At 40.2% G+C, this 144,179-nt stretch overlaps 1 protein-coding gene across 2 annotated transcripts; it reads right to left on the minus strand.

The window, feature by feature from the left end:
• Positions 1–10,387: 10,387 nt before the first annotated feature.
• Positions 10,388–93,239, minus strand: GADL1 (glutamate decarboxylase like 1). 2 transcript variants are annotated; one of them, XM_033064870.1, is made up of 15 exons: positions 92,930–93,239; positions 81,841–82,010; positions 80,909–81,035; positions 79,153–79,243; positions 78,432–78,538; positions 76,870–76,985; positions 70,834–70,913; positions 70,666–70,720; positions 67,271–67,387; positions 61,298–61,362; positions 60,972–61,053; positions 53,976–54,175; positions 49,346–49,397; positions 45,736–45,825; positions 10,388–13,123 (listed from the first exon to the last, which is right to left on the minus strand). In XM_033064870.1, the coding sequence occupies exons 1-15, from the start codon at positions 93,222–93,224 to the stop codon at positions 12,950–12,952; spliced, it is 1,821 nt and encodes a 606-aa protein (XP_032920761.1). In that variant the 5' UTR covers positions 93,225–93,239; the 3' UTR covers positions 10,388–12,949. The 2 variants fall into 2 exon arrangements, with proteins under 2 accessions (XP_032920761.1, XP_032920768.1); XM_033064877.1 differs by lacking the exon at positions 92,930–93,239 and adding an exon at positions 92,802–92,922.
• Positions 93,240–144,179: the final 50,940 nt, after the last annotated feature.

Consider the following 144,179-nt stretch of genomic DNA (forward strand, 5'->3'; position numbering starts at 1 on the left):
CAGGGGTTTCTGTATTGTACAGAATCCTGCCAGTGTAACATAAGGTTCCCTGAAATGTCCTACTTTTTACAGAGTGCTTCAGCCACCAGCTGGTGGTGTGTGGGGCATAGGCAGGTGCTTTGTTTTGGATAAACTAAACCAGATTGAGATGCAGGACCTGTTTTAAGAGCTGTATGCTAAACTACAAAAATGGAGCTTCCCCCCTCCCCACCCCCACCTCAATAAAGCCTGTGCCGCACAAAGAACTCCAGAAATAGATTCCCTTCTGTTAAAAATATGCCAGGGTCTTCATGATTCAATCTTTCAGGAGACCATTTAAGGTTAGAAAAATTTTTACAGAAGCTATTGGTTGCATCTAATTCCTGATTTTGCTTGAAGGTGAAAACTGTCTTCCGAGTTCTCCAGCAGAAGCCAGTATAAACTTCTCCTCAGATAAACATCTGTCTGTCTGTGCCTGCAAATGTTCACCTCTTAAGGCTGGGCTTTATCTGACTTCCTTATATATGTATGTGAGTGCTGAGAGGATCTCTGCACTCACTGATCAAGCTGTCTATGCTATGACTACTCAGTAGAAAAGGATTTTAAAGATATCCATATTAAATTGGGAATACGTTCTTTGGCAACATACAAGAAATGCTTCCCCAGCTCCAGAGATTGATGTGGAAATACAAGGCCTACTCTAGGGTCTTTCAGTGCATTCTCACAGTGACTTTTTGAGAATCATTTAAAACAAAATACTGTTTTTTGAAAGAGAAAAGTTTTTTATATGCCTAGAATGACAAAAACAGTGTTTCATCTTTGATCCAACAAAACTGAAATAAAGGTTGTCAGGGAAAGGATCCAGTGAAAGAAAACACAAAGCCCATCTGCTCAAAACAGCTATGTGATGCTGCCACCAAGGAGAATTACAATTTGCAGCACATGAGTTAGCAGACAGCATATTCAGGAGCAGCCTATCAATAAGACAGGCACTAAGCAAGTTAAAAATAATAACTGCTGATACTTGAATCCAGACATTTCTGGAAAGATGAGGTTTCCTCCTTTCATCAAATTAAAGTCAAGCTACTGATTCTCTTCACCAGAAATACTTGCTTTCCATAAGCCATCTGGTGCTTCTGGAGGCAAAAGAAAATAGGCCATACCTTTAATTAGCTAAAAAGTTTAGACAGGTCATAAATCTCATACCAATACTTATAATTTTCCAGTTGGTAAGTCCTGTTCAGTTCTATGCAGACTCACTCACGTACTTTGGCTATCACCCCTTTTGCTCATCTAATCCCCATGTGAGCAGCAGGAGCAATGTTTCTGTGACATGACATCACTGACATTTCAGCCCCAACACTGAGGAAGAGTCTGCAGAAGTAACTTGCAGGGGATTGGATATCAGGAGAAACACCAGGGGTTGGTTGGGCACTGTATCAGGCTCCCCAGGGAAGTGGTCACAGCACCAAGCCTGACAGAGTTCAAGAAGTGTTTGGACAGTTCTCTCAGGCTCATGGTGAGACTCTTGGAGATGTTCTGTGCAGGGCCAGGAGTTGGACTTGATGACCTTGATGGGTCCCTTCCAACTCAGCTTATTCTATGATTCTATGATTCTAAGTATTTCTTGTAATGCTTTGAATGACATAGTGGTATGTAAGCCTTCTTAAATAAGGGAGAGGAGAACCCCATAATTTCATTTTAATGTAAGAATGTTAATATTAATTTTCTTGCCTTGAAATAATTTCTGGAATAGTTGCTTTAAGAACCTAACCTCAGGAAAGCTGTAGGAAATGGCAGAAAGAATTTAAATTAACTTGTTTCAACATTTCTCAATTGTTTAGGTTAATCACAGTAAACCAAACAGGATCCAGCCATACTTAAACACAGCCTTTGCCAAAGTATAAACTGTTTACTCTAGCCATGACACACAACCAGACAAAATTAATTCCTGATCTGGGGAATAGTCTAATTTGCTTTCATTAGGTCTAGATGAAAACATTTTGGCAGAATAAGGTTTGCTTTTAAACGTGAAACAGTCTAAAAATGTCCTGAGAGCAAGTAGGCGGTACAGCAGCCTCAGCATCCCACCACATCAACAGCTTGGCCCAAATGTGGCTCCTGTGGCCAGGTTGGAGCAGGGCTGTCCAAGGAGCCAGGGCAGCCTGAGCATGGGCAGCAAATGGTCCCACAGCTGTAGCCTGGAGAGAAGCCTGCTCCATGTGCTTTCATGGGCCAGCTTTGGGACCATCCCTTTGCTTTACCAACACTGCTCAGGTTAATAGATTAGACTTCAGCAATTTGACTTCTCATGTCTACAGATTGCAGGCAGGTTTTCAGCATTGACACAGTGCTTTGCCCCACAGCACATGGAGAGTGCTCACAGAATAGCCGTGACATTAGTGCTAATAATACAAAGTATTTAGTTCAAATACACAAACAAAAAATACAATGGATTTTTACAAAAATTTTTTCCCTTTCAATTTTCAAAAGTGCATTTTGACAATGCTTGCTGAGGCCTGACTGCCATGTGGGATGGGCTGGAGCTCTCTATTTTTGCATTACCTGTCCTGATGTGTAAGATCCATCTTATTAGCTTCTAGAAGAGATGGAAATTTTTTTCATTAACTAATGCATGAAATAAGCTTTGGAAACTGGGTCAGAAAGGTCAAATGCTGATGTTCATCTTTTTCATCTCCTTTTCTGTATGCAGGACCAACATATTAGCAATAGGAATGTATGAGTGCTGTGGAATGAATGCTTTCTCTTTACCATCATAGCAACACACTTCTTGCTTGAGCCACATATCTTGTCAATCATAAAATTATTAACTTGGGGATATGTGCTGGGTTTGGCTGAGGTAACTTTCTGCTGGCTGGTATGGGGCTGTGTTTTGGATTTGTGCTGAACATGGGGTTATTATATGGAGATGTGTTCGTTATTGCTGAGCAGGGCTTGCACAGAGCCAAGGCCTTTCCTGCTCTCCATACTGCCACACTGGCGAGGAATTTGGGAGTGCATGGGAGGCTGGGAGGGGACACAGCTGGGACAGGTGACCCAAATTGACCTAAGGGACATTCCAGACCATGGCATAGTTTATAAAGTGGGGGAAGAAGGAGGAAGGGGAGGGCATTTGGAGTGATGGTATTAATCTTTTTAAGTCACTATTACATGTGATGGGGCTCTCCTGTCCTGGGTATGGCTGAACAGCTGCCTGCCCATGGGAAGCAGTGAATTAATTCCTTGTTTTGCTTTGCTTGTGTGCGTGGCTTTTGCTTTGCCTATTAAACTGTCCTGTGGTGGGTTGATGCTGGCTGGATGCCAGGCACCCACCAGAGCTGCTCTATCACTCCCCTTGTCAGCTGGACAGGGAGAGAAAATAAAGTGAAGGTTCATGAGTTGAGATAAGGACCAGGAGAGACCATTCATCAATTTTCATCACAGGCAAAGGAGACTTGAGTTTGGGGAATTAACTTAATTTATTACTAATAAAAATCAGAGCAGCATAATGAGCAGTAAACTAAATCTTAAGACATCTTCTGCCTACTCCTCCTCCTTCACAGGCTTTATCTCGTCTCCTGCAGTGGCACAGGGAGACAGGGAGTGGGGGTTACGGTCAGTTCAGCACAGGTTGTTCCTGCCACTGCTCAGGGAGAGGAGTCCTTCCCCTGCTCCAGCATGAACTTCTCCAGCCCGAGTCCTTCCCAAGGGCTGCAGTTCTTCACAAACTGCTCCAGCATGGGTCCTATCCATGGCAGGCAGAAATGCATTTTTAAATGACTGCTTTAATTGTCTTCCAGTAGTAATTAAAATGAAAGCATAGGTATTGTGAGCTGCATGTTGTGCTTTCATTAAGACTGTAATTCTGGGGGAAGAGCTCTTAATTGGGAAGGGGAAGTAGCTTTTTTTGAATGCTGTATCTCCTGCATGGTTGTCTCATCAGGTTGAACAATCTGGGTCCAGAGAAACATCTTTGTCCTCCATCTCTCAAGAAACCTAGCAAACTAAATGCTGAGGGTATGCTTTATGAAGAAAAACATTTTTTTAAAAAAGTCTAAAAACACACAGAAATACAGAAAATAAAACCCACCAGGAAGAACTGAAAAAAAAGTATCTTGAAAGGTCAAACTGTTTTGTATTTGTTCGGCTATATTAGTCTTCACTCTAGCTACAATCAGACAGCAACAGATTAATTTTCAAAATAGTTCAGGATAAGAAGAAGATGAAGAATGCTTAGTGCATTGCATTGCTTCAGCCTGACTGATCTGGGTGAAATTCGTCCTCACAATCTCATACCTAGCCATGCTTGCCTTTGACTACTCTGACTTTCCTGCATAAAATGAGAGTACACGTCTGGCTCCAAATCCTGACGCACATCCCAGCCACATCGTGGCTCTGTCCCAAGGCAAGACTCCAGTTCTCCCTCATCTTCCTATGTCCTTGTTTTCCCATGGAATCAGCAGCCAGGCACATGGCCTTGATGGGCTTTCCTGCACCTGCCAGCTTCAGCTCCATCCACATCCAAGCTGAGCTTCAACTACTTCAGGACCAAATTCTCCAAGCTGCAATATGCCCCCGAGATAATTTCTGCAGCTGCTCAGCTTGCTCCGAGGGGCAGAGCTGGCAGCTGTCATTTGGAAGGGTGCAAGAGGAGCTGGGGAAACCATTCAGTCTCTTGTATCTCAGATAATTACAAGGCGGGGGGAAGAATCAAACTATTTGAAGACAATTGGAAATTAATGAGAGAAGAATAGGACTCAACATTAATTTAGGAAGCATTTGAATATGGTGCCACAGCAACCCTAGTTCCTACCCAGTGTTTTAAGTAATAGCCTAGGTAATGGACAAAAATATCTGCTAATTAAGTCTGCAAACTGCATCATGTTCTGAGAGGCTGTAAGTGTGCTGCAGGACAGACAGACTGACAATTCAAATTGTTCTTGGCAGATTAAATAAATATTTTGAAAAAACATTATTCTCTTTAGTGGAAGCACTTACTAAGGGCTAATTAAATGTGCAGATATCTAATGGGGAAAAGCCACTTAGAGCAGTTGGCCAAAGAAGCTCTAATGCCCAGGGGGGATCACAAGGCTGGCAAGAATCAATCATGGCTTGTTGTTACAAAAGAAGGTGAACATCACACTGTGATGGATAAGCAGCAGTGGTAGCTCAGAGATGTGCAGAGTGATCCTGTCACTCTTTTAAAACCTGGTAAGGTTCTGTCTTGTTTTGGACAAAATAATCAGAAGATTCTAAAACATGGCCTCTGAGGAAATACTGGATGAATGACTGCAGTGCAAGACTAGACAAGGAGACAGTTAAGGGGGAATAAGATTATAATCTTTAAAAATGTAGAAAACACAAAGGGGGAAATACATGCAGACCCTAATCATGGTGGTGATCAAGGACATAAGAGAAAATCTGAAACATCCATTACAAAAACCTCATGGGAAAGCTGCGGATTTTCCAGAATTTTTGGTCATGAATTATAGACTAGGAAAATGTTGGACACTAGTTCTCTGATATCACTGATCCTGTTTCAGGATGGAGGTCATATTTTCTCAATGAGATCTTGAGATCTTTTCCTGCTGCAGAAGTTACAGGGCTGCGTTCAATCAATTCCTCCAAATGTCTGAGTTCAGAGCAGCCAAAAGGCTAGAAATTTTGTTTTGTGGGAAATTGCAAAATGTACTAGAGCTTGGGGGCAGGAAATCCTCTTTTGCAACTCCCTATAGAACATTGATTTCTCACAGAAAAGAAAATATTAAAAAAATCCCCCTCACATTTGGATTGCTTCAGAATAAATGTCGTGCTCTACTGTGCACCAGTGCAGACTCATCTGGAATTGTGGATGCAGTTTAAAGAACACATTAAAAGCTTTTAGAGAGTGTCCAAAGGAGGGCTACAAGGATAGTGAGGGGTCTGGAGGGGAAGCCTGTCTGAGAAGCTGGATCAGGAGAGGTTTAGGTCAGATATCAGGAAAAGGTTCTTCACCCACAGGGTGTTTGCGCACTGGTTCAGGCTCCCCAGGGAAGTGGTCACAGCACAAACCCAACAGAGTTCAAGAAGTGTTTGGACAGTGCTTTCAGGCACATGGTGTGACACTTGGGGTGTCCTGTGAAGGTCCAGCAGCTGGACTTCATAATCACAATGAGTCCCTTCCAACTCAGCTCATTCTGTGATACTACGATAAAATCAAGCCTGGAAAGTGAGCAGTCTGAAGCCATACAACTTAAAAGAGGTTTGTACAGCTCTATTTTTTATCCTGGTAAAAAGTAAGGATAGGGAATTACTGCTTGGCTGAGTGGCTCAGAATCAGGGAAGTCAATTTTTCATGTTGCCATGAGTTCTCCATTGCTCATCTTGCATGCCTCAAATACACCAATGTCATAATGGGTTACACGGCATGGAAACACATTCTGGTCACTATTTAGGCAGGCTAAAAACAAATAATCACAGGTTTGCATATTTTTCCCTGCAATCATCGAAATCCAATGTTTTCAAAGGAGACTGTCAAAAGCAAAGCACATTTTCTGACAAATAATTTTTGCCAGAAAAGTCCCAAGATCTTTCACTTTGGATTCCCTACTCTGCTACATGTGAGAGATCCAGGAGTGCTCTTTGGAAGAGACTTCTGAGTCTGGTACAAGTGGGTTACCAGATGATACACCAGTAGATGGAGCACACGACTCTGCAGTGCTGTGCTTTGGCTCCATAGCACCAATTAATATTTTCACTGTTCACTGCTCACAGCCTGAGGTACAACAGGGCAGGACCAGCCACTGAGCCTGCTGCCCAGCTAGAGTTTCTTTGCTCTGTGCTCCAGATGAGACATTAGGTCTGCTTTGATGGCCACTGAATTTCTTGGCTGGGTGGCTTTATTTACATGTCATTTAGGTTTAATTCATACACTGCTTTTTATGCGTTGATTATACTTCTCTTCATAATTTTCTGTTTTGCAAGTGTTTATTTTTTCCTACTTTTAACAAAAAAATGCTTCCTCTCTTTTGCAAGTCCGCATAGATTTTGCACGTTTTTTACTGTCTCCTCTGTCACACATATTTAGAAATCATCGAGCTCTCCATTCATGTCAAAATTTAAAATTTCCAAGAAAACTCCATCAGCAAATTTCATGAACATATGTTTGATCTTTCTGGAAATGTTAGTGATGACAGTATGACGTTAGAGTAGATCAAAATCCACACCAAAGTACCATCCTGTCCCCATTACTCATTTTCATCTTTCACTAATAGTCCTAATCTCTTTACATTTTCAGTCCTACTATGTAGATTGTCCCAAATGATAAAACAGCAAGTACTTGAAGAGTCCAGTCTAGAAAATCAAGTTTTTATTCCCATAAAGTTCTCTGGCTAGTCTAGTAGCATCTCGCTCTGCCAAGGCAGTATCAGAGTATGTCCCATTTTTCACTCCCTGCTGTCTCCTGTTAGGGACTTCTTCCACATTTTTTCTAAAGCTGTGGTACAAATTTTCACAAAAATAGAAGTTTCACATTCCTTGTGTATGATTCATTGGTAAAAGAGGACAAGTAACATTTCTCTCTGCCACTCTTTGTCTTATTCAGTTTCTCAGGGCCAAATTGGTCTCCCATGTGAAGTCTTGATTTTGGTGTTACCATAGTTCCGGCAGAAGTAGTGGCTGCTCATCATCTGAGCATCTGGACTAATCCATGAATGGAAAAAGGAAGGCAAAACATCCCACCAGGATAACCTGAGCACTATGCTTGCTTCAACTTTCAATCTTAGCTCTTACGCTACTCTGACATTTCACCTTATAGCTCCAAACACTGAAAAAATCCCTCTAAAAAAAAAAGTTTTGCAAGTATGAGAGAGGGTACAGAAACAGAGAAAGAATAAAAATTCATATCAACTGGCACAAAAAGAAGGGATGGATAAATATGCCAGTGTCAGTGCCTGACAGATTTAAGGAGTCACTTCCCAGAACAATGAGCTGGGTGAGAGTTTCTTGGAAGAATGGAGTTGTGCTCAGTCCTAAAGAAAAATGTTACTTTCAATAGGTCTGTGCTATTTCATGGCAAGTTTTCTCATCATACTTTCCATTTTTAAATAGCTTTGTGCAAATTACAAGAAAGAAATTATTTCATCAAAACAAAACATCTGTTTGACAGATCAAGAGTCTGTATCTTTCTGTTATTTACCTTCATCCTTGATAAAATAAAGATTTTACAAGTTTTCTTTAATGAATTTTAGAAATGTGATCTATTGTTCTTTAGTTGTACATGAGCTACCGAGACTGAAAGTGGTCCTCTCTCTTGGGCTTTGTAAAGATTTCCCCTTCAGTGCCCCTTTTTCTTACTAAGACTGCTTTAAAACAAACTTTACCTTGATACGTACAAAAATCATCAATGCACTACAAAGTGTCCAGACTTGTGGATGGGCTTCTCTAGGACAGTGGATGGGCCATGGCATGCTGGGGCAGATTGCTGCAGTGCCAGGGCAGCAAGTACAAGTTCTTTGACGACCCCATGACTGGAACAACTTCCCTTCTCCACTCCTGCAGCACAGGCACACACCAATTCACTTAGCAGGGGTTAATCATTCACACAGCCACTTTTTCCTTCTGTGGGCTTGCCTTGAAACCTTTGGCATTCTCTGTTCTGTTCCTCTTACAGAGCAAATTTCCTTGTTTTATTTTATATCTCAAAGTAATTTTTTGCCTGATTATTGTGCAGTTACAAAATTAGAGTAATAACATCTAATTGTACATCTGAAGAAAAAACATGTAATTGTGGGAGACTAGATTCAATTTAAAGAAAAAAAAACCCTCCACCAGGGTTTCTTGTGGTGTACACTGTGCATTTGCCAGGGAGTGTGGCTTTGATTGCATCTAACCTGCAATTAGTGTGAGCAATTAAGACAAAATTAACGTGTGCAATTGCATTATTTCAGGATTTAACAGTAGCAATATTTAGCAGTTACTGCACTAGATACAGTGCTCATAAGCTCAAATAATTACCAGCATTTACCAGTTACACTACTGAAGGGAGGACAGGAATGAGTGGGCCATAGCTGCAACATCTGATTTCCAGCTATTGATTTGCCACACATCACTCAGCCACTGAAAAACTGTGGAAGTAGCCAATGGGGAAGAGAGGTTGGGCAGATTTGGCACTGTTGAAAATATGGGACTCAAATTTAGCTCACTTTTAGCTCACTTCTGGCTTGTCACAGAGCTGATATGTGACGTAACAGAAGACAGCAAACTCAACATTTAGTAATTCTGAATTATTATGCTCTGCCTTCACTATTTCATATTGGTTTTGTAAGCTGCGTCATGATACCTGGAGATTTAAAAATAAGAATTATTTGAGCATGAATCAGTACTGTGGGCTGTGTGTATGAGAAAGCTTCAGGCACATAACAGGTTTTTCCATACTCTAACTTGGCATTCTGGGAATGCAACTCTACCAGTTCTACTAGGCTTTTCTTAAAGGACATTGCTTGTCCTTTAAGGACAGGTCAAATGATATTTGAAAAGTATCTTAATGCATCGTTGAAGGGTGCAAATGGAAATACATTTCAATTCAATCTCACAAAAATAAAGATAAATCTGAATCTCTAGGCACAAACGTCAAACAGGTAAACTGAGATGTTCAGAGTGCCAGCTGGTGTTAAAACGAGAGATCCCAGTGATGAGACTCAGGGTCCAATCCAGAAAGAGTTTCCAGTTAAATCAGTGAGAGTTAGAAGCACTAAAAGCATATGTAACCAGACTCTGATGATTAGCGTCCATTTATCACAGAAAATCATAAGAGAAGTCCTGAGACAGGGACTGCTGGCTCTAGGCACAATGATTTATGTGTGTGATTTTGCACATGGACCCACCACAAAATGACCAAATCTCTCACAAGACAGAACCACAAAACTAAGAGCAAAATCTGCCTCTGTAGCCCTTCTGTCTAAATATTTCTTTACTTTTCTGTTGAAAAAATTATTAGAGGTAGACACAAGAAATTAAAGGTAAGAAATGGATCATCTTCAACACTGATTTAGGCATGCACCTCACTACTTCCAGAACTTTGTTTAGCATCCTGAGAGATGGAGCTTGTCAGTAACTAAGAGGGGGAGTTCATGGTCCAATCCCAACTAGTTAGAATAGCAAAACATAACAAAAATTAAATATCTTTCTACACAATTAAGCTTCTGCATTTCAAAGCAGAAGTAAGATAAATCATGACATGTTTTCACCCAGAATGTTTATTAAAGATGATGTGGGCACAGCACACAGATAAACCACATCCTGAAGCAGGGTTAAATTGTTTCACATTTTAAAGCAGAAGTGCTTATCTGGAGTGCTTAGAGGTACCTTCTATATTTGTATATGCATTTTTAGATTGACAAATGACAAGCACAGCCTGTATTTATAAGGGTATCATTTACTTCACTTTTTATTAAAATCACCAGCTACAAAATAGACATTTTGTACAGACTACTCCTACATAAGCAACTATGAGAAAATTACATTAGTCTTGAAATGAAATTATTGTATTGAGCACCTGGGACATGGTAAGGGGTCAGAAACAATGGAAAATATATGGAAATTGGATAAAGTACTCACATCACTCTGGAAGGTTAACCTATAGCTTCAAAGAAATCAGTGCACATGTTGATCAGAGACTGATTTTCTGCAACTATGAAAAAGATTCCAGTTTAGTCTCATTTAAAAACACTATAGCCACTACTGCTAGAGAAAGGAACTGTGTTACTTCCACCTGACATGTGCCATAAGTGTCACAGTGTCTGGAAACAGAGAAAGCACTAAGAACATGAAGAGAAACAAGACAGTAACAGGTTTTTTTATAGTGGTGGTGTCACAAAACACCATGGACCAAATCCTTAGCTGTTGAAAGGTGTCATAATTTCTCCATTAATCAAAAAATCAAGTACTCACCAAGAATCTGGACCATAAACAAAACATCCTGACACTGTATTCTGTATTTTTCTTCAAGGTCAAAAAAAAAGAGAAGGAGAAGGGGTAGTGGTCCTGTCTAACTCAAGATGAAAGAGCAAAGTCATCTCCTTCCTGCAGCATTCCTTGTGCACTCTGCACTCCACCCTGAGTGACTGGGAGTCAAAAAAAGCCTTATGAGCCCTGAATTTAGGTTTTCCAAGATCGGGATAACTGGTAGAGCCAGAAGCACTCTCCATCAATAAATGATGGAGTGATTTGTGGGTATTAAAGAGCAAAATCCAGGGGCCATTTGTGATATTTATTTTATTATCAGCATGGGTTTTGCTTAGAGCCTGGTGGACCATTATGATAGCACAAGTATATCCACTTCCAGGACACTGTTAAGGCATCTGTCAAGGGCTGCAGGTGACCCTTGCTCTTAATTACTGCTCTGACAGTGTGACCTCCGTGGTTATCATGACCTTGCTAAGCTTTGCAGTTCATCATCCTGGAAACTGGAAGTAGGAATTTCATGCAATATTGGATCCTAGTACAATGTAGGAAATGAAAACAAGGAAGTATTGTGTTTAAAAACAGCTTTCAGGAGGACAGAAAACATTATAGCAGAAAGGTTCATACTGGTCAGTGCCAGCTCAAATACAGAACAAGGAACAATCAGCAAAACATTAACGTTGAGTAGATGTTGATTACAAGGTGAAACACATGGCTGTTTCCATTGGTTTGCTGCAACAACTTCATCACAAGAAATACATTTCTATCTCTATAAAATGGATGATCTTTATGGAATAAAAAACAGATGCAAAGTAAAGTCTAATTCTTACCACAAAGACAAAGTGCAGAACTTAATTTTGTAACTTCAGATTGACCAAAAATGTTCAAACTGTTCACATCCTAAAATCACAGGAAGTTCTTCTCTGATCACCACTACTGTAATTTCAGAGCAAAATTACAAATTATACACTGACAGCATAAGATAGAGTACCTCAAATCTGTAGGAAAATATAAACAAACAAGAACAACTAAGAAATTTTGCTATATTATTAATATAAAGTCACCATGCATAAAAAATATGTATCTTCTGGGTAAATATATATTTTTTCTCTGTTAAAATTTTAAAGTGCATCTAAAAGCTTCTAAACAAATCTTTACACTTTAAAAATAGATGAAGGTGAACAGCAGCTCAGAAACCATAGGTAACTCTTGTTAACAAAGTAAGAAGTTCTAAATGTTATTCCAATATTTTCAGCTCTCCTAAAGTGGTGATATTTTGGGTGAGCAACACTGGCAAACACCGACTGGACCAAATGACTGTGTTTCATAGGATTTTGTGTTTTCACAAAATCCTGTGGTTTGGAAGGTCATCTGGTTAAACTTGCTCAGCAGGGTCAATATTGGTTACTCAGAGCTTTGTGCAGGAGGTTCCTGCAAACCTCCAGGTGTGATGACTGCACTGAGCCTCATTGTACTGTCTGCCTGTGCTCACAGCAGAAAACCTGAGCAATCCACCCAGTTAGGTGGCCTTGAGGAACTCTTTCCACGTAAGTTCAAAATTTCCAGTTTTATCATGTTAATTACCAAACTAAAATATTGACAGAGTAGAGAAGAGAATTAACTAGCATCTTAAGGCTCACTGACAAATCCACTTGTAATAGCAGCTTCAGAGGAATTTTGCCTGCATGCATAAGTGACCAGCTAGAGCTACACTGTGCACAGGCACCCAGTAAATAGCTGCCTTTCCTGGGACATAGACACCATTTTCAGAAGTGCTCCCTTCTTGAGGAAACACTTCCCAGAATGGCAGCAATGGTGCTGGAAGCACCAGCCTGCCTCCAGCCCCCATCAGCAAATACTTTCCTGTGAAGGGATGTTCTACCTGCAAAGTTCTCAACACCAATCTGTAAAATGACAAACTACATGCCAAGCTTTTTACTATCTTTCACAAAACAGCACCAGAATGCTGCTGCCACTCTCTCTCCATGAGTATCACACATGAGCAGCACCTGATGCTGTGGATCTACAGCTACAAGTCCTCAGCAAGCAGCTCGATTTCATCCAGCAGGAAGTCCATGTCCTCCCGGCTAACTTGGGGGCTGATGACCACCTGGCGGAAGAAGTTGACTTTGCCCCGGTGAGGCTGGTACCCAAGCATCATGCTGCCCTTCTTCATCATCCTCTCTTTAATTACAGGAGCAACCTGAAAGTAGAGACAAAATTAAAAGGCTTGGTGTCACACTCAGAAATACAGCATGTTTGGGCAGGAAGTGTATTTTGTGACTTAAAAAGTTTTTCTGAACTGTCTGAGGTTTGCACTCATTGCCTGTCTTCCCCACTGCGTGCCCCAAGGAAAGCCAAGCTCAGACCTGCAGGTTTAAAATACTGAGATCCTTGTGTTCTGTAGTTCCTGAAAGAATTGGAGCAAGATCTAAACCCTGGTGCTTGAGGCATTCATCAGTGGCATGGAAAAGGCTGGGTTAAGGTCCCTAGCTTCCAGCTTTAGATCAAAGGTTTGAACTCAGGAAGAACATCAGCCACAGACAGCTAACTAGGCTAAGCACAACTTCTTGTCCTGGATGACCCTTCTCCACCACATCTGCAAAGCAGCTGTCTCTAGAGGACATTCTGCACTGAAACCCTGTGAAACTCAAGTTGCCAAAAAAGTCAGTGTGATGCAATATTAAAGGACAAGGCTGGATCCTTGCGCTTAAGATTTCATCTCATAGATTTAAGACATGAGTAGCTTTTGGCTACACCAGTCTTGTGCTGCATGGGATGAAATCCCATAGCTGGCTGACTTCAGAAAAAACCCGTAAGTGAGATTGGCGGAGTCAGGTCCTTATAGCAAAGCATTTGATCTCATCCCAGCAGGGCTGTTAACTTTGGCCAATTAATCTTGTGCATAGCTTAAAGCATGTGAGTAGTTCTGCATTGTCAGGCTTGAAATAGGTCATAAGCTTAAAGGCATTGCTGGACTATTCCTTGGAAGACAGAACTAAATATTTTGAGAGGAGTATTTTTTAAAAGGTCTTGCCTTTTAATACATTTGTAATAACACCAAGGTATTTCAGAAGACTGTGTTCCTCTCCTTCTTTTGTGATGGTTGACTTTGAACTAAGAAAATAGGTGTGTCACCTAACCTTGGTTTCTGCATTAATTTATTTCCGCTCTAAAAACTTCATGCCTGATTTGCAAAAGAAAAACAAAGATGCCAAACTTACCTAATAGTTTTACATTACATATTTCAGTAGTCTTTTTATCTTAGAAAGAAACAGATGAGGTTCTCAGCACTAACAGCCTAGCTTTACTGTGCTTCTTTAGTGGCCAGGTCCCCTGAGAATGGGTCACAGCAGAAGAGCAGCAGCTACCATTTCCTCAGAACAATGTCCCAACAGCACAGACGTGAACTACAACTAGTTACTTCTAAATATATTCATCTAGTTTGCTTGTGGGAGTAGAGTACAAATTAATGACAAATTTAATTGAATTTATTTCTTAAAAAAATAAAATAAAATCCTCTCCACTTCAGGCCAAACATTCCAAACTGCACCCACAGTCAGGACACACCAGCTGTGTCCTGACATTACCTTGACACTACAACATTGTGCCCCAGAGGTGTCGTGCTGGGCACCATGTTCATACAGAAAAGAAAAAATTCCTCCACCTCTGTCCTTGACAGGGCCCCCAGGTGACTTCTGTTCTGGAATAAAGACATTACAAGTGCAAGGGGAGCAGCAAATTCTTCTTAATACACTTTCTCAGGCTCTTCTTTAAGATTCAAATCCCTATGGCAGCTTTTAGCCTTTATTGATGTTCCATCACAGTTATTTCATCTTTTGTATCACACTATTGATTCTCTTCATCCCAACACCTGGCGCTCCATAATCCATCATCCCAAAATGTGAAGTAGCACAAACAGAGGCCATGAAAGCAAAAACATTTACAACTTCAGTAATTTGAGGACTGTAAACATACTGTATTTCAGTAGGTTTTCTCTCGTGGAAAGGAAAGGAAAGGTAGAAAAATCTCACTTTCATTATCTCAATTATTATCTCATTCATCCTCCATGCTAATGAAGCTGTCCTTTTAATTTGAAGTGTGTTCATCCCTTTTTGAAGGCAAAACAAACTCTTCCTACATAAATAAAACAAAACAAAAAACTGATTTATAAGCTTTTGATAGGATTAGTTTCGGAAAGATTTTCCATCACATATTTTGTGTATTCTTTTTGCTAAAGTGGTGCAGTCAGTGTAACACAGAAAACAGTAAGGAACAAAATCTATGTTCAAATGCTTAAGCACATGTCTCACAAAAGAACCATTAAGTCATACCTGCATGATGAAGTTTGGACTTGAGTGGTACAGGGTATGACTGCTAATAGAAGGGAAAGGCAGCTACCACTCTGCAGCAGAAAAATTAGACCTAGAGGAAACTAATTGCCTAGTGAGGAGTTCAATGAGTTTAATTCTCACTGAAGTCAATGAGAAATAAGGATGCTCAAATATCAGAAAGAGCTGCACAGCCCCATTCAGGATAGAGTCCTTGGAAAGCAATTTAGTGAGAGTGAGATTGCTTCACCAGTCCAATTATTTTCCTACGGAACTTAGTTCAAATTGTAAATCTAGTTCTTTATGTGGCCCATCCGTGGAGTAGTCTCATAATTTTAAGTGTAATATATCCTAAACTCTAAGATCTCTTCTCTCCTTTGCTCCCTACCTCTTCCTTCCCTGCCTCCCCTGACAATCCACCCTGGAGACTATTCAAACACTACAGCAGCATAAAATCTATCAGACAGATTCTTCTTCCACCTAGGAATGTGGGGAGAAGATGCCATTTGTGCAAGGCCATTCTCCACCAGGATTTCCCACATTACACTGAGCATCCAGAGCCCAGGGAGTTTTTCCTGAGGATTGATGGGTGCATCACAGTCTGCCTGTGCAGAGCTACACAGCAGTTGTAACAGCTCATACATCCCCTTACTACTGATAGCAGAGCTTTTTAAAATAGACCAAAGATTGTAGAGTAGTTTAGCTCCTTCTCTACCTACTTGAGTAACAGGGTAATCTCTTTTCCTACTCTCAGCCAACACTCAGCCCCACTACCAACAATAAAAAGTTTTAGCCCTAAACTTCAAGCTGTTTCTATCAAGAGTCCAGAGCACAGCTGACCCTCATACATATTTATGTGGAATATGCCAATGCTTCTTCCCAGCACATATACATAGAGAAAAGTATGATAAGTAGCTGGGATCAGCTTAGACACTACAGCTGAAGTATTTAGTGCACCAGGGAGATCAGAAGAGCAACGTATCTCCTTCTCCGTATCTCGAGTATCCTTGAGAAAAGTGATTCTGCACAGTCACACCACAGGGCAACATTTACCTTTAAACCACTGTGTCCTACTTATTGACTCATCAACGACATTTAATCCAAATTTCTTCAGCACTTTGAGAATCTCCATCAGGCTCAGGCTATAACAGCATAACACACTTCAGCAGCCACCATTATAGGCTGACTCAACAAAAAGACTGAGCACATTCTCAGCAGAAGAATCCCATACCCAGTGTCTCCAATAGTTAGTTCCCAAATTTGGACAATAAAAATATATTCAGAGGACTTGATGAAACTCCTTTTTGAGAAAATTTCTTCTTCCAAATAGCAAGGCCTCCAAAACCATTGTCACCTTGGTAAAGCTATGCAAACCTTGTTCTTAGGCCAAGAACAGCCTTCTAGCACACGGGTTTGTTGTGCAACGGGAAACCTTCAGAGCAGCTCTGTTAAATAGGTAATGTTCTCACTCCATTAGTCATGGCACAGTATTATACTTTGGAATGCATTCACTGTTAGCTGCCTTTTGGTGAACATTATGGACATTTGTGAGAAGAACTGGTTTGCAAATTTTATTCTAATAAAAAAACAAGAAAGAAAAATTACAGTGAGATAACGAAGTACTCGATTTGTCCAAAGCACATAATCTCATTGACCTCTAAAATACATAACCCACTATCACCAGATTGTAGTTCAATTTGTACACTTAGTCTAAAGAAGCAGATATTTTTGGTTCTGATGCAAAAGGTCAGAACAGAGTAATCTGGCTCCTTTGTCCACACAAGGTAAATGCACTGAGCCCCCAGCCCCAACTGCACTGGTGCTACTGGGCATGGATAGCCAAATAAGTTGTGCTAAATAAAAGCAGAATTTCCCCAAAAATATGCTATCTTGTTCTTTTTTGATAAAACAAAGAAATCGGCAACTACTCATCTTAATTAACCCCTTGCTTTTCTGTGCTAATGTTGTACCTGACAATTGCAATTAACAGATATGTTGAAAGAGCAAGAAAGCTCAGGTTGGACAACTGCAGCCTGGCTTGCTGATAGTGGAAGACCTTGTCAACTTTGATTATAAATTTCTTTCTCTAGTACCCTCCTTTAATCTGTAAGTGATCTCATTTTAGACCTAATTGAGTATTTTCAAACTGTGCCATCACAAATGATATTCCCCAGCTCTGGCACTACCTCTGTTACCTGGATGCCAGCTGTACTGCCCTCATTCTCACAGACTCCAGCTGGATTTCTCTAGTCATGCCTGATGTTACATATCACAACAGTTTTTCCAGACTGTAGGCTAGAGGCTATAAGTTTTAAAAGCAACATTATGTTGGTTTTTTCTGTTTAAACACTAAGGCAAAAGAAATGAGTTGCAAAATTGCTAACAATGCTGGGTTAAAATATTCTGCAAAGCAATGAGTTTATGAAAATTTATTGCTTCAGGGGAAAAAAAAAGTTAATTTGAAAAATAGCCTGAGATATCATCAGCCAGAAAAATAAAGAAACCAGAAAAAAATAAACTTTTTCCAAACTTTGGAAACAAACATATTTTGAGTATTTGTTTCAAAATACTGTTTTCAATTAAAACTTAAATTTAATTGGAAATCGACCCATTTTTATTAAAGCCCGTAGAAAAGGACAGAGAAAATTGAAACTATGCAAATTGCTTCATTTTAGATTGCCTGAAAACAACTTTCTGGTCAACTAAAACCAAGAATTTCTTCCAGCTTCTCAATTCAATGGTCAAGCAAAAAAAAAAAACAAAAAAAGTACAGGCATAAGTATGTGGGACCAAAAGTGCTGACACTGCTTCAATAAAACATCTGTAGAATTTGGGTCCCTCAGAAAAGACAGAAAGTATGAGAAAACTCATGGGATTGCCCATTCTGTTGGCAAAACCTGTCTGGACATCCCATGTGAACAGCTTTGAGTAGTGTGGTTGAGTCCAAATGTGCTAACCCAGCAAGTACTGCAAAGACAGAACGCCTACTAAAACTAGTGCTAATATTGGCAACTGTTATCAGAAACATTTTTTCAAATCTTTTAAACAGTTCCCACGTGGTTGAGCATCTCTGCAACATAAAGTTGAAGAGTATTTCCAGTTGCTGGCAGCAGTAACTCCCAGTCATGGGATCCCATTCTGCTTCTCCTGATATTAATTTTCAAACTGCCATGGACTTCAATGGAAGCAGAATGCAATTATCTAAATTTCCTGCTTAAGCCTCTGCTTCAGGTGGCAGTTTGCAAACAGCCTTCAGCTTTTACTACAGAACGCCATATTTGCAGTAAATCAATAACCTTTCTAGGGATCCATAAAAGCAGGCTAGACAGCATTGGAAGAACAGGAGCATATTAGCAGCTCAAACTATTTCTCTTCCTCAAATACAGCCTTGATTAAATTTTCCAAGGTACAAAATACCACATGAGAAACTGGCTGAAGATTCGTAGCTAAAAGACAAAAGAGCTATCCTTCTGACAAAATGGAAAGATCACATTCTCACGATTTCACAGATATGGGAAACACATTTTGTGTCCTTGTCTAAATTGTTCCTTGCAATGAAAGACAAGTTTATACAGAACAGTCCCTCTCATCTGACCACAAAAATCTATTTTTCCTCCCTCAGAAGGGGCAAATTTTCATTTGGAAGTTCATGATTTTTACTTAGAAGGCAACTATTGGTTGTTCAAAGTCTGACAAGTTATTCTTCCTTCTAGAAATTACCAGTTTGAATTCATGCATATTAATGACAAAACAACTATTGTACAGCAATTGCCACCAAAAAAAAGTCAATAAAACCCCAATTTCTAAGTATTTGGACACAATCTTAAATTTTTACATAATAATCTATTAATTCCAGGGTTTTTCCACAATACATTTTCTTATCTTGCTTAAATGATAGAACAGTGGTTTGAAGTACTGAGTACAGACTCCACAAATAGGACTGGACCCAAACCCTGCCAGAGGCTGTTTGGACCCATTACTACATCTCTTTTGGGTAACATGCTTCTTTTTTCCTATATAACTCTTCAGAATAGTGAAGTCTTTATGTGTTCATACATTGGTGAGGATCGGTCTCTTATTTCAAGTAACAAGCAATAGGACAAGAGGAAATGGGCTCAAGTTTTACCAGAGGAGGCTTAGATGGGATATACTGGAAAATTTCTTCACTGAAAGGGTTGTCAGGCACTGGAGGAGTCTGCTCAGGGAAGTGGTTAAAACATTGTCCCTGAATATATGTAAAAGCCATGTAGATGGTTTAGTGATGGACTTGGCAGTGCTGGGTTAATGGTTGGACTAAATGACCTAAAAGGTCTTTTCCAACCGAAATTATTCCATGATTCTACGATTCTGTGATTCTGTCTATAGCAGTTGGCCAACCCACTACACCCTGATACAAGTGGGCTGAGTATCCACAAGGCATGATATATGTATTTTTTAATTTCTGTGTTAAGCAGGTCTCACAAACACCTCCTACAACACGCCTGCTGCATTTCCCAGTGTGGTTGCAGAAGATAAGCTTGATACCAATTATACCAGTCAGTATCAAGTAAGAACAGTAGCCTGACATTTTAATATCCATCACTGGATGCAATACAAATGAACAAAACACTTTCCTTGGTTGGCTGTAATCACAAAACTAGCTAAATATTACGAATATTAAGTAATAGTGCTTTCATCATATTTTAACACTGAGAAAGTATATTCCCCACTGTTAAATATCTTTTCTTGCCTTTTGCTGCAACATCACTTGCTGGCTTTAAAACAAGCCTTTCCCCTCTTGGTGATAATTAAAAACAAACTCAGACCATTCGTCAGCTGTCACAGCAACCAGGACAATCAAAATACCAAATATTTGCACACCCAATCACAGCTTTGTTCCTGTAGCCAAGGCTCTCTGTAAAACCCAAACATGTTTTTCTTTTGTCTAGAATTTGTTCTGGGCCCACATCCCTAAACCACTAATAAATTATTGCCTTGCACTATTGCGCCAGTGCTCCCCTTGTGCCATACCACGCAACAAAAGCAGAAATAAGTGCATTTGTCAAAATAGCAGTAACCACTTCCACGTTCTTTGGGCAACTAACATATCAAAGAAGAACAGATGCTGCTGTATTTTTGTTCCAGTACCAACATTCTCTGTGCACTCATGCTCAGGGCTGCACAATACGTCCACACTACCATATATTGCACATCATCTTCCCATCCACTGCTTTTTGCCAGAGAACATGTTATGAATCCCACAAATCCCTGAAAGTTACCTGAATAATAGGAGATAGGGGGTTGGCTTCAGGTTTTGATTGTCTTCAATGGCTTCTTTAGGCTAGTCATTTATGCAAGAGAAAATAACCTTCAGACAAAGGCTTTCACAATAATGGTATTGGCCTCTGCGAAGGAGGAGTCAGGACAAACAGCTCTCAGAACAGAATCAGCACTTGAACAAGTTTGTGTGTGTTTTTACTTACAGCTAAAAAGTACATTGGTGAATATCATGGTTTTCCAGGTGCACAGTCACATGTCTGCTGCTGTTTGAGCACATGTGGTTTTTCAAAACAATTCACACGAAATTCTTATAATTTTTCTGTCATTTCTCTGTTACTTTACCAAGATCTTATTAACAAACCATGTAGAAAGTGCAGGCATTGAGAGAACTCCAGAGGCTAGTACACAACACCATGATTCCAGTATTCTGATCTGTTCAAAAGAGTTGAGCACTACTGGCTTTATAAAAGTAATCATTTTAAAAACTTTCACACCATACACAAGGCTCTTCCGTGCACCATTTTATTAAGTTCCCATTTCAGTGACTAGGATTTCCAGTCTTTCAAGGCTGCCAAAGCTCCCATTCTCCATCCAGGATGAAAGGGTAGTATGTCATCTTGAAAGCAAGAGTAACAAAAAAACCTATCCTTTTTGGTTTGCATGCACAGGGCTGAGATTCTAGTCTACTCCATTGAGGGAACAAAGAAATCACAGTGCAATGTGAATGGCTGGGGCTGGGAGAAACACTTTACAACAGAAGATGGTTGTATTATGTAGTGACACATGTTCAAAAACTCAACATGCTCCTAGTGTCGAAAAAGGAATGTCACTTCAGAAACTCGGAATTACTCCCCACTGTTAAGATCTTATTTACTATTTACACAACTCAGCTTCTGGTATAAGGTATCAGCACCTCCTCTATTTGCAGTTCTGTAAGAACTACAGAGCAGCAATGCATATTCTTTAACCAGAACTAAGGAAAAATGTGTATTTCAACAAAACTAGGTAACTTTCAACAAAGTAAATGATCACATTTGCCCCTCCACAGAGTGAAATACAAGATCAATTATTGTTAGTTATCAAAATTGGTTTTTCTACCTGAGACTCCTTTTTGTAAAGCCTTATATGTCTATGAAATAAAAGCCACTGAGTCCTATGAAAGTCAACACATTTTTCCCATGTACATCTTTCCCCAGACAATGTTCACTCCAGCTCAGCCTTGCTCCTCTCCTCATTCCCAGTGAGCTGTTTTATCTTTTTTTTTTATTCCAACTGAAACCAAATATATGTTACAAACCCCTGTGATTAATGCATGGACAACCAGGAGACTGAAAGAACAAAGCAGGATCTCTAGGGTGTCAAAATGTGCAATTCTATTGCAGTCTGAAAGGGTGAAAAATGAAAGGAAAATAATGATTTGCACCTATGAGTATTTGCAAACTAGAGAGTCAAAGTACAGGTAATGATGATTAATAGCAGTCTTAGGTAAGTAGAACTAGACTGCAGTCAATCCCTAGATAATTTAAGGTCAGTTAAAGGGGGAACAGCAGACTGGGCACAAAATTTAGAATCCTTTTTCCAAGGATTTGTAACCTCAAAGGAATACATGAAATAAAAAATCTGCTAACCTTGGGCCTAAACCCTTAGAGACATAGATATAGTTCAGTATTCAGAAGCACAGATGAAATTTTCTAATCCTGTACACCACATTGCTCTGAAGACCTTATTCTTTCACCAGTCTGACCAGGTATTCCCTACATACCATGGTAAATGCCACAATTTCCCTTAGTGCTACATCTACCTATAAATCACACACAATCAGAAAGAAAATAAAAGCAGGGCAAAGTACTTGCACATTTTTGTCAGGGTTCTGCACCAACACAGACATTCTTAGAAGGAGAGAGAGCAAGAACAATGTTTTGAGCTTTGAAAGCAATTATGATCTGCTATACATAACTCATCCATTAAAGTCTGATAGATTTCACTTTCCTTTATTGAAACAGTTCTGCAGTTCTCAATAAATAAAAATAATTTTCCTACAAAAGTGTATACATTTTCTGATTGTTCAGTATGTCTGGAAAAGATTCTCTACATTAATCAACATTCACCAACAGAACTCTGCCAATGAAGTCACAGGGAGTTTTATAGCTATATTCACCTGTGATAGAGTTAGATTAACCCACATTTCCTTATAAATATCACCTATTAAATTATCTTTTAAATATGAAAGGAAGGTCTAAATACCTGCTAATTGGATATTAGTCTCAAGGATTTTCTACTGCTTTTAGAGGAATGCTTCTCAGTTACAGTTTTTTAGACTTGTAGCTATTTCTAACCACACTGACCCCTTTGGAGAGTCACAAGAAATCCCTCCCTTGCAGGCATGAAAAAAACCATATTCCATCTCATTCCTCTTGAAACTCTCACAGCTAGAAAGGAATCTGCTTAAATATCTGAAGCACAAAATGAAATCTGAAGTCCTAGAAAGAACTTTGTATCTCACAACACATGAAGGAGCAAGATTTCCTCCCATTTATCCCCAAAAATATTTTTGACACCACTCACAACATCACACAAGGGTGCTTAATTGTGCAGATGATGCAACCCTTTCTGTGGCATTAATAATAATTGATTTTTTCTGAACATTTATGAAATTTCTTATCAAGCAACAGCAAGGAAGGGCAGTTTTACGTGAAGAAAAGATAGACCTTTTTTCTTCTATCTGCAAATACAGTGTTTACCTTGAATTCCTGAAAGAAGTGTTTGATGCAGCAGGAGAGAAGTGAAGCTCTTCTCTCCTCCTAGTAAAGTTGGTGACAGGAAACAGAAGAGTGCTAACATAGTAAGTAGATACTAATTTAAGTGGACACAAGCTTAAGATTTATTGACTTGAGAGCAAGAGGTCAATATTTATTCAGAGAACAATAAATCTTTATCCTTCGTTCTAACAGATGTTAATCCAATGTATTATTAAATCCATCCCATTAAAACCAATTAGACTGTGTGTCCTCATGAGCCTTGTTGCCAATAGTCATTAGCATTGCATGGGTCGTTATTACTGTGCTTTGATAATTAAATCATATAGTATTCAATAAAATTAAATATATGAGGATATAAATATTTATTTTTCTCCATCATAACTATATTGTTGTGCATTTCATGAGGTTCTCCTTCATGCTGCTATAGACCTTTCTTACATTCTTCTGCCAGGACCAGCACAGCTAGGGAATCAAAAGCTATGTTTGAACTACACCATTTTAAAATTTTTTTCATTTGTTTTAAAAACCTCATGCTCTTAAAGGCACATCCATCTACTTGTCATGCTCTAGGTAGGTAAGAAGGAGAGACACAAATCAGTAAGTAGCTACTGTTAGGGAAAAGAAAAAGGAGCCACATTCTTAAGTGAAAAATTCCTTCTATTTTGGAGTTTTACAGTGCTGTCCACCCTCACATTTCAATGTACTTCTTAGAGAAGAAGAAATACTGTTATCTCCACCTTAATATCTGAAAGGAACTGAGTCACATAGAAAGGAAGTAGTGACTGAGATCTTAATCACAATCTATGCCAAAGCTAGACATCCCTCAGGTACATTAGTGAGGAGGGTATTTTTAGTGTAAATTGGCCTTGCAAATACTCTTGCAGAATACACACAAACTCATCCCATTTGGGTCACAGAGGTTTCCTTCCTGGGGGAGCCTCAGCTGAACAGCAGCAGCAGGATGCAATGCAGAGTGGCCCCCTTACAGTGCAGATGCCAGCTCCTCCAGTGGGTAGCACTTCACAGTGCACACCCAGGGCTATTGTGAGCTGCACTCATGGTGAAGGCTTTGTGAGGGATCACAGAAAATCAAATCCTGGTCACTCCATCTTCTTTATACCACATACATCACTAACACAGACTACCATTTCCCAAGTTCCAGCTCTGTATATTGACTTAGATTGATCTTTGACAGTGTTTTTCCTTCAGGACCCACACTGTTTACAGGCTGCAGTTGGTTATTTTTGTAAGAGCCTTGCACATAAATGGAGCAGCAGCTTCCTTGACAGGAAGTGTTAGGTACATTGAACTGTACAACATGTTACCCAGAGACACAGCCTTCAGCACTGACAAGAAAACATGGAAGTAGGATTCTATTGCCGTCATTTTGGCAGTTTAAAGGTTAGACATCCAACCTATGCTAGCCATCTAGGCTTTGCCTCTAGTTAAGGGAGAAAAAGAAGCACTGCTAGAGAGTGATTTATCTCATCCTAGAATAAGACAGGACTTAAGAAAGATGCCTAAGTTTTAGTTGGCTAAAGCAAGGTAAGGATGAAGTCCATATAGACAGTTTGTCTTGAATCAAAGCTGTTTAAAACCCATGTTCCTCTGCTGTTTTAACTGGATGATTGCCCAAAAGCTGAACTGGGTGAAATACAGAGGGAGGATATCCAGAGTACAAGAAGATTCAAGGGGAATCAAGTATGGAAACTGCATTATGCAATGCTTAGGTGCAGAACCAAAGGTGTGGACAGACAGAGGTCAGGAAGATGGGAGGAAATGAGGAAAACCCCATGCAGCATTACAGGCTTGGTGCAGAGTGGCTGGAACATGGGTCAGTGGGAAAGGACCTGGGGGTGCTGACTGACAGCCACCTGAACATAAGCCAGTGTGTGCCCAGGTGGCTAAGAAGACCCATGGCATCCTGGCCTGTATCAAAAATAATGTGGCCAGCTGGACCAGAGCAGTGATTGTCCCCCTATGCTCAGCAGTGGTGAAGGCTCATGTCAAGCTCTGTGTTCAGTTTTGGGCCACTCACTACAAGAAAGACATTGAGGTACTGAAGAAAGTCCAGAGAAGGGCAACAGAGCTAAGGAAAGGTCTGGAAAGTAAGTGCTATGAGGAGCTGCTAGGTAGCTGGGGTGGTTTAGTGTGGAGAAAAGGAGGCTCAGACAGCACCTTCTCACCTTCCATAAGTACCTGAAAGGAGATGCCAGATGAGGGGCAGCCTCTTCTCCCAGGCAGCCACTGACAACACAAGAGGAAATGGCCTCAAGCTGCACAGGGGGAGGTTGGACTTCAGGGGGAATTACTTCATAGAAAGGGTTATTAACCATTGGAATGGATTGGCCAGGGAGGTGGTGGGGTCACCATCCCTGGAGGTGCTCAAGGAACAAATGGATGTGACACCTAGTTCCATAGTTTAGTTGACAAGGTGGTGGTCAGTGCAAGATTGGACTAGATCTTAGAGGTCTTTTCCAACCTAAGTGATTTTGTGCATTAAAATACATGGAAAACAGGGCAGATACAAACAGACAGATGGTCAGCACCTCTACCTGTCTCAATCCTGCACTTAATCACTACGGACCATCCTTTATTCTTGTTAAATCAAATTTCTTTCTTCTGAGTGGGTGTGTGAGCATTAATAAACTCCAGGATGGACAAGCCAGATAGCAGGACAGGAGGCCTGAATATCTGCAACCAAGGTGTCAGCAACAGGATAGACTCAATTTCCAAAACCAGCTACCAGAGAGATGGGAATGTGAGTGTATTTCAAGACTTCAGTCATTACCAGCTGAAGAAAATATGATTGTTTGTAGTGTCCATTCCTGTATGACATGATTTTAAATGCATTCATGGGGATGCCAGTAAAGACACTGCTTTCTGTGCTGATCTTTGCAGCCAGCTGTGTGTATATCATGTATTTTGTGTGTGTGCATGCACACACGTGTGCACATGTGCACCTCTTGGAATTTGTGTACTCACTGGACTTGAGGACAGGGAACCACAATGGTCTCACACCTATTGGGCTGGAAAGGGAGGAATGTTGATGGGTCCCAAGGCCAAACACCTTCTGACACTGTACTGAATTTCCACTGCTCTGAAGTCTTTTCTGTGATTGATAACCCAAGCCATTCTATGATTCTGTGGTTTTCACTGAAATGTGCTTTGAATAATTTTCTATGTGTAAGAAATCATTTGCATTGTATCCCAGGAGCATCCCATTGGGTGGAACTTCATCTGGCATGAATTTGAAATGGAACTTCAGACTAGGATTAAATCCACATATGTTTTTACCTCATTTTATCATATGTTAAGTTCTCTAAGATCTAAAACTTAAACTGCATAGAATGAGGCAATGTGAGGTTTGCATTTCTGATGCTGTTTGAGCAAGAGCCATCTTTAAGCAAGAACAGTTGTGAGAATACGTGCTAACACCATCCTAAGGGTGTGCCTCAACTCTCTTGACGCTATTTCCCTTCTATGTTTGGAGCCAGTTTTTATAAATTTAGCACATACAAATTCCTTTGGTGCACTGCTGCCAAGCTGGCCATGTGTACATGCAGAAACCAATTTTTGCTGTAAGCACAGATTATTTGTATGCACAAGTTACATATATGTATAAATGTATACATGCAGCTGTGTAGGACCAATTTAGAATGAAAGTCAGGGCTGCAGCTGACACCTCCAAAAAACACAAACACAAAAACAAAGGAAAAACTCCATCTTATGCCTGGCACAGCTCTCCAACAGGCTAAAAAGCAAATGACTGTCACATCTAGCATGGCTATAGGCTACTGCCCTCCTACAAGTTTCAAACTGTGGTTATTTTACTTCACTCAGATGATTCTCATTATAACTGCGAAGAGTGCTGAGTTTAAAAGTCAGTGTATGAATCATATCATCAACTCAGTTGTCTGGAATTTTGCTTTTCCGTGCATTTCCTCGTTGCTACACGGATCACTAGTGTAAAACACGTTGTAGCTGCATCAAATTTCCTTTTGCTCTTTTAACTCTGCAATTGCCTGTGAGCAGATACATATTTGCTGTTATCCAGCTTCCTAACCACTGATGATCTGTGCCTTCACTGCCTGCCTCACAGAAGTCACAAGGAGCTACAAATATTTACAGTGAGGTTAAATCCAAGGGGGATCTCTTTATCCAGCTTCTGGGATAAAGCCTCTGCCCTAAGGGCCTGTGCTCTGCTCAGGGAGAAAAAAAAAATGGAAAAGAAGGAAAGGACAGCCCAGATGTTCAATTTAAGCCTAATTTAAGCCATGCCATTGCTCCATGCTCCATCAGATCTCATCTATCTTTCCATACACGGAGGTGACTCCAGAGTACTGCATCTTTTGGCATAGCCACCACCCATGGCACCTCCTCCCACACTGGAGCAGAATGAGGGTTATTTCCACCAGCTTTTAACCTTGCTAGAGGAAGGATGTATGCATCTGAGTGGCTCTGAGCACTAGTCACAAGACAGGCTTCTGCTTCCTTACAGATTTAAAAAGAGAACAAAAAAGAACTTTTCCTGCTATTAACATTTACTGTTCATGTGACATGCTCCTTCTTTTAGCTGTTTATTTGAACTATATTTATTTGGCCTATAACAGTTATAGTACAGTCTGGTGTGTTGTACATCATCATCTTACAGTCCTGTGTTTTGTACATTTCCCTCTTGCTATCTGAACACTGCACCATTGATATTTTCTACCTACAGTCACTCTGCACAGTACTGTACTAGATTTCCCCTTGTCCAGATGTGCCTAGGTCCACCTATCAGCCTCCATTTCTGAATATTATACCTTGCCTTTTTCAGTAAAAGAATATTTTTGACTGATTCTCTTCAGTGGAATGTATTTTTTCCAGTTACAGGATCCAAAACACATCTTGCAATCTTTCCCCTTGAAGCCAGTAGTAATGTGAAAGTATGGGACTAGAGTAGGTTTTATAATTTCAGGTGGGCAGTAAAGAAATGCGTTTTTCCTTTGTTTTTAATATTATAAAAAACTTTAATCATATTTTCAGAGTAATGCCCCCTGCTTTTTAATTACTACCTTGTATTAGTCAATGGTAATCAATCTGTACATTCAAAGACTTAAGTTTCAGTCCATAGCAATTATTTGAATTATATTTGAATTCCTGCATTTTGGAAACAACACTAACCCCAGCTTGAAGTTATGGAATATTTGATGAATGTTCACAATCAGACAGAGAGAAGTACTTTTATCCAACAACTGATTTAAAAAAATCAGTTAGAACAGTATATATGAATTTAGCAGCACCTCTACCTTAATCTCTAAGATAATTCTACTAAAAGGATTAATCATTAATGGATAGCAAGAAAAGTTTAAAAGCTTGGCAGGAAAAACTGTCAATCTTGTGCTTTTATTTTCCAGTGTCAGCTGTGATTTTGGGAAGAAGAAAGAACACAATTTGGGCTGCTTTTGATCACCATCTAGTGCATGAATTAAAGAACTGCACAGGTTTAAGGACTGACTTACAGATTTAAAGCTAAGCAGCAGGAGGGTTAACAATTCTTTTCATTATTTCTAGAAGACCTCAAATAGACTTAGTGAATTTGAAAAAGCAGAAATTTATAGATGGTCCGAGCTGCCTGATAAAAGTCAGATGTTTCATGAAAATATTGTTTTCTAGTAGTCTTGACTATGATGGTCTAGGGATACAAAGAAAGCAAGACCTGCATAGTGAAATTCTGTATTTTTAGGTCCAATTTACTTAGTGAGAAGGAACAACATGGTTTCAAGCAAGGAGTCCTTTCACCAAGCCTCTACCATGTGTTTAAAAGCTACATTCATTTCATTGTTTTCTGATTTTTTGTCAAGTCAGAAACACTATTTGCAAAATTCTTCACTTACAAAAATTAATTGTGTGCACTGTTATAACTCAAGCCCACATTCTGATTGCTCTTCAACATTTATCTATGAAATGGATAAATCAGTAGGATAACTGGACAGAGGAAGACTATCAGTACCACTGGGGATAAAAGACCCTGGCAGGTCCGGGTGTTGACCATTGCAGATGACTCAGGACAACATGGACTATGCTTTTCAACAGTACTGGCCAACCAAGGCCAATTCTTGGATAACAGACTCACTTTTCAGAAATCACACTGTGGCTCCACCCACAGAACCTACCTCAGGAACTTACTTTAAAAGACCAAAACAAAACAGAAAATATGTCATTACTACAACAGGTTTACACCTTCAGTATTAAATACTAATACTGTGAATTTCCATCCAAGATTAGCAAGAGTTTTGGGAGACAGTGGGAAGAAGACTTTGCCTGTAGGCAGCAGAACAGCCTTCTTTTTGAGGGAAACAATGCTTCCTTCCCCCCATTTTCTTATGAGGCCAGCTGAAGGAGCAGTCAAAGATGCTTCAACACTATGACTTACCTGTAGTCACTGTTATACAATATCTACCCATATAATAACCTCACACAGCAACAAGCCAAAAATAGTGTCTATAGGTATCCCTTCACATCTGAAATTCAGACCATCAGCTGAACTCTCAGGGGAAAAAAAACCACAAACAAAAACCAAAAATACAACCCAAAGACAGCACTCAACTACCGTTAAAAAAGTATACTAACTCCTCAAATATTACTGACTCCATATAGAACCCACAAATGCCTGGGAAGAACTGTAAAATCCTTACAAGTTTCTCATTTTATTAGACACTGATCTGATATCTCAATGATGATTATTCAATACATCTTATTCAAGGTAACTTTTAAGTCTAAACCTTGCAAATAAAAATGGAAGGGAAAGGGAAAGGGAAAGGGAAAAGGGAAAAGGGAAAAGGGAAAAGGGAAAAGGGAAAAGGGAAAGGAGAAAAAGTGAGAGCTGCCAGCAAAGTAGGAGACCATTCATGCTTGCTAGTTTATTCTTTATCAGCTCATACCTTCAAAATAGAGCTTGCGGTATTAGTGAGGAAATTATGTTGATTTGAGAAGTGGAAGAGATGTCTTTCCCCCCCGAGGACAGAGTGTTTTTCCGTGACTGCAGCAGGGACATTAGCAGCCTGGCGCTAATTAGCAGCTCCAGCACATTGCTGTCGTGCGGGTGCCCCCCGATGGACGCCTGGCTCCACTGCTGCGGCTGCAAATCCTCCTGGAAAAGCCGTGCTCCAGGGCTGACTCCCAGCTACACGTGTTCGGCCGGCTGGGCCGAGCCCTGAGCCCTGACACAGCCACGGACACAGCAGAATTCCCATCCTTGGGATCCAGAGCGGGGCTTCCAGGGCAGCTCCTCCTTGCGGGTCCTAACCACCATCCCCAACCACTTCCAGCGGAGCACTTTGGCGGCCGTGGCAGCGAGTGCTCCAGCCACCACAGCTGCCTCCCAGCTGTTGGTGATTGTGAAAAGCAGCCCGATTCACAAGCACAAGCGCCAGACAGAACCTTCTGTGCTGACCTTTCAAGGTCATCTGGCCCAACAGCCCTGCAATGAGCAGGGAAACCTTCAGCTACATCAAGGTTGTTCAAAGCCTCGTCCAGCCTGGCCCTGAATCTTTCCAGGGATGGGATAGCTGTAGAAATCTACATTATATAAATCAAGCTGAGGCATCATTCAAGCAGCCAAGATTCATGGATACCCAGCCCTAGCCTTGTCTTACCTTCCTTCCCCAGCAGCCACCACATCCCGTTACCACACATTGACCCATAACATCCACAGACTCTAATTCACACAACAATCAGTTTTGCACATCCTGTCCCAACTCACCAGCATGCTGATGCAGACCCAGTATACATCTATACAGATATATCTTCATTCCCAGCCATATTGTGGCCCAAAGAAATTACACAGTGGTCTATAAATAAGCACTTCCCCCTGTGAACTCATCACAACCTGACTATAGTCAGAGAAGCCTAAGGAAAAGGATGGTCACAATCACAAAGACTGTTTTAAAAGACTTAATTTCCAAAAAACTTCATGTGAAAAAGATAGATGAAGGCTTAAAGCTCTTTAAGAAGAGATTAGATGGCCAAAAGCTGCAATACTTCAATCAAGAAAGAAGACAGCTTTATCTAAAAGCCCATCCCGATTTATTGGCAAAGGGAAGATAGCAAAGCAATATTTAACAAGTTGAAAGAGGGAAGCAGATCAGATAGCAATCAATACAAATGTGACAGGAAGAAAATTTATCAGAGGGAAAAGAAAACTTTGATTGACAGGACTAAGGAAAGAAGAAGCAGTTTATTACGTACCTTAGGGATGACTGAAGCCCTATCCATGGTTAGATCATTAAAAATTCAGGCAAGGCAGAAATGTTCAATAAGCTTTCTTTTTCTGCTAGGAGAGATTCCCACCACAAATCTGATGAGCTTTCCAAGACATCAGCAGCCATTGGAATTAAAGATCTACAGAAAATAAATTTTTAGGTATATAGGCCTGGATGGCTAAAATTAAAAACAGCTCAATGAAGCTGTAGATAATTTTTGAGGATACAGTGGAAATTTCAGAAAACAAGCATTAGTATTAAAAGTGGTAAGGAGATAGACCTAGTGAAATAAGGTTGCTTAAGTCAATGTAAACCTAAAGTCAAAAAAAGAAAAACTCATGTTGGATTTAAATTACAATGAGTTAAAAGGTAAGAATACATAGAAATTCTAAAATGTATAGAAATAGATTCAAAATGCAGTCTTTTGTGTTCAGTTATATTTATATCTTTGCCAAGCACCATTTTTTTGAGTCAGTCCACCTTCATTATTTTGCTGATATTCCAAGTTTTCCTGATGATTTATTTGTACTTAGGGCATTAATAGGAAAGCCTTACACAAGCCATTTAAATGAAAAATAGCAGGAACAATTCACACAGGAACAGCACAAAAAAATTAGGACCACACAATAGGAATGAAGTAGAACTAAATAAGATTTGAATACTAGCATATCTCCCCATGCCGGGAAAACAGAACACCAATCAAATATTGCTGCTAGAGAGACTCCACAGAGACCAGGATTAACCTTGATGCTGATCCTCACTGTTGGTTTTCTTAAAGTCAATAAATGACAGCTGATACCATTTGCAAGTGAGGGACTCACAAAGGGAGAAAAATGAGGAAGACAAGCCATTGCACAGACCTGAACTGCTCAAACTCACTTGAAAGGTAAGTTATGCAGAGAAAAAACAGAGACAGCTCAAAAGGGATGACTACCCTAAAAGCAGTGACTCTGAAAAGACTGTAGCAGTCAACAATAAAACAAAATTCATATGAGCTTCCAGGTCACACATCAGAAGCCAAGAATCCTTCCTGGCAAGCCACTGACTTCTCTGCAATTGTTTTCAATCTACACCCAAGCCAAAATCAGCTTTTAAAAGTTCTGTCAAGAGGCAGACTACAAAGTTTTGTAATTAGGTCATTTATGTGAATGCTTTAAAACAGTCAGGACTGCTCTTAAACAAAGATTCCCAGATCATAAGGCTGCTGGTTTATCTAGAATGTCTGTTTGTTTTCCATAGGCCAGTGGGAAAAATAACCCAAACCACCCAAGATGTCCTATTTTGTTCTCAAATTAGTAATTTATATACACAAGAAAACTTTAAATTTCAGCATTCATCCCATATATATATACATATATATATACATATATATACATATATATATGATCCACAATTTTATAAACATGTGCATAGGTATTAGGGAGACAATTTTTTTCTCCACATACAGTAGTGGAAACACAGGTGCTCGAAAACACAGGTGCTGGCAAGCAATACATAGTTCAGATGTTTGTTGGGATTTTTCCGAAAATGAAAAATGGGAAGGATGGTGACGACAGCCACAGAAATAACTCAATGTCTAATGAAGACCTAAAGATATAAATCTATTTCATTTATAAATAGAAGGATGAGAGGTGACTTATGATGACTTATGAGCAAAAGGGAAAAACACATTAGAAAAGGCTATTTTAGTGTGGATAAGCATTTTTTCACCACATTTTGTACAGGAAGGCTAATTTGCTATTTAAAGAAGGTGCCAAAGTAAGTGTCAGTTTTACCATTCCTTGATGTTTTCCAGTCAAGAATAGATGCCTTCCTAGAAGATGTGTTTGTATGAAAGTCACTGATCTACCAAGAGAAGAGTCCCCAAAATACAGAGCTGGCCAAGTAGACAATGACTGTACCCTAAAACAACCTCTAAACAGTTCCTTGATCAAATAATTGTGAACTGAGTTTGAATTATTATTGTAATTACTTTTTAGAGATGCTGCATTTGCCCAATTGCCCACATCCTGTGAAAATTCACTGACATGGCAGTTTCCCACTTAGCCCTAATATAACAAACAGAGTGAAACATTTCCCCAGATAGGCTAAGCCAGTGTTGAAATTGTCACCCATGTTTCAGAATACAGTGGAAGTTTACCTTTCTTGTGAGGTAAAATAAAGACTTATTATTCAGCAGCTGCTTTTTTTCTGGCTGGTAAAGCAGGAAAAGTATCTTATTTTCCATCAAACACATACTAACTCATGTTGTGGCAGTCCATTAATTAAGGGTGAAACTCAAAGATTTTGTTTTCCTTCTGTCCAACTCACTACAAAATGACCAAAAAAATATCACTATGCTATTTTATCTCATGATCACTATTATTGCACAATGGTCAACTCATTGCTGTTATTTATTAAACATGTCATACCCAACAGAATGTTAGAAGATACTTGTTTCACTCAGAAACCACAGCAGGTATGAGCCGGCAGGGCTGGTACCCCCACCAATACCACCAGAGAGGTTTGTAACCAGAAGGAACTTTACTGAGTAGTGTAGAAATGGTTCATTTAAAAAAAAACCACCACCAACAGACCACACTACTACTCACTGTTCATTCATCCACAACTTCTGATATTCAAGTACCTTTATATCTAAAGCACTCAGAGAAGGTCCTGTTACCACACCCTTGCAGAAGGAGAGGCAGCACTCTTAAGAAGGTGCCAAGAAATGGTGCCTTTCGTTCCACATTGCAGTTTAACTAGTGCAAAAGCAAGACAAACCATGCATCAACAATTTAACAACTGCTAAGAATGATTTTTGCCTGGTCATGCTCTTTTTACTTTCACTCTCAGTGAGATCCATCCTATGCACAGGAGCAAGGAGAGGGGTAGATATTACTGTTATCCTACACGTACCCTTCAGCATTGAAATACCAATTAATGACTATATATAACCATCATAAAGGAATATATATAGCCATCATGTATCCAGCCAGTGGCTCTGGTGAGCAGCTCCCTTATCAGTCCCTAGTGCCCCCTAAAATGTTCACTGCACATGCTCACCTAAAAATCACCTCAGTCATCAACCCTGTGGGGTTCAAACTCCCACTATAAAACAGATCCTCTGAATTGCATACCAAAATCCTCCCAGGCCCGGGGAGCCACAGCCTGGGCAGCTGCAGGAAGGCAGTTCTAGGAGCAGCTTACAGCCACAAGGTGAAACAATGCAGTGAAAAGATGATGGTCCTCGAGGAGCACCATCGAAACTGTTGGAGGGAACTGACCTGGCCTTACTGCCCCAACCCGAGGGCTCCAGCCCAGCCAGCCCTGCCTGCACCAGCCCAGGTTTGGCACAGTCACACAATGCAGCCCTGCCACACCAGCCCTCTAATACTCAGTCAAGAAAGGTTCAAGGGTCTCAATCTTGCCAGTACTCCTACAGTTTTATTCCAAGTTTTTTTCTCTGTCAGGGTGCTGCAAAAGTCAACCTTCCTTCTATCACATTTAAATAGGACAATAATTTATCCCTTGAGCAAACCACAGAGCAGCAAGTCCACAAAACCCTTCTGTTGCTGTTTTTCTGAGACAAAACTATACATCCTCCCCCTCCATACCCACACAGTACCACCTGGGCAGCTTCAGGCTTGCAAATTATTGCTTCCCCATCACCAGGAGACCAGTTAGGATCCTTCAGAGAGCCCCTGAGGCTTCTCATATGAAAGGAGTAAATTCAGAGCTGGCAGACAAGATAGATCAGCTTCACAGACCCAGAGAACTGGTTCAGTGCTCCTGAGGGACCATCCTGCAGACACCCAGGACAGAGATGAGATAGCCATGAGTCAGGTGTACCGGAGATACTCTGAAAGGCTAATGTCTCTCAAGGACTGCTTTTCTCATTTGCAGAAAATTAGGAGGTGAAAGGGGCAGAAAAGGTAGTTTATTGTTCCCCTGAATGTGAGACAAAATAATTTAAGTCAGTGCATTAAAATATGATTAAAATTTGTTATTAAAAAAATAGATGATAGGGCTTTTATTCAGGTAAAAACGTAGCACAGAATGAAGCTGCTAGGCACCTCAGCACTCCAGTACTTAGACATTCCCAGAATGCTTCAATTATTGAGTTCCCCTGTGATACATACTGGGTTTCATTTTGATCCACAGGCTATTAAACATGATCTATGATACTTTCAGAAAAGTAGTAGTTTGGAGTTCAACCTGTAACTCGAACTTCTTTTCTTTTATCATTGGTTATTAATGTGCATACAGTACCAAGAGAGCAGAACTAAGGGGTGCACAGATATTCAGGAGCACAGTGCTGCTTTAGGAGAACAAAGTCCATAAGGTCAGACAGAACAAACTGTGTTGAGTACCTTCAAACTCTGCTTTCTTACTAAAAGCAGTTCTCTTCACAGAGAGGCACAAAAGGTCATTTAAAATATTAGCCAGTATGTTCTAACTCCAAAATGAAGCAAAGGAAGTGTAATTAGTCCCATTTAAGCAAGGAAAATACATACTGATTGGGCAAACAAGTGCTATGTAGTCAGGAATCTGAATGCACTTTTTCATTGTCGGAGTGACCAAACACCTGCCCAAGGAGGTTATGGAGTGTCTCATCCTTGGAGATATTCTGAAGTCACCTGGACATTGTCTGTTTTGTGGGGCAACACAGCTTCAAGTAAGAAGTACAGTAATTTCACGATTATAAGCCGCACCATTTTGACTAAAATTTTGGACCAAACCCGCAGTGCGGCTTATGATCAGGTGCGGCTTATATATGGACAAAGAACAAAAAGTTGCTGTTTTAGTTTGGAGGACAGGTGTCTGCTGAGAAAGGCAGGAGCTTCTCTTTGAAATGGAGAATGTAAACTCCCTCCCTCCAAATTATTCTAATTTTGAAATCAAGGGGCTTTCAGGCAAAAATATGGGAATTAGGAATAACAGTTCTTTTCTAGGGAAATTAAAATAGAAATACAGTACTACAAAGAAACAAACTCCAAACCCTGACAAAGTCAGAGTACAACCTGACACCCTGTCAGGCAGGGTGTTGGTAGCAGTCCCATTAAATGGTGGCTGCATCCTCCTGCAGTGACAGATGTGATTCAGTTGAAGCAGTGGTTCTGTAGAAGGTGCAGTTTCCTTCTAAAGGTCCAGTGGTGATATGGAGAAATCCGGTTTTCCTCTGGAGTCCAGTGGAGAAAGGGGCTGCCTTAGTGTCCCAAAACCTCTGTTTTTATCTTGGTAAGAAATGTTGGGCTCTTCCCCCTGGCTGGAGCAACTTCCAACGGGATGCAGTAATTTTATCAGTCACACAGTGGGACTCAATGGGCCATTAGCAGAAAATGACTCCCTGGAGGAAGGATGGGTTGTGAAAAGATAAAGAACAATGCCCTGCCTGGTTTCAATGGATGGCCCATTAGCAGAATATCTGCCGTTGAGATAAGGATCATTGCTCCCACCCTCAACAGATGGTGATGGAATAGATACCTTTTATCACACTCTGTATTATAACGTGCAGCTTATAATCAGGTGCGGCTTATGTATGCACAAAGAACGAAAAGTTGCTGGCACCCGGGAGTGTGGCTTATACTCAATGTGGCTTATAATCGTGAAATTACTGTACTTATTTTTGTTATGCTATTGGGAAAATGGTGAAAGGTACAAACAAAGATGACATTGAAGTGCTCTTAATGTAAACAAAGAGAGAGGATAAGCTCTTACAGTCATTACAAATTCCCTTTTTTTTCTATACTCAGAAAATAGTTTAATATTTGCCTTTTAAAAGTGTCATAGTTGACATAATTTTCAGATTAGCTTTTTCAGTTCTGCCCAAACACAAAGAAAACAATTTTCTGAGGCATGCTGCCAACTGCCTTCTTAATTTTTATGAACTGCACCACTTTCATGCAGTCTCCCCAAACATTCAACTTCCTGGAAAAGAAGTGGGGTTGTTTAACCCTCTTGGTCTTTCCACAGTTTAAGGGATGCTTAACAATGGGTAGAAAGCATCTGCTGCTCTGGGTAACAGGTTGTGTCTATCTGAAAGCCATACAAATTTAAAAGTACCGTCTTTGTTCACAATGAAATAGCAAGGAGCTCTTATGCAGTGCTGAAATGCCCTTTAGTCGACTGAGTCTGTGCAATAAAGCAGAGGGTGCATTTCTACTGAATCCCCACCACTTCTGTTGACCTATCAGTTACAAAATAAGACTTCTTAGAAGCTTCCTGTCTATAAACAGATAGATTCATTATATGTGAAGCTTTTAACAATGCAAAGATTTGAAAACAAGTTATATTCTGTATCTGAACTGAAAGCTAAAATGACCCTCAGGTCTAAGGAGGTAGCATGCAAAAATTTTAAGATATTGGACAAGTGGAACCCATGCTTTCCCTCTAAGAAAGGAGTACACCTACACAAAATATATACCACCACCATAGGTAATTTGCTTTGGTCCTGAAAGAGCACTCATGTCAACTGCTCCTTTTTAACCTGAATTAAGTACGATATTTAGCCAGTGGCCATAGTGCTCCTAATACCTGAGCCAGCTAAGGCATTGTCACAGAGCGTTGCAAACCATGATGGAAACACACCTTGCAGTCATCTCCCTGGAAGGTTTGGTCATTTACTTTGAATTTGAATCTGTGGGGCTCTAGTGATTGCATTTCCTAAGAATATTTCTCTCCACTTTGTCTATCACCCCCAGCTTCATTTCATGCCATTATGTGTATTACCACGTGGAGAAATTATCGGAGCCTCCATTATCCTTAAAAGGATTTCAAGCAAGAAACGACTAGTGTGAAACCTACTTCATCTCTGGAGATCTGAGCAATCTTGCTCTGCAGGTGGCTTAGGGAAGATGAAATCCTTGTTCAACTTGAATGCAACATATGGAGCTGCAGCAGACTCCCTCCCTCCAGCTTTGATTGTTTTAGTAGGCTGAGCACCAGGGATCAATAGACCTCAGTCCCCAGTGTGCCTTGACACGCACAGCTCAATGTTAAGTCTCTGACTAAAGTTGCCCTGTATTCTCATCTAGTAAACCATTCTGCCTCAAAATCATTGGGGTTTCTTCTCTTTTCTTTTTTCTCCCAATAATTGAGGTGTAGTTTTAGCAGCTGTGCAGCAGTGCTTTTAAAATAGAGTTGTTTTGCTGCCAGATGTATTATTTAGTGATGTTGATTGTAGCCTATTTGCATCAATTGAGACAGGTACCACTGACCTAACAAATGTAAAGATTTCTGCATTGATAGGACTGCCTTTAACTGAAGCCCAACTGATACTACACACCCCTGAAAAGTCAGTGTGGAATAAGGGGCAGAGTAGAAAGCTAGAACAGAAATATCTATGACTGTCATGTCATGAATCACTACAGTATCACTTACGAATTGTTGCAGAAAGCACAGGTTGAAAGCAGCAGTTCATACCCTTGCCTTGCCTTATTGCATCTACTGTAGTTACAATACAGTCATACAAATATACCTTTGTTCTAGCCCCATACACACACCTGATATGCCAGACATCCCACAAAAGAGCAAGTGTGAGATCGGGTCACTCTCACACACCATTATATGTGGGTGAAAGTTAGGCAGGTGTACAACCTCACCAATGTAAAATATACACTGAAATGCCCCTAACACCTGGTTCAAGTGCTGAGGTAAAATAGACACTGTCAAGTGCATTGATTCATGCATTGATTCCTGCTTCTCCTGATGAAGACTTCATCATCCAGTTCAGGCCCCTAGACTAACACTACTACTTCAGTAATCATGTGAGAATAAATATAAAAGAGAACAAAAACATAAATTCCAGTTTTAAGCAAATACACAGTCAGAAACCAAAATATTCTACTCTGAATTAACATTTTTTTCTAAAAAGCATGCTATTTTTTTTTATTCTTATAACCCAATTCTATGGAGGATACATTTAAAACAAAGTAATGTTAACTACCTTGATTAATTAACAGCTACAGTCACTTTTGTACTGATGAGTTACATAAAACTGCAGAAAAAGACACATATAAAAAGGCAAAGTGTGCAAATCCCTCATTAATGAGGTACTGAAACACTGCTATAATTTTTCTCAGCTATTATATTATGTTGTACTGTTTCTTCTCATTTATCAAAGCTTACACCTTTCTTCTGAACAACAACAGTCATTTATATGCACCCAAACTACAAAAATTTTATTCATCTGCTGCTGTATATTATGCAGCATTAGTTGCAAAGAGATGTTGTTACTTAAAAAAACTAATGCTTATTTTATTATTAAACTTCTGAGCATCACCTTCTGCTGAGGAATGGTTTCACTACATCATAAGTCCTGATTATTACCATGTTACTCATTTTGTGGCTCCAGTGCTTACTGTGCCTGTCTCCCCGAGGGTCCTTGCCTGCAGCCCTGCCTCCACGTGGTCTCCTGATCTCACCTCTCCTGGAATGCTGCATTTCTGCCCTTCTTGAACACAATACTGAGAATGCAGCTAGGTTCACTCAATCAGGAGGAGATTTTGCAGCCCTTCTCCCCAGAGACCTGTGAAATAAAAATCTAAAAACAGCACACAGCATATGCTAAAGATTTAGTGTTAGGTTCTTTTTACCTGTATTTATGAATAATGCAGCCAATCAAGGATCTCTTAGGTTCCCCTTCTGAATAATGAAGTCTTTCCCAAGGTGTTTTTGGCTGCAGGTTGCCTAAGTCATGATCTGGGACCTCCCTTTCTTGTTCTCCTTGTTAAAGATGGTAGAAAACCAGCCAATTCCTCAAGTAGTTTCCTTGGGTAACTGCCTTAAACTTTATAGGGTGAATCTGAAGTTTTTGTTACCTTGATTTCTCTGAAAATCAAATTTCTTCAAACAGACCATTCTGAGGTCCTATGTGATATGCTGAAATTACAGCCCACCTGTCCCTGGAAGGTCTAGAAGAAAGATTGCCAAAGCAATCTCTTCCATCTGTAGATTTTTGTTTCTTGAAGTCCACGATAGATTTGAAGGGTGCTTTAAGAGAAAGCACGGACATTGAGGGATGACACTACTGAAGTCTAGCTTGACGACATCCACAGCCTTTCCTTCATCACTAAGTTGGTCACCTTGTCATGGAAGCCAATGATTTGGTCAATCTAACTCCTGAATATTTCTGTGCAAATCTTACCATTTGTTTTCCTGCCATTTGTTGTGGCCCTTCACTGAGACTCGTGTCAAACTAGATGCTAGAGGCAGTAGGCTACTTGCTACCATAAAAGTTACTTATGTGAGGAAAGTTCACAGAAACCTGTCTCTGTCGTTATTCTTCAAACAGACACATGCAAGTATTGTTTAATTGTTTTCTTGTTCAAGGAAAACTCGACGTTTTTCTTTCCATGTACCACACACAAAGTAGTACACAGGGATGCAGCAAATCAAATCACATTTTGCCCAGAAATCCCAAGTAGAAATACATTTGCAGGGACATATTTGGGATCTTATGCATAAACCCGGTTTCACTGCATTTAATACTGTGGTTATAACTTAGTTTTTATCTTGTTCTTCCAAAATGCAGAGGACAAACTTTTTTAATATAACCAACTGGAGGGCTTGTTTTCCTTTCCCATTCAAATCTTGTACCATAATCAATAGTTATTTTGAATACATAAATACTGCTGAATCTCGTCCTTGATTAAGACAAGATTCAGGGGTTGCCAAGGCAACACCTCTTCACCCTCCTTACATTTATGCTTTGGTATGAAATCTCTCATTACACAAATGTATCACAACACCATTCAGCATGACAGTCTATTTTATGAATATGCCTTCAGATAACAGATATATTCTTCTCCTAAATAGGAGAGAAAGGCTGGAACAAGGTTACCTTTTACTAAGGTGAAGCATGGAGGGGCAAAATGGCATTCCAAACTATAAAGGCTTTAGCAGGACATTACTACCTTACTATGACTTTACATCCTGAGCCCTCTATTAGAGCAAATAATTTTTTTATTTCTTGGTCACAAATCCTCAGAAAGAAAGGAAGGAAACAAAAGAAAACTAGAACACATCAACTGCACCTCACAAGTAAAGTCTGAGACTGAGATGCTAGAATTCTGAATTACTGAAACTAGGAACTGTGTATAAAAGCTTTACTGAACCATTGGAAATCTAATATTCCAGCCTATGTTCTTTAGAACCACAAAGCAGGCAAAGTTTGGGCCGTTTAAACAAAAGACTTACTAGGAGCCTACTGCCACTTTTTGAACCTAGATTTTGAGCTCTAAAGTGGTACTTAGCAATAAACCACTAGCCCTCTTTACTTAGCAGCATTCATTACATAGTACTCTACCTACAGTTATGCTCCAGGATCCTTTGGCAAGGCCAGGATCCTGCAGGAGAAGGGATCTGTTAAAGGCAGCTCTATGCTGTCTTTTAGTCTACAAGACTGAAATCTGAGTTTCAGCAGACTTCAAACCGATCCAGAATGAGTAAGACATGGTTGGCTGGCAATAAGATAGTTCCAAATGTATCCCCTCAAACTCTTCCTTGTGCCCTAGCATCCTCTGTGTTGCCAGGAGGCTTTCCAGAGATGCTACCACTAACAATCAGCTAATTCTACATCATTTGCAGGCCTTTCAGTATAAGTTGAGAAAGCTGGCTTTTCTATAGATAAGATTGTTATGAGAAAGAATATGAATAGATATCTGTAGGTATGGAGAAAATATGAAAATTGAAATGATATCTGCTTGTGTGTTTTTACTTCTTCTCTCGCTCCCATTTCTGGTTTGCAATTTCCAGTTCAGCTTTTCTCGCCGTGACCCTGTGACACACCGACCATTCTCAGCAGTAAACAAAATAAATCCTACGGTGTGTCACCGAAGGAAAAGGAGCGAAATTCCCACAGGGGGGCGCATCCAGCACTAGCAAAGCCATTGCTCCTTCATCCCGACCATTATGTCAGTTCCAGGTCTGAGACAGCAGCCCCCAGTCTGCAATGACAAAATAACTCCACTTACAGACACTTCTAGTCGGACCTACCAGCAACTCCCCAGCACCACAGAGCCCGTTTGCATGGTTTCTACAAGAAGAAATCTCTCCCCACTTGTGAAGGATGGCACTGGAACAAACCTTACACAGCTGGATCATTTAGGGGCTGTACTGTGTGCTATTGCCTCAGTATTCGGGACATGGACTGTCCCATGGACATCTAACTGCTTCCAAAGCCTTGCTGCACTGTTTATAGGGCTAGTTTCACCGCACAGCCAACTCCTGCTGCAATCCCAAAACATCAAAGTGTTGTCAGACTGTGGATGTGCACAGAATTCCCAATTTCACACAGAACAGAGGAATGCACCATTCATGCTGTTCTTTACTTCCCCCATCATTGTGTTTTCTCACTCCCTAAATTGTTCAGGTGATGAATCAAATTACCAATTACTGGCTGTTCCAAATCCTTTAGGCTTCTATCACCTGTTTTGAATGTAGGAGACTCTGAAGACCCCAAATTTCACCTGAAGTTGAAGGCTCCAGAATTTAAAAAAAAACAGCCTACCCCCCCAAAAAAAAACCAAAGTAAGCTTCTGAGAGACACATTCTATGTAGGACAACAGGAAGGCTGACAGAATCAGGTATCATAATACCATCCAGTCAGACCTGACACATTTCCATCTAAAGTGGGTCATGGAAACTGGAGAAGGGCCAGTTCAGCAGAAAACCTCCAGGGTTGTTTTGCATAGGACTATGCAAATGCTTCATAAAACTGAGGACTTTAGATCTGAACAATTTGCTTATTAACTTTCACCAGCACTAAAACTCATATAACTAGCTTTAGAAGACAGCATGTTATTCTGAACAATATTGCTGAATGAGTAGTTGAATAAAATCAATTACTTGCCCTAGGGATTTTTAAGACATATGTTTCCCTAATTATCATCAGTTATGCAGGTCAACAAAAAGGAAGATTGATTTCTGGATCAACAGAGTAGCTGTGATGTTAAAATGTAGTGTGAAAAGAGAAATTGTGAATGAAAGCATTTTAATACTCAGTGATATTATGGGAATACTCAGGAACTGCTTGCAATCAAGAAACCATCACAGCTCCATCTGTCCATCAACAGCACCATGTAACAACCTCTCCAGCCTTAATGCCGTTATCATTTACACCTTGCTGATCAGGATGCATTCCTTCTTGTCCAGCAATATATTTGTATCGATTAATGTAATATAATGACCATGCTGGTTGCATCAGCAATGTTAAAACAAATTGATTTTAGCTGAAAAAGTCAAGTCAATCTTATTTTTTCTGACCCAGTGCTGTCATCTCATCTGCTCACTGATACATGTTGTGCCCCAAACTGGCCCTCAGCATCCAAAAAGCAGAGTAACCCCAGGCCTATCCCTGCAGAGAATCAGAGAGGTGAAATAACATGTTTTCACTGTGAAATAGGCTCACTTCAGTAGTGTCAAACTACTTCCCAGCAGTATCTAAAATAACACAACTAACAATCATAATTTTTTGTTTCCTCCAGGAGAGAAATTTGTGCCATTTCCTACGGAGCTTTGGTCTGTTTTGTGCTAGATTTTTTTTTCAGGCTTTTGTGGGGAGGAATGAAATAGTTTATGTCTTAGGATTTGGGATTTCTTAGTTTTTCAGGCTTTTGTGGGGAAGAGTGAAATAGTTTATGTCTTAGGATTTGGGATTTCTTATGTTTTCATCAGAGGAGATAAAGAATCAAGAAAATGTCACCTTGCCCATTAAAAGAGTCGTTGAGATCTGAAGGAGAGGTCAGTTTTTGGAAGAAATTGCACGCAAGCTTCTTTCCCTCAAGTTCTTTTCCAAAAACACTGGCTAGGAAATCTGTATTTCCAGAATCAATCTATCTGTATTGGTACATAAAATAAAGGCAGGTATCTATTCCCTACCCTGACTAGAAGCACCATAGAATAACTGAGCAAAGAACCAGTAAGTTACACTCCATAAGCCAGTCAAATATATGTGCTCAAGGCCATTTGTTGTGCTTCATCCCTTCCCTCCTTGGTCCCATCTGCAGCCACATAAATCAGAGACAGTTGTAGCATTGTTTTTTCTATGCCTTCTGGTTGCTCCTTCCCAAATTCTCACTCCTCCATGAATAGATGAGATGTTACACAGCTCTGTATGCATACATACACACACACATACACACATATATATGTGTATATATATATGAACACATATTCATATATAAGCCTTCCACTCTAAGGAGAGGACAGGAAGCCCCAAACAAAAGGAACACAACTTTGTGAAAGCATGGTAAATTCCATGCCATTGCATCCATACTGTGGCTATGCATCTGTATTACAAAATCTATAAATGTATTACTTTCCAAAACAATACAGATGCTATTAAGGAAGATCTTCTTCCTAAAGACACCAGCCTCCAGCAAAAATTGAAAGCAATTCCTGTGAAAGATGCTGAAATGAGAGCAGATGTTACAGGAAGTATGTATATAATGTATGCAAGCTTGTTTACATAGTATGCAGATGATATACACATCTTTGTTCCAGTTTAAATTTCTAGCAGCAAATTCTATGAAAAAAATAAGTACAGAACACCAAAGCTCTTCCAGAGATGAACAAACAATGAATTAAATTCAATTCCTCACAGAATAACTTATTCAGTAAAGCATAATACCACCATGTCTAGTGGGTTCTTAATTAAGTCTTAATTAATGATTCTCCACTAGTAAATGCAAAATTTTGCTGCTGCTTTTTTTCCAAAATGTTCATGATTTTCTATCTGGATGACAGAGTGTTACCAAAACTGAGTATCTGATGAGTACCTGTGAAGTTTTTCCCACAGTCTTTTCCCATTGTATTCATGTTGTCATTTATGTTCAACATCAGAAATATATTCTTGCCTGATCATGGATTATTACAGATAATGCAAGCCAAGTTCCAAGGACAGCACTAAGTATATTAAACAGGTAATGAATAATCTGTCTAGACAAGAGATGCGCCAACTATGTTCCTCTTCTCTCAGTTTGCCAGCTGCTAACAGTTTGTATAACAAGCTGAGTACTTGTTAATGCTTACATCACTTATAGTAAGGAAAAAATTAATTTGATTTGTCTAAACCAAGAAAAAACTTAAATTTTACCAATATTTACCAATATCTATTAAAGGATTAAATCCTTTAGTCTACTGATCAGTTATAATGGTGAGGCAGAGCCAAGGGCTATTTCACATTCTTGTGTGGCACACAGATAAATTAGTAAGCCTCGGGTAACACATGACACTTACCTGGTGCAGCTTTTGCCAAAATTCAGGTCCATCCTCCATTTTTCTTAAGCTCGGTGGAATGTACCAAAAGCAGACGTTTGCATACTCCGGCTAAACAAGAGAACAAGTGATTGTTTATTAGATTCAATAGGGATAACATATTGCAGCTTTTGAAAGAGTTCTGCTTTATTTTTTGTGAGGGTGAAACCTTTGAGTTTACATCCTTTCATTTAAAGCTTCCTTCTCCAAGTCATCTTTCGTTTCCCTTTTTGAAACTAGAAATAATTTTTCATCCATTACCATCCATTCCTCTTCCTGCTGCCAGGGGCTCCTTTTAAATTTCTTCTTCTTATATCCATCTGTAAGTCTGTTTTACTCAGTAAAAGACTTTGGCTAGAAAAAGTATAGGAAAGGCAGAGAAAAGTAACTTACAGAATTCGTATTTGAGGCAACTTTAAAGAATACATTTTCTTTTTAGTGTTTTGGGGTTTTTAAATAGAAATTTGCAATGATGCCTTTTATACAAAACACCAAAACTCAATTTTTGTGACCATTTAACACTTTCACACCTCGTCATTTTTCTACTGAACAATGCCAATCTCCTCTCATGTCATAGAGCACTCTATACAGTGCTGGAGTTAATGATGAATTTCTCACTTTCCACATTTTATAAAAATCTCAAGACGCCTTGCAGGGTGTGCACCATATCCTGAATGTGTCTTGTCTAACATCTAAGCAGGCCTTTTGAGTGAAGTCTGAAACTCCACTCTGCTTCTCTCCAGGGAAATTTTGCCTTTAAACTCAGCAGAGCTGCAAGGCTCCTAGCAGAAGTGGCTGTTAATTACGCCTTATAAAATAAGGCATTTCGTGCTTATGAGGTTTCTGTATCATATATGATTGAGAAAATATTCCCAGCAGGCCAGTCCAGGGTCTCTATCATTTCCTGTTAATTTGGAACTTTTTTTGTTTACCTGCATAGAGAACAGTAATATGAGGAATACATATACCTTCTGATCCCATCCCACACAACCCATAAATCAAAGCAAATCTTGACCTCCACTATCTGCAGCACAGCATGCAGGTGCCATCTAGATTATATTATGGATTATGCTAACTTGGATTGTGAACTCACACACCCCACTCCTATCCCACATGCCATCCTCATCAGTACTAGTGGAATGTAAAAAAGCACTGTTAAAAGGGAGCTTGGTAGCTGAGTCACACCACCTCTTTGCCCCACTGTGGATGTGGCTGCTGTTATAATCCCAGGCAGTCTCCGGAACAAGGAGAGCCCACCGGCTGAGACATGTTCTTCCGTGAAAGGCCACTGAGAGCTGCTCATATCATTTTCCGCTTAACTTCAAAGAATGCATTAAATACAATTTAATCATCAAGAACAATATCATTGTCAGCAGGAACTGAGCTGCAAACCTGTCGTGCTTCTGCTGAATGGAATAAAGATTGGCTCTTAAAGTTCCATTTCTTCCCCCAAAGAGCTTGCTTTGAGTACACATGTAAACACAGACCCTGAAAAGGCAGCGCCTTCCCCGTAAGAGCAAGCAGTAGCTCAGTGTTACAGGGTTAACTGCAAAACTTTTTAAAATCAGATGGCAGGAGCAGACAGATGGCATACATCACCATATTGCCATTGCCTATACTGCCTTCTTGATTATCTGTTTTCTTTCACACATCAAATACATCATTGCCCTCTGAAAATACCATTCATCTTAGAAAACTACCCCCAGCCATGCTTCACACTCTATTTCTGGTTATCTTGTCACAGGTCTTATCCAAGCAGGTAAGCAATTATACCACAGAAGAGTTCAAGATGACTCAAGCTCAAGTGGCATTTCCAGAGAGCAATTCTCATTACATCTTTTTTCCTCACTGCATGTATCAGAGGATCATCTTCCTAAGATTCTTGTCTGAAGCCCATCTTCCCTTCAGAGAGGCCTTGCACAGCTGGATCTCGCTGACTCATAGCATCTTTTCTTTGAATTCTCCTTGCCTATCCCCTTGCACTCCTGAAAACTTTCTTAACCCTTTCAACTTCTCAACTCACAGAACTCATAGAACTCAAGTAGCTCAACTTCTTTCTCATATTCCATACTACAGCACTCCCTTCAAACCCACTTTTAATCCAGCTGTCCCATTCCTTCAGGAACTACAGAGCAGCCTCTGTCTTACCAAGAGTTTTTCACATCTACAGCAGATCTGACCTTTTTGCTAAGGTCTACAATAATAAGAAATGGACAGCTTTTGACAGACTTGCCACTTTTCTAACCCCATCCTGTGCTGCTGGCCAAAAACTCTTCGACTGACCAGCAGTTTTCAAAGTTCAAGAGAAAAGTTTGCATTGTATGAACAGTATAAAATATTTTTCACATTTTGTATTTTGTCTAGCCTAACCTGGAATGCTCATGGTGGCACTTACTCCATTTCCCATCCTCCTCCATGTACTCTCTTCCTCTTGATCTCACATACCAGCCTGTCTTTCACACAAGCATATTTCCAACAATTCAAAAAGTTTTTAATAAAAATGACAGGTCTTTGCAACATCCCCAGGTAACAGCCTTATTAACCGAAGAGCTGAGGACAGCTGGAAAAACACTACAGTAATTTCATGACTATAAGGCACACCAGAGTATAAGGCGAACCATTTTTTTGCAGCGAGGAGCTGTGCCACGCACAACAAAGCAACGAATTAGTAAGGGAATCACGCGGTTGCGGGGTTTATTGGCAGGTCCTCAATTTGCAAACATTTTTCACAGATTGGTGTAGCCTTTAAACGCAGCCCCAGACACCCTCCCTCTGCCGTGGGCCCTGGCACTGCCACCCACCCCGGCACTGGCTGGCATGGCTCGGCTCCCGTGGCACGGCCGCGGCTTGCGGCTCGGGGCTCCTGTGGGGCTGCTGCCCCTCGCAGTTCGGCACTGACATGGGGCCATTCCCCCTCATGGCTCGGCACTGCCATGGAGCCGCCCACCCTCACGGCTCGGCTCACAGCTCCCACTTCGGGGTTGGCAAATTTCCCAACTTTGTCCATATATAAGGCGCACTTCCGGGTTTTGATCAAAATTTTATTCCAAAGGGTGCACCTTACAGTCGTAAAATTACTGTACATAAGCTCTATTCTCTTCACTCACTCTCCCCCCAAGCAAGATCACCAAACAGGAAATAAGCTGACAGGTTTAATAAAACAAGTTAAACACACAACTTTTGGGTAGTTTTTAGAAAAATGGGAGTCAAAATAGAACTAGGGAAAAAACCATGTACTTCAACAATGAAAAGTCCATTTTTAGGATCAAACTGTTTTTACATCCAGCACACAGTCTTATCTGTAGGTCTGGCAAGCATTGCTTTTTTTACAGCCAGCCTCTTTGGACTCACAGAGAAGTGCTCCATCTACACCCCCTGAGGCAATACAGGATGAGAAGTGAGGAAATTAGGTATAATGATGGTAAGGAGCACAGCATGTATTATGTGTGTTCAGTCATACCTGTTGATCTCCAATACATAAACTTACTAGATTAGATACTTTAAACACAAATTGGTAATTGACTAAAAAGAACAAAATAAAACAATGGACACTTCCAAACAATAATAACAGTTCAGCTCTGTTTTCACTTACCTCCAAAAGAAGCTGGAATCCCTCTCTTTTTTTAATTTCCTCCACTAGATACCTGTAATTAAAAAATCAGGGGTTTAAAGCATAGAACAAAACAATAAACACAGACAACAACAAAAAACAGAGTCTTAAACATGTATTTGTTCTTCTTTTTTTGTTTTTTCCACACTTAGAAAACAGCAGTTAAACCTCGTTTCTACCTGCTGTGAAAATGCAATAGCTATCAGTTCCTGCAAACAAAAGAAGTCTACAGCCAGTCAAGGAGCATTGAGGAGAAGCCAACGTCTGTTCTCAGGCACAGATTTTCAGCAGAGTCACATGGCACAAACTGATACTATTTTCATCAGGTTGTGAACTTTCACAATGCAAATTAATACCCCCATTCCTTGTTCTCAAGTGCCAGTGCTGGGCTGCCATGTTATTTCATGGTCACTCTGACACCTCTTGCATTCTACTACCATCAAAATCTCTTAGCTTAGCCCAGAATTTAAAAATTTGAACATACTTCAAGCTCAGCAATTTTCCCAGTACTGTACACATTCCACACAGTACAACAGTGCAACTTTCCATTCAGTGGGCCACTGCTTATGTACAACAATCCCTGGACCTCCTATGCTAACACTGTATTTAAACAGGTATTTATTTTCTTTCTCACCTGCCACATGTGAAAAACAGAAGCCTTCAATGGAAAGATAGATTTGAATCAAAATTTTGAGTACAAACAGCTTCAATTTACAGATTTTTTTAAAAAGCATGACCATAACTTTGCCATGGCAAAATATCACAAAGGAACTCTGAAGCAAAGAGAACATGGATAGGAATTCTCTTTCTTCTCCCCTCCTCAAAGCCTTACAAAGAAAAATTTCAACAAATTCACTGCAAGTTCATACTGCTTTTCCATTCCAACAGAATTTTATTCTTCCCCATGAAGATATGGCTATCTAACATTAATAAACTTCACACAGTTAAACTACTGATTGTGAACAAATCTGCTCTTCTCTTGCATTCACTATTTGCCATTTTCCTGTCAGAAGCTGCATTACAGTCATCACACTAGTAATTCTTTTCGGTGAGAAAGAGAAGTATTGTGAGAATAACCTCCCTTTGTCCTGCCAACACGCCTGAAACTTGCTCGTGGCAGGGACACCTCTAGCCCAGTTGTCTCTGGAATGCCTTCTCAACAGAGGTGCTACAGAAACAGGCTGGCTGGGGAAGCAATAAACAATACCCTAGATGGCACACATTTTTCCAAACAGCGCCTGGGGAGCTGTCATGCTGTTTATCATTAGCAAACGCTGTGCCTTTGACTCATCATCTCCCAGCACACATCCCAGCAAAGCCATTGCTGTGGTGGAGGGCCAGGACCCACAACACACAGCTCAGGAGCTGTGCTGGGCACTGGTGAGGTGTTTCTACTCCTGGAACAAGTCACAGCAGCTCAGGAGCTGTGCTGGGCACTGGTATTTCCTCTCACTGGAACAAGCCACAGCTCTGCTTGTTTCTGCCATGGCCATTCAGATCCTCCTGTGTGCATTTGTTTGTTACCTGGCTGTTGATGTCCACACTACTGCTTAGGTTGAGAGACATGATTACCTTATGTCCAAAAACCTTGCTGCTTCTGTCCTGTTTATTAAAAGATACTTGTCTGTGCCATAAAACCAATCTTCAGCAACATCAACAAGCTGTTCATATGACAGTGGCCTTCAATTAATTTTTGTCTTTTAATAAATTATGAAAGTGAAACCTATGCATAACCACTTTACTTTTTCTTTTAAGGTCTTGAATTGTTAGAGCAGTTTTGCAATGCTTAACACCTTTCCCTCTTACCTCAAGTGCCTTTATTTTATATCACCTTGGTGAAAAATCTGACATAGGCTACCTGATGATCAGGTCAGGTTCACAACATTGTTAATCATGTTCTTAACTACACTGCCAATATCCTAAGGAGGCAGCCATTAGAAAATCCATTGTCCATGATTTGTCTTGCCAGGATCATTTGCTGGCAGTGGAGCAATTTACTTTGTGCATCTTTCCACAGTTGACAGTGAAGTTTTATTATCATGTCACAGTTGTAGTATGTTAGAAGAGCTTGAGTCTTAGTGAAGACCAAAGTACACAGAGAAATATCATTTGCTATGATTAAGCCTTGCAGAAAATGAGGGGTGGAGATCTGCTGTGAAAGTAGACATATGTCTGCTAACAGTGGGTGTCAGAAGAAGAAACAGCCAGAAAAATTCCAAACATTCCTACATCAAAAATAATTGTGGTGAAGAAAATGCACAAAAAAAATCTGAAGTGATCAGCTGGATGCTCTACTCTATGTATTTAAAAAACAAGCCTTTCCAAATAGATAGCATCACAATGTTCCTGGGATATTTAATACCCTGAAAGCACAATTCATCTCCAGAACAAGAAGATATTACTGGAATAGCCAATAGGCAAAGTTTGCTGCATCAGAAATTCATGCCTGCAGTTACCCTAAAACCTTGCAGTGCTGCTTCTCTACAATTAAAAAAAAAAAAAAAAAAAAAGCAATCTTGCTCTTAAATCCTATAGTCAGTGGACTAATTCTGGAGTTAATCCAGGTCTGTGTTCAGGAACACTGAAATACTACCCTTGCAATCAAAGTAACATCTAATGTAACAAATGAGGAGAAAGGCTGCACATCTGAGTACTTGGTAAACCAGGTACAGTGCCCATGTCCATGCAAACTCAAGATGACAATCCTGTGAAGAACGTATTTCATCAGATAATGTCTAAAAATAAAATTACTTCCTAATGGAAAAACAAATCAAAAACCAGAAGAGACAAGTCAGTCACTCCTTAGAAGAGTTACCATCTGAATCCTAATGTTAAACAGAAATATCGATCCCAGAAAGGTCATTAATCACTACATAGTCAGTCAAATGACCTTGGCCAGTGACCTTGATAAGGCTGAATTCTCCTACTGATAGTGGAAAGAATTACTTATTCTGAACAGACAAAGAGCAGTACAATGTTTGCAAGAAAAACAAGGTGCAATTTAACCAGAACATATTAAAAAAAACCAAAACCAGCAAAAAACCTGAGAGGCTTTAAAGAAATAAAATAGAGGAAAAGTCACAGTTTTTTTGAGCTTTTCTGGTTTTGGTTCTTTCTTTTTATTCCTTTCAAATCCACTCTGGGTTTAGGTCAGTGGCATTTTTATTTTCTTTTCAAGTAACTTCATTAGAGTCAGACCATTCCTTTAATTTTGACTGAAGTAAACATTCAATTATATTCTACTTGTCATTTCTTATATAAAGTAAAATGTCAATACCAATTATTTGACTTAAGGCAGTATGTAGCTAGTTTGGTGTAGTTTTCATTGTGCTTTGTCTTATATAAATTCTGAACAAACATTTTACTTAAAGTGAACTGTTTTTAATGGGCCATTATCTTATTTCAAAATAATTTTTTTCTAAGAGAAGAGAAAGCCCCCTGCATATAGAAGTTTCTTCCCAGAAACCAAGACATCACCATAACTTTCTAGATACCCTCTACCAAAAATTTTGCTGAATTCATTTGTGAAACTCAGTTCTGCAAGACCAAAAACTAAATTAAATTGAAGAGGACTGGTGTGGGGAAGACCACAAGAAAAAGGTGTTTCACTCCCTAACAGAACGTACTGTAAGCATTAAGAACTTCAGCAAACTTAAGAAAAACCACTCAGTATGTCAGAACAATATTGCTTTCATACACCTCTACTAGATCCTAATACTATCACAATGTCCTCATACGAGTTTTCCATGATCAGTTTTTTTTGCATTTCCTCTCTCACAAGGAATGACGTGAACAGGTGAAAATTTGGTTCTTTCCAGACACAGCTTGGATTCTGGCACGTAGAACTTCTTTTACACCAACACCACATACACAGTTGAGCTAAAAGAAAGTGTTTCAGTATCTCTGTCCTATGCCTAGTTCAGTTAATATAAATGTTCCACAGTATAGACTGATAGCCTAATTTTGACTTCCATGTTTACCAACACCTACGTTTATTGCTAAAAGCAATAATTACAGTAATTTCATGATTACAAGCCACACCGATTATAAGCTGTACTTCCGGGGTGGTGGCAATGTTTCTTTTTTCCTCCATAAATAAGCCGCACTGGATTGTAAGCCGCACTTTCATTCGCAGCAAGGATCCGTGTGCGACTTTCACAAAGTTGCCATTTAGTAACAGAATCGCGGGATCGCGGGGTTTACTGGCTCAGATCGGGGCTGTGCAGGTTCAGATGGGTCCCGCTTTTCCCCTGCCAGGGCCATGAGGGCTCGGATTGGCTCAGGGCCATGCGAGCTCGTACTTCAGGGTTAGTAAATTTCTGAACCTCATCAACATATTAGCCACACCTGATTATAAGCCGTTCTTCGGGTTCGGACCAAAATTTTAATCAAAACGGTGTGGTTGGTAATTGTGAAATTACTGTACTATTAAATATTGTAGCAAATGTAATAACATTAATTATTATCATTATTAGTTCCACTTATTATACACAAACAAAAGGATAGAGGCAACATGTAACAATGGGGTCAGTTCCAGGATACGGAGTACCAGCAGTGTCAACATTTCAGCCAAGAAAACAGACTAGACATTCTCAAAAACGTGAGGCAGTACCTTGCCAAAGCCAGTGCCCTGTTTACTCTCTCCTCAAGGCCTGTAGTTCCCAATGCTTTCCACATCAGCCAGAACTTGAAAGCATCCGGACGCCTGCTGCACTGGATGGACTTGTCCCCAGTGTCATAGCTGACATCATAGAACTTGTCCTGCTGGAACAGGTACGCGGCCTCCGCAGAGTAACACTTCTTCAGGAGGCCCTGAGAGGAAACACGGCAGAGACTTCAATTGGTGATAAGCATTTCCAAGCCTCCTCATAAGCCAAAGCCTTTATTTTCCTGTCTGTACTAAATGCTTATTAAAAGAGATCTGGATATGCAGGATACCATCCAAAGCCTATGGTAGGATTTAAGAACTGTGAATGAGCCTAAAGTGAGTGAATTCACACTGACAACCTACAAAAATTTTTTTATTATCATTTTCTTCACAACGTCATGGAAGAGCAGCAGGCTGAAGAGAAATTTTCACTCAGATCTCAAGAAATCATGGAAGTTGGTACTACAGAAACAGCCGTCCTAAAACATATATGGATGTGAAAGAGAGTGAAGAAGGAGACACTTTTGTCCACTGCTTCAGTCCTTAGATCACAGAATCACAGAATATTTTAAGTTGGAAGGGACTCACAAGGATCACTGAGTCCAATCCAAGTGAATGACCCATACAGGGACTGAAACCAGAGTCTTGGCATTGTAAGCACCACGACCAAGAGCAACCCCTGAGAAACTTCCTACTGTTCACAAACGGTTCAATCTGTTCCTGCTTTGGTTAGTTCCAAGTAGAGAAGATTTTAGCCCAAAGAAATAAATCTTTAGCTCTTACCATCAAATAGTCACTGTGCATTTAGCATAGGCTGACTTTTTGAGCACAAAAACCACAAGGAGATTAGTACAATCCAATTTTTTCTCTTTCACATTTCAGAAAAATGTAACATTTGAAAACAAACTTAAGAAAAAATACTTCCACATGTGCTAATCATTATTTCTTAACAAAATTATTTTTATTCAGCAATCTCTAGCCTACATTTTCTGAAGGGCAACCTGGGCAGAGATGAGCAGCACAAAACAGACAAAGATTAATGAGTGATGTGGCAAGTTCCAGCAGAGAACAAGGCTGGGAAACAGAAAGCACAGAGGCTGTTACAGGTTTAAAGATGCAGAGGAAGAGAAGAGACATAGGACTGATCATTGGCTGAGGAATGAAATATCAAAATATACTCTGTAAAACCATTTAGTAGAGAGAAGGGCTGGTAGAAAGCAGATTACAAGAGCAGAGATGAGAGTGGCCATACGAGGGGCCCAGGAGACAGAAAACACACATCTGTCAGTGCTAAGAGCACAACTCATTTTCCAATTCAATATCACTCTTCAATCTGAACCAAGAAAAAAAGCATTTCTCATTTTGCCCTTTTCTCTGCATCTGGTGCAAGTCTGATTTTGAAATGGCACAGTGTCTGATATCACTCTTAATCAAAGTGTCATACTCCCACAACAGAGGTACAATTCTTGATCTACATTCCAATTGCCTAGTTATGACTCTGGGACTGGCAATAAAATGGAGTAAAAAGGTCAAGACAAAAAAAACAGAACAAAAATAAAGAATTGTCACAAAATAAACTGGCATAGAGTAACTCTCTCTCTCTCCTAGTCTTTTCAATTCCCTCCAATAAAGCAAAGCAAATAAAAAACCCCACCTATACACCTATTTATAGAACACAAAAGGAAAACACCACCAAGATTTCTCCACAATTTCTGTAAGGGTTTGACAATCCCATTGTAATATTTGTTTGAAAAAAATACAGCAAATTTGGTCTGAATTGTTTAGTCACAGGAACAGCACGTTCAGCCTTGTGAAAAGACAGTTTATATGACAGCTTGGGGAGGAAAAGAGCTGGTATCTGCTCTCCCTTTGCATAGTGATAATGTGCAGCTGCAGCACAGGGTAGCCACAGCTGGAAAGCCAATGATGGATGCAGTGTTTTGCAGCATATAAGATTCTAACACCTACTTTCCAATTTTCTCAAATAAAGAAAGGCAAGCAGATGACATTAGAAACGACAGAATAGTCAAGCACTGAGTCATCCATACTTTTGAGGTTTTTCACAGCTTTTTTTTCTCTGGCTAGCAGCTGCACAACAGGAACAGGAGTCATTCTGTCAAGACATTGTGCTCCATTCATTTAGACCTTCATACATTTACTTTCAGGAGAATAACAAGTTCACTAGACATGGTGTTTAAAAAAAGAAAAAGAAAAACAAGTGAAAAGGCAGTAACATCCACAAATTTAAGCTAATTGCTTTGTCTCTTACTGACTGAAAATGTTGAATGATGTATCTGCGGGCGGGTTGATCAATGTGGAACTATCTTCCGCCTTATCAGAATGCAATGCAGCTGCACAATGGAGGATGTCACAGAACAGTAGCTCCCCTCATGCCTGCCGTCCGATAAATAGTAACCATTGTTTGTCACAAGAAACCTAAATGCAGAACTCGGCAATATTACAAAACACTGAGAAGTTCTCTTAAGATCACAGGACAGTTGCAGAGTAACATAGTTCTTAAAAAGATGCTCTAGAGTGAAAATACAACAAATATTTTGATGGCCCCGAGTCAGGTTGTATTGTTGGTAATTTAGTTCATTAAAAAAAAAAAAAGCAGGTACTGTCTTGGTCTCCTGGTGCATCTGAGGCTGACAATACATGTTGGCTTGATGATCCTTTTCCACCTGCTTATCTTACTAAGAACTGCTAAAGATACCGATACTAACAGTCTCCAGAGGCAAGTACAGTGGCATCCTCCTGCATGTCACTAGAGCAGAGAGGAAAAGAAACAAAAATCATCCTTTGTGACAAAGAAAGAAATGTTCCAGAAGAGAGGTGGAGGAGAAAAAGAAGGGAAAGGGAATGGAAGACGAAAAAGGTAAATCTCAATTCTCCTTAGTTTAACAACTAAAAAGTAGAAGAAAAACAAAAAAAAAAAAAAAAAGAAATGTACTTTAAATATGCTTTCTAACTCAGCATTCTCAGTTCCAAGAAGATCTCAACAGTTTTCCACACAGTAACTGAGCTGCTACATCTGCTCAGAAGAATTGCAAAAGTTTCATTAGAACTGCCCCATTGGACAACTTTGAGTTTCTTTCTTCAGCAACTTTTATCTTTCTACCTTTTTAATGCCCATTCTCAGCTTTATAGTCAGTCCGTTTAAGTTTAGGAAATGGAAATACTATTTTCATAGAAGCCCCAGTCCACTACGAAGTTTCAAAGAGCATTTGATTTTGATGAAGTCTGTGTATAGTCTTTGTGTGTTCTAATTATTGGCAAATTGATGAAAAAATATTGATACTGAAAGCAAGAGCTCCAGTTTCATAATTCAACATATTTTTCTTATTGAACAGACTTACCTATAGCAAGTCTTCTGGTCTCTTTCCTTTTCCATTGCTAGTTAAAAGTGAATTTCAATTTAATTAATAAAATATCTTTTTCCCCAAGACAAGCCCTGATTTGTCTTTTCTGAGGCAATAAGCACAATCTTTTGAATAGCATACTTGAAAACTGCCAAAAGCAGTACAGTGTAAAAAGATACTACAGCAATTCTTTTCAAGAGGTGAGAAGGTGCTCTCAGTTGTGTTAAACCCAAGCAAAAGCAATGAGAATAGAGAATTTCCTGCAGCTGTCCTGGAGAGGAATCTGGGAGGTAGATATCTCTATGATATTGCTAATTATGAGGAAGAACATGTGGATGGCTATCATCATCACCTTAATCAATTACATTCTGCATTAAAATGAGATTATGAAAATAATGAAAATTAGCTACATTGAGACTTTATTCTTAACTAAAAAGTAAAAATTCTGCTTATTACCTAGAACTGATTCTTAATTACCTTAACTAGTGCTTCACTCTCATGAATCACAGAACTTTGGCACTGGTGATAAACAGTAGTTCTCTGTTTATATGTAGATAATATCCACACAGACATGGATGGCAGAAAGGACAAATTGGAGTAGCTCTGTGGTTTTAAGGGAGTATGCACAACCGAACATATAAGAACCAAACTGACTTCATCAATGTTTTGCGATTTTTGGTCTGTCTAGCTTTGTGTTTGAACAGTCACTGTAAGTCATGACTTAGCAATACCAGTGTTTTCTGAGTAAGACTTCTTGGAGAAGTGATGGAAGTTACTCAGGGCATGGCAGTGAAAAAGGAATAGCCGAGCACTTCTTGAGTGCTTTAAGCATTGATCTGAGCTTTTACAAAGGATTAACCAATCTTTCTTTCCCTTTGGTGAAATTGCTTCTCTCTTCTAATCAAGCCAAACACATATGTCTCTTTTCTGTATCTACCTTCCTTGGAAATATTCCAATTTTGTTTCACTAAGGCTGGAAGATACTCTTTTATCAACATCTCACTGCAGTTAATCTCTTTTTTTTTTAGTTTTTTTAAAATTGTACAGGAAAATATTTAATTACAATGCTTCACTCTAACAAGCCAGTTGCAGTGCTTTAATATATTAACACTGTTAAACCCCATTGAAGCAATATGGCAAAAGAAAAAGCCAAACAAAATAAAAAAAACCACTTTTACTTTTGTTAATGGGAAATTACAGTGTTGCCAGTACAACTGAAATGTGATTATGCCTTCTAAGGATTATCTTTCATACAGAAAATATGAAAGAGAAAAACTGAAGGGGGTTAATTTGCTCACTTATAAGCAACTAAGCTTATTTCTGAAGCATTCCACAATTTCCAAATGGACCCCAAAGCAAACGGGAAGATGGGATAACAAAACTTCCTCAATCAGTCTTTCAAAGAGAGATAGGGTAATTCATAAATGTGACTTAACATTCATGATTAACATTTTGCTGCTTTGATTTCTTACAGAATTCAGAACTTCAGAATCTACCTGAGGTTCTTTGAACATTCACTAGCAGAGCAACGTGTGCCAGACTCTTCCAGCTCACATCTCAGCATCCAGTTCCCACTGATACATCCTAAACACAGTGTGAAGGACTTATATTCACATATAGATGTGTGAATATACATCTTAGCCATAGGTATTTACGTGCTTTAGGAGAAGTGGAACAAGTTTCCAAGTGAGACACTGATACATGTACTTTTTCCTTCTCTTACTGGTGCAAAAATAGCATTTTAAATGAGAAACTGGATTCAGCCTGTTCTGGTATGGAGAGGATCAAAGTGAAGCAACACTTTTCTGTCAAAGTGTCTTAAATATGCATTTGATCTTTTTTTCTTAAGGATTTATATTCCAGCTAGTTAATAAGAAAGTACTCAAATCTGTATCTGTGTCTGTTTGCATATAAAGACTTCACTGGCACATACACAGAATGAGTAAGAGCCCATATTTCAGGAATTAGACACAGAGTAGAACAACCTCTCTTCCCAGTGCAGACAAATCTGCGTTCCAGAACACTGTCTCGCTGTACAATGGGATCTGATGTTGTGATCCATAATACTTGTTTTCACCCTCAAAGACTTAAGATTCAGCTTTACAAGTATTTCTAATACAATATTGCCTTGCTGTGGTTTAAAAGTGGAATAGGATTGCTCTACCAGACTTTACACTGCACAGAAAGGAACCACAAAAAGGCTGCCAGAGCCCTGAGTTCATAAAGTGACTCAAAAGGCTAGAGTAGCTAGAACATTTCAATCCCCTATATTTCTTTCCTTTTTCTTCCTGATAAATGTCCATTATTCAGTCCAAGTAGCCTTATCATCACCTGGGGCGATATCTATGTACTGGGCCTAATTAGTTAAAAATACAACACTGAAATCATGCCAAGCCTGCAATTAAGACACCATATTAATCTTAGTCAATAGCTTTATTCTGTTTGGTTTTCAGCTCGGAATAAAGATAAAGTGATGGATGGTAACCCTGAAATCTTATCCTCTTCAATCCCACAGGCTCTAATCTAAGGAAATGAGGTGGCACACTTCTCCTTGCTGTCCTGCCATGTCTCACCCCTGACCTAGAGCAATCACCTCTGAGAGATTGCTGATTGGCAACTATACCCTTTGGTCCTCATCAGTTCTTACTAGCAGAAGTTAGTAACAAATTACATGGATAGGTAACCCCAGCAGCTGATTAGAAAATATCAGGGTTTTTTGACAGAAATTTATAAAAGCAATTTAAAAATCATGACCACAAAATAGTGATGCAAACCTTAGGGGCTTGATATCTTTGTGATATTCAGTCATTTATAACCTATGGAGTATAAGGTAAAACTCACTCATAATGGTGGGCAGAAGGCACAGGTTTTAGCAGGTCTGATTTTTAAATTAAGCTTAAAATAATAAACCTCTTACTGTTTTTTTGGTGGTTTTTTTTTAAGATAAAAGAATGCCACAAAGACACAAGATCAGAGATCTCAAGATCAGAGCTCTGTTGTTTTCTTGCTACGCCTTTAAATTTGTCACGGCCTTTGGGAAGTCCAAATCACCCTGCTGATGAGGAAGAACTGGTAGAGTGTGGAGAAAAGGCTCAGCACCTTTACCTGCACGTGCTCAGACTTCCATCCTTCCCCTGCTCTGGTGCTCCCTCCCATACAAGGGGACGTGAAGATGAGCTCTGCCTGCTCAGAGCAGACGCAGCACGGCTGCAGTCCCGATGGATGACAGCTATTCTGAGGGCTTTGATGAGCTCTGTGTTCAAGTGTGCCAGGCCCAGGTGACAAAATACTCCATTCTGAATGCAAATCATGTGCAGAAGTTAACTAGCAAGGGCACCAGCCACAAAATCTGACCACATGTGAGTACAGTGACTTGGATCGTTTTCATCCTGCTCTTTTATTCACTCTTTATTAATTGAGTGGTGAAATTCAAAATAATATAATTCAGCCTTTATACTGCAGCATAGTAAAACTGACTTTCAGCTGTTTTCTAATTATTTCCACTTTCATATTACAGCAGTGACAGCCTATTATAATTTTTAAAAAAAGGAAAAAAAGAAAATTAAAGTAAAAAAAAAAAGAGGTTAGGAGGGCTTACAGAGTTGTCTTTCACCAGAAGAGCACAGCACTGGATTCCTGCCAACAGCATTTTGTGGGGATTCCAGGCAACAGAATCAGCCCTGCAAAAATCATAAATGGAGAAAGGGAGATGAAAATTGCATCTATAATCATGGGTACTTAAGAATCAAAAAAGTCCAAACACAATCCAAGCAAACAAATCAGATTTCCCACACCCCCACCCCCATCACAGGTTCAGAAATCTCTCCAACTATTTTTAAAACAGCAGCAATTATGGAAGCCAACAGGCCACATAAATTTCACTTAAATCCCTAATAAGTGAGTGCATGCACTAAAATGACTTACCTGTGGATACCATGAAGAAGTCTGCGATGCTTCCTTGATATCAAAGCTGAGCCACCCCAAGAAGCCTGTTGGAACATTTACAGAGTAAGAAAATATTATTTGCATACAGTCTTTTTGATAATACTTCAAGTAATAATTTCTAAAGATGTCTTATCTCATTTAAAACTTTGTTTTAAATGGTCAAGGCTAAAAGGCTAAATTTTGCTTTTAGTTTCATCTCCTGAAATAAAGATGGCAGCCTAGGGCTATACCTGAAATAGAGGAGGTTGTGGTCTGTGCCACAAGCCAGAGTGGCCCTTCTATGTAAGCAAGGGCAATGAACTGAAATATCCTTGCATTACCAGACTCATTCCTGATTCCAAATAGAGTTGTTTCCTTTCCCCCAGCCTTAAACTGCCAGTGACAGCAGAAAGCCCCAATTTGCACATCTTATTCCTGCCAGCCAATTCCTTTTTGAGAATTTCACAGGAGAAACAGTGGACAGTGATAATCTCCAGCAATTACAAAGGCCAGGCTCAGATTTTGCAGATATGAAAAGCAAAGTCTGTCAGTGGGCAATAGCAGCATTTCTTTCACCAGCAACCCAACTGACCTTAAAATGACTTAAGACTCCCTCAGCTCATCTAAAAACTAAGTGTGTGCTCTAAGAGTCACTTAGACCTTCTCTGTAGGGACAAGCTCTCCACTAAACTCCATATTTACTTCCACCTACTCTAGACACCCATTTTTGGGTGACACCTTTGGCAGATGTGTCTCTCCAGGGACTAGAGGAGTAACCCAGATAAGTTTGATTTCTGGAAAACCTGAACCAGGGAATGTGATTATTTTTCATGAATTCTGCAAGGATCATCAGGTGCTGTGAACCTTCAGCTCCCAAATAACAACATTCCTCCACAGTGCAAAGGTGAGATCATAAAAACACTAGACATGTAACACAGTGCATTTGAGAAGTTACTGCTAAATAAATAAATATATAAAACTATTTTTAATGTTCATGCAGTCAGAATTCACTCTAAGCAAACTACCTAAGCATAGTAAATATATGCTTGTTTGATTTTTGTTCTTTTTTTGCTTTCCTTGAAATAAAAATAAGTGATAGCTGATATACTAAATTATCATCAGTATTTGCTTCACAGGCCATACACAGATCTGCTATCTCTGGGAGACAGGATGGCAAAGGCTCACAAGAGAGATGAAAGTTATTAACTTGTCTTAAAAAGTCATTCTCATTAATGCCACAAATTAATAGATCGCATCATCTTTTACATTGCCATGCTCACAACTACCTTGCTGAGACAAGGTCTGCTGCACAAACTACAGGTGGGACCTAAGGTAGGAAATTTTATGCCTCAAACTTCATGGTAATCCTGCAGAACCATGACTTGTAACTTTTTTTCTCCAGCTAGTTCAAATTTGCCATGCTATAGGATGACAGTAAAACTGAAATTCCTATTCAGAGATAAATTTTACTCCTCTCATTCTATGATTCAGTAAAGTGAAAACAGTAACTCAGTTATTCTCTGATTTTCAGAATTTATTAACAATCCATTAAAATACAATAATTTTTTACAAAATTTGTATCCAAGGTTTCTGTGTTTGAAAAAGTTGACATTCTCACACTGTTTGTGAAAAACAGGACTAGAGAGGCATTTGAGAGGTCATCTCAAGCGTGTGTCACCCCCAAGGGCAAGATTAGCCATACTCCTCTCATTTCTCTCAACTACATCTTTTCTAGAGATTATTAATCAATGAATAAATTACACCTGTAATCAGCATTGAAAGGAAAAGAAAATGCAGTGATAGACCAGCAATTGCTGCCTCCACAGCATTATTGGCCTGATTTTCTGCCTTTTTTAAAAAAACTACCACTGGAGATCTAGATGAGAGAAATTATATTACTGTCCTTGAGCCACAGTAAAACAAGATGAATTTGTGACCCGTGTTTCTTTACCCATTTCAAAGAGCAAGTGCTTAAGGATTCAAGGCTCAAAAAAAACCAAAACAGCAACAAAACACCCAAACCCAAAAAAAAACCCGCAACAAAATGACAACCAAAAAAAAAAACCAAAAAAAAAAAGCAAAAGCAATCAAAACAAAAACCAAATTAATAAGAAGGCTTTTAAGAAGGCTGAGAATCACTGGCTTTGTCTGGTTTTAAAGGCCTCTCTAACGACGGAGCCTGACAATTAAATCACATAATTTGTGGTAACAAGAATAACACCATTTTAATTTAAAGTGTCAGTTCTAAACAATGTTACCATTTGTCACACCTCCACCACCAGGGGATCAGATTATTCCTTTTCTTTTAGCAGCCCCTTTTAAAGATTCTGCAGACTATTGCGTTCTGCTTATTTGTCTTTTCTAGTTTAAATAACATCAGTGCTTTCCATGTTTCCTCATTGGTCATAATTTCTAGATATGATTCTGTTTATCTACACTGCTTTCCCATTTTCTCTTCTTTCGCCTATAGGGCCTTCTTGAACTGCATCTTTTTATTTGGACAAAATTTAGATAAAGCAGATGGCATGTGAAGAAGAAAAAAATAATAATTTTATGTACCTCCTTTATTCAAATCTGATAGGTATTTAACTCTATTTGAAAATATCACTGCTTTGTGAACCATTAAAAGATCTGGGCTTTACACAGTGAAGATCTCCTATCTAGCCATCAGTCCCCAGCCTGTGTTTGTGTATTTGAGTACTGCAGCTTAGAATTCTATCTTTATTGAACTGTCGCCTAGTTTTTCCACCTTTTTCTCCAAATTGTCAAAATCCCTTTGATTTCTAATCCTGTCCTCCCACTGCCTTTTTTAGAAGTCTTGTCGTTTTCAAATTTGTCAGCATTCTTTTTCATCCAAGTTATTTAATGAAAAGACTAGATAATTTCTACCCTAAGATAGACCTTTGAGGAATCCTGCTCAAAATTTTTTCCCCCTTTCAGTGAACCGCCACTAACTGCTTTGTGGGAATGATTTTCCAGCCAGGTTTTCACTCACTACCAGAGCAACAACTTGGCCCATTTCTCTGGCATTTTGATGAGATATTGCAAAGACACAGTAAAGTTGACTGCTTCTCCTCCATCCCCGAGTCTACAGAAGGAGGGCAGATTGGTCAGACTACAATAACACATTTTGTTTAAGACAAATCCAGCTGAGAGCAATACAGGGTAACTCAAAACACGACTGTCCAACACAATGTAATTGGTAAATAGGTATGAGAAAATTAGTGTTTCATAGGCAACAAATCACTTACAGCTGAATGATGGGAATCACAGTGTGCACTGCCTGATTAAGCTAATTACCTAAGCACGGGCTAATAGGTCAAGCATGATTTTCTCTACTGGCCTAATAATAGGAGAAAAAAAAATAGTCAAAGCCAGGACCATCAGGAAAGAAATACATAGCATTTGAAGTTACATGAAGACAATACATGACATTCACAGATGCTGGAGGGCATATTGAGGATACAAAACAAGTTATTAAGAAAGGCAGCAGAGATGGAGGTTAAAATACAGTAAGCAACTGGAATGTTGCAATGTGAAGAAAATAATCTTGATATAGCCTCTGCTCTTAGAGCTTGTCTGAGCAGCTTGACTGCTAGGGCAGTTTGGACCTACTGGTATAATCTTCTTAAAATGTTTTCCTTAACTCACCTCTTCCTCTCTGATTTGTCTTAATATCAGAGCTTATCTACTATTTCTGACTTTATTGATATTTATCTTCCTGAAGCTTACCGAATTTCTGTTGACATTCTCCCTTTTGCCCTTTCTAAGAATCACAAGCTTTATCATTTAATATTTAATGAAAAGAGTCTCCCTAAGGCAAACACATCAATTTTTGGGATCAGAAAATATTCTGAAATGAGATAAATCAGTGTAAATCTGGAAACAACACCACTGACATTCATATAAGATATTCTTAGTAACAGCTTGGGAGCACACTTACAGTAGATAATCCTGATGCCTATCAATGATACATGAAAAGTCCTAAATTAGACAAGCTTACCTGGGTTTTACTCTTTATTTTGATTGTACTGTACCTTTTTTCCTTCAATGTTACAGCAGGCCTAAACAGCAGTACACACTTGTTGGGCTGCATAATAACATGTAAATCATTCAACAAGAAGCCAGGCCTTTCAGCAGACTGTAGATTCTCAAAGATTTCAAAAATATTACATTCTATCCTATAGTGATAGGAGATATGCTTGCTTAAAAAAAATTTAAAAATCCAACTTTTCTCTGTTTCTTATGGTCTTTCTGAATGGCAGAGACCCAGTCTCACTGTATCTGCTCACATACAATTTCATCAAATCTATTTCTAGTGGTGCTGTGAGAGAAGTGCCACACTAAGAGTCACAGTTTGCTCATTTTACCATAGCACACTTGTATATACATGTGTGCCTGATGTCACTTCTGTGGAAGGTTTTCTGTCTTTTCTCATATCCTGTTCTCTTACAAATACATCTAAAAACTTTTAATGAAAAAATAGAGAAACAGCCATCCACCCAACCCTGCATATAGTGTGAAAGATAGAAAAAATACTGATAGAACTTCTGAGAACCACTGAGAGGCCCATAATGTGAATCACATCTTAAGAGAACAATTCATCTTCCAGACTACAAACTCAGTTTATTACTGGACATTTGTCCATCTACTGGGAAACAATTAACATCTGACAACTACAGTAATTTCAAAACAGAAAATAACTTAAAATATTCCTGGACATTTCACCTTAGTTCAACATAAATTGGAAGAATAAAGTTGGTTCTTTTCAAAACATTAAGAATTTGCTAAAGTCCAGAACAGGACCCAGGCTTATCCCATGATATTTTAGTTCAGCTACAGGGAGACTACTCACTGTTCTCCTACAGCCACTGGAGATGGCTCCAGCCACATCTATTTGACTCACCTAAGGTCCAACAAAGATTCCAACTACATCCCTCTTTCCACCAGCTATACACAGACACACAAGAGAGTTGTCTAACAAGAATGCTGAACTTCTGTGGAAAAATCTAAGGAGTCCTCAGCAGCACACAGCTGTGAGGAGGCTTGACAGACATTTTAAATATTCAGCCTAAATTCTGCATTTTTGTCTTCAAGAATATAAGAAAACTCTTTCGACTCACAGATATAGTGACTTTATTTATTAACGTCTGTGAGACACTTATTTGAAACGTGCATCACTGCCTATGTGATCTTTCTTTAGATATTCAACATTATACAAACATCTCAGAAATCTGGAGTAGGTCTGGAAACCTCCACAAATATTGCTCCAGATTCTCTTATTGCTCCATGACTTTTAATGTAGCCATTCTGGATTTGTGGCATTGCAACTATAAAGAGCATGCAATTTTAGAAAATATGAAGTGGCCTATCTTTAGAAAAATACATTTACAGCTAACTCTTTCAAGTCATAAATAGGCACAGTGATTATTCCAAAAATATTAATGAATGGATTTTAATACCTAAACCCAAAGTTACAAAGAATTTTTTTTTTAAATAAAAAAACAGTTTAGGAAAATGTAAGAACATATACAGGAAATTCAAAACTGTGAATATGAAACAGAATAATTTATGACTGGTTGAGCCAGAAGCATATCTTTATTTTAACGTGTACAAACTTCACGCCACAGTTCTAATGTGTCTATACCACAACAGAATATGGGGAGAATCAAAACTTATGTTTGTATATAATCACTCTTAAAGCATTTTTAGGAGGTAGCAAGAAAATTATAAAATAATTTTGAAATATAACCCGACCATAACAAAACATCTTTGGCTTCTTGTCAGAACCAAGTTATTTGCTGTTTTTCAGTATATGTATCACAGTCAAATCAGAACATATGTCTGGCCCCTATGCAAGGAGAAAGAAATGTTATTAGAGCCCAACTTCTAAAAAGAAATATCAACAGTCAAAGTAAAATAGCAATTATAAAAAAGCAGTGCTAAACAAAACCATGCAGTATACAAACTCACATCAACATGAAGCCAGAGGCCATGCTTTTCACAGATATCAGCAATTTTATCCAGAGGATCAAATGCTCCCAGCACAGTTGTGCCTGCTGTAGCACAGACAAGAAATGGTGCTGACCCCTGCAATAGGATCCAAAACAAAAAAAATCATAATTTGCACTGCTCATCTCTTCCTTGTATACGTGCAGAGCTAAAGTACAAAAAGATGTAGGAATGTAGGATAAAGATGTGACAATCTACATTTTCTTTTCCCAGCAGAAGTTACTGCATTTAATAGCGCTGAATCGCTCATCTTTTCTTTTTTTTCATTCAAAAAAAAAAAAAGGCATTTTCCATTTCTAGTTAACACCATCCCAAGGCAGACTTCTGCAGCTTCAGACTGTTTTGACAGATGCTAGTTTTGTCAAAATCAAAACATACCGATCTATGACATCTCTCTTTATACACTGATTTTCAATTCTCAGTCATTCACATTTCCCTACCATATATGCTGTCATTCTGACTGATAAAACAAAGCTATTAGCTCAGCCAGCAGACTACCCATGCAAGGAAAGGGCTCATCCCTTTAGGATTTCCACCTGCAGTGTCTCTACAACACCCCTGCTCTCTGCCTGGTGTAGAGGGAACTTCAGCAAGGGAACGTGATATGCCTGCAGCCACACTGGTGTGTGCTGTGACAGGGACAGTCACTGTCAGATCCCACCCCTGACCTACAGCTTAGTGCTATTCCCTGGTCCCACTCCTCTGCCTAGGAAAGAAGAAGGGCTGTAGACAGTGACTGAATGTTGGGAGAGAGACTGCTGGAAATCTCAGATGGTGTTAAGGTCAGGCAGGTGGGATAAGGACAACTTTTGTTGGGTTGTGGAATCAGCCAGCCACTGACAGCCATCCATCTTTGCTTGCCTTCACCTAAGGCTCACAGACCCTCCAGATCCATCTGTTGGGGATATTAGGAGCAGAAACTGCAACAAAGAAAACAATTGGTGGAGTCTGAAACAACTCCATGAAACTGAGGGTATCGGCCCCAGTAATGACTGTGCAGTCTCATCTGCTGGTAAATGCATGCTGGAAGAACGCATGCTGTTCAGCATCTGGCCTAGAGAATAACAACACGTTTACTAGAAGAAGCACTAAAGTTGTTACTAAGTTTTACAAGCTGGGATCACTGAAGTTCATTTGCAGTGAATTAGATCTCTCTGATGATGTAAGTGTGTCTGTGGAGGTAACTCAGTTGAGCTTTGGTGAATCAGCTGCAAAATCAAACTCCACAAAATCTTCCATGTATCTTCACCCAGCTGAAATCCAACATATTTTTTTCCTTCTTTTTTTCTTTTTTTTTAAGTGTTGCTATTTTAAGCATGTACAGAGACAGGCTTTTATACTTCTGACAGTTTTATACTTCTTTACAGTGTAGAAGACTGTTAAAATGGTACGTAATCATGATTTATTTATATTTTAGATTTTCTTTACAAATGGCTAAAGCCGTGAAAAGTAACATTGGAATGAACTTAAATTAATCCCATACATTCACAAAGACTTACCAGTCTTTAATTCACATCTTGGTCATTTATTCTGAGTACAAGCTACCACAATAGTTAATCAAACTTACAAATCAGCTTGAAGCTTGAGTACAGAACACTCACAAGTGAGGCAAAGATGTATCCAAGGCATCTATTTTCTGTTAGTGTTTCCAGCAATTTTGTCCCACAGCTACATCAAAGTCAAAGGTTCTCAAGCAGCCAATTGGTAGCACAACTGAATACAGGAACAAGTCTCAGATCTCTACAAATTCCAGTAATTGCTACCAATATACTTTTCCCACAAAGAAGGGAATTAAATTTTTATTACTCTTGACAATATAGTTAAACTAATCTTCCTGTCTAAATCCTTTAAAAAGAAAAGATTCTTGCCATTCATATTCAGTGATCATTTTGTGCTTCAATCACTAGCAAATGTTGTCTGGAGTCATTAGAATATTTACTGTAATTCACTGAAGTGTCCTTCTGTAAAAGTTGTAAAGTAGCACTTTGTCAAGGACACACTGAAGCTCTGATGAAATGAACACCTTCCAATAGACCTGTAACTTCCTTCAAAATGCAAGTGAAATCATGTTTTCCTGTAAGCAGAGCATTTTAATATAGAGCATTTGTTTTTAAATTGCAGAGTATGATACTGAGGTTGACCTTTCTAAAAAGCTCATAAATGCCAGATGATTTCTTTCAAATGACCATTACATATATTGTTACAAGAATGAGAATACTGTTCATGCAACAGCAAAGGATTGATTCTCCTAAAAGCCTGCTTCCTCTTGCTTTATTTCAGTCCCTTCTCTGCCCCCCAGCTTGCTCCAATGAGTAAAGTACAGGTTGTCTTCCTCAGAAAATGTAAAGTACAGAAAGAGGCAAGCAAGAGAGTTTGCTAGATCATTTGGGCCCCCATCATAGCATCAATAGCTCTGCTATCCAGCATGAAACTCTAGTAAGAGATTGTTGTTTGGCAGAAAATGTATCCAAATCAGAACTTAAGGAAAGCTGTTGTGGCTGTGCCAGTGCAGGACAGGACAGGACTGCCTTGGGTTTTCTATTAGCCAAAAAGATGAATTTCCCAAGATAGGATTCCATGGAAGGTATCGTCCATGCCATGGACATTGCACTAGTTGCTTTGCATTCTCTCCCCAGGAGAGAATTCTACTGCTCTGATGCACAAACTGGAAGTGAGAAATGGGGTGAGCTAACCAAGCCAAAATAAGATCCTGTTGGAAGTCACATTTAGTCCTCCAAGCTCTCTAAAATAAATTATGTTGACTATAGGTAAGGGCTGTCTTACAGATTGTGGGAATGTATGTCTACACACATCAGTGCCTTTCCAAATTCTCGGCTTCGACTTTCTACTTGGCAAAGTCCCTAGGGGAAACGAGGCACATCTCTGCACTCTCCCTAGAATAATAGAAAGGACAGAATTTGAAGCTTGTAAGATAGAGACTAAGCCACATGTTACAATTCTTCCTCGCTGCAGAGGCAGTAGAGCAATAGCTGCTGTAATTAAATGAAAAACTGTTTTAGGAAAACATACTGCATCCATTTAAAAAAGGATCAAGGGCAAAGGAAATCCTATAAGAAATGCCCTAAATACTTCAGAGCAGCATTGTACTCAGGACTTTCATTAGCAGGAAACACCCTGTGGAATTTTCCTCCCTTCTAAGAGTGTAGAACCCATAAGCCTTGGCTTGTTCCACAAGTTTGTGGGAAACAGATTGCACCTGCAAGAAAGACATTGTTACATTAACTGCCCTATTTTTAAGATTTTGGTCACTCTTAGTTTTCCTTCCTTTCACTCAGACACATGCACACAGTCTGCATACACTCCTCTCTCCTTCAAACTCTCTCTCCCCCTCTCACCTCTTTCCTGGCCCGCTGGACTTGTTTCTCCAGTTCCTCAGGTATCATCTTACCTCTAAGGGACACAGATTTAAAACTTTTTCAGTTACATTCAAATAGGTTAGTTATGTACAGCACTACTGCATTTTAAAAAGGCTCAGAGATCAGTCATGGCTTTTGCTTTCTTACCTTTCATCTGTTTGGATGAAATACACGTTCTCTGTACCAATACCCAGGAAGGAGGCTGCCTTCTTCATGGAGTAATGGCACTGTAGGTGAGAGAGGCACCAAAAAAAAAAGTACATACGCAATTAAACAAGAGAAACTAATTCCTTAACATAGGGAATAGTGACAAGTACAACAGCACCTAACAGGCACAAAAGCATATTCTAGCACAAAAAGAACACTGATAAGGTACATATTGTAAAGCCCATCTTGTACTCCACACGCACAGAAAACTGGGGAAAATAAGACAAAAAGAGATGTGCACCATATTTAAAACGCAGGCTTAATAAAAAAGTTACAATTTCTATCTCATGTAATTTTTCTTAGAGCTGGTTCTGCATTAGAATGAGAAGTAGAAGCTTTGAAGTGTCATCAGGAAAGAATTATTAATTAATTGTTTCAAAACGTTTTAATAGAACTGAGTCAAAAATACCAATGAGAGTAAGAGCTATGAAATGCATGAGGAAAAGGGTCTAAAGGCTGCTTAACTCAACAGCCTGGAAGCAATTAATTAGGTCTGAAAGTCCAAAAACACCACTCCTTGGAAACAGGACCCTTAGTTAGGATGTGTATTTGAAGCCTCTACTACTTTTTTTATGCTTGTACAAACTCTGTATGCTTTCTCTAATCCTCAGCTGGTGGCCACTACCAGAAGCAGGAATATTCTGCTGTAACTGACCCATGGCCTAATTCAGCAACCCATGTTCACAGGATGAAGGAGCTCAAGTCCCAAGACCTACAAAAGCTTCAGATGTGGTAAAATGGGGATTTGCAAGGCTTTCAACATCCTATCTCCACAAAAGGATCTGGAAATCATGGTGGTATGAAGATATTTGTGTGAGTGCGAACCTTAGAAACTAGTATGAAAACAAGCAGACATCACACAGGACTCAGTACGTCTTCAGACTTTACTGTGGATTTTGCAAAAGGTTCGAGTGTGGGCCAGTCTGCATTATTCAGAAAACTGAGTTACTGTTTTAGCTAGGTCTCATCATAGAGACATATCCGAATGGGTACACAGACACATTCAAGCCACCTCTCACTTTGCACTGAATAAAGGTCATCAGTCTATGAAGCTTGTAAAGTGAGTCTAAAAGAGGATTTTAGAAATGGGTGTTTATTTAATCAGAATGTAGTAAAATTACTAAGGTGAGAATGCTGTCCAGGCTCACAGACCACTACATACTTTTTACAAACTTTTTCCTTTTCAACAAATGGTAACGGTTTATCTAACCATATTTCCAACATTCACTTTTGTAAGGACCTGTTGTACTGTGGATACTGTTATTCCAGCACAAGAACACTTTGTCTTATTCCAGAAGAAGAGTACACTGATCTCTGCTTAATTTGACTTCAAGATTAGCCTGGAAATTCAAGATACAGTAACCTTCTTAACCTGAAGGTATTTAGACATCAAAACTACCCACTTACAGCAGTGGAGTTGCTTTTGAGACCATAGGACAAGACAGTTCTTCTCAGAACCAAGACCATCCAACCCTTGGATTATCACTGCCCTTCTCACAAAAATAAAATGGTCTCTTTTGCCCGTTATTACTGAAGGGTTAAAATAATGCATACTCCAGCAAATGCAAAGATGTCTAGAATTGTAACTTCTTATACAGGAGGTGAAGCCAGGTGGTTAATTAATTCCATTTTCTTCCTGAGAGTTCACACAAATGCAGTTACTGCAGAACATAATTATGAAAAATGTACAACATTTTAATGTGTGGGCATGAATGTATTAAGGGTATTAAAGCCTGTCACGCTTCTTTTGATGAGATGGATGATCTCAGAGGGTTCTTTTTCTTTTTGACAAAGAGGTTTCCCCCACCATCACCCACTTTTTAAACAAAGGCATACAAAGACACTACCTGATGCTACTGAGTAGTTTTAATAAAGCTTAATTTGTAACATGACACATCCGCAAGGCCTTCAGGGCTCAGTCATTTAGACTGTTACAAGAATAATAACATACATAGGTGGATAATTAGTCTTACATTACATCAATAAAGGTAATAATGATTGTAAGTGGCTGTGTGCTGTTCAGCAGAAGTTTGGAGATGTTTTTGATTGACTAGTGAATCACTTAAAATACAAGTTGCCTCCATCACTGATATCTAGCCATTACTTTCAAATGAAAGGTATGAATCACCAAGAATAATCCGATTGCTCCAAACTGAGTAAGCAGCAGACCTGCAAATTCAGTATACTAGTAAGCAGACAGTCAGTAAATTATATATCTTATTATAAACAATGGTATGAGAGACTGGTAGAAAGATAAAAGAGGCTTCAGTACCTGAGAGGTTATATCAAAAAGCAGAGGAAAAGAGAAGAAAAGAGGGAATACAAAAACAAACAGCCTGCAAGATACATTATTTTTCCTCCAGAAGTACTTCTTGGAAAATTCTGTCCATCAGTAAGACAAAAAAAAGAACAAGACTCATAATACTACATAGACTTGCAATATGCTTCCTTTGATGAAAAAAAGAGGTCTTTCAGTTATATTGATTGAAAACATTATTACCTTTATTACTAGAAGTCATTATGCTAAATCACATTGCATCATTTTAACAAAAAACATTCCAGAGAACATTTAGCAGCTACAGTCACAAGAGTGCCTTGTGACTGTAATTCACTTTTCAGTTTCCTTTCCAAAAAAAAAAAAAAAAAGGAAAAAGAAATATCCAGATGAAAAGTATTATTTTAAATACTGTGAGTTCAGATTACTCTTCCCATGTCTTTTACAGTTTAGTTTTCATGGAAAAATTATTAAATCTGTAGCCATTTGTAGTAAGAAATTACCATCTTTGAGCATGAGATCAGATTGGAACATCGGTGCATTTAAGATGTGCTGCTGTACTATTTTACCTTTTCCATTTCCTAATAATGTTTGCAAAGACAAGGCACTTTCTACCTGTGCTCATTAAAACAGAAGATAAATTTGTGTTTTCTTGATTTTAAAAAGTTTCCTAGAAACATAATTGCATAAAGCCATTACATTATTATGAGATTGTTTTATTACCCATTTTTGTCTGTTGTAATTCCAACAGGGGACAACATGATAAGTTAATGTTGTGTTCTCTCACTTTATTACTTTCATGATCAAGTTGCACTGGGGAGGAATTTCATCTCATTTCATCTGAAAAACTGCTCATATCAGCATGTACATTTAAACTATTTACACATCTTCTCCTACCCTTACCTCAAACTTATCACATTTATACCTTTCAGATCAATATAACACACTTGTGCCAGAAAAGTTTAGATGGGACTCAAATAGCAAAAGGAAATAAAAAGATAGTCTGATATCTGTAACTAGAACCGTATTTATCTCCTACAGAGCCACAAATCATGCCTCCAGAAAGTGGGATATAACAATTACTCTTCTGGTGCCACTGTCTCAAGGGGAATCACTCTGTAATGGTCCAGTAAAAGTATTACAGAGTAGCAGCATAAACAGTGTTCACTGTGTATCACCAGTTTTAAATATCTAAGCATTTACTTTCAGGAACGAGGAGCCTTTTTATTCCTGAAGGCCAAGCAGAATATGTGAGGTCCTTGGGTGGGCCATGCATTAAGTAAACATCTTTATGTTATCCAAAAACATACAAAAAATGCATAGCTCCGGATCACATAAGTCATTGAAAGTCTGTGCATTCCCCTGTTCTGCAGCAGGGCAACTCTTTCAACCTGACAAGTGCCAAACTGCAACTTGGAGACTTGGCAAATCAAGGCAAAAGTCATTTCACTTCATTTCAGCACAGCACTGCAGCCAAGTCCTGAAACGGCACAAGGGCCTTGAACAGTCATGTTTTGACTCCTTATTAATACTCAGTTCATTATAGCCTCATGGCCTCCCCATGTCAATGCTCTTGCCTGATTCATGATAAATCCAGGTTGTTAACTTTCCCAAGTATTGTTTTACTTTTTGTTTGTTTGTTCTGTTGCGGGGGTGGGGGGTGTTTCAAGATTTGCTGCTCCAGGTACTTCCTCAGTTAAAACAAAACAAAACAAACCCAACAAAAACGAAGGATGTTTAGGTGAGAGGACTGAGTGTACCCCGGGAAGCTCACAGATGACACCAAGCTGCATGGGAGATTTATCTGTTGGAAGGCAGGAAGGATTTGCAGAGGAATCTGAACAGGCTGCATTGATGGGCAAGGTCAAGGTTGTGACACTCAGGAAATCAAATTGCCCAATCCTTTCAGTTATATTGATTGAAAACATGCAAGAATTTTTTGCCCCCTCTTCATTACTAGAAGCCATTATGCTAAATCATGCTGCATCATTTTAAGAAAAAATATACCAGAGAAATTTAGCAGCTACAATCATAAGAGTGCCAACTAATTCACTTTTCACAGTTCCCTTTCCAAAAAAGGCGAAAGAAATTCCAGATGAAAAGTATTATTTTGAATACTGATTACATATATTCTCAATATGACATATCTGAAAAAAAGTTTCCAAAAGGCCATGTAGATTGTATAGGCAGATCTAAAATAAGTATAAATGAATATGCCCATTTCCTCCCTCATAATACTGAATAAACACTTATGATCTTAGAAAATAGTCACATTATCTAGCCATTAAAAGCATCAGTTTTACAGTAAATTATGGAGTACTAAAGACTATGTGGTTGTGTGAAGCAAACTAAGTATTAGAGATCAAAAGCATGGTTTTACAAATAATTTACCAATTTATTCTTACTGGTCAGCTCTGTGTTTTATGGTTTTCATCTTCCTGGTGAGGCAAAGAAAAATTTATTCTGCCAGCCAATTAAAATTTATTTTGACATGAAATTAAATGTTTGCTTATTTCAGAGTAAGAAAATATATTGTAGTTAAACCATGCAATGAAATAAAATGCTACTTCATAATAAAAGTTCAATGGGCTTCACTTCAAAATTATTTATGGAACTCGCTTCAAAATCATTTTTTCCTTCTAAACTGTTTTGAAGATGTAACATGGTGTATTAAGTATGAACGAGCATGTAATTTTGTACACACACTTTGCAGGGGAAAAAAAGAAAAACAAACAAGAAAATATATTTTGTTGGGGAAAAAACTAACAAACCACCTTTATTTAGGACATGTGGGCTCAGTTCCAAGAGATGTGTTATCTCAGAAAACATACAATGCCTTCATCCCTCAGGCTTCTTCAAAATAAGCCTCTCATCAATTTACACTGCAAACTGTTTGGAGCATAAACATCTGAGCTAAAATTATTCTAAGTCTATACTTTCTAATACAACCAGGTTTTGTGCAGGCTTCCAGTGGGGCCTTTACAAAGTAGAGTCAGAATCAATAACAACTCTGCACTAATCAAATGATAAACTCTCAAAACTGAGGGGACAGGGAAGAGAAAAAGGCCTCCAAAAGCTACCTTCAGAATAAATGTATGAATGTAACTCAATTTCCCACAGGCATTTTGGACTGATATTATTCAAAAACTAGCCACATATTTTCAATTATTTAAAGAAAAAATGTTTAAAGGTCCACCTTTTTTTTTTTTTTTCTGAGAGGCATATGGTGGGTTTGACTCTGTACACAACCAATCTGTACTCAGACACAGAGCAAAATGGGAGCTGCAGAGAGGCATCTCACAGGTCCACAAGTACTCAGTTTAGAGCAAATTATACATGCAGAAAAAAACCTTTGACATCCAAAACCTAGCTACAGCTCCTGCTAGACTTAATGTTGTGGGAAATCAAATGCTGCGGACCTCCACAATACAGCACATGCATTCTGCTTCAGGTTTGCCCCATGCACAACCTATTCTTATATCAGCAGTTTTCAAAGCAGGAACATCTGTGTTTGTTTTCCAAAAGCAAGAAAGCTTCTGCAGGGAAATTAACCATCAGACTTCTCACTTAGCTCCAATATTCCACATCATACACTGATGTCAGAATTATTGTACCAGTGCCCCATCAGATATGCAAATGATATAATTTTGCAGCTACTGAAAAAACAAAGTCCAAAAACCTTTACTTTGTTTTCATTTTACCTCTTCCGAAGCAAACAGAACCAGTCTTGGCAGACCTGAAAGTCCTTTCTCCTTTATCTCAGGGCAAAATTTGTACCTTGCTAAGTTCATAGCATACATATTAGAAACAGAACCACCTGCAAAAAGAGACATACAAATATTGTATTAGCCACAGTACGAGTACCTTTCCTGCATCTGAGTGCTTGACCTATTAAGGGAAAAATAAATCCCACAGCCATCCTAGTGATGCATCCATCTCAGTTTGTTTCCTCCCCTGAAGGCTACCTACATAAAATGAGCCTTGGGCTCTGCAGCAGGCATGGAAACCGAGCCTGTTTGGAGGCTCTTTGGGGATATTTTCTGAGGAATAAGAGCTGTGTCCAAGCAGACCTTCCAACAGAGAAAACCATGCCACAGCACCCTCCCCTCTACACTGAAGCAGAGCAAGCTCAGCTGCCTGCACAAAACTCAGAGCACTGGAGATCTCTTGAGCAACCAAGCCTCAGAGGACCATGGGAGAAAAAGGTCTTTTGGGAAAAAAAAGCCAAAAAGACAAACACGGTGAGTGGGAACTGCAAGGTAAGTTCTGGACAAGTTTTATTCACTTGGGGCATGCTTTATTCACCAAGAAGGGAAAAAAAAAAAAAAAACAAAGCAGGAAGAAAAAACTTGACATAAAACTAGAACCATAAAAAGGACAATTAATTTGTCTTCTCTCAGTAGATCACTAAGTTTCAAGCCAGAAATTCTCCTCTAAAAGTAAGGCTTGTACCAAAAATACACATCAAATTTGATGTGGAAAAAAAATCCCATACCAGTAATATATTTAAAAAATAGGGATTTTTTGCTTTTTTACTTTTCTATTCTTCATGTGTAGGCTAGAATTATTGACTTTGTTTCAGTTTGGTGGGGGGAGGAGTTTAAATTCATGTACTCATTTAATTTCTTTCTCACCCCTAAAATAGATATAAAAGCTTCACATCAAGCCTAATTATTTGTTATCTGAATAATCTGTGAAATATCACCATTATGCTTCATAATTTAGTGCAGTGGGCTAAAACACTGCCTTGCAGAACATTTGAATAACATGGTTCAACAAGCAGCTTAAGCAATATCTGTTTGGCCTGCCTTATCATAACATTTAATAAAATCATAAAAAAATCAAAGGAGTTAAGATCATGTAAACTCTTGTTGCCACAGTTCATAGGCAAGATACACACATCTATGTCCTCAGGCACCATGGATTGGCATCCAGCACATAAATCAGCTACCTGTCTGTCAGCTGACTCCTTCCAATGAGGCTGTTGGTATTGTTGATAAGGTCAGGAAGGGCACCAGCTACAAACAAGTAATTTCAAATAATTCCACAAAATTATATTTAATGTAGAAGTGTCATCTCTCATTTACTGGTTGGAATCACTGAATTATTACTAGAAACATAAGATAAGCTGAGATTAAATAGTTTTGTGTATCACTACACTTTTGCATGCATCTTCAAATATTCTACATTACTCCAATGTTAATAGAATTAATGGAATTAGGTAGTTTATAATGACTCAGCTTGAGGTCTGAACTGTTCCTACCTGGATTAAATATACCATCCCCTTCTTCCCAGCCTATGAATTCAATCATTTTCTTGATGACTGCTTCTTCCACCAACAGAAATACAGGAGATACTTCATATGTGTATCTAAAGATAAATAATAGCATGATAATTGGTATTAACACTACAGAACTTGTGGCACAGAGCATTCCTAAAACTAGATAAAGGCTTCTTGCTCCTTTCTGTAATCTATCAGCAGCTGATAAGCACCAGCTCTAGGACTCTAAACTAAAAACATTATGGATCTCATCCAGTAGAGTAATTGTTTAGTTTCTGGCAGCATCTCATTGACACTTCCACTCTCAAAGCAGTACACCAGAATTTGCTCTTAATGTAGGTCACATGCTTAAATTTCAGCTTTACATTTGCAAGTATAACAGCAGGCAGGTAACCATTTGTATTCAACTCTGTGCAGAATGCCTCAAAGGATTGAACAACTAATTGAACCCTGATTAATTCATTTTTTTGTACTAAGTAAGGTAAAAGTCTAGGTTTAATAGCATTGAAAAATAAAATCTCCTCTTAAACCCCATCTCTAGCCAATCAGAATCAGCCTGTTTTCTCTCCCAAAGCCTTGCACAATTCCTACCTCTTCTGTAACACTGAGAACAGAAATCAGAAGCAACAAAGCCAAAGAAGCTGTTATTCCAAAAAGCATGCTATGTTAATTCATCATCAAGAGGACAAATAACCACACTTACACACTGGGGTTCAGTGCTTCTGTAATGAAACGAGCCACTAATGAGTAATAATCTATTCCAGCATACAGCTGGTTGAAAAATCTCGGATGATCTGAAAATACAGATGAAAAGCAAGTGACAGGATATTCCAGAAAAGAGAATACATCACACTCCCTCTCATTTGAATGCTGATAATTGCAATTTACTCCATTCTCTCAATATTCTCTGGATTTGCTGTCCTTTCCTAAAGTTAGACATTCCTTTGAAAGTAAATTTAATAACCACTTTCAAACCTCAAAACACATCTTGAGAAATGCAAGTGGTGCACCGAATAAATGTGAGTTGCTTACAAGTTTTATAAATCAAAAAATAAGAGGGATTGACAATTGACTACATGTAGTGGCTTTAAACAGGGGTTTTGAGAGGCCACAGTTGATGCTCAGCCAAATTTTGCTAAGCAGTAGAATACAGAAACCTGCTGATCCAAATCAGCTGTGATTTTTCTCCCACCAAAGTCTCAACACAGAGAGAGAGGCAGTCTACCAACTTGGAAAATTTTGCTGCATACTTAAAATTATTGAGAAGTTAAGAGAATTTCTTTACCTGCCTTGAAATACTGAGATATAACTAATTTTGACAAAATTCTATACTATTGCTGCCTATAAAAAACAACTCAGTTCAACAGTGGGTCACCACCCAAGTTTTAATCCATAGCACAGCATTTTTACATGCAAAACCAGGTAAACAGTATGGCTCCATTTATATTATAACTGGGGCTTCAATAAATGTCTAGGCTCAAATCAAAGACTTTTGATTTGAAAAATATGCACAGCATATTTTTATATACTCCATCTTTGCTAAGGTGACATAGTGTAACAAATTATAATCTAAAGGCAATTTGCAAAAGTAAGATAAACAGAACATCTTCCACTAGCTCTGTAATTATAGCTGCATATTATTAGTATACTCCCCCTGCAGATCAGTATCACTACTCTTCTGTGGTTTTCAAAAGCGTAAGTTCTATCTCAAAATTATTTTACAGTTTTACTCTGCAGCAACAGTGAACAGAAATGCACAACTATATCAAATGTCTTTCTTACTTACCAAAATACAGCCTAAGCCACTCAACACCTGAAATCCTGAGCTACCGATTCACAGAGCTCTTTCCTGAACAGGTGTTGTCCATCCCTTTTCACCAAGATTGAATTACCCTGCACATGCTGCAGAAAGGTTAGCTGTAGAGAGCCAATCCTGCAGAGCTGTGGCATACTGTCTCTGAAAAACTGCAGGCTCTCTTCTCATGGTGTCTGGAACAGGAATTACTGCCTATCAGCAAATTAACACCCTACAAGACTATAGCTCAAATGGAACAATACCAAATGGAGGGTAATCATCACTAAGAACATATGAGGGCAATGATGGTGACTCCAAATCTCATCACTCAGACAGCAGGAAATCACACAAAAAGGTCCTTCTCCTGCCTATTTTGCTAGACTGTTATATCATTTGTCTAGGTGACTTTCCCAAGACTTCAAAATTACAGACTCTACTATTAATGAAAATGGCATTATGTTAACTACTTTTTTATTAGTTTGCCATTATTACATATTTTAATGAAACCTATGGTGACCAGGATCCAGTAAAGCAGCTGTTTGCATGCTTGTATAGGCAGCAGAGAAACAAGCATTCAGCCTCCCAGTTCCCTGAAAGGTGACAGAGCTTTGTAAACATTATCCCATTTAAGTCAGAGCAACTGTGCTTAAAATTCCATTCCTACTGGTTTTGACGCTGTATTTTATAACATCACGACAGAGCTGCAGGATCTTCTGATGACATTCTCCAGTGTCCCTCATTTCCAGGTCAAGAATCTGCTTAAGCTTTTCAGGGGCCTGCCATTCACAGACCTAGAGATGGGGAGCAGGGTAGACAGCATCAGTGAACAGCCTAGCCAGGAGCAAGAGGTTATAGAGGTACAAAGTAATCACCCCATTCAGCACCCTTTCACAAAACTTCCCACGACAGGGCAGTGTGCCACCAGAAAATAGATCCAGTAAACTGGCCTCATGGGATGTTGTTTTTATCATGTCTCAGGCAACACTCAACCATAAACATCAGAGTGCAAAATGCTGAAAGGCAGAAAAGAAAGAGGCCTGCAGCTCAAATCCTGTCCTTAGGTAAGGATTTGTAATGACAGTATTTTCACATGCTGTTCTGCCAACGGATGGGAGCAAGTAGTGCGTGCCCAAAGGCAAGCATGGTTTATTTGCAGGACCTCTTCCCATATAGCCTCTTAAGCAGGTTCTGCAGAACCCACAGCAATGTTATAATGCTGTCCTCCCACAGTGGTACCACACCCACTTCCCTCCTTCTCCAAACCCAGTGCCCCTGAGGAGCAAACAAATAACTCAACCCCACTCCAAACATGAAAAACACTACAGCCATTTGTTATCTCAAAGAAAATTACCTTTGTATTCTGAGATTAACAAAATCACCATAATTTTCTGGCAGATATGTATGCTAATTATGTTATTGGAAGGTTTTATAATACATTCTTCATTCATTTGTAAGGCTGTATTTTATTTTGGAGCCAAGCACAGACTAGAAGCAATTTTGAGGCTACTTAGAGAGCAATAAAATACAGCTTATAAGAAATTGATTTATTGTTCATGATCTTCACTACCAAGTCTCAACAACACTCTATGGCTTTACCTTTTCTGTTACATCATCTGCTTTCTGGACAACTTCTTCCATTATAATCTTACAGGCCTCTTCCACAAACTTCTCTCCTACTTTTGAGTCCATTATTGGACCATTTAGGATGACCCCATCCACCAAAACAGCATTCTTCTTCTGCAGCATCTCCTGCTTGCAAACACCAACTGTAAGAGAAATAACTCATCATTAAAGCAAGGATAAATAAATAATAAACTAAAACAATATTCTTTCACTGCTGGAGACTCAGTCAACTTAAAAAAAAACCTCATAATGACTTTTTACCTGTACAAAAATTCCAGATTTTGATAGAAGAATATTTACAGACAAAAAAACCCACATTACTTCAAACATATACTGTTATCCTGTAGGCAGTAATAGCCTACTTGCATTGTATCTACTGCTTTCTCTAACATACAAAAGAATGCAAGGGACCTTCCAAATACAGATGAAAATACAGTCCTGGCATAGAAAATGTTACAGCTGTATAAATAGAAATACTGTGAAAGATAATGGACATTTTTCTTAGCTGAAAATGTTTCCCTCCACAAGCCATCTCTATGCTCCCACTTTTTCATGAAATAACTTTCAGCTTTGTGTGCTGTAATTTTATGCTGCTCCTTCCCCCCAGCCAGTCCTCTTGCTCAGTCTTCTGCTTCTTTGCAGAGTGCTCACTGACCCACATTCCATGAAAATAAAACCTTTTGATGTCACATACCTGTTCTTCTTCCTGCCCTTATGCTATTAAGTGCCCTCAGTCCTGAATTACGTTAATCCACTGGGCAGATTATCTTGTTTATTCCTTTCTCCAGTGATGATCTCTTTCCCCTCCCTCGCCCTTACCCACTAGACACTCTCCTGATGTGTTGTATGAACACATTTTTATTTCCTCATTTACGTTACCCCTGAGAGCTCATCCAAGATGTTTGTAAGACACTGGCAACTACGTATCTCTTTCATGTATTGATTTCATATGGTGAGATCTGGACTCTGGTGTTCATCAGCATGAGGATGAAGATGAAATTGAGACACTTGGAGATACCAAGGGAATAGATATTGGAAACAGTATCGTGCTGAAAGAAGAAGCGGTAACTACTGCAGCCAGTGATCTGGGTTACAGGCAGTATCTGTTCACCGATCCCGCTTTGCAGCAGCTAAGATCTGTAAGGCTGGGCAGCATTGCCACCATGGGCTGTCTCATTTACAGCGAGGATGGTGCAAGGCTGGCGTGGATGGAGAAAGTTCTATGCCCAAAACCGCTTTATCTTATTGCTTTACTTTTTGCTCCACTTACAAAGTAGAGAAGACAGGTGGCTCTTTCACAGGTCTAAACAACTGAATTTCCAGAGGACTGCCAGGCACTGCAGTCTGACACATTCATCATGTTTATCATAATTACAGCTCCTCATGCACAGGAGGACATAGAAGAACAACGGTGCTGCTTAGAAGTGTGCATCACTTCAAGGTCCATAGATTGAAAGAAGCCCTGCTAATCCCATGAGCTTTTATTTTCTGGTGACTCAGAAAATTCAGTTCATTTTGATTTATCAGGAGAGAGATGACAAGATAAAATTCTAACATGAGATGAGACCTCACACTTCTCATAATGCTGCCAACAAAAATGACTCGCACACCTTCTTCCCCCCCACACACATATTTCTGAAATTACTTCTATTTTTAATCCAAATGGGCACAATACAAAATTCTTCTGAGCAGAGTAGCCTTCAGCCCACTGTTGTAGGAAAGGCATTAATGTTCTCACTGGACAGACAGAGAACAAGCAGGCAAACAGTATTAAATCTTCAACAGGCAAAGAGGGAAAATCACAGACATCAAAAATGTCAATTCTCATCATGTTTTCCAGCACACCACAGCAGAGGCATTGTAAGAAACAGCAGCTTTGGAAAAGTCTTAGATGTTTATCTCTGGAAACACAAGCTAGTAGGTCAACTTTACAAGATTTAAAACCCTGGGTATTACCAGGAAATGGAAGGCATCAGAGCTTTGGGTAGAGAGAACAGAGACTAATTTTGTGTTGAGACTTAGTTATTTGATGCATATACTATTCAGAATTCAACACAAAAAAGAATTTCAGCCTTAATATCACCTGGAGAGTTTATGATCTCTATGTATGCCAAAGGTGTTTTGTTTCTACAAAAAAGAGGACAGGATCTTTAAAAAACTACAAGGGATATTAATATCTATTGCAGGGCACAGATATTGATACTCCTTTGGTTACAAGCAGAAGAGATGGTGCAGCAAGAGTACTCACTAACTCTTTAACTCTTTTTTTTGTTTGTTTGTTTGTGGTATTTTTACTGTTGTTGTTGTTTGATGCATTAGTTTTGAGGTTTTTGTTCTTCAGACTCTCAGGTGTTTGCTAGAAGCAGAGTTGTGAAAAGAGTTTCTATTGGTAACTCCCTTAGCCCTGTTCCTGTCACTTTTGCACAGAGACAAGATACCAGTATTTCCATGACATAACAATGATGCTTTTACAAGAATCCTGCAAAAGCAGAACTTTGCATTAGTTTTTCTAGTAGGTCTTTAGGGAACTGAATCATAGGTCTAACAGCTTCCTGTTTGACGCAGGTCTGTTCACCTCTACACACAGTTTTAAGTCTGCCTAGGATGCTTTATGGATCCTGAAGAAGATATGCTCTGGAAAAACAGGTGATGGGCTCCCCCAGGGACTCACATCTTTTATAGAACTTGAGCACAGTCTATGAAAGAAAGGCAAAGCAGAGAGGTTGAAAGGAAGAGATGGAGGACAGACTTCATTTCAAAAACATTTTACTGTGTAAAGATCTAGCAGAGTGTACAACTTCGCCCATATTTGATTTCATGGAATAATATTCCTTGCAATTATTGTTACTCATTAACTTTTTGGTTATCACTTATAATTTCAATCTGAATTTACTGCAAATTCTTCCCTGGAATATACCATAAGACCATTGAAATTAGGAGAAACAATTATTTCACAATTAGGTGCTAAATCAAGCCCCAAGCACATGCTTTTTTCTGAGGTAGTCTTCAGTCTTGGAAACCACTATTGGATATATACACTCATCTGATCCCTTGTGATCTTTCTGCAACTGATTATACTTAATCTTGTACTTTTAATTGTCTGACTTCTGGATTTCCTATGAGATGACCAAATTCTTCTCTATCAAAAATCAATGTGTTTCCACTTGGTTGCAGTAAAGCACTGAAGAGGAAAACTCAGTAGATGATAAACCTCTGAAATTCTGTAACATTTTTTTTTTCATCACATTTTTTAAAAGAAGCCAATGACCAATTTATTATGCTTTAGAGGTGAACCTCCAAAAAGATTCCAGGTTCACTTTCTATGCCACAGTTAAATAGATACCTTTAACACATTCTCAACATCCAAGCTAAGAAATACAGTATGCTGATGATACATGCTGTCTCTTATTTAAAAAAAACAAAAAATCATTCATCAAATGCTCACAACATTATTTTACAAAAAATTTGGGCCTTTTATATATCTGTCTCAAACACACCTGATTTCACTAAAGGAACATCCTTTTATTTGAAGCAGGAGAGCCCACTTCATAGAAACAGCATCTTGTCATATACACCTCTTTTGTTTTCGAATATGAGAGGGAATCCATCCAGAGATGTGACTGTAATAAATGTGTTCTTTCCTTTTTGAGAATACAGAAACACACTCTGAAGCAGACTCAGAAAATAGACTTCCAGAAAATACATCAAATACAATTTCATCCAAATGGCTCCAGGCTTGAAACAGAAATAAAAATTGAGCAAATGGAAGTGCTTTAACACAGAGATTAAGAATTACTGACTGTTTAAAATATCCTTCTGCAAAAGAGAAGACTCAATTCTGCTCTAGTTGAAGGCAATTGGGCATTCAGCCACTGGCTTCAGCAGCAGCAAAATCAAGTACATAATTCTCATATTTCATCCTGAAAGAAATATTCTATTACAGAAGCCTATTTCCAACCATCATTTCATTTTTATGATCAATATTATTTTCCCAGCAGAAAACATAAATTAATTTGAGTTGGAATAATGTACAGAAAAAAATGAACATTTTTTCAGATGTTTCTATATCTTTATGTAAGTACTACCATATATTTTAAAAGTTTCATCTGTGTTTCCATATTTGACTGCTAAATCTTTGCACTACAAAAAGAAAGTGAAGCATCATACTTGGCCCATTCTAACAATATTTGGGAGAGTAGCATGAAACAACCAGCAAGATTTACTGCTTGCAAGGCAAATGAGAAAACAGAAGGGGGTTCTTGTGAAAGGGTAGCTTGTGCTTGAATGCCAGAGCCAAATCCTGTTCAGTTGATACTGTATTAACACCACTGACTATTCAAGGAAATGCAAAAAGCTGGCTTTGGCCAAAGGCCTGCTTCTGCTTTGTAACAAATGCAGTAGTAATTGCCAGCATTAATCAGAAAAAAAAATAAATTTCTCATTTTGTATGATCTAGTCATGGGTCTTCATTTAGTGCATCCAGCAAAACAAAACAAGTGCCTTCAGCATCAAGACTCCACACCACTACATTTAATGAATTGCTGTGGTGCCATATCATGTATCAAAGCATTAAAACACATACTTGTCCCACACTATGCAGCTATTTGAGTCCCTTGGTATAAATAATCTTTGAAGATCCTTCTGTTTCTTTAATCACTGCCTTCTGTAGGTATGAATAAAGTAAAGCCACTCCAGTTTTAAGGCAAAAATAAATTATTTCTTCATAAACTGATTTCCCAGGCCTGTCGCCAAGTAAAGGAGATGCAGTTTTCCTAAAATCCAGTATATAAAATTACTTGTTGTCCTGGAAAAACTATCCACATGAAAAAACAGAAATAGGCATGTGTATGGTAGGGCTTATGCAATCCCCCCTATATTACATATTCTTGTTTTGCAGATTTATGGACCAGACTTGTGGATAGAGAACAAGTTGGGTGCTGCCCCTCAGAAGGTCAGCAACAGCCACCCCCCACACAGGAATCCTCTGACTGTGAAAGGGCAAATGTGACCTTTGTAGAGAAGGACCCAAGGAAAACAAAAGTGCTTGTCTCTGGGCTCCAACACTCCTGAATAGACTCATTCAGCACACTGCTAGCACTGAACAGTAACAGCACAACAAATGGGTCCTATTCTCCATCCCACACCTGAATTTCTCTTTCCTAAAGGAAGGGTTGGGAGAATGAAATGAGGAGAGGAGATCCAGTGATGAATATCTGACAGGAAATGCAAAGACCATGCTAGGAGAGAGGCTTTCAGAGGTATTTCCTGAGTTCTGAGGGGGCTCTCTTCCTAGCCCAATGCTCACGTCATGCTGAGACAGCAGGACTTGCTAAAAAAAAAAAAAACAAAAAAACAAAAAACAAAAGCAGATAAAAACAGGCAAAATTTACAAGATAAGATTCAGACTTTTTTTTTTTTTTCATAACAACTCTGTAATGCCCTAACCAAGTAAGTGCAAGAACGACTCATGCTGTAACATTTCCAGTTGGGAAGAAAGGCTGTGGAGAATCAGAATTCACCTTGATGCAAAACAAAGAAATGGTAAATGCCAACTATGACATGGAAATCCCAACTCCCTGACCCCAGTGGGATTCTTTCTCACATGTTCTAACTCTTAACACCTGTTAACAGTGTAGGAAGTATCTGAGAAACAAAACTCTTCATTTTAATTAAAAGTTGTGTATTGATGATGACCATGTAATGAACATTCCTTTTTCAGTGGGAAAGTGGCTGAATCTGCAACATTCAAGTCATTCAAAGCACTGTACATGGGGTAGCCAAGTTGACTTCAGGAAGCTGAGTTCAAACAGAAATGGTGAATAGAGGTGTGACCTGCATAGAGCATACAGAATCCCTGAGATTTTTCTAGTTCCCAGTGGAGAAAAAACAGATTAAATGAGAACACAAATAGTTGGGTTTTTTCCAAATGGAAGTTCTGCAACTTGTTTTAAAAGGGTTCCTGACAGCCTGCAATTTCATGCAAGAACTATATTTTTAATATAAAACCAATTTTCAGCTCTAGTCTTTCAGAAATCAACTAAGAAGGCAGTAATTTACTAAAACTGAGTTTTATGGGATTCAATGCAGGTTAAAATAGAGAAATAGATGAAAAGTCGAAATTTCATTTTAGGAAGTTTTACCTGCACATTCAAGTTATAGTCAAAACAAGTGTTTTCCCTCTCATTTTTTCATATTGTAAACACTTCCATATTTTCTGCTTCCTACAAAGGATTTCCAATTGCTGCTCAATAACTCATGTCCACAACATAACTCTGAGATACGCCCTTATTTACTAACATGGGGAAGCTAGTGCATAGCTGATCAGGATGTAACTTTCCAGACTACTAGGTTCTCTGAACTAGTTCCTACATAGATATTCATAATTTATTAGCCTACCACTTCAACATAAAAATAGTTTAAAGTAATTCCATGCACTTTCAAAATGGAGCAAGTTGCCTTGCCCTGGCTCTTACACTGCTGCTGGTCACATCAGCAGAGATCAGTCACACAGATGAGGGACCCAGCAGGGGCTCTGGACACACCATTTCAAGTTGTGCCTAGAGTGGGTTTACTACCTGGTTTTGGGAAAACACTCCTGAGCTGCAAGAGGCCAGGCTGCTGCATGGCACTGGCACGTACCAGAAGAAGACACTAGCAGTTCTTTTCTAGGACATCAGTCTGAATGGTGCCTGGTGGAAACAGATCTGATCCTATTGTGCACGCTAGGGCTCAGCAATGGCAAGCTGAAAGGGACCCAGACAGAGACACCACACTGCCTGTAGTCTGACTGCACCCAAGCCTTCAATTTTTCCTCCATTGAAGGTAGAAAATTGACACCTTATTTTGTTTGGGGTTTGTTTGTTTGGACCACGCCAAAACTTAAATCAGTCATTTGACCCCAGCATTAACGCTGCAACCAAATACCAGGTACATACAGCATTTATCACTTGCACTTTCCCCTTCAGGCTGGTGCCAGAGCTTTTTAACATGATATATTGGCCCCAAAGAGGGCTCAATAATCCCTGAACAATGAAGTAGGGCTGCTTGCGAAAAATTAGTTTAAGCAGCTCAATGAGACCCTGCAAGCTGTCTTGCAGTGCAACCAGCAGAGGGATGCCAAGCCACTTAAAGACAACCTTTCTTGTGGAAACCGTGACATTTGCCAATGGATACGATCATATTTACAAGGCTTTTCAGCATACATAAGATGAGATGTGACAAAGGGCAGAGATAGCTAAGCTTTAGAGACACAAGCTTTTCCAAATTATCTAGATTTAACCTACTACTTTGTAGAGTCATTGCTACCTTGCTGACAAAAGACCATGGTCACTAAGAACCACCTTTTTCACAACGTTTATGGTACTGAAAAGCTTCTGGTCCAGGGGATTTTAATTTTAAAGACAATTCTATTTAAATTCTGACACCTGACAACTTTTTCATTAAAAAAAAATAAAGATCACATATACTCAAGAAATGGTAACAGAGATGGACATACATGCATGCTTTTGAAACAGGTCAAAGACACCTTTTATAACCCTCAGATGAGGCCTGACAATAATTATCAACAGAAACAACCACTACCAACACTCTACAAAGCAACAACAATTTATCTTTTCAATTTATATTCCCTCATTGCACATGTATAAACATGTATAAAGCTCAGAAATGCTAAAATAAGATTACATGTGTGCACACATGGGAGAACAAAAGGGGGAAATTTAGCCATATCCTGCTGGACTTACCAATGCTTTTCCAAACACTACCTCCTACAATCTCTGCAGCTTGTGACACAAGACAAAGCAAAAAAGGCCATAAAAAATTTAACTTCTGATTTTTGCAAAGCTTGAACACGTAGTTTTTGTAAACATTCGGGATGAGCTATCTCAAAACTATCTCAAACAGGACCACAGTGGAGGGAAGTCAGAAATGCAACGATATGTACTTCAGTTTGTCCATTTTTTTCTGTCTTGAATACGTAATAAATGCTTATGCAAATATAAATGATCTTTAAAGAAGCAGGCAGCTTAAAATAGTCAAGAGCTGAGAAATTAAGGCACACAAAATCGAAACTGTTTAATAGGCAATAATAGCTGAATCAGTATGCAACAAGATCTCATAATGCATTAAAAAGTGACAATTTTTGGTTGCATAAGTGACAGTTTAAAAGATGCCTTAATCAGGAAAGAAAAATTGTTTATTGAACTTCTCAAATGTCAAATTAAGCTTCTTCACTAAATGTTCATTAACTGCCAAGAAAATTCTTATTAATTTTAAAGCACCATGAATGCACTCACACAGAATGGCTTTATTTGAGGTAAGCTTCGTTTCTTGCAAAATGATGTCTCCCTTCCTCTGATGAAGTGATATTAGAAAAGATCTGAGTACCTCTTTTATAAAATCAGATTTTAAGACATAGGAGAGATCCTATCCCCCTCTCTGACCAAAATACTAACCTGAGTGTCACATTACCAGAGCCTTAAACTCCCTAACTTCCAGGGTGCATTACCACGCCTCACATTACAGCTGTTTGAGATGGCAACATGGCAACACCTTACATGAAATGTTTGCCAGCTCATCTCCCCAGTCTGGTGGCATAAAACCACATAACACCCCATTCATACCAAATACATACTGAGCCACCAGCAATTCAGAAGTTAAAAAGCAGCATATTGCTTAAATGCTGGCTGCTCCCTTCCTCTTGTGGCTGCCAGCTCTGACTCTGTGGATGAGCTAGAAACCTGCTTGAAACTCTGCTTAACACGCTTAGATTTATGCCCCACAAAAAAACAGCTCACCTATTTTTTTTGTTTCAAATACAGAATTTGCCAAGCTTTCTCTATGCCAAATCAACCTTGGAAAATTACTCTGATGCCAAATGACTGAAGTATATATGCAGTGAAGATCCCTTTCTGCAGCTAGGAGTAGGAGTTTACAACTTGGCCCCCTCTCATTGATGGGATTTTGCTGTCTTCTGTGTGAATAGAAGCATAGCCAAAAAAACCATCCTCTTACTCATCCCTGCATAGTCATTAAGGCTTCCCTTGTAGACAGTGGTGATGTCTGAAAGAAATTAGGCTCAACTAGCAATCAGCAAGATGAAATTCAAGTGGTCACTTTCAGATACATTGAGGGGGTTTAGAAAAGAAAAAAAAGAGGAAAAGCACCCAGACTATCACCCCTCAGATTGCTCCCACTATGCTCACCACAGCAGCTACTGCAAGTGTTAGCTCTCTGCACATTCAAGTCTCCACTCCACTTTGCCAGCTGCTCCAGCTGTGCAAAGCAAACACAATGCTAGTGCTGCAACAGGTAGGTGCCTTCAGTCTCTCTCCCAGATGCTTTCCAATAGGACTTTAAAAGATAAGAGCAAATAATATCAGTACTGGAAGGAGAACTGCACTGATCGGCCCAGAAGGTCTAGTTTTAACAATGGACTCACATTCATATATGGAAAAAAATTACTTCAGCAGGCAGCAAAGTTGTAGAGCAAAATTTTTATAATATCTTGAGCTTATAGAGAAGGCCACAATGTAGCCTAACTTCATTTACCATCCCACTTAAAAGAAGCTCATTCACCAGATAGAACCTGGCAGAAAACACAGCAAATCACCAAAGACAATGGAAACAGAGGTCTGTGAGAGCAAAGAATTCCTCGTGAGAGGGAAAATGCAAAGAAATAACAGATGCTACTCATGAATAAGGTAGAGAGACTGGAAAACCTGCAGCAACAAGGATGGAGACTACATTACCATTAAACACATTCTGTCTTACCAGCACAAGCGAATAGATTTGGAAGGAAATGATAGAGGAAATTAGGACTTTTGGCAGAATATAACAGGCGATACTTAAGCAAGAACACTATTACTCAGCTAAACCACCAGGATCTCAGTCTTAGTGACTGCAGGCAGTGTTACCTTTGGTGTTGTTTTGGTAGAGGATATAAATACAAGCTGCATCTGAAGCAAACGACTTTGGGAGCTGCTCTCACTCGTACAGTACTGCCTGCCCCTGTTACTCATATAGTACAGCTGTCCTTACAGTACAGCCTGAAAATACTACAGGCACCAGAACATATTTACTACACCCCAGAACTGTCATGTAACTTTACAATGCTCATTCAATTTACATTAAATAAAGCAAAAGCTATCCACTGTTTTTAAAATATTAAGTTTCTGCAGTTTTCTTTCAAAAATATAATTTTGTTCAGAGATTTTTTAACCAATATAGTGCTAATTTGGATCCCCCATGAATGTAAGAGGAGCCTTCTCAACCTGGGAATAAAAGTTTTTTCACTGTTTCATCCACGTTTAGGGTAAAATATAAAAGAAACTTATTAGGTCTCAAGTCTGTTTTGATGGTTTTCATGAGAAAGACACAATTTAAGATAAGTGAAGAAATTGTTATCAAGAATATTGATCTTGTAGGAAAGGAGGAGAGCCATCTGCAAACACTTTTACTATTTTCTGACTTAGCAATCAGCTTCCATTCACAGTCCCAAGAACTTCCTTGTTTCTTAATTTTGCAAATTTAATCTCTGCATTTTCTAAGCTTCTCTGGCAGTATCATTATTGTATTAGCCGTAGTTCATCCACAGCCCCAACTTCCACAAACATATGGTCAACGTTCACTTTTCATTAATGGCTACGCTACTGCTGCGCTGTACAGAAGGAGGTTACAGGTACATCCCCGGCAGGCAGCCCCACACCCGCACTTCGAACCGGCCCTGCCCCTTTCCTCTCGCCCCGAGGCCCCTCTGCTCGCCCAGCCCGGGGGTGCTCGCCACGGGGAGGCTGCAGGAGCCCCCTCAGGGCGAGGGCAGTGCTAGAAGCCGCGGAGAGCGAGCAGCTCGCTGTTCCCAGCCCGTCCCGAGCCCCCCGCCCGCAGGGGGACACAAGGGGACACAGAGGGACAGGGCGGCCGTGCCCCAGCGTTACCCTGCATCTCGGCGAAGCTCCCGCTGTGCCCTGGCCGCTGCCGCAGCTGCCAGGCCCGTATAAATACCCTCGGCACCGCCAGGCCCGCTATAAATACCCTGGGGAACCGCCGGGCCCGCTATAAATACCCGGGGCACCGCCGCCCCTCCCGCGGGGCAGGGCGATGGGCACGGCACGGCTGCAGCCTTGGCTGCCTTCGGCGCCAGACCCAGGGGCTGTGGCAGTCACAGTCTGTGCTGGCGGCTTGGTTTCTCTGCCCCTAAAGCCGGAGCCGGTGCCGCAAGCCCTGCTGGGGCTGCGAGGCTCCCCTGCCGGCAGGCAGCCCTGAGCGGGGCTCGCCCAGCCCGCTGCCAGCAGCCCCGCCCGGGCAACTTCCACTGAGGCACGGAAGAGCCCGAGCTGGAAGGGAGCCACAAGGATCATCAGCTCTTGCAGCTGCACAGGACATCCCCAAGAGCCACGCCATGAGCCTGAGAGCACTGTCCAAACACTCGTTGCACTCTGTCGGGTTTGTGCTGTGACCACTTCCCCGGAGAGCCTGTTCCAGTGCCCAACCAACCTCTGGGTGAGGAACCTTTTCTAATATCCAACCCAAACCTCCCCTGAAACATCTTCAGACCATTCCCTCGGGTTCTGTCACTGGTCAGCAGAGAGAAGAGATCAGTACCTGCCCCTCTGCTTCCCCCCATATAGCTATAGACTGCTGAGAGGTTCCCTCTCATTCTACTTCTCCAAACTGAGCAGAACAAGTTTTAAGGGCTCTAGATGAGTTGTGGCTGACATCCCTGTTCCAGTTCATTCCAGGACACCTGCCCTATTCAGCACAACATAGGCCTTCTTAATCCTCATCCCTTGATTTCCTCCTAATTGCTAACTCTTAAAATAAATTTCCTCCTAATTACTACCTTGTAAAAGAAAAAGGTAAACAAGCTTTGTTCTTGAGTGCTGCTGTGGCAGGAAGGTCTAGAAGTGTCCAAAAATTAACTACCAATGCCCCCAAAATGTTATGTCCCCTCCCTTAAAATTCAATCTTGATTAAAATTTGACAGATGTTTGGAAGTAGTGAAATATTCAGGTTTGAATTAAACATCTATTCACAGTAGTATCCTAATTTTTCTTACTTGCAGGGAAACAAGTGTAACCCTTTTGTAGCTTAACAGCAGATCCTACCAAGACACTAATGACTTGTTCAATTGAAGAAGGTGATTTTATAGCCCTATAGATACCCTACACTGCAAGAGATAAGTATTTTAACCTCATTTTGATAGATAAAAGGGATTAAATTAAGAGTTTGTAGTTGCCTGGGAACAAGCAATTGTGGTCTGGTTGTATTCATCATAGGTAAATGAAAGACAGCTCCAATCAAAACTATGCATTTCTGCTACTTCAAAGAGCTAATTTCCCCAAATTTCTGAGAAAAACAGTAGGGACGGCTGACAAGGAAAAACGTATTTAGTGTGAATATCAAAAGAAGGGCTCTCACAAAGCCTTTATTAAGTGGCCAAAAGACTGTGACTTTGCAATGTCAGAGAGAAGTACCTTTACCATAAAACCTCAAAGGTGGCAGTCAGAAAGCAAATGGAATATAAATTATATAAATTACAGTTGCTATAAATAGCAAGTTACAATATCAGAAATCAATAATTTAATAGGGAAGAAAAAATATGCATGGTTGTGAAAGCTAAATAGGACGTTTAAAATGTGTTAGGAACAAAATAAAACCCAGTGATGATACTAGCCCATGCAGTAAATGTGGTGCATAAGTGGTTTTGTGCTGATATGTAAAATGTAAGCATGTTCTGTAGGTACTTCCATACTACAAAAGAAACAAGTAGATGTATCTCAAGGGGATTATGAGTAACTACTCCAACCTGCTAGCAATTAAGAAAGATAATAATTTGTGAAATTCCAAAGGCGTGTTAATCTTATACCAGTTAGTCAAACCATGAGCAAGTGCAATTAGAAGAAAATACAGGCCAACACTGTCTCCCTAAATAATAAAGGGAGAAACGTTTAATTCAAAAATATTTCAAAGAAATTAATAGAAATAGTTCCAGTCTTTATTATGAAGACCAGGTCTAATCAAACTTCTCTAAATTTATTCTTCAGTGAGATTGCTTGTTTGGTTATGTGCACACTGATGGTTCAGATTTCGAGTCTGAAAGAAAATGTGGTACCCCATGATACCACTAAAGCAGCAACCATTCAAAGCACTAAATTGACTAGGCCTTCCCTAAACGACTGATGACAAAAAGCAAGAAAAAGTAAAGGAACCTTTTTTGAATGGGTGTGTTTCTCTGAAAATGACCCACCACAAAAGGAGAAAAATGGAAAAGGTACCAAGCAACCAAGTGGTCAGAACTGAGTGGCAAACCGGACCTTGCCAAACAAAATACATCTACTATAGCTAAATCCCTGTAATAAGCTCGTAGGATTGTAGGTGTTGTGTGCTGAGAGGGTGATGGCACTCTCTGGAAACGATTTAGAGGCTATAGTCACATCACCAACTCATCCTAAACACTGACTGTGATGTTGCTAAAAGGAAGGATTAACCTGCCTCGAGGGAGTAGGAAATAGGGAACGTAGTTTTCTCTCTGGATATATCACTGATGATACCAATCTTGCATACTATATTCCTGGCCATGTTTTGAAAAAAAAAAAAAAGTAGAAAAATAGCAGTGGGGGCAGATTAAGAGCTGAAAATGTGATTTGAGAGTTGAAGAAAAATGCTGCTAAGTGAGACGTAAAGAGCACAATCTGTTTATCGTATCAAAAAGATTGACTTGATTACAGCATATAAGTACCTCGATGCAGAAAAAAAATACTGGATTCTGAAGGACTCTTTAATCTAGTGGAGAATGGCATAATGAGAAGCTATGGTAGAAGCTAAAGTCAGACAAATTCAAAAGTAGCACAACATTTTTCTTTTTAAGGTGACAACACATCACTGGAGCAGCTAATAAAGGCACCAAGAAATTTGTAATGGCTTTGTGTCCTGCAACCAGGACAAGGTACTTTTCTGGAAGACAGGTTTTAGCCAAATGCAGGCTACTGCTACTCCTCTCAGTGCTTGTACATGTGTGAAATTTAATGACATAGGGTACAGAAAAGATCACACCATATGACTAAATAGTCCTCTGTGTCTTATTTAATTTTTTCTTCTTATGCTAAGTAATTATAAGTAGGGTTGGCTACTGGTGAGCATCTGCTCAAGATGATATTCTTTGTCAACTGACTGCAATCAGTCTGAAAAAAAATTACTACCCTGAGTGTGTAGGATTCTAAATGATTGCGGTATACAAGACATCCTTGGCAAGCAGCAGATGAAATACCAAAAGACAATCAACATCAGTCACCTATTTTCATTTTTCAGTGCACAAGCTGACAAGATTTCAATTCATTTGTGTCAAAAATGAGCTCAAAAGAGCTTAAAGAGAAGTTGAAGGAAAGGGCAGGAGTATGAATCCATTAAAAACACTGGCCATCAGACTAAGGTAACGTGATAATTAAACACAGAGTTTGAAATGCTGGCAGGCAAACCAGACAACTAATTCAATATGCAATATTACACTGGTAAATATACATCAGTTTTAAATATTTATGAATTTCTTGCCCAGTTTGTGCATAAATGAATTAGGTTTCCTCACCTGAAGCTATGATCCCCCATAATGAGCTGTGGTGTGCAGTGAAGACTAAAAGGTTTGACATGCCGAGTAATGCCTACCTCTCTGAAAGCAGCCAGGACCACACAACTGAATTGTGTTGCACATAAACTATTGAGAACTGCATTAAAATATTAATGAACTAACATTCTTCCTAAATTGTTGCATTTGCCAGGATGTGAACTTGCATCTTCTCTCTGCCACTTACCAAGCTGATATGGCAAAGTTACAACATACACTTGCAAATATTACAAAGCTGAAAGGTCTCAGTGGCCTTTCTGATCTCGATACCTGTCCCCTGCCTGAAGTTTATTATCTGAGCACAAAACCTTTTCAACAAGTCAGGAACCTCCTCTAAACTATGCAGAACTCCAATGCTGTAAACAAGCAGTTAACGTATAAGATTAGAATAACAATTCATTCTTTACTGAAGGAAGAAAGAATTGTGTTGAAGAGGGGAAAGTTCATTTTGGAGATAAGATGTAAATTGTTTTTCAAATCCCCTACTCCGAAATTCAGAACAAGGGTGCTTTTCAAACAAAAAACTTATATTTTATCCAAAAGAGGCTCGAAGATTTTGTAATACCTAATAGTGGTATGCAAACTCTAATGTGATTGCTCCTGACTTTTAAAAATTGTTTAGAAAAATGCCAGGGCCCTCAGATTATCTTAAAGATGGAAGCTTTTAAACTTACTGTATACTCTACAAATCTAACCTGGAAGGTATATAAATTAGGGTCTCAGCTCTTTCTCTGTCTTTTCCCTGGAAGAAGCTGTGGGCTCCATTTTTAGAATGAAAAAGAATTCACAACTACAAGTGGAGAAAAAAAACAAACCTGCAGGATTCCCGAGCTTGTGAAAATCAGATCCAGATCCTTGAACATTGATAACTGAAGTGTCATGGTTACCTCCACTGGTGTCAACATCACCTGTGGAACTCAAACACTAGTAGTCTGGTGCAGGTAACCGAGACAGGGAAGAAAAAGCATTAAGGAGTTGTAGGGCATTCATTGCCTTTTTGATGCCTAGAGGAATAGAGTTGCTGAGCTAGTGGAGGCCAAGCAAAGGTGAAGACTGATCATTCTACACAGTAAAGTGAAGAAGTAGTTAGGTTCTCAAGTTGCAGCATCAGATGCCTTCAAAGGAACAATATGATATTAGATGGCTGGCAAAACACATTGTTCAGAACATCAAAGCAACAAAACATCAGCTGTCAAGGTTTGGACTCTCAAGGCATCAGCAAAGACAACAAAACTAGCAAAAATTTGCAAATACTGAATTTCATCTGCAGTGCAGGACATTTTCTGGAGATGATATTTTGCAAATCAGAGGTGAGAAAAGTCATTCCCTTGACACACAAATAGGTCACATGTTCTTTTGGACAGCACATCTGCAGCTGCCCAGAGGTCACATATACAATAAAGACTGGGTGGAGGAAGGAAAGGGAGCAGTTCACAAACAGCAAAATCTCCTGGATCGTCAGGAGGCAGGGCAAGGACATGACAAATGCCAGGACTCAATGCTGTCCCTGCTGTTGGTGGCAGGGGCAGGATGGGCAGGAAACAGCAGCCTATAAGAGTCAGAGGCACTGGAAGGACTTCTCAGCATTCCACTGGAGGTCTGGGCTGGACATCCTGCTCAGTCCTGTGACAATCTAATACTGCTAGTTTTATCCACACTTTCTGCTCAAATAGAAACTTACTCCACTAGCTGGCAAGTCTTTCATGGTTTCATAGACCCAGCCTAGATACCCATGTTGTATAGTTAAATCACATCTGTATTTTCTTGGGGGGGGGGGGGTGGGGAAAGTAGAGTAATCCAAATGGGTCTGTTTATAACCTTTAAAGAGTGACTGTTGCTCCTTCAAGTCAACAGTGAGACTTACAGATCTGTTATTATTCCCATGTTTAATAAAAACAGCCATGCAACATATATGATTAAACAGTAGACTGCCTGCGATGCCCGATCTCAAAATTGTTACACTATTTTTGAACAGCTGGTATGTCTTGTACATTTTACTTTAATCAATCTTACCAAACCAGGTCATGTCATATCCCTTCTCTAATATTGATTTTGGTGGGAGGTAAAAGAATTTAAAATCTCTTAGGAGGAGGAACCTCTCAAGGTTTGGGAATCAGCATACAGTTTCACCCATTATGTTTTAATCAAGTATTTTTCTGGAAAATATCCTCATGGTGAAATAATGCTTAAGGAATCTCATTACCCAGGTTTATGGAGTTGCTTACCCCTTCTGTAACTCAGAAGGATTAAATCACTCCTGGAAATTAAAAATAAGATGAGCAACCGATTAGAGCAAGAGTTCTGTTTGGCTTTTGAATCAAAGAGGGAATAGGAGCAATAAGGAAATCACAGTCAAAAATTGCAACAAAAGTGAGGATATAAAAATAAGGCCCTAATTTTATCTGATGATTTCGTTGATTACAAAGAAAATATCTAGACAAGCTTTATTCCTATGGTTTACAGTATTACCAAAATCTTTTCATAGATATATAACCCATTTTTGCCTATTTCATTGTGTTCTAGACAGTTAAACTTAAGGAAAAATAGCTAAAAAAGCAAGGTGGTTTCACCCTCATAATGTGTCTGTATTTGATTTATTTTAATAAACAAAAATATACAGACATGCACATAGCTTCTGTGTTTCTATTTTTAATGGAAGACCCTTAACCTATTTTAAGCCAAGGGAATCACAGAGAGGGATAGAAAAAATTAGAGAAACAGTAGATATCACTCTGCTATGGTTACTGCAGCTAGTGTGGGCATGTATGAGTTATCTCTAAATTAGCAGGGTTAGATATGCTAAAGAAGTACCAAAAGTAAGACAGTGATGAGGGCAAACTGCAGACTCCTGCTCAAGACTGGGTATTTGGTCATGACCCAGTGGGAGCCACACACTGCTGCAGCTGGAGTGCTGCCTTGCACAGGAAAGTAGCAAATGATTGTATGTGCTGGCTGAACAGATCTTAGATCAGTCCTTAGGTTCTCTTGGAAGTTAGGAGATAAAATCTGTGTAGGAATATTACAAAAGATGAAGATGAAATTAGTAAAAGATGGGGTTTCTCTCTCCAGTCAGCTACATCATCATTAGGTTCTCCCACAATGTCTTTTTTCCTGAATTTTTTATAGCTACTATTGAATCATATTTCACTAAAGATTCCTGAGACTATAAACTCTAAAGAGCACTAGAGTAGATGTGACAAAGCAGAGAATGAGTGAACTTTCTATTTTGACGTTTTGAAGTGTCAAGAATCCTAAGAAAACCCTATATATATGTAGTTTTTCACATGAAGTAATGTGCTTACATATTTATTCCACACCTAAAAAGAATTAATCTGTTGTGGTTTTCCAAAAAAATAAAACTGGGAAATTTTGAGCAGGCCAAGTACATGCCACCCTGAAATACATTTGCAGCAAAGGCTGTAATTTTCACATTAGCAATAAAATAAAAGACACAAGTATTGTTTCTAAAACCCAGATTTATGTCCTTTGTAACACACAGCCCCCAGAAGGTAACACAAGTCCAAGAAATGCACTCAAACAGGTCTGGCACTCCATCCAGTGCAGCTCATTGTGTGGAACCATTTGGAAGCAGATAGAGACACCAGGCTGCAAATGGAAGATATCTCCATTGTCTTCCAGAGCATGTAACCATGCTAAGGAGGGTTAATGCTTCAGCTTCCCATCTCTGTAAACTTCAGGAAAGAATGAAGTTTATGTCAATTCAAGACAGATTTTACATGAATTCTTTCATGTTGCAAAACAGGAGTCTGGACCACATAATATTTTAAAAGGATGCAAAGCAGCAGGCAGTTTCAGAACCACACTGAGCAATGTTATTTAGCAAAAAACTAGCCTGTGGGTTCTGCAAATGAAATTACTCCCAATGCTCACTTCCATGGAAAATGTAGAATTCTGTGTACAAACAATGTACACCAAGCAGCATGAAACTTCATTTGAGGACAAAAAAAAAGCTTCTTTGAGCCATCTTCAAACCTGATTTGACCTTCACTGCAATGAGCACAATTTCTTCTCTTTGTGTGAACACCTGTTATGGATGAAAAAGTCTGAGGTAAAATGAAATTGCTGCATGCAGAGATTATAACAGTTGATGTCATGGCTGGGATACAAAGGCTAGGAACAGACAAGAAGCAAACAGCTGTCACCATCCCACACCCAGAACAAAGGGGCTTTTTAACAGTAGCATGTTTTAGATAATGTAAATACTGCATGTAGATTACAGAGACGGTTTCAGTTAAGTGCCTTACTACTTTTCAGTCTTCCGGGAGAAATGGGGCAGCAATAGGGAAAGGCATAACTTCAGCATAGTATTAGATATGTGAAACCAGAAAGCACTTTTGGCCTCTCTCTTCTCTCTCATGCTAGCACAGGCAGAAGTATTTCAATGGCTCTTTTTTGTCTGATACACTTTGTTAAAAAGCACAGCTACACCAAACACTGTGATTGTGATTACTAAAAGTGGTTCTGATATCCAAGTTCCCATGCAGAAAGGGAAGTGAACACTTATTTCCAGTGGACACACGTTCAACTGCAATTCAAGTCTGTCCTGCTGCATCTGGTTTTCACACAGCTTTCACAACACTGAGCTGTATCCCTGGTGCAAATAGACAGCATATGCGACAAGCTGACCTTGCAAAATCAAGCTTAAGAGCTGGACATTATATACAGCATATCAGTAATATTTGCAAATCTTTTTTTTTTTTTTTTTTTTTTTTTTTGTTATTTCTCCAGCAGCCTTTTTCTAGCAAAGAAAACAAAGAAAAATGTTAGTTGGTGACAAAGCTTATTTTCTGAGATCAAAGGAGATAAACAAGAAATAAAAGCACCTCTCAGGCCAAGAATTATGCTAAGCAGCTCACTCCTCTTAGCATTCTAAGCTTTTACATAACTTTAAAAGTGCCCTTTGTTAGATTAAAGAAAACAGCCTTGCATGCAGCCAATATAGGGGACAGGAAGGTCAAAGCAGCACCAGTGTGCTGCTCAAAGTTAACTTACTATACTAAGTTACTATACTCTTGAGACATTAAGGATCTGAACTCCCATCTCCTCCATCCCTGCACACTGAGCACATTTCACACTTTGAACTTCGGAATGAGCCAGTGAATTTAAATTATGATTGGGCAAAAAAAGAAGCGGAAGTCCCAGCCCCTAACTAGGAGAAAAGCCAAATTTTTGTTGTTGAAACACTATAATCCATCTTTCTGCTTCTCAAGGACTCAGAAGACCACTTCCTCCAAAGAAAACACCATGAAAAGTGCCAGATGTTTCTGCTGATGGAGCTGAGACAAACCTTGGACAGGTTTACCTGAGGAAGGAGCTGACACAAGATGAGGCACTTAATGATTATAGCACAACTTTATTCCTGGATTGTATCCTTCTGACGTGGATACCTTTAGGAGACCTTTCATAATATGATTATTATATAAATGAAAAAGAAACTAGAGTTTCTAGGTAGAAATGGCAGTGTGTAAACATGAGAAAATAGGGGAAAAAAAAGTAGAATTAAAGGTTATTTTCACTTTTTTCAGTTACATTTTCAATTTGGCAACGACACAGCTGAAGGGCTGGAGCCTGTGTGCTGCTATTTCTTTCACCATCAAATGCTTTTGGAGCACTATTAGATATTAGGATTGCGTGAATTGGTCTCCTGAAAACAGCAATTCACACAGTGGTTTTGAGAAATTTTAAGGAGAAAAATAGATAAAAACTTAGCTGAAAACCAACAATTGCAACTTAAAGGAAGTGTTTTAAAATCCTGGATCTTTCAGTTACATAGACTCCTTCATGGGATGGGCTGCTCAGGCAGAAAAGAGGAATCATTACTACCAATGATATTTTTTAAAATGTAACAATTTAGAACTGATTTTCTCCTGAGACATCATCCATTCAAACTTTAGTTGCATTCTTTGCCAAGACATCTTTTCTCTTGGGGTCTCTCTGGATTGCACAGGTAAAGAAATGCCAACTGTGACTGCTCACTCAACCAGTTGAACTAAAAATAGTAGAGATGACAGCACTGCATAGTCTTTTGTACTTGACAAAATGAAAAAATACAAAGACTTACTCTACAAGCACATCAGAAAGAATAGAGCCAAATGAGTCATGAAATACAAGGCCTGTCGGCAGTGACATGGAAAGAAAGTAAAATGAACTTCCACCTTGTTTTAGAAAATACCTTGGTAATATTTTACAAATAAGCTGAACTATAGGGGATATCTGACAAATATGTAAACCAAGATGTATGAACACACATACTATTAAGAATTAAATAAAGAGAAAATGCATCATTTTAACGTATTCTTTTAGTATCTACTTACATAAAGCAATACAGAGACGTATATAACACATTTAGAAAGCTGCTATTAGATTGTATACTTCACAACCAACTATAGTACATTAAAACCAGTTGCATTCCCTGCTGAATCTTAACTATCATCAAACATTTAATGCCAAGAACAACTTAAAACCAAAATATGTAATTTTACATCCTCTGTGTTGCATCTTGCACATAAGCAACCCATTTTGAAAGGTTTGTTTAGATACACTTCTGCTATCAGTGTAGCAGTTCAGACACAGAAAAACTACCACAACCACTGAAACAAATTACAGTAATTTCACGACCATAAGGCGCACCGGACTATAAGGCGCACCCCCCGGGAGCCGGCACATTTTGCAACTTTGTAGATCAGATAAGGCGCACCGGTCTATAAGGCGCACCGGGTTTTTTTTTTGCAGCGAGGCTCCGCCCCCAGCTCCTCCCGCACGCTTGCTGGTCGAGGCCCCGCCTCAATCCGGCAGCCATTGGCTCCCGGGCCTGCCTGTACCCGGCAGGGCCGGGCTATGCCCACCGCCGCTCCGTGCAGCATCCCCAGGGCCCCGCTGTTCCGGGAGTTCCCTGGCGCTCTGGGTGACCCAATGCCGGCAGGCTTGCCCCGTGCCGCCGCTGCCCCGATTCCAGCTGCTTGCCCCCTCCCCGCATGGCAGCCGCTCCGATTCTGGCGGTTTTCCCCCTCTCCGCATGGCGGCCGCCGTGCTTCTGGGGGTTTTCGCCCCACCCGCGCGGCGACCGCCGTGATTCCGGGGGCTTTCGCCCCCCCCGCGCGGCGGCCGCCGTGTTTCCGGGGGCTTTTGCCCCCCCCGCGCAGCGGCCGCCGTGCTTCTGGGGGTTTTCGCCCCACCCGTGCGGCGACCGCCGTGATTCCGGGGGCTTTCGCCCCCCCCGCGCAGCGGCCGCCGTGATTCTGGGGGCTTTCGCCCTGCCCGCGCGGCGACCGCCGTGATTCCGGGGGCTTTCGCCCCCCCCGCGCGGCGGCCGCCGTGTTTCCGGGGGCTTTCGCCCCGCCCGCGCGGCGACCGCCGTGATTCTGGGGGCTTTCGCCCCGCCCGCGCGGCGACCGCCGTGATTCCGGGGGCTTTCGCCCACCCCGCGCGGCGGCCGCCTTGATTCCGGGGGCTTTCGCCCACCCCGCGCGGCGGCCGCCGTGTTTCCGGGGGCTTTCGCCCCGCCCGTGCAGCAGCCGATCCGATCCCTGCGGCTTTCGCCCCCCCCGCGCAGCAGCCGATCCGATTCCTGCGGCTTTAACACCCCCCGCAAGGGAGCCGTCCCAATGTCGGCGGGCCGGCCCCGCGCGGGGGTGGCCCCGAAGCCGGCGGGTCCACCCCGCGCGGGGGCGGCCCCGAAGCCGGCGGGGAGGCCCCGATACCGGCGGGTCCGCCCCGCGCGGGGGCGGCCCCGATGCCGGCGGGGGCGGCCCCGATACCGGCGGGTCCGCCCCGCGCGGGGGCGGCCCCGAAGCCGGCGGGTCCGCCCTGCGCGGGGGCGGCCCCGATGCCGGCGGGGAGGCGCCGATACCGGCGGGGGCGGCCCCGATACCGGCGGGTCCGCCCCGCGCGGGGGCGGCCCCGAAGCCGGCGCGTCCGCCCCGCGCGGGGGCGGCCCCGAAGCCGGCGGGGAGGCCCCGATACCAGCGGGTCCGCCCCGCGCGGGGGCGGCCCCGAAGCCGGCGGGGAGGCCCCGATACCGGCGGGTCCGCCCCGCGCGGGGGCGGCCCCGAAGCCGGCGGGTCCGCCCCGCGCGGGGGCGGCCCCGATGCCGGCGGGACGGCCCGCGCGGGGGCGGCCCCGAAGCCGGCGCGTCCGCCCCGCGCGGGGGCGGCCCCGATGCCGGCGGGGGCGGCCCCGATACCGGCGGGTCCGCCCCGCGCGGGGGCGGCCCCGAAGCCGGCGGGTCCGCCCCGCGCGGGGGCGGCCCCGATGCCGGCGGGACGGCCCCGCGAGGGGGCGGCCCCGAAGCCGGCGGGGAGGCCCCGATACCGGCGGGTCCGCCCCGCGCGGGGGCGGCCCCGAAGCCGGCGGGGAGGCCCCGATACCGGCGGGTCCGCCCCGCGCGGGGGCGGCCCCGAAGCCGGCGGGGAGGCCCCGAAGCCGGCGGGTCCGCCCCGCGCGGGGGCGGCCCCGATGCCGGCGGGGGCGGCCCCGATACCGACGGGTCCGCCCCGCGCGGGGGCGGCCCCGATGCCGGCGGGGGCGGCCCCGATACCAGCGGGTCCGCCCCGCGCGGGGGCGGCCCCGATGCCGGCGGGACGGCCCGCGCGGGGGCGGCCCCGAAGCCGACGCGTCCGCCCCGCGCGGGGGCGGCCCCGATGCCGACGGGCTCTCACTTCCGGGGTGGCAAATGTTGCAACTTTGTAGATCAGATAAGGCGCACCGGACTATAAGGCGCACTTCCGGTTTTGGGGGGAGATTTTAGTCAAAAGGGTGCGCCTTATAGTCGTGAAATTACTGTAGTATAGTTCTCTAATATAAATTGTCTTACTGTAGCAAAATAGGTATCTCAGATTACTTCCACTTGTACAAGATGACTCTTTAAGGCCATTTAGTTTTTATGACAGTGTTTGGCCATCATAAGACAACACTGCTACTGTTTTGATCCCTCTCTGTAAATGCATGAATATACTCCTCAATCCTAACCTCTTGTAACTCAGTTCATTTACAGGGGACAGAGTGACAATAAGGGCTTTTGTTCCATTCTGGATGCCTTGGTTTCTTTACAGATGTCAAACAAATTCCTGACTATTCTTAGTACTAGAATGCATGTAGTAACTGTGCCATTAGAGTTTTCAAGAAAAACCTTTGTTGACAGCAAACACGACTTCGCTTGGCAATCCTGAGTATCTTGCACACTTCATTACTGCTCTCATTTTCTCAGAGGCTAATTTTTAGAACTGATTTAATAAGAGAAGTATCCCAAAGAGTACTCTTTTCTGTTCCAAAGCATATATAAGTTTGTTGGAAGAAATAGCTAAATGTCTGACCCAGTCCAGAATCATTAGAACAAAACCATATTTATCATTTTGTTACTCTAAGGCTTTTTTCAGTATTCTAATTCTCAGAACAATAAAAATTAGATGCTAATTAGTTTCATAATTAGGCAAACTATCAAAAATTGAGAGAGTTAATTAGGATTCCTCCCTTACCAGTCCAAGAAAAAATTCCATTCAATAAAAATGTTGCAGCAAAATGATAAATAGCAGAACTCCATTCAGGAAGTTTCCAAATTCTAGTCAGCACTAAAAGGAGTAGGGAACTTTTGGTATATTGAGGCATTATAAACCCAATCCTTCCCATATGTTGGGAGCTATGTATGAGACTTTTCAAAGGTTTCCAACTCGGAGTTGAGTTTGTCTGTTTGGGAACTACCTGGTGATTTGTGTTCTGCAGTTCCATTTTCTGTCTGAGGACAGCATAAGTACTAATGTCTCTTTCACACTCTCCTCTTCTCTGAGTCCTGCTCCAGAGTGCAATATACAACCTCTTGGTGTAAAGAATGTGCTGCAGTTTTCACTTGATTTCTTGTTTACAATGTCAACACTTCTGCTTTCTTCTCTTTTGTTTAAAGGCTAGAAGCATATGGCCCTTAGTGGCCTTGAAATCCCAAAGGGTAATTTTAATAGACATTGTGTATGATAAAGGCTCTAGAAGTTAACCTAGTTTGACAGCAGTCCCACCTGAAGGAGTTTAATTTATAAAAAATGTATAGGAAAGGACAGATTTTCTATTTGATCCATGCTACTATAGACAACAAGAGAGAAAAATAAGATAGATGCATAGAGTGAGAACATAGGAAAACAAGCCTACAAGACTCCTGTGCTAGTCTCTAATGAGCTCCTTCTCCCTCACCAGAAAGGTCTAACAGAAAAACAAGCAAACATTAAAAAAATAAAAAAAGGTTAGCTTATTTTCAGAATATTGCTTTTACAAGATTTGACACAATCTCTCTAACAGTCAGCATAAGATCCATCTGAAAGTTTGTGTCCAGTTTCTTGTGTGTTTCACTATCACTACATCCAGGATCAATACTAACACAGAATCTAATTAGCTGTCTCAGAGGCCAGTAAAAATCAGAATGGATATAGAGGATGAATGATTGTCCAAATCCAGATGCATCTTGCTGGGGCGCCAAGGGTTAAGCTGGTCCCCAGGAATAAATCCAAAAAATCCTTCCAAACTAGATTGGAAGAAAAAGTTTAAAAGGTTTTGGTCTCTATCAATAACATGATGGATTGTTTACTTTGTAGGACTTTCTAAACTTTAAAGGACAAATTCTCCTGGAGGTTTAGAGTCTGAACACACTGGTATTGCCCCAATCTCTTCTGCTTTTTTCCTGTCATGTGGTGTGCTTTCGTGTTTCTGCTTTTCGTATCATGGCCTTTGCAGCTTCGAGTTTGGGGGAAGTCCTGTGGCTCCCAGGACGTACACAGAGTAGCATTTCTGTTAACTTACCTGTGTGAAACATTTATCACAGGGCTGCCTGCTACTGCAAAGGACTATATTTGATGGCTGAGGTGATTCCTTCAAGATTCTTCTTCCTTTGAGGTGATCTTTACAGATGATGCATTAGAGAACTTAATGTGCAGCTCAAAGGGAGCGTGCTCCAAACCTGTCCTGCCCAGCCAGCAAAAAGAAAGCTAGACAGTCTCCAGAGCCATCAACACAACATAAACTCAATATTTCTGTTAAAATAAACAGCAGAAGCAGAGATTTCTTGGTCTGACTGCAGCTGCTGCTGTTTCCACCATCTCCTTTCTTACCCCAGGGAATCAAACTTCGCACTGCAGATATTTCCACAATACATCCTCCTGCCTGGCTGCCTGGTATGTTAACACCAGGCTCAAAACAACACATGGTCTCCATCTACCTTTTTCTTTGGGTGATTGTAACACTTTGGCTACATATTTTAATTCCTTCCCTCCTGAAATCTGCCATTTTATTTTAGATATGTTTTTACCTCAAGCTGTCATTGTCACATATACAATTCCAGAGCCAGTAGTAATGAGCAGTGCTGAGGGCAAATAGCATAATCCATGTGCTACCTAAGATCCTGCCCTCAACCTGTTTAGGAATTACAAGGAGAAATGCTGTCCCAATGTGAGTCAAGAAAATGAATTACTACTAACTCTAACAGTCAGATTTTTCAGCCCTGGTTACTGAAGCTCCAAGTAAAGCACTTTATACTGAAAGCCTCCCCTGTGGCTGCCACCAGAATCAATTAGCAAGGTATTTGTAGGAAAATACAAAGGCAAAAGCAGATCCACATTCATACACATCCTCCTTCATCCATTCTCCTTCTCCAAACCATCAATATACCTGACCCACTTTCTAACTCCCTGTTGTTGCAGATGTTGCTGATGCAAAGCCTGCTTCAGCTTATTGGGAAGACACATTCATCAGAGAAATAATGCAGTGCAGCAGTGTCTTCTTTTGTCAGGAGCAGCTGGAATTATTGCTTATTTGGTGTCACTGCAAGGCATTCATAATTAGGAGCAGAAGATATGTGTGCCAAGATAAGCTGTAAAAGACACATTTTATGCCAAAAGCAGGTTGGGAATGTCTTTGTAAGTATAGCAAATGGTTTCGTTTATACCTTAATGAAGGCAGTTTTCTTGGCTTTCATTTTTGCCATTTGCATAGAAGAATTTGATCTTCTGCAATAAAGATTCAAGTAGCATGCATCTATGATGGCAAAGTACCAAAAACCATTATTTCAGTCTGCAATAAATTAATAATTCCATGATAAAGAAAAAAATCTCCACACTCTGAGTGTTTAGATATGAATCTGAGGATTTAATTTGACAATGAAAGAGCATTATTTTACATGATTTTCAATTAATTTAAAATTAATCCCAGCATGAAGTGTGTTAGTTTCAACCCTGCTCAAAAATTTAAAACCAAGTCCCACAATGTCCCAACACACCTGATAGTTGGCAATACCAAAGGACACGTGCTCCCACTACGATAGACTGTGAATGGAAATGGCAAGAGGCATGGATACATGTTTCTTCTTGCCAGGTTTCCCACTGCAGTAGTAAATGCTGGCAGAGCAATCAGCAAGGAGATTATAAGATCTTAAACCTATGGAGCTGTTTTCTTAGCAGCCAACTTAGCCTTAACTGCAAACACATAGTTCTATCACCCTCACCAAATGGGTGATAAACTGTTATCCCTTGTCACGTTCCCTTGCTTGGCCATGGTCTGAGTAGAGGAATCTGTGACAAAAGGCTGCATCCAGCTCAGGTTCACCACCAGGACTGTGCTGTGTGGTTTCTCAGTAGGACACCTTCCTGTCCTCTTCTCTCCTGGGGACAGCCTGAATAAACCAATTCATCAGTGTCTGAGCAAGCCTGTCGGGAGCCTCCTCAATGTCAGAAGGAATTATTGCTACTTATTACTAAACAAGTCCATCCAAACCTCCATGCAGGACTATCCCCATGCATCTGACAACCCCAGCCATTCCTGTGAGCAACTCAGCTGGGAATAATTGTGTTACAAAAGTCTTCATTGTGACATATTGCAGATACTGACTACCAAGCTTTTTAGTACAAGCCTCACTCCAGTGACTCCTTTTGCCACCAGCCGTAGCCAGGAGATCTTTGGCATAGCGGCTTGGTGGAGGGGTCTGCAGAACACTGGGTGAGCATCTCTGCATCATGTGCATGTGTGAGTGCAAACCAGTCATACCCCAGAGGTCCAAGTGTTGAGTTTCATTACTTAATACACAAACATCCCCCATGACCTCAAGTGTCTCTGTACAGTACTCAGATAAATCCCTCTGCCAAGATCAAGTTGCAGGGGCCAGAGACAATCACACACTACATGATGCCATAATAAGCTCTTTTCTAATACCTCTTCCTGGATAAATAAAACTTAACCTCCATATAATAAATATTTTTTTTTAATTAAGAAGTAAAACAAAAAACCGTATATATTTCAAATACATTATCAATTTAATTCTTTATCAGAAATCCTTTTAACTGGAGTTTTCCAGAAAAAAAATTATCTGGGATTCCCAGATGACTTTGGATTTTAACCCAACTGAGTGGATGACCATTATTCTTCTAAAAGCAGAAAAATAAATTAATAGTCACAACACAGACGAAGAGAACATTGATACATTTTGACATTTATGACTTGCAGATCAGAGACCTCTGAAAACAGTACTGTCCTGTCAAGATTTTTAAAAAATGAACTGGATGAAAATCACCTACAGAATTCTAATTAGGCCTATGCTTCTCTGTCCATCCCTGACATGCCACACGTTGAACTTCTGCTTCTTCCCTCTGCAAGTGAAAGTCAAAGAGTGAAAGGTCTGACATTTGTTGCTGGGCTGCACTGACCATTAAACAAATGAATGAGGTGACAGGAGATGTATTTGTTAGGTCACCTTATATGAAACCCATGCTTTTTCAGGGATGAAAGGGAAAGGGAACTGAAGAGGATTACGACTACATGATCAGAATTGTACAGGGCAGAGTACCTCCAGACAAAAGCCTGAAAGGACTTGGCTCAGAGCAACGACGTGCAAATGCAGAGTTTCCATGGGAATAAATTATTTTGGTCCAAAAAGAAGCTATTTGGAATTCAAAGTGGAGAAATACTTCTAAGGCAAAAGGACCATGTGGTCATAGTTTTTTTCTCCCTTGAAGGAACAAATGTTTTCCAGTCTTACTCCATTACACACGCATAGTCACAAAATATGTAACCATCTAAAAGACAATGGACTTTGTAAGTGGACTAGTATTCATACTTTCACAAAGTTTCCTTACTATTGCTGGAAATTGTTAGGCATTAACAGCAAAGCTTCTTTTCCTTGTTGGTCAGCCTTGTAGCAAATTAGTGTCTTTATGGCACTACCACCACAGTGATCATCATTACAATGTGTTGCAGTGGAACATAAAACACTCAAGAAGTTCAATCATAATAACTAAATACTGTTATATATATATATATATATACATATATATGTAAGAAATTCTTTGCTTTTGAAGCTCGCCTGGTACTGGACACATTGCCCAGAGAAGCTGAGGATGCCCCATCCCTGGAAATGTTCAAGGCCAGGCTGGATGGGGCATGGAGCAAACTGGTCTAGTGGGCAGTGTCCCTGCTGATGGAAGGGGTTGGAACAAGATTATCTTTAAGGTCCTTTCCAACACAAGCCATTTCACGATTCTGTGATCACTGATGCCATTTAGGTGTTTGCATTCTCCCAGCCCAGTTCTCACCCATCCAGACTCTCACCCTTCCACATCCCACCTGGGGTCCATTTTGGGGTGGAACTGTATTGGTATGTTTTTACTAAGCCATTTCAGCTCAGTCATCACATTCAAAGATGGAAAGAGAATTCAGCCATGTGAAAGTGAGCTGGCCCCAGATTTGTCAAGCTGTAGAAACAATGCCCCTACACAATATTCAGAGTACTGTGCAGCAGAGCCCCATCTTAAGGCCAAATTGCTGAACTAATTGCCGCCTGGAAAGTCCTCTACAGTTGTTGATGTTGAATCCAATGACAGCCAGAGAGGGAAGCTGACCTCAGATGAATCTTAGGCTTGCAGTACACTTACAGGTGTGCTTATCTACCAGACAAAGGGCTCTGAGCTCACTGAGTCTCCTCAGTGAGGCTGAAGCAATTTTAATCATTGACATGTGGCCAAGAGGGACTATGTTAAAAAAAAAATTCTCTGAAATAGAATAGGTATAATTTAGGTATGATAAAACTAGAACATTTTACCAACAATAGAAGTCATTTGACACTGCTCAGAAAACCTGTAAAACTTTCACTGGAAGAGTTCAGATCATCAAAGTTTAGTCACCAAATCACTTTTTTTTTTTTTTTCAGAAGGAAGAGAAATAAAAACAGCTGCTGTATTTTGGAATCATTCATGATCTCACACGATTTTTTCCCACAATGCTTACTCCAACAAGGACAATTTCAGCTCCACCAATCTGTGCCCAAGTGCAATGGATGCAAGCATATAGTGGTTTTAAAACAATAATAAGACAGTATTTCACTATCTTGTTTTGATTCTTCTTCAGGAAATGTTCTTCATATGGATATTCTCATAAGCTTACAACTGAATCAAGGACCAGCAAGACATTTTGAATGGTTTCAGCATCATCAAGTAGATAAAATGCTGTGAAGTGGGCAAAGTGTGAAGTTGCATGAGATATTAAACTGAGGCCAAGGGAAAAAGGAAGATGCTGAGTACTTGGGAAAAGAAATACACAAAAGAACATCAAGACCAAAATTTGTCAGACATTCCATTCTCTGCAATAACAGGGACCTGTGCAGATCACAACTAGGTCAGAGTCCCTGCAAAACTAGAGGACAAAAGATGAGAAAATCACAGATTTCTCATAGGTTGCTGAGCTAAAGGCAGGTCTCAGGAAAGAAGAACATACCCTTATGAAGGTTAAAGGCCAAAATAATAAAGTAGAGGACAGGTTCAGGTCTGTCTGCCAAGAATCTAAAAGAGCAAATTCCAAGTCCCAGAAATATTAGACAGCAATCCCTAAACAGAGACACCGGTTCAGAACATATAAGGACATTGTGCACACAGATGGAGAGGCCAAGACTGTGAAGCTCAGAATCAAATTTCTAGAATTCAGTGTTTAGGGTAGTTAGGGTAGCAGCTCAGGTATAATAGGAAAGAGACATGGTCATGAATCGAAGAGCTGGATTCAATTTCCGGCAGCTAACAGGAGAAGCTCGGGACCTCAGTGCCACAGTCTCCGGACCTGAAAAAAAAACATTTTTTGAACTTTGATATGCCAGAGAAGTCTGTACAAGATCAATTTGCAAGATGTAAATGTAAACTATATTTTCTACAACAGAGATAATCAGCAGGGATCTGTACAAAGGAGATTAGGGAAAGACCCTGTCAAAAGGTACCTCCTGAATGCTGGGTCTGATGAGGGAGTATCTGTGCTCCATGCAGCACTGTGGCCTTGCCTCTCTACCAGTCCATGCATCAGGTGCATCACAGGTCACACTGGTCATGCACATCTTCCATCATCAGCCTCCACAAAGCAGGAGAAAGGATGAGGTGTTTCTAGCGGATGGCTAAGGCAAAGGACAGTCAGGTGAGAATAATGAGATGCAGTGCCATGGCAGGAGCAGGCAGGAGCCTTTGAGCAATTGTGAGATCTGACAGGTCTGTGATTTCCTTAATCTGAAATAAAAAGGATATGTGATCATTTTAGGAGGAAAAAAGCTTGGGGCCCTTAATTGTAGTGACAATCATCCTAACAACATCCTAAAAATAATCTAAAGAACAACCCACAGTAACTAAAAGGTCAGAGAAGGATTGCTGCTAGGTTTAGCTAAGGAAATTCACTTGTGGCTTTAATTAATCATATCCAGCTGGCTTAAAAACTGTTCTTTGGGCTCTTTTGAGCATGTCTCACAACACATTCACCAAGCCTCCCTATCCTAAATTGCAGGGAAGGAATTTATGATTGTCACTGAAGAGCTGAAAGTGCAAACATAAACATAATGAGTCTGCCTGAGCTGCCTAAACTTGACTGTACCCCTCACGTATGTGCAGCTATGGATATTGTGACGGCTAGTTCTCAGTTTCTCAGACCACTTGCCAAGCAGGAGACAGTCTCAATGAAGCATATAAAGAGGGGAAACCAGGACAAGAGGCTTCCTTGATGGAAAATATCTGATCAGATTTCTCCAGTATCAAAAGCATACAAACAGATCTTTCCGTATTCATCTTGTCAATAATTTACAATTAAATTAGCATATACTTAAAATCTCCTGCACACAGATGGACTGGAAAACTTCCATGAAGCATTACACAATCAAGAGGACAAGTGGATGTTAGATTCAAGAGATCAGAGATGAGAAGCAGGAAGCTGTAGCCAGTACAGACAGAAGGGTCTAATAAGAGACTCACACTAACATCGACTGAAGCTTCAGCTCACAGCAGAGAGCAGCATGAAGCCACCATTGAATGGAACTCGCTTTCTTATGTTCAGCTAAGAACAGAGACAGCTGACAGGACTGAAATGGGCTCTTCACAGTTAAGGGACCAACTTTATTCTCCCACTGGTGCTATAAATATTCCCGTGATTTAACTGTTTTCCAGCAGTAAGTGCACAGACATGTCAAGACAGAGACACTGCTTTTTTAAGCAGGATTTCAAAATTGCAGTCTCAGTGACTTGATTTTAGAGGGGCACGTAAGTGCCAATCCAGATTGGAAAATCATGTTTCTAAATGGCCTTCTTTGAAGCCCCACAACTGAAAGTAGCACATCTTGACAAGCAGAAGAGAATTATGGTATTTACCAATGTGTAAAAACTCGTAGTTGCTAGAAATATGTATACCAACATTTTTACTTCCTAGCGTATGGATAGAAAGTGAAAAATACTAGGCAGTGCTCGGTTAGCCTTCTGCTCAGTGAAATGCACTGTGGTCTGTTCTGTTTTCTTGTGCCTAGCAGGGTAACAGCTCCCCAGGCAAAGCATGGGGATGTTCAGTGCTGCCTCTGACATTCTCACCTACTTTGTGCATTTGAGCAGGCACTGTACTGACCCTGCTACAACTATTCAAGATTACGGTAAAGGTCATGTAGATTTCTATAGTGACAAATTCAAAAATAAAACTGATGTAAGAACTGTGTGGAAAAAAAAAAAGAAGTCAAATATGGAACTTTCTGGCCTGCAACAAAATGGGTTCCAATGTCCAAAGCACTGTGCAGGAGCTGGAGCTCTCTGAGGAAGTGCTGCTGCATATTTCAACATCTTCACTATATCATCAAAATTTGCGTCCCATAAAAAAAACCCACCTGTCTCAATGCAATCCAACATGTTTTCAAGCACTGCATGGTTACAATCTGGAATCCTACTAATTAAGCCTTGCAGGTGAAAAAAATAATCCCCTGCAGAAATCATTCAGATCTTCTAAACTTTCTAAACTTTCTTCTAACTAGTTTTCTTTGTGTAACTTGTGCAGCTGGCACCAAACATATATTACTGTGGTTTTCTTGGCACGAGGTTGCAATGGCAGAAGGCCATGTTGTTCAAGTGAAATAGATACTAAGTACCAGATGCACAGAAGGGCTAGGGCATATACATTTCACTTCTCTCTGTATTTACCTCCCTACCCTGAAGCTTGGATAAGTAAAACTGCTGGCTGTCTCCTTCCCCTCTTGGCGTATAAACCCTGAATTCCCTCAAGGGATTCAAGCATAAATATGAGTGTTCCCTGAGTCTCTGGAATACTTCAGGACATGCACACTGATATTTAACATCACTTGGCAACTTGGTGCCAAGCCCTGCCAGGTTCCACCAGTTGTTGTTCCATCTGAGGGGCGACCCAGTTGGTAGACTACCAGCCTGTCTAAAGGAGGAGTGTTATTCCTGCCTTTAGGAAGCACAGCTAGCAGACAAACCACTGCTTCCCCTTTTGTACCACAATCTAGTGGTAAATTTTGAAAATGAACACATGCATTTACAGCCATCTTCTGCCTGATGGGATTCAACTGGCCCCACAAAAAGTTTCTCTTAACACAAGCGCTTTCCTTTTTTATGGGGCAGAAGTCCTTACAATCTCTCTTGCTGAGTTAGCTTCGATTTACATGAAAAATTAAAAGCTCTTGGAATGAGGGAAAGTAACTTAACTCTGTCACCTAGTGGTCAGGATTCTCTCCATGGAGTTTGCAGTCCCAGGTCAACAGGAGTGATTACGAAGAAAAGTCACAATAAACAGTCAACATTGGTGAAGGGATGATGCACCAGAACTTCACATGGGGGAATCATTGAATACAAAGCATACCCCTTGAATCTTTCAGTATTATAAAAGAAAAAACAAAACAAAACCAAAAACACAAACGAATGAGGGAGAGTAAAAGCAAAAAAAAAAATACCATCCCTTATCCTCAGATAAGGGCAGTTACAGTGAAAAAGGTGGGTTACATTCCAATCACCAGAGCAGAACAAAATGTCTCTGTGTGCTGGTTACTGCCTCTGAGCTGTTTTGGTGCTGTCTCATTCTTCAAACATAAAGGACCAACACAAATCTAGGCTCAAGAAAAATGCATCCTGCAAGCTGAAGGGTGGCTGAAACACAGCAAATCTCACACTCTCACAATGGACAAATTTGTATTCTAGCTCTTTTACCCAGGGACACTGGGAGCCTCTGAGCTTGGTTAGTTGGCCATCCAGCAACCATTTTACAGGTGCAAAGGACACGTGGAGAGCCACTGTGCTGTTCTGTTTAGACAATCATCTTCTGTTTGTTTTCTTCCACACTGGAGAAATCTCTGAGTCATCAGCATCATTACTGCCTCCTTTTTGCTTACCTAGCCTCATTAAAAGGATTAGACAGATCAGCAAGGGGCAGCAATTTAACCAGTACATAATTTACAAACAAAGCTATACCAATTTCTCCCACCTCCTCTGATATTTTTGGCACATGAAGAAACACTGTGGCCTGATTTTCCCTATGCAGGACTTCTGTTCTTGAAAAGGCAATGCTTTTTATTTGATGTCTCCAAGAAAAAATGTCCACGTATTTTAATTCTTCCCATCAGTCTAACATCTCTATCTATAGTAAATTTAAGATGTTTAGCATTCTATTGTCCAAGCAATTACCCCATACATGGCAGAGAATATTAAATGCTCCTGAAATCCCAGAGGCAGATGAGTCACTGGATGGCAACTAAAATAACCATGGCATTGAAGTTGTTTTCAGTGACTGTTGCACAAAGGCTATGGAAAAAGTCAGGGTGAGTGACATCAAGAGTCTTTTCAAAATAAGATAACAACAGTGTTTGAGATTAAAGTCTTAAAGATCACAAAGTATATATATGCTCACACCAAAATAAACTACAAATATCTGAAAAGCCACTTTGCAAAGCTGTCACAGAGTCCAGAGCAGTGTTAGGGAACAAGAGTCAAGTGTTTTACAGCTGAAGGATAGATTTGGCCAGGGAGCATTAAAGGTGAGGCCTATTCTGCCTCAACAATAAAACTGATGTAACAGTTATGGGCAAAACCAGCCCTTCCCTTCAGTAGGGAATTCAGTCTAATTCTTTTTTTCACTCTGCTAGGCCAGCATTTGGTACTGACCAGGAAGGAGGAGTATCACCGACTGCCCTTAAAAGCACTGTTCCATTTCAGAAGAAAATTATTTTCTTGCCAGTGTGCTGTATGAGCAGACACCCTGCCTGTCCTGCCAATCTACCTAGAAGCAGCTTGCAAGCCTGATGTGATATCAGTGTTTTAGAGGGAAGGATAGGAGCAGAGAATTCTTTATCTGTGGGTTCTGACTAAGCTGATACTTGCTACTCTCAAGTGAATGTTGAATTCCTTGTTCCTCTCGTCTCAATGGGATTTCTGCCAGTGAGGTATCAAGGCATAAGGATGCAGTTCTCAGGGTTTCTGCTGTTCTCAGCTGCATCTTAAAATTCTATAGCTATTGTTAAAGAAAAACTAACGAGTAAGTCTTGGCACAAAGTAACAGGGCAAGGTTTAGATCTTCTGTTTATTGCATTTCATTTAGTGAACTTCCTTGCATTGGACTGAAGATTCGGCTTTCTACAGCAGCAGCAAATATTTTGATTTCTAATAAAAAAAAATCATGTTGATTATTCAGGCCAATGGATCCAGAGCAACCGTGACATTACTTGTGACAAGTGATGGGAACAGTGGATGTTTTTCGCTAGAGATAGTAAATTGGAAGACAGATGAAAAATGGAACCAGCACTGGAAGAGATTAATGAGGAACTAAATGATTTACAAGTACCATGTCCTCATTTGACTGGGAATTAGATAAATTAACAAAAAAAAAAGAAATCAATGCTTTAATGAAGCTGAAGGGCAACTCCACAAATATATTAGAAATGGACTTGGAGACAAAGTGGGGGGGAGAGGAGGGAAAAAGCAAGCAAAGGAAAAAATGACAGCCTACATGTAAAATGTGCTTAGCAACCCAATGGAAATGGTAACAATTCAAGCAGAAGCCCTTAGTTTTGTTTCCTGAGGGTGACAGGCAGGGAAGGAGAAGCTGGTATAAGATAGTTGATATGTATGTTAATAAGAAGATACCTTGTATGTGGGGAAATCTTATCAAATAACTGGGTCATGCTACCAAAACTATAGAAGTTTTACTTTAAATATAATACATTGTCTGGATACGGTGTTGTAAATGCCAGAGGTGGAGGGAAATTTAGCCTGTATTAAGGAACACACTTTTGAGGATCTTCCAGGCTACTTTCTTCCAGCAACAAAAAAAATGCAAAAGCCATGTAACTTGTCCTACTTCAGCAAACATCCATGGCCACAAGATGAAAAATATTGATTCTGTACCAAAAATAAGTTCTATATGAAAAGGAATACTTCTTGGGAACCTGGAAAACATTACTGCATAGCAGGATTGTTACAAAGGAAACAGCAATGCTGTTTTTCAATAATTATCATTACCAGTTCCATTTCATGGCAACTGAATTCAATCTTACCCTTGAGAAACCAGAAAAGGGGCTACAGCTCAGCAGAGAATGACCAGTCATTTACATATTAATGGTCATCCCTCCAGCCTGTTGTTTTAGTAACACAATTTTCACTGACTCTTGAGCTGAGGGCTGTCAGCTTAAGCATTTTAACAGGACTACTTATTGGTTTGTTTCCAGCAATTAGGCCCCTGGAAACTGGGAAAGGATTCACAGAAAATTTTTACAGGCCAGGTTATCCCTGCAATTCATTAAGGTGATTCAGCTATACCTTATTAATAAAACATCTATAAGATTTTACATCAGTTTTACCTTTGGTGGGAGTTTGCAACTGCAACAGCTATGTTCGCATAATGTACAGTAATTTCACTACCATAAGGCGCACCAGACTATAAGGCGCACCAGACTATAAGGCGCACCCCTGGGGAGTCAGCAAAATTCGCAACTTTGTAGATCAGATAACGCACACCGGATTATAAGAGTTTTTTTGCAGCGAGGCTCTGCCCCCAGCTCCCCCTGCACGGTTTCTGGCCGAGGCCCCGCCTCAACCCGGCAGCCATTGGCCCCCGGGTCTGCCTCCACCCGGCAGGGGCAGTGCCGCAGGCCCCTGGGCCCGCCTTCACCCAGCAGCCATGGGCCCCCGGGACTGCCTGGACCCAGGAGGGGGGGTGCCGCGGGCCCCTGGGCCCGCCTCCAGCCGGTTGCCGTGGCACTTCCGGCTCCCCCCACGCCTCACAGCTCACACTTCCGGTTTGGCAAATTTCACAACTTTTTAGATAATACAAGGCGCACCAGACTATAAGGCACACTTCTGGGTTCGAGGGAAATTTTTAGTCAAAAGGGTGTGCCTTATAGTCGTGAAATTGCTGTAGTCTATACTGTTTGACCTGCTTAAAGTTTCCTGCTCTAACACTTACTAGTGCACATAACAATTACCATGTACATTACTAAAAGTATATTCTTTTGAAGCTTTTCCCAGTTATGAATAAAACTGAGAGAAAATCCAGTTTTTCTGGTTCAGACACCAAACCAAGAAATGGTAAAATATTTTAACACTAACCTATTTATTTTCAGGTTGAATAGTATTTTTAGCATAGATCATATCCAAATATTTGCTTGACCAGAGAAAGACAGTAAGAATCGCTCTGGATTGCTTCAGGCCTTTTTGTAGAGGAAACTAACTGATCTGCCACATCTGCTGCAATAAATGCTTCTGTATTACACATATTAAAAATATTATATCAGGAAGAGTCAATACACACCATCCTAGAGATGGATAACAAGTGCTGTTCCAACATGTGAGAACCACTGTTGTAATTTGGGTTGAGCCTAGATTTAACACTTCCTCAGACAAAGTCCAAGCAAGAATCGCTGGATTTTAGGCTATTAACGGAGAATGGGAGGATACCTTCCCTTTCTTTATTCACCTCTGAATGAAATCTCTGTTTATTGGTTCAGTTTGATGATCTTGGAGGTTTTTTCCAATGTTAATGATTCTATGATTGTGTGATTTAATCCTGAAAATATTAATGTTTAGAAAATATTAGAACTATTCTTGTCAACATTTCCATCTCTTCTTTTTAGGCTTTGTTGTTGTTGGTGTCATTGCAGCTAACAGAATTTGCTGCATTAATCTCAAATTCAAATATTGTTCTGACCAACCAAATACAACCTATTTATTATTGAAGGAAGGAAGATAGGAAGCAGCAGGATGCAATTCTGCTTTGGATGAAGATATTTTATAGGTTGTGTACATGTAAAAAAAGGTTAAGGACAGGGACCATGAGATGAGCTGTCCTTTTAGTGTGACATATGGCAAATTTTAACAGCATCCTTAGAACTGCTGGAGAATGAAATTCATCTCTATGTAGAAAATTGCACTTAAGCCTTCAAAACAAGGCTATAAGTGAGAGATAATGGTCGTATATACATTTTCCCGGCTCGAGAATGGAGCTGAATTTCCTCCCAAGGGTTTAGGATAAATATGAATATCCCTCTGAAAAACTGCAGAAATGCCACAGGTAAGCAAAAAAAATTGTTTCCATGAAGGCTTTTAGTGAAACAGAGAGGTGTTGCGAATTCCTACACTCTTGCAGAAGTGCCCTTAGTGCATATGATACTTCCTGGTAAGTGTGTTCATGCTGTGCCACCTCACTTCTTGGTAGGCACAGCCATAAAAGACGTGTGAATTTTTAGTATTTACTCCTGAGGATTTTCCTTTCTATTGAATTTCACTGCTTAGGTGGAACAGGGCCGAAACACACTCACCAAAAGTATCATGTGTTACTGGTGCTATTTCATAGAAAGGGCAGTTAAAGAGAGATTCCTCATTTGGTTAAAATTTATGCTAATTTTGCTGAAGTCTTAAACATAATCGATGCTTTCAGTGGGGCATTCTTAAAAGATTCATAGATACTCTAAAAGCAAGATCCAGTTTTTGATCTAATCAGCATGCAAGCAAATTGTTTTAAAGGATTTGAATATCAAAATAGTGTTGTCACGGAGTAGCCCAAAAGAATATTTTTCCAACATGACATCAAGTACCCATTAAAATCCAGTTTTGCAAGGCAATGAGTAATCTGATGAGAGCCTTAAGTTGTCTCTGTGCTTTGCGTAAAGGTTCTCAGACTGCAGCAGCAGGATCAAATTGAAGGAAAAACAATACAAAGATGATAAGAAGAAAACAAAGAAATACATTACCCTTCTGTTCTTCCTTAAAGATATTTGCTATCAATGTTGATAATGTTGCAATGAAATTAAATCTATTCTACGATGTTGTATTCTCAAAACAAACATGTTTCTCAAAACACATATTTATTTATTCTTTTCATATAAACAGTCATGTCCATCTGGAAGAATCAGAGTTGTAAAAGGAGTACAGTAATTTCACGAATACAAGCCGCACCGTTTTGACCAAAATTTTGCTCCCATACCGGGAATGTGGCTAATACTCAGGTGCGGCCAATATGTGAATAATTTTCTGACATTTTCAACCCTGGGAGTGCAAACCAAGTCAGTGCAAACTGCAAAGTCGAGCTCCTGCCAGTAAAACCCTGCATTTACGCGGTTGTTACAAATTGGTTACTCTGTTGCGTGGTGGGTGGAGCTGCTCTGTGCAGGCAGCACAGGGGGTGGGGAAGGCGGTGCAGCTCCCTCCTGCTGGCCCCGCGGCTCGGGGGAAGGTGGGCAGCTCTCTCCTGCTGGCCCCACGGCTCAGGGGAAGGCGGGCAGCTCTCTCCTGCTTGTCTCCGCGGCTCGGGGGAAGGCGGGGCAGCTCTCTCCTGCTTGGCCCTGTGGCTCGGAGGAGGCAGGGGCTCTCTCCTGCCTGGCCCCGCGGCTCGGGGGAAGGCGGGGCAGCTCTCTCCACTTGGCCCCGTGGCTCAGGGGGCTCCCGTCCCCGCGTGCCACCACCGCAGGAGCAGGCAGGCTACATCCCTGGCTCCCATCGCTGCCGCAGGTGCTGGCGGGCTCTGTGCCCCCCTGCCGCCGCGGGGCAGCGCCGGGCCGGGGTGACCGAGCCCAGCAGTGGCGGCGGCCGGCCCCGAGTGGCCCCGCCGAGCGGCAGCGCCGAGCTGGGCCACCCAGCCCTGTCGACAGCCCCGAGCCCTCATGGCCTGAACCGAGCCAGTAAACGCCGCCCTGCCACAGTTCTGTTACTGATTGGCAACTTTGTCGCACGCGGGTCCTCACTGCGAACACAGAGCGGCTTATACTCAGGTGCGGCTTATTTATGGACAAAAAACAAAATGTTTGCCAACACCCAGCGATGCGGCTTATACTCAGTGCGGCTTGTATTCGTGAATTTACTGTAACTTCCAAAGCACAGGGAACTTGTTATGCTCTTCCCACTCCTCCCTGAAAGTACACAACAATCTGAATTGTTGGTCTCAGCAGGCAGGCAATGAAGGAGCACTAAAGCCACTGCTCCTGTGGTAAGGAAATTACTCATGTCTGTGTGCAGGGACAGCAGTGCTTCCTCACCTCCCTTTGAAGAAGGAGCTCCACCTGCCAGGACACACCGGGTAGGGATCAAACCCTCGGACACAAACCAGCACCAGGTGAGCACTTAGTGCATGTAAGGCATCTGTGGGAATGCTGGGGAGATGAAGCATTGGCAAGAAAGTGTGTTTCACATGAGTGCATGGGAAAAGGAGGCAGGAGGAGGAAGAGGAGAAAGGACAAATCATCTGCCAGGTCAGAAGTGCAAGAGGAGAGACATTTACAGCTTCACTTGGAATACTTTTGTGATTCTTCCCATCAAAACCAGCAGGACCAAAAGGTTTCCTTGTGTTTTTAGAGATAAATGCAAATAAATTGGAAGCTGTGAGTGAAACCTCAACATGAAATTGCTCTGATAGACTAGTGAGCTGTACAAGAAAGAAAATCATGTTCTGAATGAGTGAAAAGCTCCAGTTGCCCTGCCATCAATACTCTAAATGAGCCATCCTTACTCTCCACTGCCCCTGGGACAAATGACAGACATGCTGGCGGATTCAGAGGAGTGCCAGCCACACATAACACACACCTGTGACTCCTTATCCTGTGGAGGACTCGGGACAAATTTCTGCACTACTGCATGACACTGCTGAAACTTCATAAACCATTCCACCACAGGACAACAATTTTTTAAAATAAAACGAGAGATCAAGTGGAGGAGATCCTGAGGATAAATTATTTGAAGCATTTCAGCACCCCACTGTATTCATACTCTTATGAAGATCACACAAAATATTTGATGGAGCAACCAGGAGTGCCAAAGTGTAAAACATTCTCTTCACTATTAAACTTTAAAGCTTCAATTACAAAAATGTCTGACCAACTCTAACTGGCACCTTTACCTTTATGGTAATGAGAACAAAACCAATGGAACTTGAGAGAATTAATTACTGTTTCATTTCTTTGGATAAAGGCAAAGGCATAAATCTTGTAATTAAGGGAGAGTTTGAACTGCCAGTGTTTGAGCCAGACAAACTAGATCTGTCTTGCACATAAGCAGGGGCTCATAACCTTGGTATGGTAGTTAGGACACACACTCATTAATGTCTGTCTAGAGCTATCATGTGAGTATTCCTTTACACATCTGTGCCTTTCATTCTCCATTCACAGGCTTTTAAACTAGCTTTTTCTGGCTTGCCACCTGCCTTCTCATCCATTCAGGAAATCAGCTCACTTTGTGAACTCAGTGCCAACTCCATGTCGAGGGCTGGCACATGGTCCTTGGACTATTGGAAGCAGGAAGGGAGCTCAGATCATCTCCAAATACACACAACATCTATCCCTTGTAACTACACCTGAGGGAACACTAAGAAATGTTCTATGTGGGTGGAGCTCAGGAATGTAGAAGCAGCTGATGGCAGGTGTGTCCAGAGGTCCTTCCTGCTGGAATCCTCTCTCTGACAGGGGCCAGAACCAGATGTTTAAGAAAGACAAAATCAACAGGTAACATAGAGAAACCATCCAACAGTGGATGGAAACTGTTAGCATTATACAGCACCCTGAATACTGATGATGTTTTTTTATGTTTTAGTCCATGCATTTTTCCTGTCACTTTTGAAACCTGCACAGACTTGTCAGGTACAGAATGACACTTCACCCGGGCAGACCTAATTTTCCCCTAACTTTTGTTGTATAGGTCTTGAACGTCTGGTCTAGGCCAGACATTTTCTACAGTTTCTCTATCAGCTGGGAGAAACAGGGTTTTCAGAGGGATATTCCACTCAACATAGGATTAGTTATTGCAGACACTGGGGATGAGTTATATCATGGAGATGTTTTTTCCTCCATTCACTAGAAGGGAGCCTAATGAAAGCCTCACTCCTGACAGCTATAGCTAGGTGACACAGATGCATTGCTAAAAGCATGCTTCTGGAATGCAAAGACACCTCTGCTCTAAATGGGTGATCCAAAGAACACAGAAAATAGAGTTAAAAGGGATCTGGAGAGGGTCCCTTTAACTATACAGAGGTTCTCTCAGCATCTCAACTGAGTGATGCCATTGCTCTTTAGGATGGAGCTAGTTACTGAAATGACCTACTCACAGTATGTGTTTTCTTAATAAAGTCCAGGGCTCTGACACAAAGAAAACTGAAATTAGTACAATATTTGACAACATACTTGACATTTCCAAGAGAATGCACAATATAACAACAACAAAAACAACAATAAAATGTTTCAGAAAAGCTGAATCTGATTATGCAGTGAACTGCTAAACAGGAATCTGGGCAGAATCTTTAAAGGGCGGAGATAATTAGGCAAATGTTCGAGAGACAGAGCCTCATAAAAATGTCAAATGTCACAATTATCCATTTACTTGATGAAACAAGTTCTCTGTTGATTAAATTTTATTGCTCTCACTACTTCCTGCCTTAAAGATTAAAACATCAGAATCAATTCTAAGACACCATTTTTTTAGGAAGGGAAAGAGGATGCCTATGTCAACAGAGGTCCTCAGACAAATTCCGAGCCACTCTTGAGAGTCTGTAACACCTGCTGCCACTCACAATCACAAAACCCTGAGTTTTGTGACCTGTGCTGGTGGGAGAGACAGGGGGGGATCATAGTTTTGGTTTCATCAGACCTTCTTTTGGGAAATGTAATCCACCTCCCAACATCAACCATTCAATGTAGCAATCCTCACCATAAAAGCTGGCCACTGCAGGAGGCTGGGTGAAGAACATGGCACTTATACTCTGCATTTCTGGAGAACCAGCTATCACCTAGCTTTAGGCAAACATGAAAGTCACAACCATTTTTGCTCCAGTCTGGTTCACCATGGTATTTCCATTCCAGTGTAATTTTATGCATCAGCACAAACCTGGAGTGACACAGGAGTTATTTCAGCCCTGGCTATTTAAAGTTTCACAAAGATGAGCTGTTACAGTAGGTCTGTTTACACGAGAAGAGGGACGTCGTGATTTACAGCTCATGACAGAATTTGGAAAGGCCAGCTGCTTTCACACTGTATTACACTATCGTTGGCTCTAGCATGAACCTGACCCATCAGTTTTGGAAATCCCTTTGATTCTAGATGAGGCTATTTTCACATCTTGCTAATCATGCGTAGCAACAACAGCTACTGCCTCTGCCACCAAATCCAGATGCATCAACTCCAGGCTTCTCTCCTGCTTATTCACTGAGCTATGTCCTGCATGGTCTAGAGTGGTGCTGTCATGCTATGTTGTCTCTGAGCTCCTTGGCTCAAGCTTTCAGTGGACTAGAAGCAACTTTAAGCTTACCAAAGGTCTTCTTGCTCCATCTCTACAGTGGAAAAGAAGAATGGGAACTGTGCAGCAATAGCTGAGCAGCTGCAGCTGCAGTCATAATAGCTGTGGGAATTCCTGGAGAGATAAAGCAAGTATAAGGAAGGGGAGGGAGAAAGTAGGAGCTCCTTCAGTCGAATTCTTCTTTTGATACACACAGATGTACAGGAACTGAAGGATGCTCAGCCTGACATGTTGGTATTACAAAGTATCTGCCAAAGGACAGTGAATACCATTATCTCTGTTGTGCTACATTTTGTCCTTAGCAGCACAATTATAAACTCCCAAAGACTTAGGCCAGTTTTCAGAAATAGAAACCCAAAGTTAGAGCTACATTTAGACATTGGCATCAAATGGTGAGTGGTGGCTGTCGCAGGCTCAGAACTTTTCACAGTTAGTCTGCCATGTCTCAACATAAACTTAGCTGCTCAGGTCTGTGCTTCTATTCCTAAAATCCTTGTGAGGTGAACCCACTTTCACCACACCCCAAATCCCAGTCCTGCCTGCTCATTAGGTTCTGATTCAGTAACCTGCCAACTAGCCTTGTGTTCAGATGAGCTACACACAGTGCCATCCATAGAGCCTGCTATCACCTCTCACTGTGATTTCAACTGCTGGCAGATTAACATTCAGAGGACACAAACAATAAACATTTTGCTTCATTACTTCTAACAAATAAATAAAATGGATTCTAGAAGTCCTCCCAACCTCTCCCTCATTTTTTATTGGTTTTGATATACTAAGCCACAGTGTCCCAACCATGGCATATTTCTCTTACATTCTGTTTACTTCACCGTGAAATGACTCAATTCAGCCAAGAAGATTTGAAATACACACCAAAGGCAGTGTAAAACAGCATCCTTACCAAGTGTGGAAAAAGAAATATAGTTCATAAACAGAGTAGAAAGCATATTTAAAACAACTTCTAATGAACTCCAGAGGCAGTAGAGCTTGAACTAGCCAACATACCCCTGACATCAGCATCGGCTTTCAAAAAAATCACATTGTCCACAGGTCATATATTTCACTGCATCGCTGAAGAAATGCTAAATCAATAAAACAGCTAAAGGTTGCCAATGAATCAGGCAGTGTTCTATAAAAAGCCAAGCATTATTGCTGCGGGGCAACTTAAGAGCTGAAGAAATATTTGCAAGGAAAAGGCCATCCCTCCCACTGGAGCCCATTCATATTCAGGCGTTTGACACATTCCAGCGGACACCAGTGAGCGGTACCAGGAGCTGGAATCGTGTTGGCCTGTTAGCTCTGCTACAGCAGCTTTTCTTGATGATGTAGTGTTTCTTGCACACTGTCAGTTTGATTTCTTGAGTTTTCCCCACCCTCCCTGAGCCTGGATTTTAGCACTGTTATGAAAACTCAAGCTTGCATTGGCAACACACACACCAATGAACGTCTGAGTTACCTCAACACCCGTGCATCCAGATTGCACATTCCATACTCAGCCTTCAAAGGGCCACAGATTTACCCATACCTGGCAATTGTAAAATCAGAGCTGGGAACTTTTTAACAATTCACAGCAGATCTTTGCTTTACTTGTTTCTGTATATACCACAGGATGCCATCTTCTTGCTGAGGGGAATATACAGAGGAGAATAAAATATTAGGTGAAAGCAACTTTGATATTCTACTGCAGACCCATAAACTTAGCTTATTGGTGTCATAGAATACTTTCGGTTGTTGTTTCCTTCATATGCTGACATTTATCTTACGGAGTCCTTATAAAATCAGACATCATACTCATCTGACTCAGTTTTCACAGAAGTAAAAATAAACGTAGGTGTCTATTTCCTGAACTCCTGCAGAACACTTTTATCTTTTTAGGCTATCAATTTTAAAAGAGGGAAAAGCTGTCTAAAGCCAATTTGGTGTTGATGGGGAGGCTAAGAACTGCTGGAACTAAGATTGTTTTAATTTCATGCAAAAGCTGAGACTAGAACTTTTATCTCCCGATGTCAACATTCTAAAAAGTGCTCTCTTTTCAGTCATGGGAACATACAATTTCTGCAGTAGTTTCAGAAAACGATAATCAATTCCCGAAGTATATAGTACATTTATTATGTCTTGGCAACACAGTTTTCTATTTTGCTTTCTGTTGCTAAAAATACAGATTTTTCACAACCATACTTTCAATATGCATTTAATATTTACATACAGGCTGTTTTTGACAAACAGGGCTTTTGGATAAGCTTCAATGAGCACTGTGTTCAGCTCCATTACCTACAATACCACTGCCCTCTGAAGATATATCCTCCCACTGTTACCACCAACAGTGACACAAAAAAGGGGTCTTATTCTCCTCACAGTCACTCTCTTGCAAGCTTCACAGTTGGAAAAAGCCAATCTCACCTACATTTCATTACTCACGTCAAAGAATTTGGAAGTTCAGGGCAATGTCAGAGAGAATTTTGGCTTTACACATTTCTTACTTATAAATGTTGTTCAAGTTTGGCCCTGCATCTTTACCTCTCTTCCTCTAAATGCTTCCATGCTAGATTCACTTCTCATAGGCACTTAGCAATGGCAAAGACAACATTTTCAAGCAGATGACTTTGTGGGTGACCAAATGCTCACCAGCTAAACACACATCAAAATTGTTTTCTTTATTTTTCAGGAAGGCAGCCCAGAAAGACTTATGGATTCCAAAATGTTTACCACCATGTGTATTTCAACATTGTGCTTGCTGGCAGATGGTGATTAAAAACTTGTTTTCAGCTACCAGTTCTTTGGAACACTTACCTACAATACATCATTTTTTTCTTTCTCCTGTGGTAGACCCACTGGATCCTCACAATGTATGGATCCTCACAAATATTTTCCATTTCTTCGTACCTTTGTGATGTTAGACTCTGAGATACTGGGCAATGACAAGCAATGTCAGAGAGTACATGGCTAATTAGTCTCCTTGTAAATTCATCAAGCATTTCCTTATAGCATTGCTATGATTTTTATCCCCTTGAAATTATCCTTTTGATTCCAGTTGCATTCTATCATTTTCCTGAGCAGAGCGTTTATCTTGTAATAATTTTAAACAGGTTTCTGCAAAACAGTAGTTCTTTTTGCCTTATTATAAAAAAAAAATTTAAGTCCTATGCTGTACAGAATGTTTTGTCATTATGCTGTGTCCCTTATGTGCAACACTGATTTCTTTTTCATATTTTAACCTGACACAAGTGGTATAAGTGGGTGGGATGATGAGCAAAATTCAGTCCATGTATCTTCAAGCACAGAAAGATTAAACCAAAAATTAATTAGGCCTAAGTAAGTAAAGCTCTACTGCAGGAATGACAAAGCAGAGCATCTCAAATGCTGGATGTATTTCTTACAAGTGAACATTTACAGATGCAGAGGGTACAGATACAGAAGATCTTCTTTTTCCCACAAATTCTTATTCCTAGAATGTCATTAACAACACGAACTCACTAAGTTTAACAAAGATAGGTGTTCTTGTAAAATTCTCATCAAATGTAACATTTATATCCTTCACCCATACAAGTCTTTAGTGTTAACGTGATAAGTATTCCCACAAAATAACTGCAGATTAGTTTGCATTGTTCAACATTTATCAGGCTCTAAAATGAGCACAGAGCATACCTGGAGTGAAAAGTTTGCCTCTCCAGATTTCTGTGGAGTGCATCTTGTGGGTTTTATTGTGGTAGAAGAAGCAATCTATGGGGAGCACCTAAAATACGGTATTTTAGATGAGCAATATATATATATATATGTACAAGCTCCTAACATCAGGGTGAATCTTGCCACTGATTTCCAAAGCTGTTAGGCAAACCCTAAAAGTGCATTGAACATATCCCCATTTCTTCCTCATGAGTGCAAATAATGCTGGGCACAGCACGACTCCTGCTCAGATGTTAAATGGAGGCTAGAAAAAGCAGATGGCTTTTTGTTACTGGGATGCTGAAGGTACTACAGGGAAAAGACAGTTAAGGATCTAACTAAATCAACATTTCTGCAGCAAAAAAATGAGCTAGTGGTAGAATGTGTGCAACTTTTATAGCATTATTTGCGTTTCTTTAGGTTTGGGATATGGTATTGTAGTGGTATCACCTTTCTGCCTGAAGTGTGTCAAATCTAAAGTGTACAGGTTCTGAAAGAAACAGATTGTTAAAAAAGATATATGAATGGTGAAATCTTTAAACAGTTGATGACTATGCCTACAAGACCTTTTCAGATGATATATTATGGCATGTATCTCCATCTTTTTCTCCCCATACTATTCAAAATGTTAAAACTGTCTCTGATTATGATTTGTGTCTGAGCTAAGAATACAGAAGCTGATCAGCTACAGCTGCTTTGTCATACTTCTCAGTAGGTGTAAACTGAGATATTTCTACTGTATTTTTCAGGTTGAGGTTTGCTCTTTTCACCTCCACAAGAAAGCTGGTTTTGCAGTTGGTGACTTGAAAACCTGCCCTGGTAACAGGATCAAGGAACAGTTCGCAATTGCCAAACACCAAGGAATGTCAAACTTTGGACCCTACTTCAGGAATGAGCTGCCCAAGCTCACACAATGCACTACTGGACAGGCCACTGCAGGGCTCTTCCATCAGGACCTTCTGATGTGAGCACAAAGAATTAACTGCCCCAGCACGTTCAGACAAGCAAGGTCAGAAAGAAGAGAATTAATGTCACGTTACATTTGATCTGGTGTCAGCACGGTTCATTTTCAGTAGAGGTTGTGTCAGTAGGACCCAGGTCATTGAACTCTTCCAGACACTCTTCTTGTCTGATTAATTTTGCTTATTATTTGATCGCCTTCAGGTGTGGTTTGCTGAAATCCTCTGGCTGCTGTGGAGTAAAATAATGCACTGTAATTTTGCCATTTCATTTGAAATGTCAGCTGAAAAACAGCTGTTCCCTAAGTCTATAATTTGCTATGACTGACTACTCCTTCTACTTTTATTTATCCAGATAGCTATATTATTTAAGTCTGTGAAACACATTGGAATACAGTCTACCTGGAGAACACTAGTAAGTTGAGAATGAAGTGGGACTCAGATTTCACTGATGACTTTGAAGAGCTTCTAAAAATTCTCACCTGGTGCTGGGAAGAACCAGGTCATTCTTTATACATCTATTCCATAATATGACATGAAAGGAATTTTCAGCTTCAGTCCTTCTACTTTCTAACTCCAGCAGCTACCAAAAAATCTTTCCGATCAAAGAATGGATGGCAGTTTGTCATCTTTGTAATGATGCAATTTTAAAAGGTATAGCTGGTGCAAGAAGTTACATGAACCTTTTCTGCATCAGTGCATTTTTCCAATTAAGTAAGATTCCCTGTTTCTGCAGGCTCGACTGGTCGGATAATGGACTGCAGTGAGATATGTCCTGAGCTGGATGCTGCAACAGGGACAAAATTAATGCTGGGAGAAAAATGACATGAAAAGTAAAATTAAGTGGAATGATTGCAGTGCAACTATATAATTCACTTCTAAATTGTTAGAAAAATTACAAAAGTGTTAATCTTTTAGCATTTAATGGGCCTAATTAATCCCCAGTTTTTATAGTCCATTAGGATGTAATAGAAAAGTGGAAAAAATCTTGTGAAGAACCTTTAAACAAGCTACAGAACTTGGTTGAAAATTATATCCTTACTACACAACAGCACGGGATTTTTTATTCTTAGTGTATAAAAAAGGGATACATTTTATAATAACATTCTGTTGTTGCAAGATTTTCATATTTAGGGAATTCTAGCCAACCCATTCCCACCTTGTGAGGACAAGATCTTTATTTGGACACTGCCTGCTGGGTAGCACAACTAATTCTGCTGCTGTGTGCAATGTTTTTCTTTCTGTCTTTCATGGTCAATTCAAATACAATTCAAATTGAAAATGAGCCCAGGACTGTCACTTTCTGCATGATTTACAGTAACAAGGCAAGTGGTATGCTCATTGCAACTTGTTCTTTAGTTAATTTTCAGCAAGGGGAAAAAAAAGAAATGTGAAAAGCTGTCTTTGGTTGCCTTCAGCAGTGTGGGTTCATGATGAGTAAATGGACTGAGGAGTAGGTCTTGGGCAAAGAGATGCAGAGTAACCAGTGGCCCACAAGTGTGCTACAGAAAGAAGGCTGCCCAAAAATCCTGATCAGCTTTCAAGATGGATTTCAGAGTGCTGTACATGATACCAGATCTTCTCAACCACGGAGATCAGTAGCTTCTCAGATATGTAGCTAGACACAGATTTAAAGACCTTATAAGGAGAAAAGGGTCTCACTTAAATATTCTTTGTGGGAAGGAAAAATGCAAATGAATGAGTCATGGCTTCAATTAACATCAACTGCACTCTAATGGCCAGCTTCATTCTGTCTGATTCATCATGTAAAGCAACACGTACCCCTGCAGAATGTATAACTAGGGGTTTGCTAGTTACTCAGCTTGCAGAGTTCCTCTGCTGGTTCAGGACATGAAAGTACTCTAAGCCTGCCATGACACACCAAAATTCAGGGTTTATAGTCACATGGGGCAGCACTGCATCTACAAAAAGTCTTATCCAAAAAGATGTGGCCATGATGGATAACTGATAAAAGTAGTCTTACTTTGAGAAAATAAGCCACTTTTCACTAGCAGTGAAATGCTATAAATAGAAAGAGGATATAATCTACCTAGAACAAGGTTCTCATTTTAAAAAACAGTATAGAATTAATCAATGGATCTCTGATCCTGTTATCTCCTTTTGGCAAGTAAGGTTTTGGCATTGAGAGGCAAGGATCATGCTCTGACACTGTTATTAGACTACTTCCTCTTAGCAATAAACTGATTATCTTGGATTAACGATTAATGAACTTCAGAATATTAAAAGCCATAAGATTTCCATATACTAATTCCTGCATCAAGACCAATGATCATGTGCAATTGAAACGGAACAAATCTTTCAAAAGAAAACATTGAATTCTGATTTTCTACATTAGAAATTTTCAAGAACTCAGTACTATTCTACATAAATTATTTCCAATGATTATCTTCCTTGTTAGAAAGGTGTACTTTATTTCTCTGAATCCCAGTATCCACCATCATGAATAAGTCCTACAAAATTATTTTTTTTTTAATCCTTCCAAAATAAAGCTAAAAAACAGAGCTGAAATATAAAGTTAGAGCAGGAAAAACAACTGATATCAGGCGCTGGACAAAACAGATTTCCACACCGGTTATAACTTGTATTTACACCTAATGTCTGAGCTGGAGATGTGAAATTAGTTGCTACAATCTTTTTCTTTTGGGAAGGAAGATATTTTTCTGCTCTAAGGAGCAAAACATAGTGACTGGAAACCTCAGGTTTGATTTTATTTTTGACCAACAATTATTCACAAAATGGGACAAAGCTGAACACAAAATTTAAATACCAAGGAAGGGCTAACGAGTAAAAATGTCCAGATCCTCCACAAGGAGAAGGCCTGATTCAAGTCATGGGGACAGATGTGAATGGATTTTGAGTATCCTACTTTTGAGGAATGCTATTATGAGCCAAAACATGACACTAACAATGTACATGTGCATATTATATCGCATTGCAGCAGTTTGCAGAGCTATTCAACAAAATTATCTGCCAATTTTAATTGCCAGCACAGACTGCAGCAAAGACGTGCAAGCTTCCACTAGTCAATGTCATAGCCCATCTTCAAGAACCAGGTTTTCAGGTACTACATTAATGCTGAAGATCACCATCCAGCCTTTCACCAGTCTTAAAATTCTTGAGCATTATTTTTCTTTCTGGTTTTAAAATCTGAAAAAAACAAAAAACTTTCCTTAGAAGTAAAACTCATCCAGGGAGAAAGACCAAATCTGAAAAAGAGAATGCTCAATGGTGAGCCAAAAACTTCCCTGATCATCCTTGGCTGATGCTATAGTAATAGGAAATACTGAATATGTTGGAAAACTGCAAGGTTCACTTCCCCGTTGCTGAACCTCTTCTCACTGAATGGCCAGCTAAAGGGATATTGTCATTCCTTCATTAACACTGCTGACAATCAGCCTCTGCTTTGAATCAGAGAGGCACAGGGTTGTGCTAAAGGGAAAAAAGACATTTGGATCAGGTTTCCAAATCAGGAAAATTATAAAAATTACTGATTTTATCCCAGGGAGACATGGTATTAATAAACTCCAACACTCACATTTTTCCATCCAGGTTCCTCATGGACTTCTCAAGCATTCATGGGATAGGAAATCAGCAAGTTAGTCACAATGAAATTTACTTTTAAACCAAGTACTACTCCTCCTTAGCTCCTTTTCACTTATCAGCATTTTTTAACCTGCTCAGATACTAAGAATTCAGAGTAATCTGTTTTAAAATCAAGATTAATTCCTTTATTTCATGTTAGAAAAAGACAAGCTGTCAAGCACAATCAAAATAGTCTTCATTTTCTGGCAACAATGAAGCCAGTCTACCTAGGTTTGCATTGTTTTGCTTGTGTGAGATCCAGAGGGGCTGTCTTCCATCTTTGGCATGGAAATTCCAGTGCATCCTAAATTTTATTAACAGATGAGACAGCAAGACATTGTTTGTGGCTAAACTCTGCTAAGATCACTGCTGCTAGGCAACCTGCCTTAAGCACAGTGTGAATAAGGTCAGTAAAGTTTCTAGATCAGCAGGATGTATTTTCTGTGAGCAAAATTTGGTGTCAGACTTGACCTCTCGAATCCAAGTTATCCCTTACTCTGCATTTCTCTCTGTCTTCTATTCAGTCAACTCTTTATCAGCTTTGAAATACTGCAAGGATGAGGCACCTGCTCACATGGACTGGTGCTCTGACTAACATGCATCATGGGGGAGGCCAGTTAGTGCAACACGCTTTAGCCTGGAAACCTGTTGGATTTTCTGCCATGCTGAAAACACACTCTGCAGACCCTGGGCATATGCTGGGATAGGGATAGTAAAATATGCTAAGTGCAAATAGAATGGCTGCAACTGCTATGAGATTACACCTCTCGTGCCAGGTCACATCTGAGGACAGGCTGGAGCCACTCCAAGCCAACAGAAAGCCTCTCTGCTTTTTCTCCAGCTCCCCAGAACCACAGTCTGCAGCAATCTGTAACTCAGTGCAATACATATGTGCAGTGCCACTGTCACAGTGGCAACAGGGAAATTAAAGCTTTAGTGCTAGAGGCTCAAGAGCTTGAATTCATGTTATGTATATGGCCCCAGATTCACCACAGCCAACTTCAGATCCTTCACTGAGGCATCCAATCCCTAGGCTTCCCCTGTACCTGCCTTCAGTAAGCAGCTCGGATGATGTCTGCAGGTGAGTTAGTTGTTTCAGCCCACACGCCCCAGCTGAGCGTCTCTGATGAAACGGGGTGAAAAAGGAGCACGGGTCCCTTTCTTGATTGCTGTCTAGCTGCAGGGGTTGCACTATAGCTCACTGCAGCTTCATTCAGTGGTGACATGATGTCCCCTAACTCCAGCTAGCAGGAGTTGTAGGTCTGAATTGCTGGAATAGCTAAGGACCATGTCCTGCACCATATTAGAAATTAACCTCAAACAACAGTTTCCAGTTTATATGTCATATTTTCCAAAACACAGTTGGCCTGAAGATATGTATGGTTAAGAAAAATTGATTACCTGCCAAAATCACACAAATTCTTCTTTGTGTTGACATTGGATCTAGACAAATATTAAGTAATGAATACACAGCATATGAACATATATTTGGTTGAATACTAGTCCTTGCTACTGTGTGGCAAAATTGATCAAGGAGGGTTTTGATATAACTTTAAAGTAGTGCAAGCAGTGAACCATGTTTATGCATTTTAAACAGCCTGAATGCATAATAGAGTGATTTTTTTTCATTATTTCTTACACAAAATACAGATGAGTTAAACACACTTGTAATACACATGGGGTGGGGGGTTTCCTTCATGTCACATTATGCTATGAATAACATGCCTGTAGTTTTATTCAGATTTTTTGCCACTTCAAAACAGAATTGTCATATTCATGTTTAAAATACGCTTGGCCATTAAATCTTCAAATAAAAGCAAAACATTAGCCATTGTTACTATAAAGCTGCACCTGGTAGGCTTTCATATGAGAAGAGCTTCCTGTAAGACAATGGACCAAATGGAGATGGCAATGAAAGTATTTTGCAAAACAAAAAACAACGTGCATAAAATCGCCCTGTTTTGATGGCCAAAAAAGTCCCTGCTACAGTGCAGGTACCTGAAATCTTTATGAAGCCAAACAAAACACTTCAAGCCAGTGACTATGTGCTGTCTAAATCACTTTGTTCCAGAGCACGATTTTTTTTTTACTACCAGATGGTTGTTGCTCCAGTTGTGGTAGCCTAGATATGTGCTGACATCTAGTGGGCCCTTAGAGAATAAATACAAGCCAAACACTTATTAATTAGCAATAAAGCATAATAATCTCAGATTGAAAAATGCATTTTTTAAGCCTTTTTTTCATTTTACCCCACAGCGTATATAATAGTGTTCTAGATAAGTGAATTTTAGTGATTATTGTGCTTTTCAATATTTGTTCAAGCTGATGTTTTCTAAAGCATTGTTCCCATTGACATCATGCTGAGTCCTTTGGGAAAATCCACCTGGAGGCACTTCTTGACTGACAATCACCATGTGTTTAAGCAGAGACTAAAATTGAAAAATAAATAGATGGGTGTGCAGCTCTGCATGTCTGGAGCCATAGTAGGATCTGTATTGCACCTGATTTGATCAGAGACTCCTTAAGCTATTCCTACTAAATTCAGATCAAAGTTTGTCTTTAAGCAGTTGTTAGCCTATTATTGTAGGTAAATGGCTAGAAATAGTCTCTAAATGATAATTTTGTTTACTACTACCTTGAAAACACCTTAATATATTGTAGACACAAATGAATATTTATGAGATGACAGTCAAACTTCTACTTAGAAACCCACTTTTCATAGTATTTACTCCATCTTTATTTACCACATATTTCTGTTCATTTGCAAAATCATGCATGCAATGCACTCCTTACTCAGGGTAACTAAACTGGGGAGAAACAACTAGAACCTTAACCACTGATTTCAAAGTAAGCTGAAAGAGGAAACATGACCAGAAAATCAACTGCCCTTAGGAAGAGGTGATTTGGGAGACCAAAAATTCCTGCTTAAGTTTCAGTTGATCTTAGAGTCCCCACCAATGAGAAAGGCTTTGATTACTTGAGAAATAAGATAGTTGGAGGTTTTTAAGTGATGTATGTGGTCAGAGAACCTCATATTCAAGCCCTAAAAAGAAGGTCTATACCACCTCCAAGGGGTCCCTGAGGCCCTCTTTTAATTAGCTTTGATATCCAGGATATAGTTTTTTAGGCTAAAGGAATAGGCTGCAGCAGAAGACCCCAGGTCACAGAAAGGGAGAGGAATGATATGCTGAAGTAGCATTGAAGAGATTTATTCTGAGGGAAGAAAATGGAAAACACCTTCTTAGCTGGCATATGTGTCCTGTCACTGTTTCACAATTTCACACAATCACTGGGGTCCCTGACATGTATCCACCAGTGTCCCTAATAACCCAGTGTGCTCAGCTCCTCATGAACAGGTCATTACTTACCACATGCATGACATTCATTTTGGGGGTATTACAATTCAAGTGGCTGCTCAGCTGGTACCCTATAAAGAGTCTTGCCACATAATGTTATTTTTCATTTTTTGCCTCAGTGCAAGACCTGCTTGTGATTTATCAGCTGTGGCAAAGCACAAAGCCATAATTTTCTTTTATTGAACTCACTCTGGGTAGCCATCACTCTGCAGAAATGCAGATGGTCATCTTATTCTTATTCTTAGCAATGGGATGAATGCCACAACTCTGCTGACAAAGACAGCAAAGCAGCCATTTATAATAGTAACAGAAGCATTCAATTTAATATCTCTGTTAGCTGCACATAGTTAGGCTTTTTGGACACAGTTGTTAGAGGATCCTGCTCTGCTAATACTTCAGGACTTTACAGTATTTAAGCAAATTTGCATAGCATGTGTACTGGCATCCAGGTGCGATTTCTGTGCTTATGGCAAATGAAACTGAACTATACCCTACTATATATATAGCTGGCCTCCAGTTGAACTCCAATCATAATCAGGCTTTATGGTGTGTATTTGAGATAGTGTAGTTTATTAGTCTACTTCTTCCCTTACTTCAATTTTGCAGGGGTATCCATATACCGAAGCTGAAATTCTGGTTGGGGATCAGAACTGATGAGCTTGAGTGAATTAAGGTATTTAACTATTTCGTTGTCAATGGAATTAAGAAGATGATTTTCAGCTTCCTGTCCATTTCAGAAAATATGGATTTAGGGAATTTCTGGTGCCAGCATGCTACACAAAACACAGTTTCTCTGTTCTAGGGTGAGAAGAGTGGCAGTGAATTATTCACAGCAACTAGTGGAGTGCCCAGAGACTTGCCCTGTGATAACCAGTGATTTTGTGGAGAACAAAAATACGGTGTTGAATATTAAACAGAAAGGGGCAGGTGTTTTCTAATAAGCACCCTGCTGGATCCTGCCAAAGGGCCCCCATACAGACCTTAGCAGCTGAATCTGGAATGTGCTTCTTTTCATCACAGAACTGGCTATTGCCACAGCAACGACTCTTGACTAATAATCCAAAGAAACAAAACAGAGATGCAAGTAAAATCCAGAAATTAGAGTATTTAATCGTTTAGAATAGGGGAGCTTTACCTAGCCTTTTCAGTGAATGGAATCAGAGCAAAAATTCATCCAACATCTGCTAATGCCACATTTTACTATTGCCTCTTCAATCAGAGTAAATTATATAGCTTACGTGTTCATATCACCAATTAATCTCTTCTGAATCAGATCTGCATATTAGTTGCTTGAAATAGGCTTAATATAGCCATAATTGTACAAAACATGAATACCATTTTTCTTAATAATTAGGTAGTCACTTTGCCCTTTTTCTCAATTTGTCTAAATGTTCATATTTACATTAGAAGTTAGCTGTTAATTTTATCCATACAACCCTTCTCAATTACTCCATTGGTCTGTCAATAGAACCTTCAGATTAAGGCAGCAAACCCGTGCAAAGTACAAGTATTCAACATTCACTGTATCAATTTCCTAAGAGGCCCTTTTGAGCTGATTGGAACTCTGCTCCAACAAGCACATGGCAAGGAAGCAAATAAGATAATTCCTCCTTTGAAAAGGCTCAGTGAGAGGAACCGGGCGCACTGACCATCAGATCCTTTCCTCCCAAGCTGAGAGCAGGCCATGAGCTTCCTGTGAGAGGGCCATGGAAAAACTGCCTTGTGCCAAAACTACCCAAGCATTACAGTGCTCTTCCACAGCACAGTCTGAGTGCCTTGTTTGCTATAAAGACCCCAAAAGTGACTGGGAGATAATTACTCTGACCTCTGCTTGCTAGGCATTGATAGAGAGAGAGTTGATAGCAGCACCACGAACTGTCCTCATGTTTCATTTCTTCATGTGCTGTAAACCTTTGACTTGCTGCCAGAATTTAAGGTTGTCTTATGAGATAATCCCAGCTAAGTTCAGTTTCCATACATCTTCCTGCCCTTCTGCTGGAGACAGGGGCATGATGTAGTTAGCTAAGAAAAAAAACACAAAAGCTTAAGGGCTGTAAATAATGATCTTGAATAAGTTTTTGCATTTGCAAAGCAGAGATAATACATTTATCCTCATACTGAATTTATAAAATACTTCTCCCCTGCTGGAGTCTCTAAATCCCTTATTAGACCACCAAAAATTCTCTTATCCATTTCCTGCTGGTTTTAATCACCTACTCCCAATTTCAAGATATTTTCCTAAAAAAAAAAGCCAACAAAGCAAAACAAAACAAAGCAAAACAAACAGAAATTTCAGAAACAAGCACTTACAGCAGTACTCCAGAAGAGCATGATACTTGGCTTGCACGAATAACTTAAAAGATACTGTAAATGCTTTATTAATCCACGGTGTTGACAAATCCCAAATTATCTGTGTTCCACTGAGCCATGAAACTCTCCCATGAGATACTAAAGTTCACCTGGAGACACCATTGAAGCCAAAGCTTTGATCCTCAAGGCTGACTTGAGTAAATCATTACTTTTAAACTCTTTAATCCCTCATGCATCCATAGCACATAATTTTAGTAATGCATTTGACTTAAAGTTCTTGTTACTTCAGAATTCAGTCCAACTTCTACTGCAAATAAAGTCAGAGCTCACAGGGGCTCCGGAGAGAAGAATTACTCCTGCTCTACTGCAATTCTCCATTGATGAGACACCAAAGGCAATATGTCATCAGGAACCATAATTTTACATTCTTTAGGTGCTATTTCTCTTTTACTGTATTTCAGTGCAGCATTTTCTGGAGAGGAGGAGCCCAAGAATTTGAAATCCAGAGGTCTTTAATTTCAGTTCTTGCTCCCACACAGATTCATGAGATGACTGCTAGAAAATAACCACAAATATCACACTTAGTAGCAGACAGCACCTTACATCAGCTCAGATACACTAAGCGAAGGTTTGGGACCTTACCCACCCTGCTAAATAAAGTTCAAATTGTGTGGCATTGCCTCATCACTCTGCATAATGTTTGGCCAAGGGTTTCCCTTTGGTCCCCTGTGGTTGCCCCATAGCCTGATCGCATAAACACTATTTAATTTTCTATTATTCTCAGTTCAGAGCATTTTAAATAATGCTATGGCAGTGTCACAACTCATCAAAACAACATTTCATCAGTACAAATGCAGGCTCTAGGTTGCATTATCTGTGGTTTAACAGAAGCCTTGAAGGTGCAAAACATCTTAGGATATCATTAGGGAGAGGAGACAACAAAACTGGTCCTGACAACACAAAATAACGCCAGACTGCAAAACAAGCATTAGCAGCCCCAAGGGTTCATTCCCTGTCCCTCATCTCTCCTGCAGTAGAGACACAGCCATGGATCCCTACACTCCAGCTGCCCTGCTCCATACTGTAGGCTCTACCCTGTACAAGGCTGCCCCAGGCTGCCCCTCCCTGTAAGCATACATCTTGTGCAGCCAAACGCAAACTCAGTTTCTGCCTGTAATGCAATGATAATAACATTTACCCAATTACTCTCCATAAAGTTCACCTTATAAATGCCAATATATCATTCATTGTATTAAAAAAATATATCTTCTTTGTGAATACATATCTTCAATAAAGGGAGTAAAGAGAGAGATGTTTTATATCACTGTGATTGCAAACTGTGATTTAGGCAGTCATTTGCCAATTGCTGTAAAACACACCCACTTCTGAAACTGCCCTATCTATTAACTGTCAGTTCAAAATCAAAGGCCAAAACGAGCTCCTGCCTGCAAAAATAATTAGTGGCTGAATATTGCTGCAGTATTCTGCTCTCTCTGCAGTTCCTGGAAGGACAGGTTGGAGAGGGAACATGGGGTGTTCAGCTGCAGGATAACCCCTTAAACAGAAGCTGCCTATGGGAAGTATCACTAGCAAAGCTGAGAGGAGCTATATGTGCATGATCAGAAATTCTGCACACTTACTGCTTGGCTGATCTATGTGTCTGTTAATTTTCACGGTGGTGCTGTAACTCAGACATCATTCCAGTTGAAGGAAGCTTATTTTGCACGATATGCAGTGTCCTGAAATAAAGCCTGTCACTGCTGTCTCAAGCTTACATTGCTACCAGGAGTCAGCGAATCTCAGTGAACTCGACAATGTCTTTGGAAAACAAATTTCTTGCTTCTCAGAAAAACATCACGTGCTGAGTGTGAAAGGGATGGATAATACAATCCCTTGCTTTGCCTGCTCTGCTCTTTTCAACTCACTAGGTCTTCAAAAATCTCCTTGCTGGAAAAAATGAGCTGAAATGTGGATGATCTGGCTGTGTTTACCAGAAGTATATATTGGACATATGTGTCAGTGAACCTGTTTTCCAGATAGCATTTTTTAAAATCACAATCACCTAAATGTTTCAGATTTTTGCTTTTGCTTTCAGGGGAAGAAAAAGGCAGATTTAGGCAGGGAAAAATAAATTTAAAATAGTAATATATAATAACATAAATAATTTTAAAAGCTTTATTAGCTTAAAGCAACATTATTATCCAGTGAACACTGTTTTCATTTAGCACTGCACTCATGGCAAGGGCAACAAATCCACTTAGACCAAGAAAGGGAAAGTATGCTTTCATCTGCCATCTGAAAAAAAAGATGAATGCTTGTCCTCCAGGTTATGTCCAGCAGACATTATCTCCTTAAAACAAACTTGTTCATACAAGCTGCAGAAAATTACAGTTCTTCTATTGCCACCACCACACAGTGGTCAAAAAATGACCCTCTATAGAGGGAAATAGTAAACACAACCATGTTGTAAGTTCTCAGAGAGCAGTTCAGTGTGCTTGCTTTTAGGTGCTTGAGATGCTGTACATCTCCCCGTTTACTTGAGGACCTAATTTCTACCATAAGACACATTCCAGCACAATAAAATGTTTTTCATGGACTACCTCTCAGTTGCTTCTAACTTCTCCTGTGGAAAATGCAGAAATCAATGCTAACAAAAATTCTGACATCGTTTCAATACCTTGCAGACATCCCTGCTTAGACACGTGTAGCTTAGCAGCACCTTTCAGTCTATCTTTGCAACAGCAGATTAAAAATATGACCTCTGAATCCCATTTGGTAGGCTAACAGACTGAGGGCTCAGAGCGAGACAAAAATCAGAGCTCTCCAGAAGTCTGACATGCCGAATTTTCATATTGGTGGTATTGGAAAGACAGAAAAAGGAAGGTAAAGAAAATTTAGTTAGACTGTCATTTCACAGCTAAAATGAGCCATAAAATAATTGCTAATGAAGAAATTCACTTCCTATGAATACAGAATTACCAACTGTAATTCTTATGAAAGAATCAATTAAGATCAGCATAATGGTAGTAATATGTAAGTTTCTATGACAAAAAAAATTATCTTCAACAGTTCATTAATATTAAAAAGTATCATTAATATTACTTTAGAAAACATTCTTGACATGTTTGTAGGCATACATTTTTATGTTTTCTGTGTAGTTATAGGTCCTTAGCACTATAGAATTTGAGCACCTTACAACTTCCAGAGGAAGTCCATTGTCTTTTACTTACTTTTCTTCAAGGATGGGAGAGTATAAAGGTCATGAAAAATAGTCAAAATGCTCTACATCTTGTCTACAGCTTTGCAGATTCACTGTAAACACAGTCCTAGTCTTCCTAGTGTAATAATGTCAATCAAAAGCTTTGTTATTCCACAAAAAGAAATCCACAACCAACAACTGTTGAAGCCAACTGAGAGAAATCAATGTGGCTCTAGATCCCATTTCCACCTATAAACTCTGCCACTAACACACCAAGGAGCAAGCTGAGCATGACACAGAAATGATCTTGCTATTTGTACAAGGAGGTGCTTACCAGTTAACACACAGCAGAAGCTTCAGGCTCTGCTTTCTATGCAGCAAGGGGATTCTCCAGCCTGCCATTCAAAACTGTCCTTGGAACTGCAGGCAGCTGTGGGATTTGGGGAAAAGGTTGAGGTTGTATGAGCCAGTTTATTAGCAAAGAAAGTCTGTGAAATTGTCCTAACAGTCAGACAAACAATGGGTTTACAGTTGTTTGAGGCCCAATTGCAGCCACAAGCTGAATGGAGAGAACTGAAGGCTGGTGAGACATTTTTTCTGCTGTTGGAAAAATGTCAATGCTATCCAAGAGGCCTGAAGGAATGAGTATCAACCAGAACAGGCAGATTCCATCTCAGAAAGACTAAGGTAGAAAGAAGTGGCAAAATTTCATCATGAAAAGGTGTGAACACAAACAGCAGGGAAAGAGATCTTATAAAATTTCCCTTATTTTCTTTATCACCTACATCATTCCTATTACCTTCATAGTTTTGCTTATTTGAAATACCCATTCCTTCCAATCATTGTCCTTCACCATTCTCTTAAAAAGGCTTCAGTCTTTTAAAGTCCACAGAATCCAACCTGAGCTAAGATATTAAATACAGTAATTTCATGATCATAAGGCGCACCGGACTATAAGGCGCACCCCCCGGGAGTCGGCAACTTTAGCAACTTTGTTGATCATATAAGGCGCGCTGGACTATAAGGCGCACTTTTTTTTGCAGCGAGGAGCCGTGTGGCGCGCAACAAAGTAACGAATTACTGGCAGGTGCTCAATTTGCAAACATTTTTCAAAGATCGGTGTAGCCTTTAAACGCAGCTCCAGGTGCCCTCCCCGTGCAGCAGGCCTCGGCACTCCCGCCCACCCCCGGCACCAGCTGGCATGGCTTACGGCACACAGATCCCACTGCGTGGCCACGCTGCGTCCTGGCTTCCCCTCGGCTGGCGACGGCACCGTTTCTCAGTGCTTTCCTGCGGCGCTTTTTCGCCGCTTTTTCGTCGTTTTTCTGCCGCTTTTCGGTGCTTTCCCGCGGCACTTTTTCACCGCTTTTCGGTTCTTTCCCGTGGTACTTTTTTGCCACTTTTTCGCCACTTTTTTGCCACTTTTTCGCAGCGCTTTTTCGCCACTTTTCAACACTTTTTCGCCGCCTTTCAGTGCTTTCCCATGGCGCTTTTTCGCCACTTTTCCACAGCACTTTTTCACCACTTTTTGGTGCTTTCCCATGGTGCTTTTTCACCACTTTTTCGCTGCT

The sequence above is a fragment of the Catharus ustulatus genome, chromosome 1, assembly GCF_009819885.2.
Source record: "Catharus ustulatus isolate bCatUst1 chromosome 1, bCatUst1.pri.v2, whole genome shotgun sequence".
In the NCBI taxonomy this organism is placed as follows: Eukaryota; Metazoa; Chordata; class Aves; order Passeriformes; family Turdidae; genus Catharus; species Catharus ustulatus.

What these genes read in the sequence shown, in the direction of transcription:
- GADL1 (XM_033064870.1), bottom strand. Translation starts at nt 93,224, where the DNA reads ATGATCCTTGTGGCTCCCTTCCAGCTCGGGCTCTTCCGTGCCTCAGTG. An exon ending in GAGGGGCGGCGGTGCCCCGG is followed by an intron (nt 82,011 to 92,929) that starts GTATTTATAGCG and finishes TTTCTCTTACAG; the next exon opens with TTGGTGTTTGCAAGCAGGAG. An exon ending in CTTCTTCATGGTATCCACAG is followed by an intron (nt 61,054 to 61,297) that starts GTAAGTCATTTT and finishes TGATTTTTGCAG; the next exon opens with GGCTGATTCTGTTGCCTGGA.